Source organism: Nyctibius grandis, chromosome 8 (assembly GCF_013368605.1).
Source record: "Nyctibius grandis isolate bNycGra1 chromosome 8, bNycGra1.pri, whole genome shotgun sequence".
Taxonomy (NCBI): domain Eukaryota; kingdom Metazoa; phylum Chordata; class Aves; order Nyctibiiformes; family Nyctibiidae; genus Nyctibius; species Nyctibius grandis.
In genome coordinates, this window is record NC_090665.1 from 5,590,788 (window position 1) to 5,715,499 (window position 124,712).

General features: G+C 47.6%; 2 protein-coding genes across 3 annotated transcripts; one reads left to right on the forward strand and one right to left on the reverse strand.

The window, feature by feature from the left end:
* Nucleotides 1-5,729: 5,729 nt before the first annotated feature.
* PLD1 (phospholipase D1) lies at nt 5,730-72,896 on the reverse strand. Of its 2 annotated transcripts, XM_068405770.1 has the most exons (27): nt 72,787-72,896; nt 54,997-55,182; nt 54,525-54,652; nt 54,081-54,226; nt 53,213-53,321; nt 51,568-51,633; nt 45,218-45,276; nt 44,608-44,700; nt 41,868-42,020; nt 41,077-41,226; nt 39,845-39,928; nt 37,997-38,078; nt 34,801-34,911; nt 33,288-33,494; nt 32,382-32,598; nt 31,308-31,421; nt 29,070-29,198; nt 28,609-28,727; nt 28,341-28,454; nt 21,548-21,658; nt 20,744-20,832; nt 17,303-17,416; nt 15,787-15,836; nt 14,629-14,763; nt 12,069-12,222; nt 11,341-11,455; nt 5,730-10,797 (listed from the first exon to the last, which is right to left on the reverse strand). In XM_068405770.1, exons 2-27 carry the CDS (start codon nt 55,148-55,150, stop codon nt 10,573-10,575), a joined length of 3,228 nt encoding a protein of 1,075 aa, XP_068261871.1. In that variant the 5' UTR covers nt 55,151-55,182; nt 72,787-72,896; the 3' UTR covers nt 5,730-10,572. The 2 variants fall into 2 exon arrangements, with proteins under 2 accessions (XP_068261871.1, XP_068261872.1); XM_068405771.1 differs by lacking the exon at nt 31,308-31,421.
* Nucleotides 72,897-96,508: 23,612 nt separating this feature from the next.
* Nucleotides 96,509-102,455, forward strand: TMEM212 (transmembrane protein 212). The gene is given in 3 exon segments (XM_068406485.1): nt 96,509-96,655; nt 101,983-102,127; nt 102,130-102,455. Coding segments are annotated over 3 exon segments (618 nt in total).
* The last annotated feature ends 22,257 nt before the right edge of the window (nt 102,456-124,712 follow it).

Genomic DNA, 124,712 nt, shown 5'->3' on the forward strand with positions numbered 1-124,712 from the left:
GCACTAAGTGCCATGTCCAGTCTTTTCTTAAACACATCCAGAGATGGTGACTCCACCACCTCCCTGGGCAGCCCCTTCCAATGTCTAATGACCCTTTCTGAGAAGAAATTCTTCCTAATGTCCAACCTGAACCTCCCCTGGCGAAGCTTGAGGCCATGTCCTCTTGTCCTATCGCTAGTTGCCTGGGAGAAGAGGCCAACACAGCATGTCCATGCATCATCTCCATGTCCCTCCCATGACACTACAACACATCATGTCCATGCATCATCTCCATGTCCCTCCTGTGACGCTACAACACATGGTTTTGCTAGAGGGACCCAATGGTGGGTCAAAGAAAAGTATCAGTTTACTTGTTTATAGAAAAAGCCCTGCATGTGAGATCCCTACCCATCATGAGGACAAATAGCATCTCCATGTTTCCAATCTGCTCTGTCCTCTGTAAGGCTGTCAGCTTTCCAGAGCAGGGAAGCTGTGGTTTTAGGTCCCACAGCAGCGTGGGGACCTGGAACGGCGCACCACACTCCTGCAATGTGAATGCATAATAACACTGCTGCCATCACCACCAGTAACATAGGACAAGTGATACTGGTCTGAGTCTGTTCTGAGGACAGGAACCTTGTGGATATGGACAACTGAATTTTCCTCCTGCTGAGAAAGTCTCTGTTTGAAACAGCACACCTTGCCTCAGGGAGACTTCTGCTGCTGAGACATTTTGAATAAATTCTGCATAAACCTTTCTGATATCATAAAAACAATAATAACGAAATGGCAAGACACAGAAAGCGTACAGACCCAGCGGAAACCAAATTTGGAATGATTTAGATGATTCAGGCTTTTTTTTTTAGGGTAATAAGCAGCCAGTGCAGCTCACCACACGCTCGCACAACCCCAGAGCCTGAAGTCAGCATGGAGGCTTGAATGAATGTTTCATTATTCCGCACACGCTCCGGCTCCTCCGTCACTCCAGCCTGTACCCAGCTGCATCTCAGGAGAAATTCCTAGAGTGTGTAATTGTGTCTAATGTGATCATCCTGCAGCAGGAGAGAGGTTTGTAAGCATTCTTAGCCGGTACAATCGATGTCGCACAGATATGACCTGCGAGGAAACAAAATGGAGATACATACTGTGTGGAGTCGTTTGAGAGCTAATACAGCCCTCGGGGAGGCACAGCTTAGGCAGGGAATGTATTTAAGGCATTTAATGTAAACAGCCAAGGTACACACAGTATTTCATTCGAAAATGGCTCAGTGTGACCGTGTTCAGAGGCGAGGTGAAGGCGCTGACCTGCAAGCCCCCGGCAGCAGCCCGTCTTTGGTGCAGCCAGCGAGGCCAAATTTGGGGGTGCACCTCGGGGGGGTTGCGTCCCTTTGAGAGAGGAAGGGCAACCAGGCACCATGGAGGAGGGAGCCCAATGGGGTTACGTGCTGTAGCATGGCTGTGGCCGTAGGGTGCTGCAGGCACGCAGGAGCCAGCACCCCAGGTGAGGGCTGGCAGCAGCCCCATAAAGCAGGCACCCATCACCCATCTTTTTTTGTGGGTGAGCACGCTGAGCCCGCAGCACCCTCTAGAGGCATGCAGCCACCCAGCCCTTGTTCTCAGGGAGGATGTGGGTGCATGGAAAAGCAGCTCTTGCCAGCAATGATTTCTCCGGCAAGTTTAATCCATCGCTGTGCACCAGCTCGTCTTGGGGATGCATCACTGCTGAGCCCTGTGCAGCTCTGCCAGGTGGCATCTGGCCTCCAGCTTGTCCCTCCTGGTGCTGGAGGGGATGGAGATGGGCAGCGCTGCAGGCAAGAGCTGGGATGGAGAGGGTGAGGTAGAGCAGGGCATCCCCACCAAGATGGGGAGCAGTGCCCAGGGAAAAGTCCTCCCAGCTCCTGCCTTGCAGGGCTCCAGGTCCCCCACTGTGTCCCCAGCTGCAGCCAAGGTCATCCTGATGGCAGGGTTAACCCAAACTGGAAGTCCAGTCCTAGCCGGTGCAGAGATGGACATGTCACTCCCATCATGCGTGCCCCAGAGAGCTGTAGGCTGCAGCTGGGTTCAGCCCAGCATCCCTTAGCTGCTGGCACAGCATCCCTGCGCTCGCCTGGACAGGGCAGCTGCTCTCCTTGGGCTGTGGCAGGCGCAAGAGGAGTTGGATGAATGTTATCTAAAAGTGACCTACCAGTGAAATCACACTTTGGTATGGCCCCAAGGAAACGTAGCTTAAATTCCTACCTGTAATTAAATGCACGGGTTATATCCAGACGATGTAATTCTGTCACCAGTATCTGCTATACTCTTTCCAGCCAGTATGTGCTGGTCAACACACAGTCCTAACAGATACATGGAGTTCACCTGGGATTTCCTATGGAGAAGACGCAAGACACGCAAGGACAAACATCCCCCAACTGCTGTACCATGCCGGTCCGTGGCTTGTGGCTACAGCTGCCTTTGTTTCTGGAGTTTCCCAGTTCCACATCTGATACTGGCCAAAATGGGGCTTTTCTGTATAAAGAAAGCCATTAGCTATGCCTAAAATTAATTCCATAGACAGTATCTAGTTCATATTCCTGAAGTTACAGTGCTTTATATTTTATTTCATAAACCACGTATCTATTTCAAGAGGAAGCATGTCTAAAACATTAAATCCTAAAAAGTAAAAAAACACCTCCAAAATCTGAAGTCTCAAACCCATCTTTCAAGCCTAAAGCTAAAAAAAAATGATGGTCAAACAGACCAAGTCCTCTCCTGAAGGACACGTTTTCTATCTTGAACATACAAGATGCACGTTCCAGCCTGTGAATCTACTGAGGCTTGGTTGGTAAAGAACGAAATAAGGACAGCAACCCAGAGGAGAGAATAAAAATACTTTTCTGCCTGTTTTGAGAGATAAACTGGAGGAATCAGATAAATGCCGCAGGCAGCACACCAGGGTCAGGACAGAGCTCCAACGCTGCGGGCAGGAGGGAGCCGGGAAGGTTGGTGTCTCTCTGGGTGACTGCTCAGCCTGCCTGTCCCCTGTCTCCCAGCTGGTCCCGGCTCTCCCATCCTGGGAAGGACCTGGAGCAAGAGAGCAGCCATCCATCTGGAGACACCGGAGCAGACGTGGGACACGCCTGCTTTTAAGCTGTGCCTTTTGCAGGAACGTGAGGGAGCAATACAAGGACCTGGCAAGGGTAAGAGAAGCTGAAGACCAAGGGGACAGGATGGTATCTGCCTGGAGAGCGTGGTGCACTCGGGAGTGCCAAAGCCCTGGTGCCACCACCGCACAGCTTGGCCCTGGTGGTTTCTCCACCTGAAGAGGTGGGTCCAGCTCTTCCCTGAATTTCTCTTGTGCCCACACCACCTTCAGCGTCCCTCAGCTTCCCTCCCCGATGGGTGACTTCCAGCAGGACTCCAGCACTCCTCTGCCTCCTTAAATGCACAGCCCTTGGCCCGGGGCAGGTTTCCCAGCAGGGATGTACCGTAGGGACAGGCCATCCGCAGCGCACTGCAAAGCTCCTGAGCAGCACGCAGACGGCTCCCCAGCTCCCACTGGGCACCAGTAATCTCCAGATCACAGAAACCTGTGAAGCCATGATAACACTATCCCCCTGGCCTCCCCTCCTTTGTCCTCAAACAGGAACTCACACGATGTTTAATTATCGAGATCAGCCTGCATATGGAGAGATTACTCATCGCTGATTCTGGGTATAAACAGTTTCTTTTGCAGAATAATTTCTTTTTGAAGAACTTCCCCCCTTCCTTCTTTCTCCAAATTAATTTCCATCCCAGCCATGAGCCTCAGTAGAAAATCTTGCCATAATCATTTTGAGCTAAATATTCTGAGTAATCAATCAAAGCAGTGGAACCAATTTTGAAACTGTCACTTTTAATTTTTCCAATAAAAAAAATTGACCGTTTCACTCACGGCGCTGTTGTGATTCAAGCTCTTAAAACCTTCGCTCCAACGCATCAGCGCTTCAGAGTACATACTTGAAAATCTGAAGAGCCGGCACAATTGCAGAGGAACTCAAACAGATTGATTTTTAGCAGTGAGAAGAGACATGCTTCTTCATGTGCCTTTAGACCCATCTCACAAAACCTTTTCCTTCTTTCTTCCCTCCGTGCCTCCTCTACAAAATCAGCTAAAGAGTATTAGTAATTTCATACACGCAAAAGGCTGGCACTAATTAAAAAGTTGACACATTATTGAGAGCTCAGTGCATAAATGCATGGCTAATGAAGGCCCAAGGAGCAGATCTGCTTGGTCCTGGGGTGGAGGAGAGGATTTCTCCAGCCTCCAGCACAGGATGCCTGCGGACACATCAGCGGTGGAGGAGCTGACCTGTGAGAGGCGGCAGGAACGGCCTCGATACAAAAGCGGCTGGAGAAATCCATCCTGGAAAGAACAGGTCTATTAAACACACTAGCAACTGCGCTTTGTGTGCAGGGTACGCGTGGGCTGCCTTTCTGCTCAGCGAGGAGCCATCAGATTAGAGGCTTTGCAAGTCACTCACCAAGTGAAGGCTTGGGCTGTAGGAAAGCAGAGGGAGTTTTGGCATTGCCTCCCCAGCACAGCTTGTGCCAGCCACAGCCCCTAAGCTGGCGTTCGCTTGTGTTGTTAATGGGATGATGGATGTGGATGAAGCTGTGCCCAGTAAAAGCATTGCATGCCGGTGTGTAGGAGAGGAAAACCAGCAAAAGCACCAACAGTGCCCTCAAGCTGGGCTCCTACAACATGTAGGAAAGGGAAAGGATCCTTCCTACAACTGATTCCTAAACTCTCTAGATTCAGAACCACTTCTAGCTTGACATTAATTTCACCCCGAGATCAGCTTGCATTGAGATAACATGGCTCTCCCGCGCTGCTAGCACAGAAACCAAGCGATGCCGGCAAGACGGGGCCAGCAAGGGCTGCCAACCTCAACCGCGGCCGCCCCGCGTTGCCCTCACGCCCGCACTGCTGCCAGCCAGCACCTCCGTGCCCGACGGTGACTGCCACATCCCCGCATCGCTCCTGCTTGCTGCTACCTCTGCTTGCAAGACCTGGTAAACGTGATGCAGCATGTAATTAGCTGTGAGACGTCGGAGTGGCAGCAGAAGCTGACGGCGTTGATCAGCAGCTGCCTGCCTGCCTTCTTCCAACACATCCGTGCCCTGAAGCTCCGGCTCCGTTATCTTGGTTTATTGTGTTTATCAAGGGCACAGATTGGATTTGGAAGTTTTGAAGGTGCGGAGAGCCCTTTGGCACTTGAGGAAGGAGATGAAACCTAAGAAACAGAGAAGTTAATATGTTTTCAGCTTGCATGAGCGCTTGGAAATGCCACTGATGCTTTATTCATCTCTTCTGGCCCTGGAGGACAACAGTCATCTGCTTTTGCATCTCTCGATGCTGCATTTCCTGTACTGAAAGTTAAAAGGGACAGTGGCAAGTTATTTCTATTTTGGAGACAGATGGTTTTTGTCCATGCCTTTCATAATGCTTTTGGATTATTAAAACTCCTTTTAAACAGGATTTTTAAATGTATTTACTTTAAGAAGCCCAATTTTCTCTTTCTATGCTGTTTCACTCCAGCAATCTCTCTCTCCCAGGAAAACCCAAACGACTCAATTCTAGCCATTTTTATCGCCACTCTGGGCCTTTTCCCATCACGTCCCGGCTGCTGGGGCAGCACTGCCAATGCAAGGCAAGAGCAAAACTCAGTCCACAAGTAGGATGCAGCCACAGTCCCCAAAACAAGCAGAAACGAGACCAAAGCCAAACATTTCAATATGATGATCAGTTGTATTTTCAGTCCATTGATACACATTCATTTACCAGATACAAACGGAGTGGAAAGGAAAGCGATCGTTAGCAGAAACAAGGATACAAAACTCAATTCCAGCAGCCTTCACAGAAGGGATATTCAGTGTTCACAACTGCACCGTCGGAAGGTAGAGACACACGGAGACCTGCACTCGCACCCGGAGTGGAAGCTCTCCTTTGGTTGATTAGTTTAGCTAGAGACATGATTTAAAAAAAAAAACATTCCCCAAACTGTGACTTTCGACACTTTTTCTCATTTCCCAAGCATCAGGAAAGAGGTAAATTGGAATTATTTACATGGAGGAGATTTTATGAAGACACACTGAGAGGTTAAAAATAGAATAATCACAAATACTGGAAAATACAACAAGAAAGCAGGCAGGGAAATTAAAAAAAAAAGAGAGAAACCCCAAGAGGATCATTGCATTCAGTGGTCGATGTACAGTTTGTGGGTCTGCTCCACGATACACCTTAGTTTTGCATGCTTAACTTGATTCACTGCCATGGCATTATGCTCCTGGTTTAAACCTTGATATTGCAAAGCTCCTGGCTTCAGCAGGATCTCAGCTGGGCAGAAGGGATTGCTCGTTTGAAACAATTTGCAGAACGAGTGCCACAAAACGTGAGACTCTATTCACACCTTGTGGGCCACCCAAGAGATGCCAACCTCTACCCACATACCTTGTCTGGAGACTGCTTGCTTTCTTCCCCTTGGCCACAACTGCATCCTACAGACCAAGTCCTTCCTGCCAGAAAAGCAGTGCTGCAGCTCAGCAGCTGATGGAGGTGTGTCAGTTTAGACCAGCGTGGATTTGGGTCTTTACATTCGGCAGGAGAAGGAAATGGCATTAACCTAAAGGACCGTTCACACTTTTTCTCCAATGTCCCCACAAAGGCAGTGTCTGTGCACAGATTACGGCCGCCCGACTGTCCTAACTACCAGTGCACAAAAGCCTCGTTACACTGAAATAACAACAGCAAACCACATCTCAGCTTGATTGTACATGGATGGTTCCTTGGAAGGAACAAAGATATTGTAAATTGTTAATGTCAGGGTCCCAGCTAGGCAAACCCCACACTGAGGTCTCCCCCCAGGGACAGCACCAGAATTGCGAAATCATGTTGTGAAACCTGATCAAAAGAAAGGAAAACGGAGTGTTTGGGGTTTAATCCAGCAAAGGTCACATCAAGTCAGGCCACAAACTGAGACCAAGAGACCAGAAACTGAGCCGAGCACTTTGCATCTGCCATGGAGCACTGCAGTAGTTCTCCTACAAATTATTTTTTAGTAAAAAGTTCTTATATATGATAACATTTTATGCCTCATTTTTTAAAACATGCATTAACTTTACAGTGAAACATTTATCCAGTCCAAGATCTATACAATAAAACACATATTTTAAAATATCAGATTATTTAAAAGATATGGTAAGAAGTGTGAATTCTCAAAGTGGCTCGTGTTAAGGAATAAATTAAAGAAAAAACATTAAGTGTTCTACTCAGGTTGAAGTACAAAATAAAGTCTGAGCCTGGGAGAAGTTCTCATTTCCTATAGCTCTAGCAAATAAATGCAACAAGAAACATGTTTCTGGGTTTGCTAGTGCTTGAACCCACATCACTTGTTACAGTACTGTATGTCTGAGAGCGATCCTCTCCAGTTTGAAGGTATTAAAAATAAACCCACGCTGGTATTACGGACTAAGAAGTAGTGATTGTTTAGGTGCAGAAATTAACTCTCAAGGTGTTCAACCTCACAGGCTTCTTAATATAAGAAATAAAGCTCCAGCTGACAGGACCCAAGGAGCCAACTCTGAACTGCACAACCCGCGGGTGTGAACAACTGGAAACGGCTCCAGCCCCATCATCCGTTTGGGGTGAGCAGTGCCACATCCATGGAGGGGTTCGGTGGGGATGCGGTGGCCCCATGAGGCCCTGGGGATGCAGGGCTCTCTGCACTGTGCTGGGGCTGCCTTGCACACCCTCCTTGTGTTTGAACATTACTCAATTCCTGGTATCGGGTATTTCGCACCAGCACAGGGAAGGGATGTTCAGCGCGGCTCCTCTGTTCCCACAGAGGGAAGCCTGCTCCCAGACAGAGAGCCAATGTGAGGCCTGTCTGCTACTTTAATAACAAAAGACCTTCTTAATTAGCACCTTTTCATACAGAATCAGTCAATTAAATCTCTCCTCCATGGCTCCGCTGTGTTGCTTGGGACCAGTAGCCGTCACATGGTGGGTTGAGTGTTGCAGAACCTGGGTGGTTTTTTTCCCCAAAGCAGCCTGGCAGAGGGGGAATTAACACCACTGGAGTTATGAAGCCCCAATAATTAGCTACCTACTGCCTTAAAAGACAATATAAGGATAATTTAACGATTACAAGAGTCTTTGCTAATAGGAGGACGGGGACAATAAGAGCACTTAGAAGATGACAGGAGCCCTGCGCTTCTTCAAGGTTCACATGTACAGGTGGCAGGGTTGAATGCTTCCTTCTCAACTATGAATACAGATCTGTGTGACTTACAATTCTGACAGGCTGTAATTTTTTAAAGTTATCAGCTTTGTTCAAACTAAAACAGGTAAAAACGTAGGAGGAGAGAAAAGCTCCGAACTAGCACTGATGTGAAATAACAAAGACACCTTTGATCTTTCTTGATTGCAAATGGTCAGGGCACATGTTGCTCTGGCTCCACAGGGGGTGACCCCAGGTCAGTTATTTTAAGGGAAAAAAAAATCAAGGGAATTATACTTATCTTCTTACAGCATGCATGCCAGCTAAAAGCATCAATGCCCTGGACCAAAGATCATCACATCAAATGCTGCACCATGCACTTTCAACAGGCTAAAACCATGGATGCACCAACCAGAGAGGGGTGTAATTGGCAACTGCATCTACAAAACCACGAGCGTAAAACAGTGGAAACTGTAGGAAGGGGCTGAGCCTCGGGCTGCCCCGCAGGAATGCCTGGAGTTGTTACTCACTCGGGTGATGCAGCAGGTACAGAATTACCTGGTGCCTATTTACAGGTCTGAAGACAACAGAAGGCAATCAGCTAAAACGTGGTGCCAGCTACGTTTTGGGGGTAGCTCGGCAACCGCTGTGATTCTTTCCCAGTTAAAAACAGGTGAGACTGTAGGAAGAGCAAAAAAAGGAGAAAAAGAAACTTGCTCATGAGCTAAAGTAAATACCAGTTCACCTGGTCTTTTGACTAAGGAGAGTTGGGCACAGGGTTAAACCTGGCGAGCGAAGGGATCTCCCCCTGGCTGCAGCGGCAGCAGAGGAGCTCAGCCTCCCACTTCTCCAGATCCGACTCCCGTTAGGTGTTTCTCTCTTAGTGTTCGACACAGCACTGCCAGCCCCAGGGAGCACCTCTCCCGGGACTGCAGCTGGAGCTGGACATGAAATCGGGAGACACAGCTCATTGCGGGATGGAGGATGGAGGAAAGACCCAGGATGGCGGCCACCACGCGAGGTCCCGACCCAGGAGCTGTAGTGTTTTGCCCAGGGATGCTGAATCGAATTGCTGCTTCGCTGCACAGTGAGATGCAAAACAGCTTTGGAAACTGTCTCACAGAAATGGAAACCAGGACTGGGCGTGCTGTGTTTTACTTGTGCTTGGGAAGGCGCGTCCTGCACGTCTGAGCTCGAGACTGCGGCTGGTCTAATAGCAAAGTAAACCAGACACAAGGTTCTGCTAACTGCTCCCCTTCCCCCTTGCATTCACCCCAGCTACAGAGCGACACGTCAGCTCAGGTTGTGCATGGCTTCAGCTCTAGCTTAATGGCCTTTCCCTTCTTTTACATAGGGAGGAAAGAAAGGTCTGCCCATGTACTGCAACAGAAATGCATGGACGGAGGACCCAGAGCGCAGGGCTTGGTTTGGCCCATGCTGGCTTCTGAGTTTCTGCCCCGTCACATGCAGAGCCTTGCTTTCCTTCAGCTCCAGACATCTAAGGCTTGAGTTTAAACCTTGATTCTCTCCTGCAGAAACTCTTCACGCGCTGTTCGAATAAATGACGTGCTGCGTGTCTGCAAAGGCCAGCAAACTCCAGTGATTTCCAGCACCTCTGGCTCCATCAAGGCCGCGCTTTGCCCAGACCCAGGCAGAGCCATGCTGCGCGTAAGGACTGCTGATTGCTCTGGCTGTGGTAGGAACTGGGGTTTTTATTCCCCCAGAGGGGAGAAGAGACCAAAACACTGATTCTGGTACGAGATTGTTGGTCCATTTCCATTTAAGAAATGTAACACAGCCCTTGGCAAGCTGTGATCCTAGGACAGCCCAAGGCAGCACCGAGCAGCACTTCCCGACAGCGCCAGAGCTGCACGACGTGTGACGTGCTCTGACGGTGTGCAACGGGGTGAGATGGGGGGGCTCCACCGAGCCAAGGATACCGGAAAGCCTTAGAAAGCACACACAGCCCACAGCTCCTGCGCAGCCACAGCACGATCACGGTACGTATGCAACCACAGTATACAGCTGGCAGTAGTAACAACATCGATTGGGATTTGTTTCCTGTCCTAGGAAGTGGCCTGCATCCTTTAGGTGCTCCAAACGTGTCTTAAGAAGTAACTCCTCAGAGAATAAACTTCTCATTTGCCATAATTTCCAAGTCTTTCTGCTCCTCTCCTTTGCTAGTGTCGATTTGCTTCAAGGTCCTCCACCAAAATCCTTAAGAAAGGCACATTAGCTTGGTGGAGATCTTTTCCACCTCCCTTCATAACAAAAAGCTTTCCAAAATCCCATATCTTTAATCAATTTGTCTCTAGACAGCCAGACTTTAAAACATAAAGGAGTCTGCATCTTCTTAAGTCCAAACCTCCATGGGTACCATGGACTCCTTTGTTCCGACGGAGGGAAGCAAGTACTCTTCCTCCAGAAAACGAAAGGGGAATTGTACTAAAAACCCACGAATCTTTTTCAATTCTTCTGCTGCTTTCGCAGGATCATCATTCGCTAATTTGGGCTTGTTGATGAAATCACGCAGTTGGGTTAAGTTATTCACCTGGTCACTGGGAAGGCATCGAAAAACCTGATTCAAACAGAAAGAAGAAGTTGCATGTCAGTGTGGGGGAAATACTGCAATGCAGAGTTCCTGGGAAACACCAAAACATCTCATACAAATTCCCTGGGATAGGAGTGAGTTAATTAACAGCCTGGAGAACAGGGAGAGAACAGGGATGTGCCTATCTGTGATACGGATGGAGCAGTCAGAGGGGAAGCTCCAGGGCTTCTTCTGGTCACTGCAAAAGCTCATTAGAAACCAGAAGTAAAATTTGCTTCTACTCCGGTTATGCTATGGCCAACTAGACATAGTAAGTACACCACGGCCATTCACTGGGGCTACAGCTGATACAAATAAAAGGAGAAATCAGAAGCGCTGCCTTCTTGGGCTGCTGTCACTCGTTGAGGATGCACAAACTCCAGCTTCTTGTTCACAGCTCTTGCAACCAATACTACTCGTTCCTTCAAAGCATCTCTGACCACCCCCAGGAGCTGGATCTGCTGCTTCTCCCATTGGCATCTGCTGCTGCCACGTGGGAAGGAGGGAGGGGAAAGGCACCATGTTCCTCACCTTATCGAAGATGGTGGCATTGCGAGCTGCTGTAGAAATCCACACCTCCTTGAAGAATTTGTCACAGACAGGATCCTGGTGGTCCGGGCTGAGATCAGAGCCGCCGAGGACAACCCTGGGAGAAGAAGACAAAGGGATCGATGCTCATGGAGGCTGAAGCACCGGGCACTCCCCCTCTTGAGAAATGCCAGGGGAGGAAAAGTTTCCTTGGGACTTGCCAAAGCCTGCGTGTTCCCAGCGTCCTCCTGCTCCTGTCCCCTGCAATAGTTTGTCAGCCTTAACTCTGCCCTATTTTCTCCTTTTTTTTTTCCTGTGCAATAACTGTCCAGATGGGAAATATGGTGGAAAAAAAAAGGAAAAAGGTCTTAATGAAAAAATGGCCGTATTGTGAGTCAGATGGCTGCTCCGAGTGAGGAAACTTCCATTAGAAAGAGACACCAACACCCAAAATTGAGCTAGTGTGAAAACAGGATCTGGAGGCAAAATATCACTGTCTTGTTTATGAGCTCTCCCAGCGAAATCCCAGAGCAAACCGATTTGTAAGTCAAGTTGCCGAGCTGAGGACAGGAACGGTGTGAGAAAGGCTAACGCCAGTGAAACCAGCAAAACTCCGGGCTCAATGTAGGCCAGGCAATGCTACCTCTGCGCAGGCAGCAGCAGCCCCGTGGGTTTGAAAGGCTGAGCGAGCCCCGCGTGCATCCCTGCTCGGACAGCCTGGGGTGCCCTACCTGAAGCACCGCAGCCGGAGGGACTGGGCAAACTTCCCCGCGCTGTAATCCTCCCCGTCCATCACGGAGGGGACGGTCTCGGTGTCCTGCACGATGATGGCCATCTCACTGTCCCGCTTCCCCAGCATGCTGCGGTCGTTGATGTTGGCAGAGCCTGGTGAGGGGGAAGACGAAGCACCAGCGATGCACCACCGCTGCTGCGTGAGATGCTCGTGCGTGCCCTCCATCAACACCCACTGCCCCCCAGGCCCTCTGCATCCCTCATCTCCATGGGGGACCATCTATGGCTTCACTAGGTAAAACCCTGACCAGAGGGCTTGCTTATGGAAACACAGACCCTGAGAGCCAGGATTTGGAGGAGGGAAAAAACCCCAACCCTAATTTTTGCAAGTTTCAAAAGCTCCAGGCTTGGAAGAAGGTTAAATCATAGCCAAGCCCAGGCCAACATTTTCAAAAGTTGACTCTCTCTGTAATTTCCCAGATGCTTTTGCTGAAGGATGCCACAGCTTTCAAAGGTCTGAACTGCATTTGGTTTGGATACCAAGTTACCTGACGCAGGATGGGCTCCATGGGTAAATCCCCTCTTATCTTTAGTGGTGTAAAGAGGGGAAGATTTCATTTGCATTTGGAAGGCAGAGGTTTTTCGGGAGGGGGATCTAGGAAGAAGGACGTCATCTCCTTGTTGTGGGTAACCAACACCCAGACCTCCTGTCCTGCCAGGACCACGCTTTTGCGTCCACAGATGCAAGAGCTCAGGCACCATCCCTGCTAATGCAGCAAGGCAGCAGCAGACCCCAGGGCTCTGGGGGACCTTCTGACCATGGGAGACGTTTCTTCTCTACTCCTTGCCCTGTGCTTGCTGCAGCACTACCGCACGCTGAGTGAAACCCAAACCCCAGGAAGGAGAGGGGTGCTTTCCAGAGGGGTGCAGGGGGGACGCCTTCCCCGGCAGTGGGACCCACGGGTGCCCTGTGCAGAGCTCCCTGGGAAATAACCACTTCAGTCCCCAGGAAAGCTGCTGGAGGGCAGCAGACATTTCCCTTGTTGCGTTTCTACAGCATAGCTCTGGCTGTGCCTTTTGGGGAGTCCCCTCTCCCAACTGCACCACCCTGCTCGTGTAAGGGTTTGGGTGCACTTGGGCTCGCGTGGCAGCTCCAGCCCTGACTCTGCACCGCAGTGGGAGTCACGTGCCCGTGCAGGGTCTGACACCTGCAGCATTGCTCGAGACCAGCTGAGGCTTTATCCCCCAAAGAGGTTTCTCTGTCCCACACAGCTGTCAGAGGCCGAGGGGTGGGGGACACCACAGCGCTTGTTAGCTCCAAGGGAACAGCAAGATGCAGCCAGCAATAGGAGTCATAAGGTCATTAACCCACAGAAATGACCAAACAACAAAAACACCCCCCAGACACAGCCCCCAGCTCTGTCAGAGGCCCCCAGCACCAGGTAGCCATTTAGCCTTCCCAGGCACTGAATTAACTCAAGGGGAGCCAACACCTCCAGAGGAAAAACGAGCCAAGCCCTTCTCTGTCCTTCCACCTCCCTCTCCTGCACAGTGGCCCCATTAGCATTTTATTTCCATGCACCATCCCTCTTTTTGGGTGGAAAAGGGATGACACTGGCTCCCCATCACCTCACCAGCCAGCACAGATGCACATGCTGTATAAAAACCCATCCTCGGGCTTATATGTACAGAAAATAGAAATTAAGAGCTGTCTCATGCCCCCAGACCATCACAGTTACAACAACGCTGCTCCTGCAGTAATAATAAAGCCACCTCTGGGCTGCTCTGCCTCCTGGAGATGGGATCTGCCCCCTGAGAGGGTAACTGAGGAGCAAACCTAACCACAGGTCATCCGAGACTACAAGCTCAAGTGCTGCTTTGCAGGAGGGGAGTATTTTGAGTCCTGCAAAATCTGGAATGAAGTTATTCTTTGGCAAAGTTTTGGTCGCTGATATGACAGATTGAAAAGGGTTGCTTTAAAGAAACAGGGTAAAATTCTGCTTTTCTGCTGCGATGTAGAACTCTGAGCCTTAGGTCTTGTCTTTGCTTCGTGGTCTCATAAGAAATATGGTAAAAGAGACGGATGAAATAATATCTATTACTCGTTATAACATATTTCCCCATTCTTAGGAAATGGAGCTGATAAATGACACATGTTGTCCAAGCCTTCCAAATTTTACGGCACATTCTGTTCTTTAAGGAACAGATGACAAGTCTCACAACTCTTCCTGCTAGAGCAGAGTTTGATACAAGACAGATGGACAATATTCCCTGCACTGGGATTCTCTTCACTGTTACACAGAGATTTAAAACCATTTTAGAAAAACAAATTAAATGACAGCCTTCCAAATCCCTTCCTCCCTCCTACCTACCCTACCCTCCTGATGAATTTATGAGTTTGTTGTTGTTGTTTTTTTTCTTTAAGCAGCAAAATATTTCATGAGAAAGAAATCACAACACAGAAAAGCACACGGCACCGCAGGCCGCACTGAGTACAGGGCAGAGAAGCGTGGGATTAATCCAGGTATCATGGAGTGGTCCAAATACCCCCTTGCTCACCGATTATAACTGTGTTGTCATCAGCAATAAGAAGTTTGCTGTGAACATAGATGAGCTCCGTGACTAGTTTTCCTTCCAGCTCCGCATATGTTCGAAGTCCGCAGAATGATATGTAGTTTATCCACTTATCTCCAACTGAAAAGTAAAAGAGAACAAAACTAATGGAGTGAGGAAGGTAGAAGAGAGAAGAAAAAGACCTTCTTTATATAAAGCCCCATAGGAATAACAGTTCACTTTTGACTTTTTTTTTTTTTAAATAAATAGATAATGGAAATAAGTTTCTTTAAAAATAGATTTTAAAAGCTGCCTGTGGGCTCTCTGTGCTGCTCTGATCCACTGCCTGCTCAGATACTTCCAACTTTGGTGAGAAATGACCCAAACCTCCCTTCTGCAGCACTCAAGCGCTCACAATTGATATGAACATCTTCAAATAACCTGACTATGTGACTCTTTTTCTGCAGATCCTGCAGAAAGGAGGCTGGAAGCAGGTGTTTTATTCACGCATAGTACTGAAAATATGTCCTAACATACTTGTCTGCAGTTCAGATTTACACAAAGACCTAGAACGAATGAGGCATTATGTACGCCCCTAGTATTTACGATACGGGGGTTTTCGTGGCGCTCTGATTCCCAGCAGAGCAAATTCAAGCAGCATCCTCATGGCGAGCAAGCAACTCAGAAACAGCCTCCTGCTTAGGCAGGTTTTTCCTCTCCATGTTCAATGACTGCCAGAAACAAACCCAGCATGGGATTCACAGGGGAGGCAGAGGGCTGGTTGCTCCCAGAAGCATGACCCCGCTCAGGACATTTTCCAAATAACACAATCCTGAGCAGCTGCAACCGCGCTGTGCTCCTCCCTGGGGTCCTCCCCTCCTCCAGATCACGCTGCATCCAAGCGTGAAGTCTGACAACCAGCCATGGCTTGTGTGACCCAACAGACCTTGCCACGGGATGCCGGCAGAGGAGGAGGTCACTCATCAGCCTCATGAGCCCGTAGTACACATTGCTGCACACCTTTGAAATGCCCCAGTCCACACCTGAACCCCTCGGCCACGTTAATAAGAAGCTGGAGAATCTGATTTATGTGTTATAGATGTATCCACCGAACAGCAGCATCACAAGACTAAGCAACGTAGAGGAGAGGATGAAAGCTCTTACCCTCTGTCTTCAGCTGGCCTAGGATTGAGTTTTCTCCTCGGCACATGGTCCTGGAAAGAAGGTAGGCAGCCGTCAGCACCACCACGACTCAAGGCAATGGCATATGCTGAAGCAGAACCAGGCGAGGTAAATTGCAAACACAGATGCCTTTTAAACACCCCATGCAAGCAGAAGCAACATGGTGCTTCCAGAGCACACATTTTTCCCAAACGAATGTTGATATAGCAAGGACTGCTCATTTCCTAGAGGAGCTCGTACCAACCCGCGTAGGAGCTGGGGAGCATTTTTGCCTTCTAGGGCACACTACAGTGATGCTAAACATGCTACTAACAGGGTTGCTACGGTCTGTGCTACAGGTCTGGACACGAAATCACATCAAAAAAAAAAAAGTCAACGTGTGCAGAACACCAGGTCAGTGTGATTATGGCTGGGCTGGATAAGCCACAGCTGACATCTCATTCAAAAAAACCAATTCATGGGCAATTTCTCAGGACCTATGGTTGCCCTTGCAGAAGAAAGCTCAGGCAGAAGGGCCCAGTTAGGGAGACACGCTGCTTTCCTTCTGCTCACGTCTCCTGCCCCACTTGTCCCTATGGAGGTGCAGCAGGGCCCCGGCAGACCAGCAGACAAGGGAGATTTCACTCTGGAGGTAGCAGTAGTCTCCGCACACTGACTGTGCCCTGGCCATACCATAACACAGCATTTTGCTGTAAAACCTCCTTGGTTTGGGCCATTTTGCCTTCCTCTATGCCCCATTCCCAGTGCAGGGCTACCCGGCACTGCTGCGTGCAAGTCCTTCCTTTGAGACCTGCTGTGTTGCAACTGCTCCCAAAACCAGCCACCCCAGTGCAGAGGAACAGCATCAGGGAAGATGCCGTTGCCTTTGTAGGGCCGACGGGCAGAGCCAAGCAAAGTATCAGCTGAAAAGGCAGCTTTGGAGACAAAGCCCAGGTCTTCCACACAATGGAGCGGGTGCGGATCCTCCAAGCTAACGAACCCGCGGGGCTGTGTGCTCCCTCCCCGGCCATGGGGATGGGGATGCTGCTGGGAGGAACCGCAGTAAAAGCCATGGTAAGCGTCTAAAGGAGAGCACGACTGTTGGGTGGGAGTGGAGAGACCCCAGGGGTAAGTCCTGGTCTGATGAGCTAAAAGGAAAGGGTCTGAGAGTCAGGAATCGGGGAATTTGTGTGAGAGATCAGGGGACCTGCTGTGCCAGGGCAGAGGCAGGGATTTCCCTGCAGAGAGCACCGGGCTTTACCCACCGTGCTTCCCCGCTTGGCTACCATTGCCTCACCTAGTGCAAATCCTGAGGATAGAAAATAAACGAGCTGAAGTACTACATGAAAACTACCCAAACAGTTTTCTTCTCCTTTTCCAAACACTGTGTGCTCCTGTGGACAACTTCTACAGTGATGCCCGCTGATGGCAGCCGGAGCTGTGGGTACCACCCACAGCAGGCAGGGGTGACCGGGGAGGTCTCCGACAGCCCTGCCCGCAGCGGGGCTGCCTGTGGTACCTGTAGTTGAAGTGCATGATGGCCTGTAGCGCGTTCCCCCCGCCGGTCGAGATGTCTCCTTCAAAGCCAGGCAGCAGCGGGATCACCACGTATACTCGGAAACGCTTGTTCTCCCTGAAACGATAGTTTGGGGGAATATTAGCCTGCAAGTGTTACAGCTTCACACAAGGCAAGTCCCTTGGGTTTCACTTTCCCTGTGCTGACTGACTTGGTTTCCATCCAAGGCTACTACACAAATGTTAAGGGAGCAAAGTGTGAAGCATGTTTCCAGTTTCAGGTCTTCATCACCTGTCATCAGCACTTCAGCGAGTGCTCAGACTTTCAAGGGGAAAAGGAATAATTTACTCTCAGCAGACAACAAAAGAAGCTAAAGGAAAAGAAACACATTTCACTGAAGTTCAAGGGCAGGCTAATTATTTTGCGGATTGTGTCTGCCACTATAGAAGTTCATTTGAGCACCCCCACAGCCCAGTCACATGGATACTGGTGCAGACTGGTGCGTACGGCTGCCTGGCAGAGCACGGCAAAGATTACAGAGCTATTGCAGGCAGAAAACCAAAACCTAATGTGATGTTACAACAACATTGTGGTTTTTAGAAGTCAGAAACATCACAAAAGGTGGAAAAAGCTCCGGGCACAAGCAAAATGTTGATCATTCAGGCGGGCGAGTACCCGATCAATACCTCACAACCTACAAAACTCAGTTCCACTGGACACCCACAAACTAAACCGTACCCTAATCACGACCTGACCCAGGATTACCAAAGAGATGATCACAGCACTGCCTGGGGCTTTTCTTAAAGCCCACCCTTGGGTTTTCTTTGCTGACAAAAACCAGACGCATCTGCTCTGACAGCGCCTTCCAGGCAGCCCTGGGTGCTGGCAGTTCCCTGCCCTGCACCGGGGAGGAGGAGGATGCTCCATTGAATGGTGCTGCCACTAGATGGCAAACACAGTTTGATCAGGACAAAACCATTTCAGAAGCAGTTTTTGTTAAAAGTATTCCTTCCTCCAGCAAGTCATGCCTGTGGATTTAAGGGCACAGGAATAGTGAAGAATTGGGGTCTCGTCTGAGCTGGGAGGGAGACATTGAGGACCTGTGTTTCTTTAATTTCAACCAGTGCTTCCTTATAGCTGTGCTATGCACTGTAAACTAGCTTTAGCCTGACAGCAGACCTCAGAAACAGCTAACGAGGTCTTACCCATACACAACAAGAGACTTTGAAACGAAGCCTGTTTGTAACATGAAAAAGATCTACCAACAAAAGCATTCCTCAAAAGGAAGCTTGTTTGTCTAAACTCCGTGTTTATTAAACTAGTTAAAGAGCCATCCATGAGAAAAAGAAGAAACTAAGAACGTTATTAATTACATCAGCAGAAAATATTTAGTCTAGAAGAGTGAGAAGTGTACAAGCTTAACTACAGCACTTAATCTACAATCAAACATTTGTGGGTCAACTACGCTGTTTTCCTGGGGCAGTTTGGAACATGAGCCTTTGATACAAACCATTTAGGTCTGAATTTACTTTTAATCTTAGGCAACGCCAAGCACTCTGGAGTGTGCAGAATTTGAATCTTATACTCAGTTAGGAATCACCAACGTTAAGCTGGCACAATATTGGCATAAAATTAGAGCAATACAGAAGTGAGCATCACATCTGAAAATGGGTCACTGAAGAATTTGTGCGACTCCCTTTAGTGCTAGACTTCCTGATGTCTGGACAGAATGACACCCTTTATACAAGCTTTATAATAACAGGAAATTCTTAACAGATTACCTGGAGAATTTGCTGCTACCTCAATAGCATGGCCAGAGAAGTTGTGGCTGCCCCCTCCCTGGCAGTGTTCAAGGCCAGGTTGGATGGGGCTTGGAGCAACCTAGTCTGGTGGAAGGTGTCCCTGCCCATGGCAGGGGGGTTGGAACTAGATGATCTTTAAGATCCCTTCCAACCCAAACCAGTCTGTGATTCTATGATTCTAAAGCAGGCAACCGATGCAAAGGGCTCATGGCAATCGGTTCCCAAGGGCAGGACAGGCAATCCGGAGGGGCACACGGCATGGAGATGCCGCGTCCAGCTGCCGCCAAGCCTCGGGGTTGCAATGCAAACACCAGCACTGCCATTCCCAGCTGCTCACCTGCACCTCAGCCCTGGTGCAGGCCGTCCTGGTCAGGCACAGACCTGTCCCCGATGCATGGTCCTGTCACAGGGCTCACGCTGTAATACACTGCTGCTTCTGTGCTTCCCACCTAGCACAGCACTGGCACGACTCCTCATTTACCCCGGGTGAGAAAACCCGCCCCAGCCTTTCACACTTAGGTTATGTCAATTATTTGGGCTACGCGTTGCAGCTCACAGCTTACCAGCAGCTCCACACCCAGTTACTCTGCCCTGTTGTTAATGGCATAGCAGAGAACACCCGCGCTCCCCTGGTTTCAGTAGTGCTCCTCTGAGCAAAGCTGGTTTCATGGCAGCTCCTGTGGCCGTGCAGATACTGCCCATACCCCCGTGCCTGTCTGTCTTGGGTTGGTTGCCTTTACCCAAGTGGGAATTTCCAAGCTCAAGTGCCAACGAGAGTGAAATTTCTGTGAGACTGGAGAGAACACCTCTGGGAAAGCAGCCCCTGCACAGCTCTGGACAACTACGACATGAAAAAAAATAATCATTGCAAGAAACGTCTCCATGCACGGTGAAAAAGCACATGGGAGATGAAAGGAAGAAGTTTAGGAAGTTTTCTGTATATCAGCCCAGCAAGACCTGGATGCAGTTTCAGACTATGACATATATGTATCTGAAAGAGAGACTCCAGGGGAGCAACCTTAAGCAAGGCTGTCCAGGGTCAAAGCAAAGACAAGCCACTACCTGTGGTATTAACGTTAGCACAGGGTTAGGTGTGCCGAAGTAAAAGGAGTTGGGTTTGATCCATCCAGGAACAAATGACCGTCCCCTTGCAATGGCTGGAGGTTGTAAATACCCTCCAGCACTTACCAGAAAAAGTTGTTCAAACAATAGCTGAACCCTGCAGCCAAATACTCGAAATGTGTTTGCTTCCCCTGTTTGAAGCCAATCCTCTCTACAGATAATTTTAATAAGCCACAAATCCCAGTTTAACCTTCTCGCCCATTAACTTGCCTTACCACACACTTCAAGACGGGTTGGCTATGGCACAAAGGTGTCACTGAACTGGAGCATAAAGGACTTGCTTTAAAACAAGTTCTGTAGTTAAAAATACATTTGCATCAGGGTAAGTCCAGAAAATCACTTTCTGGCTGCAAAGAAACCACTAAAGAGTCTCCGTGCTGCAAACACAGGCAGATGTTTGACCACATCGGCTCTGCGTTGGAAAAGCTCTTGTACAGCTGTGTCCATTAAGACATTATTTTACACCACCCCACATAAACGCCCCTGGAAGACTTTCATTGCCTTGTTAAGAACAGGTTACCTGTGAGCTTTAAGAATCCTCTGAGCAATCGCATCGCCGATCTTGTTCCAGACCACTTTGTCATCAGCACAGCTAATAAAAAACTGGTTCTGCAGGAAGAGCAAGAAAAGCTGCTGTCAGACACTGCCAGAGATGAACAAAAAATATTTGCATGCTTTATTTCAGACCAAGAGCAACTAAAGATAGCTGGGGTTTGTGTGCTGTTTGAGCTGATGCTTTTTTTTTTTAATAATTAAATGATGTGTGTGTGTGCTCGCTTAGGGAATGAATTAGTCCTTATTAATCACACTCCTTAGAAAGTTCACATAAAGAACATCCTAACAGGAGGCTAAAAAAAAGAAAAAAGAGGAGAATAAGTGTCTCCATTCAGCCAGCGCTGAGAGTCACTCCGACACAGGAGACTCCTGCAGCTCAAGGCTGTACGGATGCAAGACCAGCCCAGTGAGTGGGAGGCTGGGCCACGCACAGGGGACACTGCAAAGCCGTGGAGGGGACAGGAAGACTATTGCACAGGCCATGGAAGTTGCTGGCAATTTTGCAAAGTGGCTTATAAAGAGGTCTACTTTTTTCCACCTTGTGGTCAGAAGGCCGTCAGGGTACGTACCCCATCAGCCTGGTCCGAAGACCACTGAAGTCAATGGAGACAGCCCCAAAAATTCAGAGCAGATGCTGTATTAATATCCATGTGTGTCTAAATTCATAAAAAATTAAGACCAAACCTCAAGAAGTAGAATTACCTTCCTGATGGCTGCAAGCCCAGCCCAGAGTATCACCACCCTACTGCTTTCCCTCATTGCCACTCACCTCTATATATATGTAGTGCTTGCTGTTTTCTATCACGCTGACGTAGGCGTTGTGGATGGACTCCTCGTGGTACTTAATGCCGGCCGACCAGTCAGCAGCAGAACGGAGCACCTGGAATGGAAGAGATGAACACCTTCAGCTCTGTCCCATCCAGGACACCACAGCACTGCAACTGGATTATTTAAGAGGCAATGCACCGTTTGCCTGTCAGGATTTCAGTAAATCACAGAATCGTTTGATTGGAAGGGACCTTTAAGATCACTGAGTCCAACCGTTAACCCAGCACTGCCAAGGCCACCACTAAACCACATCCTTAAGCACCACATCTATAAGTCTTTTAAATCCCTCTGGGGATGGTGACTCCACCACTTCCCTGGGCAGCCTGTTCCAATGCTTAACAACCCTTTTCATGAAGAAATTTTTCCTGATATCCAATCTAAACCTCCCCTGGCGCAACTTGAGGCCATTTCCTCTCGTCTTATCGTTTGTTACTTGGGAGAAGAGACCAACACCTGAGTCGCTGCACCCTCCTTTCAGGCAGTTGTAGAGAGCGATAAGGTCTCCCCTGAACCTCCTTTTCTCCAGGCTAAACACCCCCAGGTCCCTCAGCTTCTCCTCATCAGACTTGTTCTCCAGAACCTTCAACAGCTCGTTGCCCTTCTTTGGACTCTCTCCAGCACCTCCATGTCTTTCTTTTAGTGATATATATAAGGTAAAATATGCAACATTTACCATTTATGCTGCATTTGTAATAAAGAGAAAGGACGCTCAAAAATAGTATTAATGCTTAATAATGTTTTGATTAAAAATATAAGTGCCCTGTGCCATTGCTGCGTTACTGCCCTTGCTGCGTTACTGCCCTCTCCCACCTGAGCAGCTCTAGGTGGAACAGAAGCAGTACAGAAGTCTCATTCCTGCTTAAGGTCTTATGATAAACTGCTTTTAAAACCACCTAAATTTCCAAGCTTTAGGGGTGCACACCCAATCAGTGACCTCCTCTCCAGCCCTTTATAAAGCTGGTCTCCAGCTGGGGCGATGCGTTTTTCCCACAAACAGGCAGCACGTAATTACACAGTCAGCCTGGTAACGCAGGCCATGTCTTTGTCCTGAGCACTCGAGGTCATTTATTCCTTCTGCCAAATTCTTGCACAAGTCATCTGATTTGTGATGATACAACATTTAAAATTCATAGCAGTTCAGTTGCCCACACTTATTTATTAATTTTTACTGGAAATCCACTTTTTAAATAGATAGTGCAAGATCCCTAGGGCATGTTCTCCCCCACTCCTGCAGTTTTTGTGCCAGAGAGCCAAACCAACATGAGAAACAACCTTTGTTCGTGCCCTTGGCCAGGCTGAACAAGCCCCACAGCAGAGAGCTTCCCGTCCCCGACGGTCAGAATGCTGCGGCATCTCCCACTCCTGTGCTTTGAGTCAAAAAGCAACGGTGTCGTGCCCTGAGAGACATTTTCCTAGCTGGAAATGTAGTTTGTAATTAAGTGTTGGCACTCGTGAGTAGCCTCTGTCTTTAAACATTGTCAAGACAAAAACATTGAAACAATCGTCTTAAAACATCTCAATACAGCCATTATAGCAGCACTCGGGGCCAGTCACACACAGGACAAGGTCCAAATGCTGAGGATTTGTGAAATGTGTGTGCCAGTACGTGCAAAATCCTGATCTCTTCTGGGGCTCAACAACATTTTTCCCCTGGAAATCTCTCCTGTGGGTTTCTTTTAATTCTCCATGTCCAGCTTCTGCTTCGCTCCATGTCACCCTCCCTGTCCCCCCGGCATCCCCGATACCCTGAGCTCTGCATCATCACCATCCACCATCAAAGCAGGCTGCTGGCTGTAGCTGAGGACCTTCAAGGGCTAATCACCCTAACAGCTAGAGCAGTATCCCAGTAGATAAGGACTTGGCCCTTTGGCCCAGGTGCTGCGTGCTGTAACCAAACCAACCCTCTGGTCTCCAGAGCATCCCTGGAGGTGGCACTGAGGGGCATTGCTGTTCAGCGGCACACGACTCCTGAGCTAATTCCTTCCCCTGGACAGAAGGAGCCCTCTCCCACGGGTCACCAAAAAAGACATCCCACAACTCTCCTATTTGGCTGCTTGCTTGGTCAACAGGAGGGAGCACTCTGCAGCCTCCCGAACCAAACATCGGGGTCACAGATGCTTGAGCGAGGGAGCCAGCCTGTACGCAAGAGCCATCACAGCCTTTGCTGGTCCCAAACTGCTGCCCTTTGCTTGCATAAACCTCCGCAAGGCCATGCTGCTCATGCCCATGGGGTTTTAATCATCCAGGTGGTTTGCAAAGACAGCACTAAGTGCTCCCATGTGCCCCACGCTCGGCACTGCTGAAACCCTGCCGAGCACCACGGCAGACGGAGCTCTTGAACACAATTCCACCATTTGCATTAACAAGGACAGAAAAACAGCTTTTCTGGGAAGAAAGCAGGCTAATTCTTCTGTACACTCAGCTCAGGCTGCAGCTGAGCAGCCATGCTGCCCCTTCCCTGCCTTTTGTCCTGCTGCACTGAAAACCTGGGGCCACAATGCACGTCCCTGGGGGCTCGGGACCTCCAGCAAATGCAGCCTGGAACTGCATTTCAGAAAGCTGCAGATTGTAGCTTCCTAGGGGACAAAGTACTGATATTTAATCCTTTTTTTTTTTTTTTCTAGTTAACTTTGTCCACGCTTCAAAGAGTCGCTTCTCTTTTCAAGAGAAGCTGCTGAGCCCTGCACTGAACAAAGTAACCTCCACACTCTCGTTTACAGCACCAATAGCTGAAACTGCTGGGGATGAGGAATAAATGTCCTTTCTGAAGGGGGAGCTTGACAGCACCAAAGCCCCTCGCTTTGAAAAATAACTTTACTGCCGGGAGACAAGTTCATTCCAAACCAGGGATGCCACCCGATGCAACAGAACCATCACTCAGGACCACTCCTTGCCAGCACCATGGCTTCCCAGCGCATCATCCACCTGCCCTTCCCCACCTTCCTCTTCACCCCTCCACAGGCTGGCACCCCAGCTCCCTCCGCACAGCCGGCTGCCCACTGTTACCATCATCCCTCTGCCCTCACCCCAGAACAACGTGTCATGGTTCGCCCTAAAACGCTGGCTCAGCATCACCCAGAAAGCTTAGGACAGGTACAACCTCGAGGCCATGTGCGGAGGGAAGAAGATGCTGGCCGGGGCAGCAGAGCAGGTGTAAGGTGTGCCAGCTTGGACCTCCTCAAAATAAAGTTACTTTTAACCTGCATCACTTCAGGGGCCAGCACCGATCATGGTGCAGCTCCACAACCACAGCGACAGGTGAGGAGGTGGCAGGACAAGGCCACCAAACTTGGTGGCTCTGGGGCCACCAACGGCAGCATCGCATGGATGCAGCACGCACCCTGAGGAAACAAAACTGTGACACTCAAAGACAAATACACACCTTGAAGACAAATACACACATCTCTCCTTTCCTGCCAAGGTATTTGAAGTGAGCTGGTTCAAACCCAACCAGTTTTCCTAGGGAGAAAAGGCCACATGCTGCCCAGCACAGCCCCTCCAACCCGAGCTGGGGTCTCCACGCTCCTTCCTCTCCTCTCCCTTGAGCCTCTCAATAGCAGCACTGAGTGCCATGCTGGGCTTGTCATCCCTTTAACTTCTTTAACCAATACAACAGAAATAAATGTGATGTTTGCTATGGGCTAGTGCATAAATCCTGAACAACGCACGGTCTCACGCAGACTTCAAAGAGGTAAGGGCATTAGCCACTGCCAGAGCATTAAATTTTCATTGCATTTACATCAGGAACTGGATATTGCCTCGCCACGTCCTATCCCTTGCAGCGCTGGCTTTGGCTGATAACTGCGAACTCTGGAATGGAAATAGAGAGATGGAAAAAAAACCTGGCACTGCCTTTGGCAGACAACTATTTGACTCTTGCAAAAATCAATGTGCAATCCCATTGCTATTGCGAGCAAATCCCAGAAGTTCAAACGAAAGAGGATGTGAGACCACGTCTGACTAACCCACGGAGCTGACAGGCTCCTTCCCTCCTTCCCAGCCCACACCTCCGCACCATTTCCCAAGCTCACTGCATTCACCCTCCCTGCCCACGGCAAAGCCCCGCTCAGTGCCGCTCCTGCTATCCCCACCCTCTCAAAAGCACTTTCCTGCTCCTCTCCTCTGACAAAGGAGAGCAAAACCAGATGGTACCATGAGGCCAACATCTGTTGCTGACAGGTCAGTGGCTTGGGCTTGCAGCAGCGTTGCAATCCCCGCAGATCCTTTGTGTTTTCCCCTCCTCTGATCTGCCCACAATTGAAGACAGATTTGCAAACAAGCTCAGAAACAAGAAGACCAGCAGCGAGACACTCTTCAATCACCCCACAGCCAAGGACACTCACTGGATGCTGGATTTTACCTCAGGGCAGCAAGTTCTGCCTATAAAGTCCCTACACAGCACCAAAACGGGGCTAACATGGGTTTGGATGCTGGCCAGCCAGAGGATTCAATGTCAAGAAGAACAACAGTGCTCTAGTTTTTCTGAACAAAAAAGTTGGTGAAAGATTTTAGGGTATCCGCTTATTTCTGCGCTGGACTGTACCACTGAACAGAGACATGAGCACCTGCAGCCCTCTGGTCCAGAACGAATACATTGGACAGACAAGAGGCTGGTACCCCTGTGACTGCAGGGAGGGAGAAGGCACGCAGGGACGATGCAATGCACACCCCGGGAGCTCCAGAAAAAGGGGGGGGTTCAGATCCAGGCTGCAGGTGTCCTCCCCTCTCCCCACCTCTTGCAGCAATCAAATCTGAAACCTTCCTCAGGAGCAGAGCCTGGCCCACAGTGGGGACCTCAGGGATGCTCCGGGCACTTGTGTCACCCAGGGATCGATGGAAACCCAGCCAATGTGAGCATTATGGACGAGACAGCCAAAATTAGTGTGCATGCAAAACCATGCCTCGGGGCCCGAGGAGATCACCCAGAGATTGTAACCCAGCTGCAAGCAGCCTGGGGCCAAGGGACCCAAGGCCAAGCAGCCTTCACCACTTCCACCATCCTCAGTGCTGCCAACGCTCTTCCCCCACAGTCCTCCCTCATGCCGGGAAGGCTGGTACATTGCAGGGCAACGTGTTTTCAGCCTAATATCATATAGTTTTATTTATTTGGCTATATGCAGGGCTGGGCTACCCTGACAGGTCTCTAAAAGCTGCCATTTGACATAAATTAGATATGAGCAAGGTAGTTTCAAATGAATAATTTACAAGACAAACCTGTTCTCTTTTCGCTGTTTATGGCATCACCGAGAACAGCCCCTCATTTCCTGGAACGTATCAGTTATTTGCAATGCCCCAACAACGCTATGAAGAGGCTGCTTTTCAAACAGCTCACCCACCACTCAGCATTGGCGTACACGGCATTCAGCAGTCACTGTTTGAGCTTCATCCTCCTCTCCCATGGGCTGAAGCCCTGAGCTGGCAGCTCTGCAGTACCGACCGAAGGAAAGCTGGACCGAGATAGTGCTCGGTTCAGTCTCTCCTTTGGGAACTGCTTCCAGCTCTGTAATCAGCAGAGCTTAACTTTTTGCTACAGCAAACCCCATGGTTTAGAAGTTGAGTGTCATCTCGCGGTTACAGCGCGCTCAGAGGACACAAGCCCCCTCACTTCCATGAGAACAAAATTCCCCACAAAGCTGGTGTCACAGGCACAGCTGGGGAGGCATTTACAGCTGCAGGGAAGCATGATGATGCCTGAAGTGAGACTATTTCTCAACAAGCTGCGAGCATTGTTTTGGAGGCTGATGTCAAACGCCTGAGATCCGTGACACGAGATCTTCGTGCTGGCAATCCCTCACACCACGCAGGGAAGGGCAGACAATGTCCTGGCAACCCACAAACCCAGAAAAATGCATCTTGTCACACAAAGCTTCCCCGAGCATTGCTGTCATCTGGGTGGACGACTCCTTACGAAGAGCAAAGGCATGCATTTTTCCTGGTTTTGGTCTAATCGCTCTTATTTCATACATCTTTCATCCATAAAAACACACAATTGTTCTGCTGCTTCAGCATAACTATTTTGACTTTGTATTCTTCAACAAGTCCATATTTTTGCTGCTTAACAGTAGTATTCAATATATGCACTCAATATAGCTAACAGGGTTTTAAATATAGGTATCTCGGCAATTATGACTGTGAGGATGATTGTCACAGACGAGACTGTGGGCTGACTCTGCAGAACTGCAGAGGACCCACGGGGCTGACTGGCTGCATAATAAAATGCAGAGGAAGTTCAAAGCAGAAAGTAACAGCTCCAAGACTCCACTTAATGCTGGGCTCTAGCTGACCACTACCCGTCTGAGCGAGACGTCGGGGGCCTGGTAGACTGCTCTAAGATCAGAGATAAATATTCAGTGGGCAACCTCAACCCATCAGGCCTTCCCAAAAACATAAATAACAAATGTTAGGCGTTAGAAAGAAGAGCAGCAGAAAACAGAATAGAAAATTACACAGCTACACAAAATCATGGTGTTCCCACAACTTGAGTACTGCATATAGCCTAGTCCTCTTACCTCAAAGGGGAAGCTATGAATTAACCCATCTCTGCTGAAAGTGTTGCATTATTTTATTATAATTAAGGATCTGACCACCTATGCTGTGAGTGAAATGAAATAAGAGTTTTTCATTTTATAATTTCAAGTTCTGCAGAGGGTCTGTCAGGCATCGACACTTCCTCCTGGAAAGATGCAAAACAAGCTCTCTTAGGAGTACGCGAGCAGGAGACCATCAACACCCACCTGGACTGTGGCAGGAACAGCATCAGGCACCTGATACTTCAACTCATTAGCAGTTTGCTGAGATTTTGGCAACAGAAATGGATAGGACAGGGATCGGTATTTGGGCTTCATGATCTGCCCAGGGGAAAAAAGAAAAAAAAAAATCATTGCAGAGATTGCAACATAGCAGAATAACACAAAAAGATAAAATGCATGCCTACGGAGGGCACGGGGATGAGGCAGGGGCTGTATTTATATCTGTGCCCCCAGCAGCGATGCCTGCACCCACCTTGGTGAAGTTCCAGCGCTGGATGAAGTGCCGGGCAACATCACGTGCCGCTTTGCCATGCACCGCAGAGGAGATGTCATGCCAGGGCATCCTTGGCGTGCTGTATCTGTCAATGAAGTCTACGGGACAGGAAAGCCCGTTTGGACCTCCTCAGACAAAGGACATGAAGGTGGAAAAGCACAGCATCCCCCTCCTCCAACTGAAGTTTCTGGGACACGGCACCGAGGCCTGTGCAGATGAATTATCATGCAATCGCCCGCAGTCCAAGCCCATGGACCGTAACGGCATACTTGGCCCTACAACCTCTCAAAGGGAGTTTTGCTGCTTCTTCCTAGCAGCCAAACCAAAATAGCCTCATTACCTCTGGCTCAGAAGCAGGAAAAAAATACGGTTTGAGACTGAAAAGATGCAGAAGAGGGTTTGAAGGAATGTAATGACTTCCAAGGTGCAAAAGCACTTACCAGCAAAAGGTTTGTCAAGTTGAACCCAGTCTTTAAAGACAAAGTTGCAATAGTCTTTTCCGTGCCAGAACCTGGTTTCCCCAAGCAGCTCGCCAACACCTGTCTTCAAGCTGCGGATGGATCCTTTATCTGTCACAGGCAAACGAGATAACAAAAACACACGCTCCAAAGTCACGGCTGTCCCTCGCACGCCGCCGCCGAGAGACTCGCTGCCACGGAAAAGCATTGGCAGGATTTGCCTGTCCCGGCTGGCTGAAGCTGTTTTCTCCCTAGTCTTCCTCTTGCTTTCACAGGATGCATATTAGTATTTTTTCTTGCCTATTTTAATATTTGTTATACAACCAGGACAGGTAATATATAGGAGTCTGTTATGGAAACAGAAAGCAGATGCTGAATTCTCTCTACATTGAACTAAAAAAATCATCCTATGATCATCTGCCTTTCCACAGTCCTATGACACCTAAACATTACCATGTGGGAGTGCACTCCCAGCTGCGACTGACCTTAGTGGATATACGTACAGGAACATCACATACATAACTTACTTAATATATTTTACAATACTAGTGAACTAATTCCAGCCTCTCTGCTAGAGGGTTTATTATTTCGCCTCTATAGCAGGACGTATCTCCTCTAACAGAAGCTAGTCTTCATTCACTAGAATGAGATGATTAAAAAGCTCATGTTCCCTCATTAAGTATTGTGGGGGTTTTTTTGTTTGATTTTGTTTTTCCAAATAACAATGTCATCTTTTGATACAATTTTACATGTTGAACAAATGGATCCCGAATTCCAAATTGATGGTGATTAAAAATGGTCTAAAATATTGTAGACAGGGATATTCCCTCCTAACAGGATCCCTGTTCTAGAGCACATATTTTGGGTGCCGAATGAACTTTTTCTTCTCTCCTAAGAGAACCAAAAATGTTGGCCTAGACCATAAACATTTAACTAGCATTATTTCCTGACCCCGAGAGCAGCCTGCATCTACTGTACCAAATACTAGTGTGATAATTACACAGTAACATGCCACCAGCAGAAGCCTTCTCCTAACCATGAAAACCCCTTAGCACAAAAAAATCCCTTTCAACAGTCAACAAAATACACATGGGCAGCAGTGCAACAAGACCAGTGTACACGAAGCAAGCCCTGCCAGCGCTGCTGTAACCCCTCTGAGCTGAGCCGAGCCAAGCCATGCCATGCCAACCACACCATGCAGCAGGTATGCACCACAGCTGCCTTGGGAAGCTTGAGTTTGTAGTGAGAGTCCAGGTGGAGCTGGGGAATCGCTGACTCAGCATGTTCGAATGGGAATGGGTGGTACATGCTGTCCTGCCAAAACACACTTCACGTACTGAGCTCTGATGACTGTACATGGACTCATGAATGAGCATGAGGTGACAACAGGGGAGACCACACTTCATTTCCATGAAGAAAATGCATCTCTTCCTTGTTACCTGCCACTACTTTGTAACCAATATTATATAATTGGCAATTAATGCCTTAGAGGAAGATGTTAGGAAGAGGAAGAGGGTGAAGAACTGCTCCTCACCCCATACCAGAACTCAAAGGCATCTCAATGAGGTATCACACTCAAACAGGCCCTTTCAACATTGGTCCAGAGATCAGAACAGCTCAGTGCTCACAACCACCCAGCTCCTTTCTCAATTGAGTATGCTTTCATTGACTTTAACAAGGGGCAAAAGGGGGGGCTCCCCAAGTCTTCATCCAAACATGGGTCTGGCAGCAGCCACTTTGCCATTTCCTCTCTGTTTGCATTTGTCTTCCTGCATCAGGCTTATTTTAAAATATCCAATGCAGAAGTTCCCAATGCCAGTAACAAGCCCTTCCTGTTACAGGAAGAGAGCTGCTGAAATAATCATATACCAGAATCAGAGCTATTTCATAAACTGTTCCTTGCTGTCGTCATTGCAAATTTCTTTGGGTTTTTATTTTGGTTTTGTTGTTGTTGTTATCGTGGGGGTTTTTGTTGGGGTGGTTTCTTTGTGGTGTTTTGTTTTGTTTTTTAATTTTTAGTTATTTATGCTGCATTTTTTGAAGCTTCTGGAGAAGGCTCTTCTGCCAGGATGTCCTCAGAGGGGTGCTAAGGATGTTGGGAGAACAACAAGGAGCGAAGGCTGATCCTGGCACCCAACCTAACTCTCACCATCGTTACAATGCAAAAACATGGGCAGCTAAAGCCTGAAGGGATCTGCACCTCTGCCTTCCTCCACTTACCCTCCTGAGGCTCAGCGAACCCCTGTTTGGATTCAGTGTGGTGATGGAACTTTTTCAGATGGGGCTTTAAACTCTGGATTATATTCGGTTGACTTCTAGTGGGGCTACAGTAACCTGCAGAAAGTCAAGATGCTCTATTTATGGCAAAAACGCGCGTCCACTTCTGCTACACTGGTGCCTGCTCCTGTCTGAAGACACCTTGCATGACAGGATCTCAAAAGAAACATCAATTTGGTGAATACAAGTGACCAACAGGCAAAGGACCAAATTCAAGACCCAGCTGGTTTTAAATCAAACAGATATCTTGAAGTAGCAAAGCCATGGCTATGTCCTGAGCTGACTGCAACCAAGGCAAACGATGCTCCAGCAAGGCTTACTCCAGCCAGAGGCACGAGTAAGATCTGCAGGGAGTGATGGAAACACAAATGACTTCCCATCATGAGCAATATACAGCTTCAGGAGCTGAGGACTTCAGGAACAGATTTCAGGAAGGACTCCACGCTAGGACAAACGTCAAGCCAATCCTTGTAATTTTAGCTTTGAAGCTGTTCTTAATGTGGGGAATTAAAAGCTGAATTCAAATATTCAGCTGTTGAATAGTCTCTCCTCTCTAGTGAGTGGGTAAATTGTGAATATTTCCATTTAAGTGAACCGATTTAAACCTCGGTAGCACTAGTCTATGAGAGGGGATAATCACGTTTAGAAATGTTTCGCTTGTTATAGTAAATACAAGTTGAAAAATTAAAGCTTCGATTCTCCCTTGCAGAACAAAAATTTTCCATCAGTATACACATTAAGTATCACGCACACTATATCACGTCATCTGATGGCTCATGAGAATTGCTAATTAACTAAATGCAAATCCACTTAAAACTTTTCTTGTATATTTTGCAGTGACACAAATTTACATATTGACCACACATAGTTATTATTCTGATAGTTAAGAAATTCATCAACTTTCCTTCCTTACAAAGAACACATTACCCTAGAAATTATGTGACTCCACACATACACCCACCCACCCACCTCCACACATGCTTTATATATGTTGTTTAGATGAAAAACATTACTTACTTGAGTCACTGTCTATGCTGCTGACGCTGTCAGCATGGTGCATGCCGTGTTTATGGAGATGCTTGTAAATACTGAACCTGGAAAACTTTTTGGGTTTTCCTACTCCTTTCATCTTTGATATGTCTGGGGCATCATCAGCATTTCTCTGGAACAAGTGGCTTTCTGGGGACAGAGTCTGAGATTGCAGAGGGACACGTTCAGACGACTCCGCTGCAGACTTAAAAGACACAGGACGTTGTTGCAGGTGATGTATGGACAGGTTCCCCTTTAATTACAGATTATCATGCATATCAACACTCAGAAAGAACCACGAGACACACTTTGCTCCATGACAAAGACACACTTCGGTGGAAACTACGAATGCTTTTGAGGGAGAGAGTCTGTACTGAAGATGCACTCGACAGAAAAAACATTAATGCTAGTAGTACGTTCTTAAATCCCATGAATTTATTCTGGATTATTACTCCTCTTGAAATTCTCATAAATTTAGACCTCTTTAAATTTTTTAGACATCTCTGGATGCACATAGATCCAGGTTTGCAGAAAGCTCAGCAAGCAAGGCACCTGCTGAGGGCTCAAATATCCAGAAGTTCGGAGCACTCTGCAAGTGCCTACTGTGCATTTCCAGCTAAGTTTTATTAAAAATGTAGCCTCCAAATTGTGACTGCTGCTCCAAGCTCCAGAGGAAACCCAGCTTTCTATCTCCATGCCCTAGCAAGGGCTGGTCAGGATCTAGCTCTAAAGAGTCATTCAATGCTCAGATACTTCCTCCTTCCCATTACTACTCGTCTTTAAACCTCCTAAACCCAACACCATGCTTAGAAGCGGACACAGCTTGTTCATCCCCACCGCAAACCTGACGCACAGATGTTGAACGTGACCATCAGCTGAAGCAAGTTCACTTACTGCCAGGTTGGTCATTGACACCGACTTCACTGCCGTCATCCGTTTCACGCTGCCCACATCGGTCAGGCGGTGCTCATCGTCATCCCACCTGCCGTACGCCAAGTCAATGCCGCCCACAAATGCCACCGACTGGTCAACGATGACGAGCTTCTCGTGGTGGGCCCAGAGGTATACGGAGGAGGACACGTGGTCTGGGTGTCTCATCACCTGTGGAGAAAACCAGCACTCAAGCTCAGCATCATCACCCAATTTACATCCCTCCAGGCATAGAGATGCCCAGCTGTTTTTTGGCTGCTTGGGACAACCGGGGAACACTGGAGTTTTTAAAAGATGCATCCAGACAGACTGCTGGAGTTACTGAAGCTACACAACTCCCCTTGAGCTGGGCTCAGCCTTACTGGCAGGCAGGTGTTTCCCCACGACGCGGGTATTCCCAAGCAGCAACGGTTACTGATGTCGGGACAGGTCACACTTACAACAACAGTGTTCGTAAGAGCGCCATAGTCAAGGAAACTGTTTCAACAAATAAAATCATGCTTTCAGTAGAGCTATAAGAGCTGAGCTTTCAAACACAGAGCCTGCTCTAACTTCAGTTGTTGCCACTACATCACTGAAATGAGAAGTTGGCTGTTTTTTCCCCACTTAAAATCAGCAAGTTGTTTGACATTTGTTTATGAGATTCTTTTTGACATGTGTTTATGGCAAAGTAATTTCTATATCTAAGCACACAGTATATAGTTTTATTTTCTAATTTTAGAGGAGACCCATTAGACCAGCTTCCTGGGGAAAAAGCTACAGTTTCACCTGGCTGCTCCCAAAACCTATTACACAGCTAGCACATATCTTCCAGTTACACCTTCCAGTCTTGCTGCAAAGATGACGGTGAACGGATGCTTCCCTTCACTGTGACAACTGATCAAGTGACAATAAATCTATTACTCTAGAAGTTTGTTAGTCACCCTCATGTATAACATATACCTTATTGCTTATTAAAATAAATATGTCTCTAATTTCAAGAGACTGGATCTAGCCTTATCTACTGGTTTGTGTGCCACAACCCATTTTCTGCTCAGTGGTAGAGCAGCAGCGAAACAGCACAGGACAGCACAATGCTGTTCATTTATGATGGAAATGTAAACAGCCAGTGTTGACTCTTGTTGTCTATATACAAACAGAAATGCTGAAATGAGACAACATTCTCAAATTGTAATTTCCCATTTGATGTAACCCCATTAACTTGTCACATGAAATACGTTTCTTGTGAGTTAGATGAATAGTTGCTTTGGCAAGTCTAAACTAAGCAATTTTATGTTCAATTATAACCTAAAGAAATGAAGTTGTCAGATGCAGTAATCACTATGTGGGTGATTCTCACATTCCCAGACTATTCCCACTGCAATGGTGGGAATTACTGTTCTTCCAGTTCATACCTAAATACATCGAGGGTCAGCACTAGCTATTGAGAACAAATGAATGCAAATGTCCTTCATACGACTGCCCGACGCGCAATTACCTTAATGTTTGGATGGAGGTGCATGAGCGTCCGCTTGCTATATTCACTGTTGATCCCTAGGGCAAGCTCCACCTCTTTGTACAGCATAACAAAGATTCTCACTCCTTGTTGCTGTCAGAAATAAAAAGAAGCACATGGTATGCGGGTATGTCAATGGACACAGTCCATTTCCGAAGTGAGGAAAAGCCAAGAGGCAGTAAGCGTGTTGTGCCTGCAGACAGAAATGCAGGCTGAGGTTACTTGTTCTTGATTACGCTCTTCCAGATCCACCCACAATATATAAGGACCACAGCACTCAGGAAAACTGTTCAGCCTCTAGAGAAGGGCTCAGTACCTGGATTCGGGTGTGAAGAGCTGAGCTACGCCAAGGCCTACCAACAGGTCATTCTTAAAGTAGGCCTTTTAAACACCCTTTGAGGTAAAATTTTGCAAATGTGATTCACTCCACATATAACAGTGTTGCACACATCCACTGAAGTTCAGTTTTCTGCTGTTTCATGTTGCCCTGGGGTATGCCTACAGTTAAAAGCCTCTGCAGGACAATGATACCAGTGTGGTCACACAGACATCCCTCTCCCAAAGGGGACGCAACCAACTCAACACCGGCAAACAAGTTATTTCTGCTGGTAGAGCTAAAGAAGCTCCTGGAATACAATGAGCAGGGCTCAAAGGATGGTGCTTTTCGTGACTAGAATGGTATCCACAGGAGGGTTCCTAAGGACATTCGTTAAAGCACTTTCGAAACTGCCAAGTACTTCCCAAACCTCGGCAGATGCTGGTCACACACTGGGACACCTTCAGTTGCCATAAATCAGCATGGTTTAAAATCTTGCAGTGGAGTTCGCCAGCTTAAACTTGGGACCTAAACTTTCCACAGCCTTTTGGTTCCCATGCCCATAAAGCTGCTACTGAGAGCTTAGTCAGCCTCTAAATTGTGGAGGATATTCTGCTCCCCACTGCCCCCAGAGAAGTCCAAGGCAAGACTGTACACACATAAAGGACAGCCTTACCCCAATATCTAGACACCAGCTTGCTGCCCGCCGAATCAAAGAAATGCCGAATCAAAGAAACGCCCCAAGTGAAAGAGCAGGCAAGTATTTCCAGGAACTAACCTTAAAACACTCCTCACTCTTACAAAGTATTTATAGCCATAGGAAAATCCACGTCGACATGACAAAGCCAAATTATTCCATCCAGTGAGCATGCCCCATGGCCACGTTTCATTTGCCAGAAAATAAGACTACTTCCAAATCAACAAGAGACAGACACAAAAAACACTATTTTTTTTTTATAGGCACACGGAGTGGGTGAGGACTGTGACGATGACTAGTTTGGAAGAGGAGGGAGTCAAAGACTACTTCAGCACGTCAACCTGGACTCCTGCCCTTCTACCACATCAAGAGTTTAAGAGACTTCCCCGGCCATGCTTCCCTTCCTGACTCACTGCTCACGTGGGGCTAACTACCATTTCTAGCACTGGTGTTATCACGGGTTGGGTGAACAACTGAAGTACAGCCCACATTCATAAACACATCACACTCAGCTTCTCTGGCTGGCTCACTTGGCTCCATGAAACTTGTTCTCTACAGTCTGGATCAGACACGTTATTGGAAAGCAGAGTACAACCAGCAACAAAATAAACTCTTTTCTGAGGTGGAAATGCTCAAAGAAAAGAAAAACAACTAGTAGTTGCAGTTGCTTGCTCATATCTCAAAGAGTTGCACAAGAAAGGAGAGCATGCAACAGCACAGAGCTTTGCACAGGAATCCTGACCAGGAGTGCCAGGAAAGGCACCAAGTCAACAGCAGGTCTGAGCTTTTCTGTTCAGGAGGAACAGCAGAGAAGCAGAAATTAAAACAGAGGGAAAAAAGCCTTATCCAGTTTATACAAGCATTTGTTTACTGAATACAAGCATTTATTAACTCAGATAACACAGCAGTGCAAAAAGGAGTCCAAGTCTGAGTCATGTTTATCACCTCCTGGTAAACAAGTTGAACACCACAGTCCAGCTCTGGGGAATGTGATGCTGCTTGTGACTGTACACTTTTTTTTCATGCTTTGCTGAAGCCCTTTCCCCACATCCCTTCTCCACAGCAAAGCACCAGGACCCTCATGACCAGAGTCTCCACCTGAGAAGGGTCAGGCAGGGAGGGCACAGCTGATCACCCTCTTCTTAGTGGCCACAAGAGCCATGAGAATATAGAAAGGGGTGGGTAGGAACAAAGACAACCAGGAGACATACAGGTAGTAAGAGGCGGCTACCAAAAAAATTAAACCTGTTTTAATCATACAAGTTATCCCTGGAAATAAAAATAATTATAATAAAACACAAAAACCTTTCAGGCTTTGGCCTTTCTTATGCTCCACTAAAGTTCATTGTTACCAATGGTAGCAGCTCTGAAAGAGCTATAACAAGAAGAGCTTGGGGCAGCTTGGTGTGGGCAGGATGAAAGCAAGAGGGGCTCTGCAAAGGGCTAACAGGGCTGGTGGACACCAGGGTGATGGTTAATATCAACAGGCACTTCTTTACTATAGCAAGGAAGGATGGGTGAAGAGCAAGAACATCAGTTCTTTGGTGTTTAGTTGTAGCAAGGACCTATGCACTTTATCAAGTACGGAAAACCAGATGAGGCGGCTATTGTGAGTTAGCAGGAACCTCTGGATGACACCAAGTGACTTTTTGCTAATGACATCCTGATTTTCTTGGCAGACTGACGGTACCTTTCACAGTGTCAGCTTGGACAGCTGCAGCACAGAGACACAATACACAGTAATGACAGACAGGACCTGCACAACACAGTAACGTACGAACCACCTACCAAGAGCCACCACAAAGTGCTTAGTCTTTCCTGTACCTCTAAATTACATATGCCACAAGGACAGCACCAGACAGCAACAGCTCTTTGACTCCCCCAGGAGCTGGGGTAGCCATAATGCAAGGCTGAAGTGACTCAAACCTGAGGGCTCGAAGGGGAAATCAGAGGGTCTACCCTTCTGCCTCCGAGCTCTCCCAAACCCAAATGGGGGAAGCAAACACGCAGTTTTCTGAGGCCATCTGAAATGAGGCTTGGCCATCTTTAACTCCCATCCCTACCAAAATAAATAGTGCAAACGCTCCAGTCCCAGTACGACCTTGTAACTGGGTGGGCGCATGGGGTTTTCTGTGGGGTGAAGGTTGCAGCTGGAGCTCACTTACTGCTTTCCGCTTGAGGATACAGTCCAGCCGCCAGCGATTTCCTTCCACAACGGGTCGTTTCATGAAGATTTCTGGGCTCAGCCTAAGAAAATAAAGGGGTGGAAAAAAACACAGCATATGTGGTCTGCAAACAAAGCACTGGCCTAAATAACCAACTTGGGAAGCAAAGAAATCAAAGTTTATACAAAGTGGATGTGAAGGCTCATGTCCCAGAGCGATGCATTCTCCAACGTCATGCTCTTTATTTTTTAATACGGAGCATCACAGAGGGCAGGGGATGTGTCCAGCATGTTCATCTTAGTATTCAACAACCCATGAGACCAAGTTTAACAGTGATGTATAAATGGGGACACTTGGACTCTATCTATGAAAGAAAGATGCAACAAAAGAAAACGCCAAGGTAGATTTGAAAGAAATGTGCAGACATAAAAAAATAAATACGAGTGGGATTTCAGTTCCCCTAGGACTTAGGCTAGCCGAGTAGCCGAGATTTGTGCTGAATTTTCCTTGCTGCCTGGAGGCAAAGCAATATGATCTCTCAACAGGACATTTTATTGATTCATAGCTTTAAGGATTACAAGAAATGATTAAGCAATCTCACCTAACTCCTGCAAAGCAAGGTGACAGAATTTCATTTCATTACTTTTGTACCGAGCATGGGAATGTGTGCTTGGATAAAGCATATTGCTACATCCTAAAAACATGCTTTTGATAACAGCATTTTTACCTGAAACTCCAAGTTTCAGACAAGTTTTGGAATTCCAAGATACATTAACAATTGTCTGAATAAAACATTAAGTAAGAGACAATGGGTCTGAAATGCGATGCTCTTGCATTGCTACCTAATGCACTGCATTTCATGTGGGGATCCAGGAGCACTGGGTTTATCTGTGGTCATGCTAGGAAACAGGTTTACCACAGTAAATGCTAACATCATATTTAGTTTTCTCATAGTAATTGCCACCTAAGAACTAATCCTTCCAGTTCCTACAGGCAGTGGATTAGTAGAAAGAGGTTCATTTTACAGCTGGAGAAAGAGGAGCACAGAGACATGCCTAAGGTTAAAGAGGACGTCTGAACCATGTCTTGGGAGCCTGCCCTACCATCCCATCCCCAAGGTCCAGGCTGGCTCAGCCAGATTAACCTCCACAAAGGCGAGACACAGTCAGCCGCAACCGGTATCCAGCCAAGAAACTCTGTGCAGAGTCTGAGAGAACACCCTTTTTCTGCCTCAAACAGGAACCAGAGCACTGCACAAACACACTGAATTACTAATTAAGAAGTGGGCAGAGCCAGGTCCTTCAGCAGCCACACAGCTCAGAAGGGGTGACAAAACTCCCCCTCCATTGTCTGGTCCATTTAAGAGCAGAGCAAAATCACACTACCCTAAGATGCTCTCATTGCTGGCATGAGGCTTCCCAAGACAGCAAGGAGGAGCTGAAAGGAGGATCCCATGCAGGATCACATGGGAATAGCACTGTCGGAGGTGTTTGAGCATCCATGTTCCCTTATACACTGAAAGACATTCATGCCTGTTGGGTTTGCAGCCATTTACACTCCTGATGAGCACCTCAAGCCAGAACATTTGCAATTCAGGTGGTGCCTTCATGCAATTTCAGGCTTTTCCTTGGAAGAAGACAACCAAGCTGTTGATGTCAAGCATGCGCTTTTGCTGCCAACCCTCCTGAAAAGGCCTTTGAACACAACACAAGGAGATGTTTGGGTGTGCTGCCAAACCATCTGGCCACACGGCTAGCTGCCATACTGTAGGGCCTCCAAACAGTGCCGCATTGTCGTGAATGTCCCAAGAGAGACGGCTGGTCAACATCCAAGTATGTAAGTACGAACCACCAATCCGTGATGAAAATCTCTTCCTTAGCAGCTTCCATGGCATTTGCGACATCTTCAAAGTACCACTTGGCATTTACATACCTGTAAAAGCAAACACAGCACACAGGTCTAGGTTTCCTCCTCCTTCATTAAATGAAGTCCACAGCTGAAGACCGACAGGGTTCTGCGTTAATGCCATTTACATTCTCTTCTCAAAAGCAAACACAAATCTAATTTCAAGAATTAGGACAACACACAGCGAGAATTTCATGCTGCTATTAGCAGCTTAATGAAACAGCACAATAAGAGATTATTAAGCGCCACTTGGTACTTCTGCCAACCGCACACAATATCCTTGGGTTTTGCTTGATGTGCGAGCTGGGTTTGGCTCTTGGGAAAGGACAGCAGGGTGGCGTTTGCTTTGATTTACAGAAACTATTTGGGCAGCAGTTGTTGCAAGGCAGAAGCTGCAGGGAGAGCACTGCAAGGGTTTGCTTCCAGCTAGAATCAATTTTTTGAGGTGCTTCTGGGAATGGCTCAGTGCAATCAGGTTACAGTATGGACGGTAGGATTTCTCATGGGACTACTGTGTGCATAAAGCCCAGTCACCCTTAAACTACACCCAAATTTGCATTTGCTGATCCTCTATCATTGCAAAGCCAATCTGCAAGGCCTGAATCTGATGCTGCTCTTCAACCAGATGAGTGACATTTGCATCTGAACACATCCGTGGTGCCTGGAAGGGCAATGATGCCTTACAGAATGAGAATCAGCTGTGGTGAGCAGGACATATCTTGCATTTCAGAGCATGAAGGACGTGACCAGACCATTGGTCGCAGAGAAGCACAGGCAGGACAGGGGAGTAGCCAAAGCGGCATATGTTTTCAATAGCACCTGTGTTAAACACGGGTTTACAACCCAGAGCCCAGAGACCTAAACCCTTAGGAAACAGCATTTACAGAATCAGAAACTGGGATAAAATTGAAGCCAGGAATATCTTAATGAAAGAGCAGTTCTGGTTTTAACTCATAAGCATCCTGCCAATTATACGTGCATCAAAACGACATTTTTATTATTACAATACTAAATACCCAACATGTTCAAATTTAAATGAAACTTGATCCTTCAAAATTGCTATCAGCTGCGATGCAAAGCCGTAGCAGAATCAAAGCACTCCTGTGCAGGTGTGTGCTGCAGGTAACAGCGCCTGGGGCACCGCACTCCGGTCGCAGCCTCGCCGCGGTCCTCACCACTTGGCCAGCGTGTTCTCCTGCACGGCTGCGTAGGAGCCGAAGCGGTGCTCGGTGAGGAAGTCCTTGCCGTGCTTCCGAATGAACTCGTCTATGCCCTGCCTCCACCACTGCGCGTGTCTGTAGCTGTTACACTTCAAAATCAGCGACCTGTAAAAGAGACGGCGCGTGGGGCAGGATGCTGAAGCCATGTACAGTTAATTGGGCGGCTCCTTGCACCTCTATCAGCCATATTCTATTTAAGCAAAAAGTAAGGATTTTGCTTTGTTGTTTGCAAATGAATACAGCCACACTGAGCTGCTCCAAGTGCCTACCACGGTATTGCACTGCCAAGTGTAAAAAAAAAAAAAATACCCCAGACTTAAATGAATAGCATCAGCTTAACTTGAAGGAGAGTTGGACCTAGCTAATGCTGTATTTTTAAAAAGATGAATTTATACTGTATGCTACCATCAAAATATTAAATATCTCTTTATCCCAACTAGCATGTCTTTTGGGTAGTACTCCAGTTTGGATGCAGAAGAACACATCACTGCTTGCAGCATAAAGAAACAAAGCACCTAGAAAATTACCGTAAGCAATTGCTGCAAAAACGGACTGTGCAACTTAACGTGCACCGTGCCCCCAGGCCCGAGCAATAACCGCAAGGATGGACGAGTGGCGGCTGAGGCTCCAAACGCCTCGTTAGGAAATGACCAGCACGACAGGCCAAATCCCCAGCAGGTACAAACGCACCAGCAGCCGCCCAGGGCCGAGCCCTGCGGGAGGCTGAGCTGCACCGTATTTCTTACCTGGAGAGATTGTCGATCTGCAACCCGTATTTCGTTTCTGTTTCTCTCTGGCCTATCTTAATGTTGAATTCCTTATCCACCAGCAGGACAAAGGCAATGGCCCCCGAGTCTGGCTTCATGTACAGCAGGAAAGAGTCCTTCACCACCAGCCACCTGTACGGGCACAGCAACCAGGTCACTTGGGTTTCACCCATGCCGGTCTTCAACACATGAGACATAAAAGACTAAAAGGGAAAAGGCGTTTCCTTCAAACCAAGTGCAAATCATTTTTCAGGGCAAGGAAAGCATTCAACTAAAAGGTAAAATTTCTTTCCAGGGTTTTCTTAAGCAAAAAAGTGCCTATTTTATGAACTTGGGCAATAAGTTTTAATTCGATCTAAGACCTATAGAGTTATTTGCATGACTCCTTTTTACAGAAGTCTCTGAAAATATAGGTTCTCATGTGTAATGAAATCAGTGAGACCCTCCCTGCCCACAAACCTCCCAGCCAGGAATCCCAGCACCACACAAGGTGCAACAAGGATTCCTCCAGCCCAGATTTTTATTCAGCTCGTGTGCTATATAGGAGTTACTTGACATTTCTAACGTTAATTATGATGCTAGGATCACTTTCGCTCCTATCAAAATATATGAACGAGGCATTTTGGAAAGCTTTGATTGCCAAGCAACAGGCACCCTGTTAGAAACACATGATGAGAGATGACCGGCAGGTTTTACATAAATACCGTAGCCTGAAGGCAACTCTGGGAAAAAAAACAAACCCACATTTTTAACTGTGAATGGCATTTCTAATTTTTATTCCCCCTGTGGCGCAGCTGAGGTAACCGGCCCCCTCTGTCCCACATAGGTCTCCGCCACCAGATCTTCACCTAATTCTTCTGCACTTAGAAACACACAAAGCAACAGAAAATACCACAAAAATCTGTTCATTCTTGTGTCTTTAGTAACAGTCCCAGCTAGTCATTTACTTCCAGACCCCATAATTTTTCTTTTCTTTCAGGGCCCTGAAAGAGTTATCCCAGCATCACCTCTCCTTTGGTGCTAAAAATACCTCCCCTCCCTATTTAGCCCATCATTTCACTCCCAAACACCCCATGGGGTACACTTCCAAGCGTTCCCGCTTCTGTTCTTCCCAGGCAGCTCTCCATGCCTGAGAGGTCCTGCCCGTGCCCATCCACGGCACCAGCCCACTGTCCTCCTTTCCACAGCCCCCATGGCCACAACACACCCAACCTACTACAATAAGTGAAATGAATTTGAGGTACAAACCCACAATGCCTACAGCGAAGTTGCTGTGGGAGAAGGATGGCCAGAGTCTGCCCTGAGCTTGACATGTCCTAAAATCCTTCACTTAAATAACCCTCTCTGGGAAATACTACTGTTATCTGCTTATTTATTGATACACCTGCTGTCAGTCCCAGCCGGCTGTGGTGGGGATTCGGTGCCCCTCTTTTGTTACTCTGCACGCAATCCCACTCAAACACTTCTCCCAGCCATCTCCTTTTTAGGCTCTAAAGAAAAAGGAGATCCATAGTGGAGCTGAACATGCTACTGTCGCCCCTAAAGCTTGAGCTCTGCACAACATAGGGAAGAGTTAAATGAGGGGTGTCAACAGGACAAGGCGATTTTTTTCCTTAAAAGAGAAAAAAAGAATTGGAGATAATTTAATGATTTGACCTGGAAGAAGGTCAAATCCTCATCTCCTCGTGTACTCATTACAGATATCTTCTCTAAGATTACTTTAAGAAAAAGGACATTTTCTTCACGTAAATGCAGAAAGATTTTGTTGGAACACAGAAATTTTTAAGATAAACTAACCACAACCCACTGGCGATGATGAAATCCAAAGGTAGGTAATGCTTGAGGAAGCTCGTAAGGACCAAGAAATTGTTGCTAGAAGGCAGATATGTGCTATTTAGATTTTCAAAAGGAAAGATTTGCCCAGGGAAGAGCAAGCTCCAGGAAATTCCCCTTGCGTTTTTGGGTGCAAGCTGGTAACACACATGCTCCTGTGCAGCACAAGCCTCCCTGCGCTGCAGCCCCAGGATGCACCAAGATCCAACACTGAAGGTAAAGAGATAGGGACAGCAAGTTACATCTGCCTGCAGTGGGAAGGGACATGGGAACGGGGTGACTTGTGAAAACTCCCATGGAAACACAGGCACTGAAGCATGTGTAGCAATAAGGAAAAGGTGACGTATTTAACTCCAAGGTTAATTGCACTAAACAGAGTTCCTTACTGCTGCGGGTCACGTCCGATTTAATCCAGCTCCAAAGCAGCCCAGATAGCGTCTCAATTAATCGATTTTCTTTTTGTAAATTGAGGAAGGGAAGCTCAGAAAAACAGCTGAAATCTGGCCAGGGCAGTGTCACCAGCCACGTCCCCTCCCAAAGGCACAGAGCCCCCGGGCGCTCCCGCAGCAGGGAAAGCTGGGCACAGACCAGGGATTATTGACGTTTCTGCCTGCTCAGGGCTGTAGGAAATCCCAATTTTCCTCTGGAGCAACGTGTCCCTTCTATGAACTCCAAAGTAGAAGAAAAATAACCCACCATCCTCCACACAGGAGGGTGAGGGGGGAATAGCCTATGGACCTTTTTGACCTGAAAATCCATCGCTTTTGTAAGAAAGCAAGAATCGCCCTAAAGACTTTTGGGGAGGGAAAAAAAAAACACATGAGGATTTTTGTATGTGTGCATGAGGAGCACACAGCATCGCTGCCTTCGCCCGCCCCAGCAGTACCTTTTGGACCATCGGTAGCACATCCTTCCTTGGCCGCAGCAGTTCAGGCCAGGTATGCGATGGCCCCCCGAGCGCTTCATGATCAACCCTTCTCTGCAAGGACAGAAACGCGGTCAGGACAGTGGCACGGCCCTCCTGGAGGTGCAGGGGGGCTCTCGGGTGGAGGATGCTTGCTGAACCCCCCAGCCCCTGTGCCCAGGGATGGCTCCTGGTGCCTCCAGCCATGCCCGAGCAGCCTCTGCGCCACTGCCCTGAAAGCTGGAAAAAAGGGCAAAAATAACCCCGCAAAAGGAAATCCCGCAGATTTAAGAAATGCAGGGTCCTGTTTTACAGCACAACCAGAACAAGCGGGTCAACAGGTTGTGGGGAGGGAAGGGGAGAAATCCTACGAGCCAGCTGATGAGCTGCAGCCCACGTCTCACAAAGGAGCCCACCTCCAAGACTATTTCCCAAAGTTCTGGTGTCTCTGTCTGAACATTAATACATTTTTATATCCAGATGGCAAAATACTCCCCAATCAGTTATTGGCAAGAAAGAAAAAAACATCAATCTGAACAATATTTATTTATAAAGCGGCGCTCTTCTCACAAAGACACAGCTCACAACTCACATGCCCTTTGGTCCCAGGTCGTGGATGAATGACAGCTGACTTACTCCAATGAAGTCCATCTAGGGAAAGAAAAAAAGATTCCCCCATCTTTTGTACTCTGAAATCCACAAAATACTTTGCTTCATCGAAGTGACTTGTCATAAAGACAGAACCTACAGAGATTCTATAGCATCTTCAAGAAGACCAAGAAAAGTAGTTTGGTTGGGTTTCTTGTTTGTTCACTTGTTTATTTTAAATGTGCTTTGGAAAACACATTTCACGCAACCAGGACAATCAAGATCAAATGTATCATTAGGGACCCACCAGTATCCTCCCTCCTGAATCACTGGCTGAAACAAGGACTCAAGTTTGACACTGTTTGGGGGTCTGTGTGAACCTGGCTGGCTGCTTGAATCCTCTCCTTCCTCCAGTGACCCCCATAGAAAGGCTGGAAAGGGAATGAGCAGACATACCCAGGGCTGGGAGCAACCTATTCGCTTTGAGTCCCCTACCCCATGGACACACACCACATGGGGGTTCAGCCCCTCAACCCACAAGCATCCTCCAAGATCGTTGCAGCAGGTCGCTCCCACTGAGCACTGCACACACACCTGCCCCATCCTGACCCTGGGAGCCAAAAATCCACAGAAAAGCCACAGTGGGGCAGGAGGAGACCAAGACCAAGCATGCTCTCCATGACTTCTGCCAGGTCACGTGCAGCAGGGTCAGCCCCGACAGAGCCCTGTGGCAGGCGCCGTCTGGGAAACCCACGTGCCATGCTATCAAATTTACCAGCAAATCTCCAATTCAAGCAACCTGCCTCCTCGCAGCTCCTCCCGCTTCAGCAGAGGTAGCAGAGGAACGTAACGACAAGCAAAGCTGGTGAGAAAGCACAGCACGATTACGTTCACCTCTAAAAATAGGACACCGGATGATTCGACCGATCAGGCTTTTCTTGGCGCAGCGGGACATTCCTGACAGTCTGATGGTTATTAGCCCTGGGCCCCATTAGCAGGGAGAAATGCCTGCCCTGGGTGTCCCGTGCAGGACAGGGCTTGGGCAGGAGCAGCCCTGCAAAGGAGCTGCTTTGCACGGCAGAGGCGTGTCTGCACCCACTTTTAATTTACTATTGCATAAAACTGCCCAAGTGCAGAAAGGTGTGAGGGCAGGGTGAGGGCAGGAACTGCTCTCCCCTTTGGTCAGGCAGCAAGCCGGAGGGAACCCTCTAACCACACGTTTTGGCAACCAAGCCTGCTGGGACCGAAGCCCAGGACTCAACCCATGCTCCCGACCGCAGTCAGGACTTGAGACAGCCTCGGGGCCAGCTTCAGGCCCTGCCCACCCATGCCCCGCAGCAGCTCAGGTGCCAGCACCCAGCGAAGGGCTCTCCTCCAAGGCAGCTGCTGTCACCTGCTCTTTGGCAAACCAACCTCAGGGCCCTCATCGGCAAAACCCAATTTGGCACAGGAATTACATGGCTGGACCCACAAGTCTCAGAGACATTTTCACACACTAAGTACAACAAAGCATATCTGTAAGTGTGGGGCAAAAGTCTATCTTGCAGTTATGGTGAGATCAGCTCAGGTTCCCTTCCCAACACCATCATTTCTGCCCCACAGAAGCAGCAGTAGGACAGAAGATCCTTCCTCCTCCTCACGCTCTGCTGCTCCTGGGACCTTCCCAAACTTCTTACATCAATAAGGCCACAGAGAAGAACAAAGGATCTCTTGTTCTCCTCTGAGTAGCTCAAGGACATAAAGTAACTGCTATTCAGTAGAGGCAAATTTAATGTCCCCATTTTGGGGTGATTTCAGCCTGTTTTCAGAAAGCGGCTAGAACAAGTTATTCCATGCTTTTACTAACAATCTTGCTACCACCGCTCTCACTGCGTGTTCTGGAAAAGCACCAGCGGTGACCTATGAACGTCTCAGGAGTTTCTGCAGTGACACTCAGAACGGGATGGAAAGGACCTGAAAACCCCGTGTACCCTACAAGCTCTTATCAGAGGTCCCAAGAAAAGTTTCAGGCCAGTTCTTTGCCTTGGACACCATTTTCATTTCTTCAGAAAATGGCTGGCATTTCCCATCAGATGAAGCAGAAACCCAGATTTTCTCTCTCACATTGGGCACACAAAACCCAACGCACACAAATGTCCAAACCCTTTGACAATGTTGGCTGTGACCAAAAAGCTGGCAGCAAGTCGAGGAGCACCGCATGCAGAGAAATAATTGTCCTCGAAGAAGCAAAAAGAAAAAAAAAAACCAGGAGGAAAAATTACTTGCAGAAACACAACTACTGCTACATAAAAATGAAAGAAAGACTAGCAGCGCAGCAGCTCGCTCTTCAGCCAAGGAGTCTTTGAAACGACTACGACAGTGACAGAAGCCCATCCAACACATTGATCAAGTAGCACCAATTAAGAGCATTGGTTTGTTAAAAATCATAAATAAATTCCACCAGTTAGAAGGAAAATTCCTCAGCACAGTGGAAAATATCTGATCAAATGGTGCTTAGGGACATGGTTTAGTGGTGGGCTTGGCAGTCCTAGGTTAATGGTTGGACTTGATGATCTGAAAGGTCCTTTCCAACCAAAACGATTCTATGATTCTATGATCATTATTATTATTGCTGCATTAGCTAATTTTACTGTTACAGTGCCTTTCGTCCAAGGTGCTCGCCATTCACAGAAAAACCGAGAGGGGATCATGGAGCAGCGAGACGCTTTCATCTCCTTCACACACGAATTCCTGCGCTGCCCAGCTGCCTGCCCGGGGAGCCGGCATCCTGCTCTGGTTTCAGAGCGATCCGCAGCAGAATATTTGAAGTATGAGATACAGGCCTAGAGAATGCAGTTTCAATGACATTGTTGTAGCAATAAAAAGAAAAAAAACAGCAACAAAAAACTCAAGCCCAGACGGGAGAGATCAGCTGCAGAAAGACAAGCTACGAAAGGTGGAGAACCAGCTGCAAGGTGCACGAGCCGCCGTCTTAAACCGTCCCGTTCTGCCAGCCATGTTGAGCACGCGTGATTTATGTAAGCGAAAATTTCATAGAGCATCTGCATTTCCCAAAGAATTCAGCAGCTCCACACTGTGCTTCCATTTCAACTCTTGTTTTTAATTTAGTGGGTTAAAAAACCCATAAAGAGTTGACTAGCAGCTGGGGCTGGCAATAAAATGAAATTACACCACTGTTCAGAATAATATCGCTCAGCAACAAGATGCCAACTGTTTGTTATATACAAAAAATGGCTTATACTAAACGCAAATTTTAAAAAATATGGAATGAGCTACAGTTCAAGTGCAATAACTAAAAATACTGAAGGGTTGGGCAGGGACCTTTGCAATGGTCTGCAGATCCAAGTGCCTTATCAGAGGCCAAACAGCAGCGGCTCTCACGTATCTGAGTTGTTCTTACATGGTAGTGCTTTCACTTAAGGTGGGGTTGTTACGCTCACTTACTGAAGCTCATGCAAAATGTTAGATGCACATGCTTTGGTTCAACCAAATCTTATTTTTTATTTTGCTTAGGCACCTTTCAACTACTGCAGTTCAGACAAAAAATGATACAAAAGTCCAATTAATAAAAGTTTTATATGGAACACAATCAAGCCCATGGGCTCTGTTTCCTAATGTTTTTGCGCTATATTCCCCTGATTTCCATTTCCCAGAAAAAAGTATAAACAATTAACACATTGAGATTCCCACAACATTCATTTTAACAGTAATTGTCTTGAAGCACTTCAGCCCAGAGGTACTATAAAAAGGTTTTGGAAAGGACTAGAAGACCTGAGATTTAATCATAAGTCACATAGCCAAAAGGAAAAAAAAGTAAAGTAATGACAGGCTATGAAGTCTGGGGTCTGATCACAAAACACAATGCATCTACCAACCTATTTGTGAACTTCACACAAAATATTCTGTTACTATGAATGCTGAGAAATTAAGGGAAATGTGAGAACTTTATCATTCAGAGCTACCCAGCCAAAGCAAGGGACACTTGGTACATCTCTAAATGATGATGCTTCACTAGGTTCTATTTCTGCAGCCTGGAGGAGTGTCACCTAGAAAGGCTAGAGATATACAACCTCTACAATGTCATGTGGTCACCGTGGACCTGATCCTCAACCCACCGGGGACTTCAGGTCTGCAAAACTGCTACAAGCTCGACATGCACGCTTGACTCTCCCAGCGCACGGCACGTCCTCGAGACAGCGTATAAAGTGGTGACCCTCTCACTGGCAAATAATAAATTAACCACAAATGCAAAATAAAATAAGTAAAAAAGCAAATTAATTAAATTGTGCAGTCAGATGTAAAAACGTCTCCACTGTGATGCGATTGACCCAAGCAGGCTCTTCACAAGGACCAAGGGTTACACATCAGGCAGGCCGCAGCTTGTCATTGCAACTCCATGTCTGACTTTACAAAGAATTCAGGATTTTAAAAAACACCTCAGTGCACAGACTTGATGAGAGGAACACACAGGGGTCAAAACGTGCTCCAAGATTAAGACAGTTCCAGCATTTGTCAGTGTCCAGGCAAAAGACTTCTCAACCACAGGAAGAGCAAAGCCCTCATTTTGCTGTAAGGAGAACAAATACAGTTCCAAGGAAAATGCCAGAAACCTTCACTTTAGTCTCTAGTCTGCGAATGGTGGGGGTTGTTTTGGTGTTTTTTTTAAAGGAAACATTTTTCTCCCTGTGTTTTCTTCCAGCATCGCAGGCAGGACCCCGCTGCACTTGGCAGCACTGCCATTAACAGCAAAGCCCTCGCTGAACGCTTCGCTGCGGCCAAATCCAGCAAAAGCCAACAACAAACTGAGAATTTATGTGGAAAGTGACATCTGGCTCCGGGGGCTGGGGACAGAAGGGCGATTCAGCGCAGGAGGAGGGGAGCACCCCACAGCTGCCCGGACAAGGCAGGACTCCTCATCTCCTTGCCTGGCCCCCACCGTAGCAGCCTGCCTTGAACCACAGCCTGGTCAAAATATCACCCACGTTCCTACAGGAGCAGAAATGCTCCAAAATATTTGAAAAAAGCAATGCCTGCCTAAGAGTAACAAGACAGATCCGCACCGTAAATTAACTCTCCCCCGCTTTGCTACTGCTGCTGCTGATCAAAATTGCCAAGTATCCCAATCTTGCCTCTGGAACAAAAGATGACTATTTGCCACATGCAGACTAACACAGACCTTGACTGCAGTGGACTTAAGCTCCACAGCCTGTCCCCAAAAGCAGCACTCCAAGAAACACAGTTCCTCTCAGCCCAGATCTGAAGACTTCTTGCAACCCAAAGCACGTTGGCCAACCCAAAGCACGCTGGCCAATGCTGGATGAGCACTTTGTCCCACGTAACAAGCTCAACACACTGAGCTCTGCAACAAGAGCACACACTGCTTTCAGGCATTACATCCAGCTACGAGCTGCCCAACACCTCTACACAACTGAAATCTTGCAAAAGAGCAGAATTCCTACCAAACAACAACAATAAAAGTCAAAGAGAAGAACTGGCTGCCACAGATACCCTAAGTTTAGTCTACATTTCTGCCTTGTTTGAAAACCAAGTGTTCCCAGTTATCATTGTTGAGAAATGTCACTAAGCTCTACAGCTACTCAATGCATACATCAGGGTTTGCTGCTAATACAAAAGATGGAGTAACACAGTCATTAAGCAGCCAAAAAAAGCGGAAATAAATTACCATCCCAGGGAGATGTTACAGCTGCAGCTGACAGGTGAGGACTACTGAAGAAACATTCGAGGATGGCTTTCAAAGGAAATATTTTTGCTTAAAATAAGCCTGAAGCTGGATTTGACATTTCTCCTCATTTCAAAAAGACTATCGACTTGCAGAAATAAGCCAATTACCATCTCCCTTTGGAAGTGTCAAAAATACCTGCAGAGGCGAATGGGTATCACTCACACAAACTCAACATCACCGAAGTCCAGTGAAATTGCACAGAATAGGAACCCAAGACAAATTTGCACCCAGGACCACACACAAAGTCCAGACTGAAGGGGTGTGGTTTGGACTCCAATTGTTTAAGTATTTAAAACTTCAACTTACATCTTAAACACTCCTCAGAATTAAGCAGAAACCCACTACCTCGTACATGTACAATCAGCTGTCTGGGCTGGACCACCCTGAGGAGGTTACCACTGTGTTATAACAGTGACCTCCAAGGGTGAGCCATTCACTGTTTCTCTGGTTTTAATCATATCACATCCACGTTGGAGAAATCCACTAAGCCAAAATGCTCGCAAAACAGCTGTAAAATGTTTCTTATATAAGCTGCATGTCTTCTTCCAATGAATTCAACATTAGTAAAGTGAATATTCTTTAGGCATTTAAGCAAACTAATTTCTACTTACTGTTCCATGGTAGTTCCTGTACATCGGCATTTTTAGAATCTTTGTTAAGTAGTCTTCCAGCTGTTTCTACAATTAAAACATTGACACTTTAGATAAGATGCAGGAATTTTCAATTAAAAAAAACACAATCCGACTGTTGGGGATTAGGAAGCAATCAAGAAATCAGACACACTTTTCAGCTTGAATGGATAAATAAATACATTATTATGTGCTCATGGAAGATTATAGCTCAGCAGCATACACAGTTTGATCACAGGGTGTTTACTATTCACAGGTACCTTCCGCCAGCTGACCTGTTGCTTGGTGCTGTCATTTCAGAGGTCAATTTTCTTGACTGAGCCCAAGTTTCAGAACAATTTTAAATACAAAATCAGTCCCTGCTCTTTCTGACCCACATGAATTAGCTTCGTGAGAAAACATAGCCTCAGACGCAGCCAAGAGAGCCTGTTTAGCCAAAACACCAGGTTCACAGGGTGAGGAGCACGCTGGCCATGCTGCCCTGTCCCAGAGCCATGGAGAGGGCAGTGGCCAGGCCACCGGTCCCTGGAGAGCCTGTCCTCCCCTGCCAGGAGAGGGGAAGAGGAGAAACCATTACAGGAGAAATAATCTCTTCCCATCCTCATGGTAACTGGGCAAAGAAGAGATTAAGCTGTTTGGGCGTGGAAAACCGGGCAGAGTCCTACAGGACACAAAACAAACGAAAAAGAAACGAATGCCATTGGGACCTTCGTCCTTCTCAGCGTCAGCATCTCAGCCCTGAGCTACCCAGGTGGGCAGCCGGGGTATACATCCCCATGGTGAAAACTGTGGGATTCCCACAAGGAAGCCAAGAGGGAAAGAAAAAAAAGGATCTAGAAAACATTTTTCTTCCTCTTTTAGACCAACATCTCTCTCCTGAAACTTCCCACACAGCATTGAAGCCGTGTACAGCAGGGAGGGTTATCTGCACTGCACAGCCACAAGACACAACCTGTTGGGACTCGAGGCTTCAATGGCAGAAAGCCCAGGGAGGGGGTGAGCGGCAGAAAGAGAATGATAAGCACAGGGTGAACAAACACGGGGCTGTTACAGACTCTTTTTTTTTTTTTTTTCTTGCAAACAGCGAAGCTGCACTGAAGAGGTAGGAAGACATCCACCCTCTTCATAGAGGGGCCCATCTGTTAACGTCTGATGAAATTACACAGAACACGTGTGCCTCGGCTAAAATTACCCATTTCGGCATCAAGAGCCTGCCTGTCATCTCCTCTTTCAGAGGGGGACAGGACTGAAATCTCTCAGATTTTGACGGCCACGGGGCTGCCTCCACCACGCAACTTGACTCTGTGAACTGCCTCTTCTATCTTTAAATTGGAGCAGGTGGGAGGAGGGGAACTGCTGCTCCAGGCATCGTGGTTTTCCTCAATGGCAGAGGGAAACTTCGCCCGTATGAACCCTGGGAGCAGCATCCTCCTCTTTGCATGGAGGAGAATTTGGCCTTAAAGCTGGACTTGTCAAAGCCTAAGTTTGTCAAGCAAAAGACTTTAATGGTAATAAAACAAGGGCTTTGATAGCGTGTGGCTTTGGAAGCAACCTGCCTGGCAACTCCGCGCCTCAGAAGCCCCCCCGGAGCATCCCTCAACCCCCGCAGACCGAGCCGGGCGCTTACCCTCCTGCTAGAGAAGTGCTCTTCCCGCACCGTGCTCTCCGCGGTGTGCGGCAGGCTCGGCATCTGCCTCGCTTCTCCCCTTTTGATGGATTGTCTTCTCACCGTGTGACTGGAAGGAAAAACAAACCCCAATGTCGAGTCTCAGCGCTGTGAGTGCGTGCATGCCTCAATACGTAACCCTTCTGTGATGCTTTTATTTTTCCCACCCAAACTCTTAAAAACTGAGAGATGGGTGGGCAGGAAAGCAAAAAAAAACAAGTGTGGATTCACTTAAGAAGCCAGTGTGCTCCAACTGGTTCACAAACAAAAATACAGTACAGAAACATCAGAGTTTGATTTTCCAGGGTCCCCTTTTGCCCTTTCAATGAAAGGGAGCCTAAACCCTGTTTTTAAGGGCATTATGCTCCCACATTCCTCCACATGAGGAGGCTCCTGATGACCCACACCACTTCTCTTCCCACTTCTCTTATCTTTCCCCATACGCTTCCAGCCACCCTGAGCACCAAGGCCATCCCAGGCAGGGCTGACCACTCATGCCAGGGACCCCCATGCCCCCTGCATGCAGCCCATGCTGGCAGAAAGCGCCATGACACCAGTGATTTCCATTAGCATTAGCATAACCGTTCCCCAATTTCAAGGCAAATTCAGCTCAGCAGTTGATAACCTGGGACTCAACATGCTTTCTGAGTCAGCAGGGAGATGCTTGCACCACTTAGGTTATAGCTGCTGAATATGTAGAGACTGAACTAAATCCTCCTCCTTACAGCAAAGAAATGGGATTGGTGAAGCCACACCGATACACTATTAAAAGAGAAAAGAAAATCATGTATTCCCAAAGCCCACCACGTCCACAGGGCTGCACACTCACCTCCTGGTAGGGATAGGGATGCGCACGAAGGCTTTGTACCGCAGCAGCTCCCTGTGAAACTCCTGGAAATGCTTGAACTTCCTTTTCACCTGCCAGGTGAACTCTCCGTGGGTCAGCTCGATGGTGTAAACATTGGGGCTTGGTACCTGCGGAGGACACCACCACTGCAAGGGCTGCTGCTTTGAAGTCAGTCATTTTCCCACAGCTGCTCATCTAAAGAACCCTCATTCAATTTTACTTAAGGATCATTTTGTCTCACAATTTCTTGTTCTACTTTATTCGGTTTCGTACACAGACAGGAAACCTTCTGTCTTGAGTGTTTTTCCGAGACACAGGCATTCCTGCTTCCTCAGCTCATGAACAAGCATCCGTAAACAAGTAATCTGCAAACAGCATTTTAATACAGTTCTACAGAAATGAAATGAAATTTCTGCAAGTTCTGACCTTCTTCGTGGAAGTAAAGCGTTCAACTTCCAACACCCGCACTCGAACAGGACATCCCGTGAGGTACGTCTGCGTGCCCGGCTCTTTGAACCCACGGGTGTGATAAATGGCAGAGAAGGGAATGCACGCTGGAAGGACCACAAACCCTGTTAGCTCAACAGCCTTGTAACCACCAACGAGGGCATGAAAGCCGGTAGATAGTTGCAATACTTTAACGTGAGAGCATTTACACAGCAGCAGTAATTCCACTAAAAATATACCAGGTTTTATTTAAGGGAGCTTAAAGACAACCTTTCACAGAAGGGACTTGTCTTGAAGAGCTCAAGCGCCAAGAGTAATGCCTCCTGGTCCTAAAACAGGGCCTAACAGCTGGGCTTGGTAAAGCCGCTGAGGTTGTACCTTATCTGTCAACAGATTATCGGACATAAATCCAGGTGGGACGCGGGGTGAGAACACATGGCTGTTAACTCACCGGCACCTTTTGGGTCATTTAGCACCTCCGAGTCAACCTCCTCCCCCTCGAAGTGGAGCTCCCTGGTGTCCAGGCTCTCGATGATGTTGCTCATGTCTGCAGCGATCTTCTTCAGCGTCGATGTAGCTGCATGGCTTTCAGTTCTCAGTGACATCTCAGGGACCCACACGCCGGAGCCACGGGGGGCTGGGGAGGAGGAAGGAGCAGGGCTGTCATCACCCCCTCTGCCACACCGGCACAGCGGGGCCCAGGGAAAGCCCCAGCAGCACGTGGCCACGTCTTCCCTCCAGCCCTGTACCCGCATTCATTCCAACTATCCCCATCCTACACACCCGATGCAAAACACCCAGCCCTGCAGCTACAGCAAACCACTGCCCGGAGCAGTGAGAAATCAAAGGTAGCTTCAGACTACAAAAGGCAATTTCCCCTGATGCCAGTGCCCATCAGATTGGTACACTCTGGTTGTACTTTAAAATGGAAAATGCATAATATTTCATGTTCCAGCTACAAAAACCTGCAGGGGGTTGGTTGTGGCTTAGGAGTACCTTCACACATTGATTTCAAAGGGGAAGCAAGGAAGCTTCTGCATCAACTCGCCTGGTCATCTCAGCAATCTCTGTATTCACGACAATGCACCAGAAAAAGCACAAACCATACTAATGCCTGGCCAAATCCTAGACCTAATTCACATGACGCTGCTTCCCAGGTTGGGCTGCACAGAGCAAAAGCTCACTCAGAAAATCAGGAGGTGTTTTTCTTAAGTGTTCTTCCTTTGATTGAACTAGTGATATAAATTCCTGGCATTATTAAGGTTTCCTCTATTTCTAAGCACCTTACATGAGCACCCATGGTATCTGAGTGTCTCCTGCTCTCCCACAGCTCCATCCTCTCAGAAGGCTCAAAAGTCACAGCCACAAGCAGGGTCGGGGCACCCCAATGCCCACAGAAAGCCTGGGAGCAACACAGGGGGGTGCTGCAGCTCGTCCTCACCCCTCCAACAGCCCCCAGGGAGCTCGCATGCCTTATACAGCCCCAGGGGCTGCAGGGGACCATCCCACTGCCCTTACACAATGGGGACAGCGGGCGTGGGAAGGCTGTCACCCGCTCAGGGTGGTCAGGCAGCGGCACTTGGAGATGTTTGGGCACTGACAGCTACAGCACTTCCCACCCGTATGCCCACCCACCCATGCCAAGAGCCTGAGTCAGCACAGAACCAGGGAAGGAAGAAGAAAATTAAATAAATAAATAAAAATCATCATAGAATCATAGAATTGTTAAGGTTGGAAAAGACCTAAAAGATCATTAAGTCCAACTATCGACCCAATGCCACCATGCCCGCTAAACCGTGTCCTGAAGCGCCACATCTAGACATTTTTTTGAACGCCTCCAGGGATGGTGACTCCACCACCTCCCTGGGCATGTCCACTAACACTGACGCAAGCTTTCAGCGCTCATGAGTATTTGCAAAGCTTCTTCCTCCTCCTCCTCCAGGCTCTGCAACTCGCCGTGGGGCTGCAGACCCGGCTGCTGGTCCCTGCATGCAGCCAAGCTCCAGCTCCTGGGCAGCTACGTGATAAAAAGCCCCTTCAGTCTTTGTTCTGCTCTGCAATAAATGTCACAGTTTGACAGCTACGCTGAAAAAATACGGACGGGACAAACTAGCAACATTTTACAGAAGCCAGCACAAGGATGCCCATTTATATCCATAGAAGCTCTTAGATTGTGTGAAAGAATGATTTTTTTTTTTTTAAAAAAAAAAAAAGGAAAAAAAAAGTGTGACATTTCTGATGTTAAATTCTGCAAAGAACACTGTGCAATTATTCTTGAGTGAGGTCCTTAGAAAGAGCTGGATATGCCGTAATTTGGAAATAATTTAACATTTTAATAATTCACGTGTTTAGCTGCTTTTGAAAGAACATTCTTTATTATCGTTTCCTCTTGAAACAAGTACATAATAATTTCACTACTACATAAGGCTGATATCACGTAAGCTCAAAAACATGTTAAAATCAGCTGCCTTCAGAGAAAAAAAAAAAATCCATTTGCACACAGACTTGAATCAAGAAAAACTGGGTCAGTCTCTTCCCTTATACCAAAGCAAATGCAGAATCAACAGCTTCATCGTGGAAACGAGAGCTCCGAGAGTGCTGGTGGCTGGGAATGCCACCACAGCACCCAAGGCTTTAGGACCAGACCGGGGGCTCACTGGTCCAGCATGTCACTTCAAGAGATCAGTCTGAATAAAACACAACCCCACACGTGTACACCCCGGGTACCTCATTCCCCTTCTGTCTGGGGAGGGCAGAACAGGAATTGGCATTAATCCTTGCTGACGAAACGTGAGCTGATCAAGCCGCTGACATCACCCACCGCTCTGCCCAGTCTGCCCAGTCTGCCCAGCCTCCCTGCCATGGGGATTCGGCGTTGGCACTGCCCCACACCTCCCTCCCCATGGTCCGATGGACAGCCAGTGCTCTCTGCCAGAAGCTTTACACTTTCCCTATTCCTAACAACACACTGTAGGGGAATTTAATTACTCATAAGGTTCATTTTTATTTTCATAGAGCCACAGACTGGTTTGGGTTGGAAGGGACCTTAAAGATCATCTAGTTCTACCCCCCTGCCACGGGCAGGGACACCTTGCACTAGACCAGGTTGCTCCAAGCCCCATCCAGCCTGGTCTTGAACCCTGCCAGGGAGGGGACAGCCACAGCTTCTCTGGGCAACCTGGGCCAGTGTCTCACCACCCTCATAGGAAAGAATTTCTTCCTAATGTCTAATCTAAATCTCCCCTCTTTCAGTTTAAACCGTTCCCCCTCATCCTGTCACTCCATGCCCTTGTAAAAAGACCCTCTCCAGCTTTCCTGTAGCAGTGAAGTCATTCCACCAGATACAGACAAGCTTTGGATGTTTGATTTTCTCCCTAGAAAGCAGGCATAAATCAACAGCACTCCTGGGAGGGAGGCCACGCTATCAGGCTTTCCGAAATAACCCCAAGGGGTGGCGGGGGGAGCCCGGAGCCACCCCACACCAGAAGCACCACTTCCCCGCTCTGCACCAATGCATACAATAAAATCCTATTTCATTTCCCACTCGGCACTCCATGCAAAGAATTTTTTTGTCCATCTCTAGCTGGAAATAAAGCAGCATCTTGCTTTGTATTTCTTCTGTCTGTATTCACATTTAGAAACAAAACACAGTTTGTTGGGGTTTTTTTTTCAGTCTGAAGAGATGCTCTTGCTTCATGGAAACTTAATGCACTTTCCAAAAGAAGAGGTTTGTACGGTCAAAGAGCAGACAAGCCCGAACACACTCTGTATGTGCCGTGCCAGCAATTACACTCGAAGGAAACCAGCAGACAAATACCACATCGACAGGGCTGGAGGCAGAGCACGGACAGGAGCCAACACAGAAAGGATGCGCATCCTCCCTCCTCCCGCCCTCCTCGCCGTGCCAGGTACGGCCGGGCTCCTCTTGTCACATTAATTGACGCAGTCGGTTAATGGGTAAACAATTAACCAGTGTACGCAACAATTATTTGCCAAGGACCACAGCAGGGCTGCATAACTCAGGATTTTTTAATTTTTTTTTTTTAAAGCTAGAGCTGGTTTCACAGCTGGCACAGACAAGTCATGGGATAAAGCAGAGCCTGAGCGCAGTTGGACCCGAGTCAGTCCCAGCAGCAAGATTCCCCCCGCTGAGATTAGAGCCAATCCCTCCGAAAGCTCCTGCACGTTGCTTTATACGGCTCTGCTCGGTGAGAGCTATTTAACCTCTGGGCCAGAGCTTCCACACGGACGCTGCCTGCATTCCCATAGCCAAGCTGAGGAATGTGCCAGGGTTAATCTGCGACAGGCTGGCTGCAAACACGTGCCAAGCGCGGCTATCCGTGGTTCGGCAGCGAAACAGAAGGGCTGCACCAGGAAGGCCCTGTCTGTCCAGTGCCACTCACTGCTTGCGCTAACGATGGGCTGGAGAACGGGCTTATAAACCTGCTGATATTGCCAGCTTTGGAGCCTGCAATTACGTGAAGGACAGGGAGAGAACTCAAGTGAGAGTGGCAAACTGCAGGAGGGTGGGAATAATAGGATAAGATTTATTAGAAACAAGTGCTACATTTCAGTATTTGGCTGTTGCCAGCCAGGATAGAAAATAAGCAGCAGTTCGTTAGAGAACAAAAAAAACAAAACCAAAAAAAACCAAAAAAAACCCCAAAAGAAAGATCAGGGTTTCAGTTGGTCAAGAACCAGCAATCCAAACAAAGGTAAAAACTGTGCCAAGATGCACAAACAGGGCTACTGCCTGCAAACCAAAAAGGAAGACAGGGTGCAGGAGACGGGAAGAGTCAGATGTAAAGCACCTGACCTGTGAGAACCCGGAGTCAGGATGGAGAGAAGGAAGAGACTCAGAGGAACCATGACAGCAGCCTGCAAGTGTGCAGAAGGCTGTAGTGAGCAGGGTGGGCAAGAGAGATGGGTCCGAACTGCAGGTTTAAAGCAGAGATTGGGTACAAAAACCCTGTCTAATGGCAAAGGCATGGGACTGCCCAAGGAGGGGTTTGCAGAGTCCCCAGCGTTGCCCTTATGGAACTTTCCAGGGCAGGGGATGGGGAACAGCAGCCCCAGGTCCCCCCAGAGACCCCCAGCACCCGACCCTGCTGTTTGGGCAGCCGGGAGCTGTCACAGTGACCCGTGTATCGACAGAGGGAAGGCAATGCTCTGGTTGTATCTGGCTCAAAGTCTGCCTGGGCAAAAGCAGCAAGGAGGAGAAACCAATGAAAAAAGTCAGCAGTAAAGGACAAGTTTGGAAAGAATGAACAAACAAGGGAAAAGGGAAACGGTAAAAAAATGAAAAAGGGAAAAAAAAATACTAAAACCCCCCCCAAACACTGCTGACACTACCTTCATCCAGCCCAGTTTGCAGATTAATCATTTCCTCTTCCAAACACAATTTAAGCCCTCTGCCTCCCTTTGCCTGGCTGTCCGCACAGCACGCGGGCACCAAACCTCTTGAACTAGTTAAAATACATACATTGGAAATGGTGACTGCACCAAGAACCAAGGTTTCAACTACAGGAAAAATGACTATAAAAATCAAAGTTAACTATATCATTCCCTGAGCCCTTGTGAATGTATTGCAAACCCCTAGCTCAATCCTGCAACTTTGCAAACCCAATATCTATTTATGTTACTTGTCATTTTGGTTATGCTTTAACCCCAAGTTATTACTTAGGGGATCATACGACAATCTCAGCCTTCGCTAAAGAAACAGTGGTTTTCTACTTGTTGCGTAGGACAACAAAAGCATGGCTTTAAAGGCATGGAAACCGGAAGGTAGAAAATGCATATTTTAGTAAATATTCATGAACAGTTCTGTGTTTTGAAGACGTTCAAGTCCTGACACGAAAACGCACGCAGCTGGTAATAGCACAGGCTACCTAAAATGTGCTCAGCCCAAGTTTATTCTCTTACATGTATTGTGGCAGATCTGCAACAAGCTCAGCTAATCACTACTCCTTAACGAGGTCACGATGCTGACGAGCACCACGCAGAGCTACAAAACCGAGAAAGCCTTCATTTGGGAAAGTGGGGAGGAGGCAAGAGAAAACACATCCAATAAAAACAGGCATTTCCTGCTAATGCCTCCCAGGATTTCATGCTCTGCATCAACTCCCATCCCCACGGCGAGAAACACTGTAATCCCTGAAAATTACCCTCACTGCAGTTCTCATGACATCTCTCCCAGCACAGTGACCTTTTGGCCAGGGCTGCGACAAGCGACCTCTGTTCCCGTACACGGCTTTGTCCCACAGGCAGCGTTGGTAGTGGGACCCAGGCGAGCCCCCCTGACCGCGTGGAGCGAAACGGACGGGCTCGGGCCAAAGCAGGGCAACGAGATGGAGTTATTAAAAACAAAAAAAACCCCAAACAACCCCCAAACGACTTGAGCCATGAACTCCCTCTCCTCCTGCTGCTGCCAGGAGCCTGGGTGCCGTACTGGCACCGACAGCCCAGACGAGATGCCAAGGAAATCCTACACACGATGCCCTCAACAGCTGTTTGCCATGCCTGGTGGTGATGAAGCTTTTCCACGTAAATATTTCCCCAACTCCTCACATTTTAAACCTAAAATTAGCTTTGGACCACTCCTTCATGGACAAATACCCTCGGCTGAGAAGAGCCTTTTCAAGGACTTATCTGCACCCCTCAGGAGGAGCCAGGCTTGCCACCAGCCCCAGATTTACACCTTGGCACACCTTCCTTCCACAGTCCTTGGCAGGTGTCAGACCTTCACCGAGCAGCCCGGAGATGTCCCCTGGGCTCGGGGTCCCCACCTGCAAAGGGGACCCTGCTTTCCCAGCCCAGGAAATCCACACACCCATACAAAGCGAAGAAGACATGCTCTGATTTTATTTTTCAGTACACCCTCCCCCACTAAATCAAAACCCAAGGGCTCTTGTAGATAGCAGGGAGCATCTTACATTCCCTAAATACGAAATTTAAAGACAAGGGGGTTCAAAAATGCTCAGCAATAACTTAACCCTGCTCTTAGGTTCAGTACATAGAAGCCATTTAGCCAGATGAGCGAGCGGCCAGCACGGCACATGGAGACATCTCCTGAAAATCTGACCTTCTGGATGCTCATATGACAGGGACAGTGCAAGAGGATTAGGGTTTATTTTTTAAAACACACAAAGCAACGCATGAACAAGAACCAAAGCATTGCTCCCATGCTGGAAAGATCTGGAGCTGGAGAAGAACTGAAATATGAAGCCAAATTAACAATAAACATCATGTTCAGACGTCATCCTGACCTCATTTTCTTATCTTTGGCCCAATCCTGATAAAACCAAAATATTTTAAAACACTGTTTCCAAAATAATTATTCTCATGAAGTTCCTACATTTAATAGCAATACCTCTAAAAGCAGGAACCAATTAGCGTTTTCCGCTTTAACGACTGCAGCACAGTCCTCCTTTATTGATTGCCACAGCCCTTTCCACGTCAGGCTCGCTGCCAAGCCACCAGCCTGCCCAGAGGAAAAGTTCAGTCATGGCAATCCACATGGGCTGTCTGCAATAGGGGACGGGGTGCTGTGAGACTGGGATTGCCTGGAAATAACAGGAAAGAAGAAAAAAAATCTATGGGAGTCCCTGCTGTGCTCTCTGTCCCGGGGCAGAGCCCCTTCTGCCCCCGTCCTGGGTCCTGCAGCATCTGTCCCCCAGCATTCGTGCTCGAGAAAAGGCAACAGAAAAACCAGGCAGGTCAAGGGGAAGGACGAGGTAAGGCACGGGTCATCGCGGCAGGCAGTGCCGTCACTGCACGGTGACTAACCCACCGCTGTAGTCGGAAAACCCCGCTGAGCTGTGTCTATCCCCCCACACAGGACCAGCCTAAACGTCAGGCCCTTCCCAAGGACTCGTTTTATCTGCTTTATGGAACAGTGACATGAAAGGAAAAACATAAACATCCACAGACGAGCATCAGCTGCTGATCTCACGCCGATGTGCTGGTGGTCCTGGCCCCACTCCTGGGCTGCCCCGGGGAGTGCAGCCTCCCCCGGGAAGCTGGTCATTAGGTAATTATCGGTGATTAATGTCGGCCCTCCACGTAGGTATTCATCACCACGTTTTGGATTCCTTGGGCACAGGCAAGAGTGTTGAAGTACAGCCCTCGCACCTCGGGCCGTGCGTCCCCTGGGGAGCTGTGCCCAACCCCTGGATCACCGCGAACCCTCTGCTCTCCGATGTGGTCACGGCACACGCTCTGCACCCCTAAACCCAGAAGCACTGCGCCTAACACCCTTGACAGCCAGGACAGGGGATGCCCAGAGCCTCCAGCACCCGGTTATCCACCCCCCGGAGACCCACTGGTGCTGCAGCTGCAGAGGGCGAAGGGAAGCGCTTCACACCACCTCGGATATCGGCACCATCTCAGCACCCCCAAACCCTGCAACAGAGTGTGGCAAAGGGAGTCTTGAGCTGAAGGAAAAGAGGGGCTGGAAAAAGTACCTGCTTCAAAGAGCATAAACAGTAGGAAGGCCAAAGGATGCAGCACTTCAGCGTGCTGGCAGACACGCAGAGCTTGGCCGTAAAAGCTTTATATAAAATCCTAAACCCCAGAAGCTTGCCAGGGCAATAGCTCATGCAAAGGACTCGAAGTAACCATCTCCGCAACGATCAGAGGTGACAAGGACCACCACGGTGCCCGCGGGATGGTGAGCATTGCAGCCACGCTTATACATAGTTGAATACGTCATATAAATACAGGACATATTTTCACAATCTGAATGTATAAACGTCCGTGCAGCTGATGTCCGGTACATCACTCAACACTATCTGGTGTCTCCCGGTGCCATGTCTGCTCCAGCGACCGCCACCTGCCAAGCCGCTTTTCCGTGGGGAATTCGGGTGGCTCAGAGCCGAGCGGGCACGCTGGAAGGCAGCCCGGCACCCCCGTCCCGCAGCGGGCTGAGGTGGCAGCTGATAAATGCAAACACTTACAGACCTTCGCATACCTCCCACCAGCCAAGCTAAACCCGGGGAAGGCATCGCAGCCCGCGCCTGGGGAGGGATCTGGGGGACAGCAACGGGCTCTCCCGGCCATCGCTCCCCAGCCCTGCTCCCCGCTCTCTATCAAGGCAGAGAGCACAGGTACGTGCCAGGAGGTCACCGTCCTCGCTCCACCTGCAACCCTGCTGCTTACCACCAAGTTTCCATTAGGCAGGAACATGATTTTTTCTGTTCTCCTCCTGCTGTAAAAAAAACCCCACATGCAAAACAGATGAAGGTGCTAACTTTTTGTTGACCCTTTATGTGACTTGCTCAAAGAAATGAGAAATTTCTGTGGGTATCACAGCAACAAGGAGTAGCAGATTGAGACCGTGTACTTTTACTAATAGCTTATTGCTTTAATAAAATGCTGTTTCTGTTGTCTTGGTTTTTTTTTTTTGTTTTTTTGGAATTCCTCAAATAATTTTCATTGGGAAAAAAAAAAAAAACAGTTGGCATGAGCAGAAGGCCACGATGGAGCAGGAAGGCAGCATCACAGAGCAGGACTTGGAGGGCTCCTGTGCAAGAACAGCCAAGTCCAGCTCCCTCCCTGGCCTGAGGGGTTCAAGGTACAGGCTCATCTCCCAGGGCGGCTTCCCCAGGGCACCACCAGCTTCAAGGACAACCACTGCAGGGTGACCACCACCTAGACTTTGTCACTGCTTTTGTCCCTCTTACAGAAAGCCCCCCAAGTGCAGGGTGCACGGCTGGGACCCCTATGCAGTGCCGATGGCTGCTGCCCATCCACCCACCAGGGCAGCCCCCAGGGCCATGCAGGCGATTGCACGGTGCGGTCCCTGATGCTTCCCAGTGAGATGAATCAACCCTGCCACCACGCACGCTGGACATTAACCTCCGCCAAGCTGTTTGCTTACTGCATGTGCAGAGTATCAGGGATGTACTTTGGTAAACCCAAAGCCTGGGATGAACGTCAGGTTCATGGGAGCAAGAGGAGCGGCGGCACCTTGGGGACACCATGCACCTTGAGCTGTCCCAGCAAGGGTATGTCACAGTTCCTTGGCCACCAGCCCGTTGCCTCTGCATCCCAAATGGGTCCCTGCACCACCCCGAGGGCACTGTCACCCACTGTCCCTGCGCAGGGCAGGGACAAGCTGGAGCCAGTGGTGCAAAGCCCTGTGACATGGTGCAGCTACTTGCATCACCCCAAAATGTTCCTGTACGCCTGCCTGCAAACCTGGATTTAGCACCTTTCCCAACTGAAGCTCCCTAATGATTTTATTTTTTTTTTAAGCAATGCTTTTAAAGACATTTCATGCATTCTGGCTGAAAAACTCCACAAGAACTTGATGTCTCCATCCTCATCTGACTTCCATTCTTTAGTCGACCCCTGAAGCTACAGCGCTCAATGGCCTCAGCTCCCACCACCAAGCAGGGACACCCAGTGCCACCAAGCAGGGACACCCAGTGCCACCAAGCAGGGACACCCAGTGCCACCAAGCAGGGACACCCAGTGCCACACACCCATCATACAACAAGGCATCATGCCCAAAGAGACAGCAACAACACGTGCCGGAGGAGATGACAGGTGGGCACATGCCCACTCCTGTTCTGCGTTTCCAAAAGCAGCTGCTTGTCCTCAGCCACGGCCAACAGCAAGCACCGACACGGGCAAACACCAGCCCTCGGCCTCCCTGTCACACCCAGGAATCTCCTACCAGTTCATGAACAGCTTCGCGTGTGGATCTAGGATAACGCTAAAGCCTCCCAAGAACTGCATTTTCCTTCTCCCTGGCCAGCTAAAATAAATATTTGAGAACTTCTAGTTTACAAGAAGAAAACAGTTGGCTTGGGGAAGTCCCAGGGGTAATGGTAAGGGAAGCTGTGAGCTGAGCTCAGAGGGCAAAGGTGACTTTGTCCCCAAGACTTTACAGAGGGCTTCAGGTGGCTTTGCAAATCAGCCTCTCCCAAGGAGACCCGCCATGGGATCTCCGTAGGACCCTCCACAGCATCACAACAGCACTCAGGACATGGGGTACTTCAGTTAGTGAAAAGTTAGTTTTTCCACACTAAGCAGCATTTAATTCATTATGAGAATTAAGGATGAGCAAATAATTACAGACGTTCGGTTCTGATTTCACAAATAACTCTGGAGTGATGGCTGAGGTTTCTGATTGGTACCGCCTGAACTAAGATCAAACCCAGGCAAATTCAATAGAAAACTGCTCATTATAAAGAAGTAACTCACAGAAACAGAATAGCTCGCCCATGTTTCTTGCTTAAATACAACTAAACACCTGCAAATTTATGCAAAATAGCTCATTTACACACATCGACAATACTGACAGCTTCCTTAGAACAAAATAGATGCCTTAAATCTAGATTTTTTTTTTTTTTCCCTCTTTTCCCAGAGGGGAAATAAAATGCCTCCATCAAGCCAGCACAGAAGTGTGCTGATGGCAGGCAGTGAAAGATGATGTTCACGTCTGAACTCAAATCAAGCTTCAGCTGCCTCCTCGCTCCTCTCCCCTACGCACGTACCCAGACCTACAACACCTCACAAGCAAGGCAGTGTCTGGACAAGCCAGAGATGCCCTGCAGCCCTTTTCCATTTTGTGAAAACTCCTGTTCAGTATTTTTCTACACGTTCCTGGAGGAAATCAAAGCGTGAAGGTTACGACTTACAAGCTTAACCCTGCAGACCTCAGCGCAAGATGGGCAGCTGCACACGATGAGCCAAAAATTAAATATTATTTTTCCCCTCAACTGCCACAAGTTTCTGGAGCAGTGCTGCTCAGAAAGGTGCCTGCAGACAGTTTTCTACATGTACAAAAAAAGCTGTTTGGCAGAAAGAAAAGCAACAGCTTTGGGAGAGAAAAATTCCTCAACGGGCTCAGGCAGCAGTTCCCATCTCGCTGGTTCTTTCTCCCACTGAACAAAATGGCTCGTTTGCCATAATTGCTGCCAAAACTCAGCGGGATCAGGTCTAACCACAGAAATTTCAAAGGCACCATGAGTCATCTACTATTCTTTCTTGGTAAGACTTAACGCTGGGTGGGTCACTTCCAAAAGAGAAAAAAAAAAAAAAAAAAAAAAAAATCGATTTGCAGGAAACCTGTCATGGAAAAATACACTTCAGAGCATCTCATGGGGACTACATAAATAGACATTTAGAAAGAGAGGAATGAGAGACCAAAGCATTTTTTTCTGAAAAGACTACATGATGCACTGCCTGCTCTCTAAATTGTTTCAGCAGCCCCTTAGCTGTGACTGCTGAGCTTCCCGGGAGACCCCAGCACCCACGGGTGCTTCTCACCGCACCCAAGAAAACACCAAACAAGGCAGATTTGTGCTCTTCACGCGGAAAAGCCAACTGCATCACGTAACCGCATTTTACTTGAATTAAAAGAGAAAATGCAGGCCCAAAATACCCACTTGTTTTACCTCATGTGTCACATTCAAAGTTTGTTGAGGAAGAGAAAACTTATTTTTTAAATTAAAAAAAAAAAAACAGCGAGGCTGTTTAGCCTTACCTTTAGCCAGGCAGTGGGGTGCAGTTAACGATGCGCTGTCTTGGTCACAACACCCCAGGTTACTTACAGTGTTGGAACTGTGCAATTAATTATTCTTGCTGATTTATTTTAACCCCGGGGATCTCTGGAGGCTGCCAGCAAGAGTCAGCCCAGCTGATGCTGGCTGTGAGGTGCATCCGACCCAAGCTAGTGGTGTGTGCTCAGGCCAGGGCTGTGTTCTGGGTGGGGAAATACAGATCGGAGGGAAAAGCAAAAAATGAGGATTTTTTGAGGGGAGCCCAGGAGAGCACTGGGTGCCTATCAGCGGGTTTATCTTATTTCACCAAAAAAGTCCTTGTGCGAGGGCTCATTGCACTGGCAGAACTAGAAATCTAAGATGGGAATCGGGCCCCTTCACAGCTTGGCCTGAAAAATGCAATCAAGGAAATGCCAATTTAATTCTTCCACCAACAGAGGTGTAAACCAGAAAAGTAACTCCCAACACCATGAATATTCTGAATATTTGCTGCTATCAGTATAGCATAAACAGACCCCAAACCCAGGGGAAAAGTCTCTTTCTGTTGAGTAAACCTGCAAACAGTGACGAGGTTTCTCACCCTCAGCTCTGCACCTCCTCTCTCGGAGGGTCCCCGTACCCCACTCCAGGGTGTGCCGTGGAGGGATGCTCTTTCTCTTCTGCAAAATGCCCACCCCATCACTTTTCACACTGCTTTTTTATTACAGTCTTTCTCCCTAGACAGTCAGTTCCTTAGGGCAGAGAACCATTTCTTATTTTATCTGTTTTCTCTGCCAGAAAAAGGGGGAACAGAGGAGGAAGAGACAGTGTTATTACGCTAACTAACGCAAACAGGCTACTTTGCTGTCAAATCCTACTAGAGGTGAAGCACAATTTTGTTTGCTGGAGCTCAATATGGTCAATGCTGCATCCCTAGAATGCAAAGGGGAAGTTTTAAGGGAAAACAGTCGCAGAAACACGATTAAAAGAGCACAGAGGTGTAAACGCTGCATGAGGCCTACACCACCTTCCGTGCCGACCCGGTGCAGTCGAGCAGACACATGCCAAGGGGACACTGCCAGCTCCATTCCCACCCAGCCCCACTCTCGGACACGTTTTCTTGTCAACAAAGCAAGCACATTAGCCCGATAAGATTGCTATCTTGAGGTGATATCTCAATATTAAAAACCTGCACTCCTTTTTGGCAACAAACCCTGACCACACGCTGTGTTGTCACCACGCCTGCCACGCCGGCACACCACGCTTGCTGCCACAGCGGCACCAGGGCCCTCTGGTAGTTGTTCCATCCCCCTCCCTGACCCCTTTTTAGCAAGTTTTACCTCACTGGTGTCTGTTTAGACTCATGTGAGCCAGAGCTGCTTTTAAATTACAAGTTTTTCTTCTCAGAGGCAAAATTTGCCTCCCTGCCAAGGCGTGTGGCTTCTTCTCCTCCCCTGGTGAGGAGGCATCATGTGCTGGGGGGGTGCCGGGCACCGTCCCAGCTCCTTTTGGGGTCCCAGCTCTCCGACATGGGAGCAGCAGCCACCAGACAGCTTCTCCCCCCCTTTCCCACACCAGCAGATGGGTGCCCGGGGGACGCAGCACCCCAGCGCAGGCGAGCCGTCTGACAGGCACAAGCCCCGCTCCCGCTTCCTTACGTAAACCCCCAGGTTGTGGTGGTGTTTATCTGCTTTAAGCATCTAGAATGAACTAAATGCCGTCGCAGCGCGTGGGCACGAGGAGCGAGGGATACGCAACGTGCTCAGGGCAGTGACAATGGCACGCGATGCCAACCCCATCGATCAGATACCTCCCACTATTATTGCACGGAAACAGAGAAAACTCTGAATCCTGAAGACACAAATATATATATATATATAAAATTCACGATCTACAAATCCACATGTTTCTCTCCTGTTTGCTCCCCTCAGGCACAGGAGCCAGGATAAGGGTGTGTGTCCCCTGCCCCAAGGATCACAGCTGTGCCAAGCAGGTGGGGAAGCAGCATGGCAAATATTTTGGAAAGAAAACCTGGCAAGCAGAGCTTTTCCCCCCCACCCCAATCACTCCATCACCCTCTGCTTTCCAGGGTGTCTGCACATGTGGAGTTGGTATGTGCATCTGGCAGATGCTCACGAGTCCATGAAAGTGAGTGGCAGGGCAGGGGCACCTGGCTAAATGTCTGTTAAAAAATTATATATTTTTTTATATATATATATAAACAAACAGAAAAATAAAATTGATAATATAATATATACGTATCACCATCGTGCAGCTCAGCAGGGCTGAGGTCTGGCCCCACATAGCTGGCTGCAGAGAAGCCAGGCTACGTGCCAGCTACTCACACATCCCACACCTCAGAGTGCAGAAAAAGCACGGCAAGCAGCACCTGAATAAGGACCAAAAAAACCTTCTTTTTGGAAAAAAATAAAGGCTGGCCAAGGTTTTGTGAAGGGAAAGAAAAAAAGAACCCAACTGCAACTTCTGTCGGACATGTGGCCGTGACTGAGTCAATCCTGATGCCTGCAGGAGAGTTTCCAGGGTACAGGGCATGTGAGAGCAAGCTAAAAAACACATCATCAATTGTCAGCCAGACAATAGGAGGAAAAGGCACGAAATGTTCGCTCTCGCCCTCCTCAGCCTCAGCTAAGACCAAGTGCTTACTGACATCAGACACTCCAGCAACTAAATACCCAGAAAAAAATCAAATCGCTTCCTCTGCTCTATTATACACAGATTCAGGGTCACTGTACAAAGCTCCTTCCCAAACTTTTTTTTTTTTTGTTATTGTTTTTGAAACAACTTGCTACAAAATAGCTGTTTCAATGTGAAATTGAGGAACCACCTGTTTCCAAGGAAGGCAAAAGGAGAAGGGAGCTTCTCATACCAGAGCGTGACGGCTTGCCGCAGCACTGCGGGGCTTCAGTTATTTCAGAGACTGGGTTTCTCCTTTGGCATGTTCATTAGGTAGAGACAGAGAAGATAAATCTAGAAGCCTGTGTGAACATTAATAACCGATATCTTCTTCATGATTTCACTCCAAGGGAATAAAATATGTGGCAACACTGGCTGTAAGTGCATTCCCCTGATATTTCTTTCCCTGAAGATTTGCTAACTTGCTTTAAATCAATTACCAGAGAAGGAATAACTGCAAAAACCCAAGCTGAGTTCATAACCAACACGTAGAGGAGACACAACTGCACTTCTTTGCATGGTTTATCAAGGAAGAGATTTCTCAAATCGCTGCTCGAGAGCAGAACCACTGTAAACACAGGATCTTTCCTTTACTGCATACACACCTGCAGTCTAAAGAGCACTCCATAAATTACAGGCAATAACAATATCACATTGACACAAGCCTTTACACTTTGATACTATTAAGAAAATTTCGAGGTGAGGCATGGGATTTCACCCTGCTTCATGAAAGAGTGATTTCACCAGCCAAGATTACCCACCTAGCACTTACAGTTTTATTTATATATACGTAAAACAGTATCATCTGCGGCAGTTTAAAGAAGCTGCAATTCTGATCCCAACAAACTCCTCCTCAGCTGTGAGGGCTCAGGAGACACCTGCCAGCACCAGCATTATTTGTGGCAGGAGTTCAAGCCTCTCAAAATAGGAAGAGCATCGTAGCCCCCAGGAGAAGTCACTCGATTAAGTCTTTTCCAGTAAGACCAGAGCCTCAACACTACTTTTCAATAATCCTGAAAAGGAGGATGTTATGTATCTGGACAAAATTAAATGTGCAAATGGGTATTTAAGTGAGACCCTTTGATCTTCTCTAAGTAGGAAAGTTAAATCTTGGCAAAAAAAAATTAAACAGACATACGCCTCTTGATAAACTTCCATTTACAGTAGTTCCTGGCTGCAGAAGTAATCATCGGGCTGATTCCCTATGTGCTGAACCACAGCCTACAGGAATCTCTGTACATTTTAATGGAGAGGGATCTGTGTTTCTCAACTCTCTACCTCATGCACAGCCAGGACGCTCTGACCCAGCCTGGGGCTCAGCCCCCCCGGCCACCTAAACCCTGCACAAAGATGGGCAATGGGGATGCTGTGGTGGTACAGACACCGCAGGTCTCTCCCGTGCTGCACCCCCAGCTCCGGGGAAGGCCAGACACACTTCCCCACTGCAAAAAAAAACCACCTTGATTTTACAGGTTTGGTGGTATCTCACAGCAACAGGAGAGCAGGAAGGGCCCCTTTTCAGCTGCCGGTGAGCGCAGGGCAGTTCACAGAGGGGGCTGGCGGCCACCATCCCACAGCCGTGCTCAGCGCCCATCCCCTAAGCAGGGATCAGGGATCCCAGCATCCTTGGGCAGCACTCAGCACCACACAGTAACATTCACCCTGAAGGAAGGGGCTTTCTGCATATTCACAGTAAATAACAGTGCAGACCGAGGACAAGCTGAAAAGGAAGGGTAGCGCAGGGCCCAGGGGCTTAAACTTGTAGCTTCCCAACTTCTGGCAAAGCTGGGCAGGATTTGGCTGCGATACTCAAGCCACAAAGCTAAGCACTCCTGTGAGCATCATGAGAAGAGGCGGTCAGAAACGAAGTTTCCCAGTTACCTGCAAGCCTCTGGCATGAGCTCACGCTATCAGATGCCAGAGATGCCATGGGAAGGAAAACATGAATTCTTGAGTGATTAAAGACACTTGAAACAGAGTTCCCATCCCCCCGAGCTGCAAACACAGGCAGCTACGAAACACAACGCTGCACACAAACAGAGAGCATTTGTCCCAGCAGCCATGGACGCACCAGCCTCGCCGTGCCATCCCATTACTTACGATCTTCAACTGAATGTCAAACCAGCAGAGCTTCAGCCACCCAACTGAACCATCAGTGTCTGTCCCCCAAACAGCCACGTAACTCTACTGGCTTCAGAGGCATCATGGAGATTTACTTAAAGGAGGGATCTGGAGACCACACAGACCTGGGCACATAATACGTATTGTCCTGCTGTGTACAGAGAGCCCGTGTCAGCCCTGGCCGCGCAGGTGAAACACTCCCAAAGTCAACGGAGCTGCACCGGCTTGAATCATTGCCCAGGCCAGATCCGAGGTGTTTCAGGGCTGAAGGTTTCCAAAGAGCAGCCCCCTATACCAAGGGAGAGCATCAGGCCAGATAAAGAAAAACAGCACCAGGCAGCAAAGGCTTTCATCGCACGAGCGGGCAGCTCGGCAGAACAGGTTGTGTCACCCAGCTGCCAGCACGTTGGGAAACTCTCAGGTTTTTCCCCACGTCCCGAACCGGCGGCTGCTCAATGGGACAGGGCAGAGACGCAATGTCACCAGCGCTGGAGACGCACCAGCCAAACACATCTCAGAAACGCTGAAGTTCACAGCAAACATAAAGCTCCCATCTCCGAATGCCCCGATCCAGAGCCGCCCCACCACGGCTGACCCCAGCCGGATGCACGGCTCAGCAGCCTCGCTGGGTCCAAACCCACCCATTTCAAACCATGATAAACCAGTAAGTCATCCCAAGCACGTCCCGCAGGGCTGACAAACACCTCCCGTCGGAAAAGTTTTGCTGCCCAGTCTCAGCAAGGAGCCCAAGCAGGGAATTAACTTGAAAAATAAGCGTCCTGTGCTTAAGTATCTGCCGCCTTCTCCCCCAAACCCGCCCCAAAGCCAGGCGTCCCCCCCCCGCTCCCCAGCCGGGGCAGCCCGGGGAGCGCATCCCGCCCCCCCCGAACCGAACCGCTCCGCAAACCGCCGCCAACTCCGGGTCTTTCTCTACCGACCTCCTGCCCCCGGGGAAGCGGGTGCCTCATGGTGCTCTTACAACCAGCAAACAGGCGTTTTCCCACCGCAGCGGCGGCCCCGCGGCCGGAGGAGCCGCCCCCGAGGAGCCGCCCCGCTCCGGCACCGCCCGGCCCCGCTGCCGCTCCCGGCCCCTCGCTCCCAGCTCCCATCCAGGCTGGCTCCCCACGGGCTCAGCGAAGCCCGACCCAGCCCACAAGGCACTCCAGCCTATGAGCACTTGCTAATTAAGGGGAAACCACTCCTCCGCGAGTGAAGGAGAGGGTTGTGAGGGAGGGTGGAGGGAAAGGGCAGGGTGGTTTGATGGGTTCTGCCACTTTTTTTCTGGTGGGCACTTCTTATTAGAGGGGAAAAAAAAATAATAATTAAGAAATGATCCATTACCGGTGAGGAGAAAGTCTGCTTTTTTATTTCAACTTCACAGCCCTGCAAATATGAGGGGGTCGAAGTGATTTGCTCCGCTCTCATGCAAAGGCAGCTGTCACAGGGAGAACCAGTTGTCCCCTTTTGTACTTACTCTTCTCACAGAAGCCCCATTACTTCGACAGGGAGAAGTCAGTTCTCCCCAACCACCGCCAAGAAATCACATTTGGCGAGGGGAACAAACGAAAAAAGTCAGTGTGCATTAACAATGCATTAAGTACACATGCAAGGTTATTTTTAGCATAAGACAACCCAATAATTATGGTCACATATTGTTTGTATCTGAGCAGTACTCGTCTGCCTTATCCATGTTACTTCCCATACGCCCTTTTTAATATGCAAAGAAGCAGATTTTTTAGCATGAGAGAGAAAATTTTTGTGCTTTGAAGCTTGCTTTGAGCGTTGAACCGGCAAGCGGAGAAGCAAAAATCCTCCATACGTTAAACAGCTATAACAGAGTCTTGCACACTGGCACGCTGGTAAAATGCCTGAAACCTGTCTGCAGTACTACAACCTCCACTGCCACAGCTGCGCAGGGCACATCTGGGTGACTTCTTCCAGGGAATTCAGCGTCTCCCCTTCTATATCTACAGCAAGATTTCAATATGGGTGTTATGATATTTTGTTTCCTTAAAGGATTTTTTTTTTTTTAGAGCAGTGAGGAACTGAACCATGGTCCTCGAATCTCCCTGAGATAAATAATCCAACTTTGGTCAGTGCTAGCACAGAGCAGACCCTGCCCCTGCTCTGGCAGTGCAATATTGAAGCATCTCCATGTTCTCCACCAGAACAGTACCTGCTTTGTTTACAGGCTCACCTGCAGCACATCGGCTCAGCTCGTTTACGCTGGGTTTACTATGGCTTGGCTTACCAACGGCTTACTAAAGACAGCGTGAGTGATGTGCTTCACATTTAAAATCAAACTGAGAAGTCTAAGGTGGGTTCCCAATAGCATTGCAACACGGCTTCCTTCAACGCACAGGGTTGAGCTCAAACACTGCTACGCTCAGCATCTGCGGAGAGCTATGAGTCAGGGTGGCTCACCAGTGCCGTCTGTATCGAGCAAGGAAAAAGGCAGCACAGACGTTTGTAACTCTCTGTGGTCATGAGAGCACAAAGCAACAGAGAAAATCAGGGTGGAACTCCGCAGCAAAGACTAGGGGCAATGAGAAATACGGAAAGTCACCCCGTACCACTGGCATCACCTTTCCACCCCAAAGAGCGGGCAAAACCATGCTCGAGAAGGACACGTTACCCCACACTGCAGAGAGGTTTCATGCTAACGCCAACATATGGGATGGGAATTGGTGGACAGATGGCACGGGGAGCATCCTTCAGGGGACCCGCCTGCCTGGGATGCCCCATTGCTGCCTTCCTCTCCAGCCCCACCTCTGCTAACCCTACAGCTTCCTCGGGCAGGAGGCCAGCGGGCTGCAGGTGACCTCCGCCACCTCCCATCTCTGCACACCTCTGCAGGGGACCTCCGCCACCTCCCATCTCTGCACACCTCTGCAGGGGACCTCCGCCACCTCCCATCTCTCCACACCTCTCCACACTTGTTGGTGCATAGAGGGGCGATCTCAGACACAAAGAACGACCCTCTCTGCAGCCAGACCCCTGCCCAGCGCTCATTTCAGCGCTCATCACCTATGCAACCGGCTGGCTGAATTGTGTCAAATCTTTACAAATCCATAAACCTTAGCTCAGTTAATGCATATTTAATTTCTCTGCTGCTAGGTTTATTTTGGTAGCCGCTGTGAGCAGGGCTAGACCAGCAGCAGAAGAGAGCAGACATTCTTGGTGCGCATTTTGGCATCTACACAGCACAATTCCCCCCTCCTGAGCACCACAACAGAGCAGGTTCTCCACCCACAGTTATCATCCCTTACAGGAGAAACACCATTGTGCCCATGTCCATTAGTGATTTGCTACACTTCTCGTAACATTCCCAGTCCCAGAGGCTTCATAAAATCAATACTTGGCACATACCTTCAGAAATATCTCAAGCTCTGAAGGAACACAGTATTGTCTGGTGGCAGTTCCTTTGGTTCTCTGTTCCCACTTGCTTTTCGATCTTCAGGGACTTCCATGCATCCCTTGCACAAGATGCTGGCGAAAAGAGCACGCTGCGTGGCAGTCACACAGGGATCGATGCCACTGCGGTCTGTAAAACCAACATGCTGATATTAGGAATCTTTTTTTTTAATTATTTAGTTGCACTTCATTCAGGTTTTTCCTTCTCTTTACAAATTTCCATTTCCGTGCCTAATGAACTGGCCAGAAGTGGGGGTACACGAGGCATACAGGGATATCTGCAGAAGGGTTTTTTGAGGACTAAGAACCTATGCTGCTGCACACCAAACCGAATCCGCCAGCTGAAAGATAACCCAGGAAAAGAAAAATGGGATTTTTATTTTTCTAAATAAGGACCTAATCCTCAATCTTGGCCACCAGTTGGCATCACAAACGGGGGAAGGGGAGGAGCAGAGGGACAGCGGCTGCTAGACACTAGAATGACGCCAAACTATGGCCTTGGAGAGGGTGGGAGTGAACATGCGACAGCACAAAGAAGCGCTCTCCCCTTTCACTCTATAGCACAAAGCAGTTCTGCCCAAGGGCTGGAGCACAGAAGGGCCCACAGCGGTTTCAGTGGCGCCGTGGCCAGGATCCATCTGACGTATTGAACACAGACGTCACCTAAATACAGGGTTTTACCTGTAGAGTTTTTCTCAGCAGATTGCTTTTCCCTTGCTAAATGAGCACAGCTACACTGGTACAAACTCCAGTGCTGTGTTACTTACACGGTCACAGATAACAAGCTATTGCCCAGCCCGGTGCTGCTGAACTGCTGAACAGTGATGGACACACTCCTGGTTACGTGAAGTATCAAAGACAGCAAAACCAAACAAACCAACCACCCGTTGCTGGATTTGAGCACTCTTCTGCCTGTCCTTCATGCCTGCAGACAACCTGCAGGACCTTTTTCCTCCTTGTATTTCCCCTTTAGCCGCACAGATGCTCCCTGGCCCCCAGCGCGGATGATGCTGGTGCCTCTGCAAAGCCACGGGGGCCAGAGGGGAACTCGGGGAAAACCTGGGGGGTAGTTTTTCCCCTAGTTGGGTCCCATTTGGGAAGGAACCTGCAGAGCCTCAGGGGAAGGAGGAACGGGCTGCATCACCTGGCAGTGAGATGAGGGCTGGCTTTGCAAACTCCAGCATGGGACACCATGGTGTCTGCTCCTGCACCCTGTCCCCAGCCTCTGCTGAAGCCATACTGCCTGTAGAGCGAAGGGTCTGCAGGTGGTGGTGGATCTACCACTCCTCTGCCAGGTTTGTCAATGGTCATTCACTTGCCCCATAACACAGTGACTCTGCAGCTCTTTGGGACAACAGGGCTGGTGTACCCCGTATACCCAAGTGTCACCTCACTAGGAACCAGAAATGTGTTTTGCCGTAGCCATTTCAGAGCAGTGCAACGAGAAAGGGCCTGAACACGCTCCCACAAGGTGCCCAGGGGGATGGGGCAGAATGGTGCTCAGCTCTGACTGCCAAGACCACCCCAACGCCCACAGCAGGCAGACGGAGCCCCATCGGTGTGTGCACTAGGCACCCAGGAAAACCCCACGGGGTCCACGCTGGGGCAGCCACTGGTGACGCTGTCAAAGATGGAGCAGCCCAGAGACCACCTAACGTGGGCCAACTGGCATCAAGCCACATACATACACAAAAAAAGCAATTTTTGTTGTTTTGTCACATAAGACCAGTATTCCAACAGGAAAAGGGGGGCTGTGTTTGCGGAAATCACGTTGTCAAGTACTTTTTTTTTTCCCTTCCCCCTTCAAGGACCACAATTGTCCTCCTAACTTTGGAGGAAGAGGCAGGGGAGGAAGTTGTGATGAAAGGCACTTAAACATGACAGCCTGACTTGGCCACGGTGCCTCCTGGGAGTTGTAGTCATATCTTCTCCCACCCCAATCACATTTTCTGGCGCAACTCCGCAGCACAGTAATGCTCCCCGTTACTCCCCAGCAGCTGCAGCCCCATCCCAGACCTCCCCGCCTGCACGGCCAGGGACAGCGGGACCCCGGGGGCTGCTCAGGATCCAAATCTTGCCGGGTTTGGCCAGAATATTGCAGTTTTCTTTCACATCCTCCCCCTCTCGCAGAATTCCCATGGAAACAAAAACAAAGCTCTCGCTGTTTGGGTTTGGTTGGGTTATTTTTTTTTCCTCCTCTCGAGGGGGGTGTGTGAATGAAATTGGTAAATGAAAAGCTAAAAAAATGTATATATATATAATACATGTATGGAATAAAACATGAGATACCACTTCTAGTTTGATCTTCCCTGCAGTGATGCACCTCCGACCTGTGTCACCCCTTAAGGGCCTCAAGGGACAGAAATAGGCCTCAGAGCTAGAAGAATACGTTATTTCTTGTATTGCACACTTGCTTTTGGGGCAGGAAAAACCCCAAACGCACACCCTCCGGCCCGTTCCCTCCCTGGCACATCACTCCCCAGACACCTGAATGTCACCGTGTGGCAGCTGCCCCACGCAGCCCCCAAGGGCAAGGCACAGCTTGAAGGAAAAGAAGGGGGAAAAAAATAAAAAAAGGAGGTTTTTTTGCAGCAATTCAGAAAACGTAAAGGAATGCCAGGCACGTCGGTATATGAAGCACAGTCTCTGGAGGAAGGAGAGAGTGCAAACCGGCTCCGTATGGTGTTAAGCTGAGACACACGCTGTCTTTCTATTTAAAGCCCTACAGGAACATGAATGCCAGGTTTGAGTGAGCTCAACAAGTCCCTCGGAGAACAACCTGCCTGGTCCTCCTCATCACAGGATCTGGGCACTGGGCAGCTTGTAATGCCCTACCATTCCCACCCAGCGCGGTACGACCCACCTGTACCTGCCAGAGACCTGGAGCCCTGGTCTGCAAAGGCATTTAATTAACCACAGAGACCGGTGTGACCTCCCTGGGGTCCAAAGCAGCTTTGGGACGGGGACAGTGGCCTGCAGGGTGCTCAGTACTGCTGCCCCTCTCCTTTCCCTCTGCATGGGAACCAATGCTGGTGCAGCCCTGGCTGTGCTGGAGAGGAGGGTTTTGCTAGCAACACCGGGTACCTGGGCACATCCTGCAAGCCAAGCCATCCTAGAAAGGCCAAACCATCCTTACCGCCGCTACCAGCACCCCTAAACTGCCTCCTGCCAGGAGGGGGCAAGAAGAAAGCAAGATGCAACCTGGGGGCCAGGGTTTGGGGTATGCCTTCGTTTTCCCTCATCTACCTCAACAGCACTGTCGCCAACACATTCTAAGGTGCAGTTCATTAAATGGTGAATTACACGTTTTATCGTTTGTCCATAACAGGTCGTCAAGTCGGTGTGTTATTATTGGCAACAGGAGAGGAACTAACTAAAATATTCTTGAAGTATGTAATGAGCACTTGAGTAAGAGCTAAGTAAGGAGTGTTTCTTTAGAAAGGAATCTAAGCAAGACACGCTCCACCCGTTTGGTTAACAGACAAAGGCTTATGTAAGCTGGATGTTACATAAAATCCCAAAATAGGGAGCCAGAGAACTCCCCCACCTTCGGATGGCAGCGTGACTGCAGCACACGTACACCTGGGCTGGCCCTGGGCTGGCACGCAGCTGGCTCCGAGCTAGTGTGAAGCCGAAGGGCTGCAGGTCTGGATTTGCCCGCACGCTTCTCCGGAAACATCGCTGCAATAATGGAAGAACCTATATCCGTCCTTGTGTTCTCTCATGTGCCAGGTCAGGCTGAACACCATCCGATCCCGGGCTGCCCTCCCAAGCAAGTTACAGCCCGTGCCTAGGAAAGAGCGTGCAAACAAGGCACGGCTGTGGGGAAACTGCTCCAGGACCCTCCCTGTCTCCAGGGATTTGCAAGCAAGGGGCTTTCCAAGGCAGAAGTGCTATCTCTGCAATCCCACAGCCCCTGGCAGCTATTTCTTTCAATAAGATGTCCAGTTGGGTTTCGAGTTCCCATGAACTTTCAACTTCTGCAATATCATGCAACAAGAAACACCACAATTTACCATAATTTGTCTGCGGAGAAAAGGGAATCCGTGTCTCACAAGATCAACTATTATAGCTAAAAAAAGGCAGGCTGGCAGGGGGTGCAACCTCTTCATCAGGTCTTGTACGCCTGAAAGCCTGCCTGTCTCTAGACAAATCATCTGCCTCAGTCAAAAAAAAGAGTTTTTCTCCCTAGACACTTTGCATCCCACCTTAAAATGCACTATTCCAACAGGCAGACAATAGAGTCAGCCCACACCAATGGTTACTTCCTAGACACAGACAATAGAGTCAGCCCACACCAATGGTTACTTCCTAGACACGAGGTCAAAAATAGTCTCAGAGAAGAGGATTTGCAATTCTCTTCGCAACCCGGACACCCAAACCTCCTCCTAATTCACATACCAGATGCAGTTTCATGAGACGTGAGGGAAAAGCAGGGGGAGAAGGATCTTCAGGCAGAGGATTATCAGCCAGGCAGAGCGAAAGGTATCTGGAGTGACTCCCTGGACTACAAGGGTGCTACTCATCACGGTAATCAGTTTGCTCTGCAGTACTTGCAGGAACATGCCAAGGCTTTTGTGTGATTCTGCCTGAGTGAGTGAGCATTTGCGATTTATCTGACCTTTGCTCTAAATAAATGGGAGCTGCTCAGGGGGAATTTTGATGCAGCTCCCCTGCTTCTAGGGCATCCTCACCGGCTGCGTCCCACAGGCTTCTCTGGGGTTTGTTTTAAGGGAGAGGCAGAGAGAAGGCAGGCAGGAGAAGAAAATGAAGAAATGAAATGCAAGCTGTCTGGCCCACCAAAAAAAAAATCAGAATAGCCTGGGTTTGGTTTCTAGCATGTTATTTATCTTACTTCAGAATTAAATCCAGATGACATAGATAAGACAGTGGTGACCCCTAGTGCCCTCTCCCGCTGCAGCGTCCCCTGTTCTTCCCCGTATTGATATTTAAGCATTTAAAAAAGGGAAGCAGCAGCACCTTTCAGGTTTGTTCTTCATTCACAAAGCCTCACCCTCTCCCCCATTTCAGAAACAGGATCTCATTCCCTCTCCCTACCCAAATCCTGTCACTGCGAGGCAGTCGCTGCAGCATCCCTTTGTTGCTGTTTTCCGAGAACAAAACTAAACAAATCTACTTGTGTTTCTGTGATTCTGTGATTCTGTGTAAGACCTTACTATATTCCACTGACTCTATCATAGTACATTTATGTTTATTATGCTTATAGAAAAGAAAGAAGAACCTATTTGGGTAACTCGAAGCTTGTCGATAGCTAAGAGCAGCCATTCAAACTCCTGAGAAGGGACTTTTGTCTTGTACAAAGCACATTTTGCAGCACCAAGCAGCTGAAAGAGCCTTTCCTGTGACAGCCATCGGTATGCACCATTATTTTTTTTTCTAGCAATGTCAAAACTCGCTGTTCCTGTGACTCAACCCACCCCAGACGTACCCTGCTCCCTGAGCTGTAGGATGCTCATCGGGGGCTTTTCCTGCTCTTGTCGTGGGCAAACAACACCTCTTCCAGAAAACCTTAAGACACCTCCTTGCAACTTACTTTGGGATGCAGGATTTTCCTTAAGGAAATAAATTATTTCAGCATTACCCTGAAAGATCTTTACCTTCCTGATAAGGGAGGGCTTTGGGCGTCTCCCCTCTTGCGCAGGCTTCCTGCCCTGCTGGGGCAGGGGTCTATGCCCCCCCACCACCCCGACGCACCGCTCTGGGAAACAGGGTTGTGCTTTTCATCATTTAGCATCTGAGAATTTCACGTATTTAATAGGATCTTGTCACCTTCTCCTCAGCCAAAGAAACCACCCGCTCATGGTCCCCACAGAGATGTCTCCATCCTCAAGAGAGCAGCAAACGCCCCTGCGCAGCCTTATGGCCTGACACAACTTCATCTAATGCCTCTTCAGCTCTGTATTCCCTCCCTGCCCCTTGCAGGCAGGCGTCAGCATCAGCAGCCATCACCCTGGCACCCCTCGTGCTGCACCACACCGCCTGCACCAAGGCTCCTCCACAGACCCCAGCTCCCCAGAGCTCCCACCCAACTTGCACCCTCGCTGCTTGAGCCCCGAGAACGATTTAGCACTTCCCAAACCAACAGCAACTCCCCAGCTCAGCGTCGGGGACCCTTCCTGGGGCTGCCCGTACACCCCCGGGCTCCGCGTGGGGCACGGCCCGGCTCTCCCACCCTGCACACAGCCCAAGCTCGCTCTGTCGGCCTCGCCACTGAGGCACGTACTCACGGTGCCAGCCCAGCTCCTGGCGCCATCGCCACGCAGCCGGCACTTCCTTCCCCTTTCGCTGCCCGCCAGCCCGTTTCTTCACCAGAAACAACTTCCAGGGCTTGGCCAGCCCTTCCTCCCCAACATCTTCTCGCTTTCGCACAGATCCCCTGGTCTTTTGCCCCCAGACATCCTTCCCCTAAAGCCCCCAGGCTTCCTGCCACCCTCTCCACCCCCTCAACCAGGCAAGCACCACCACCCTTCTCCCCAGACAAGCCCTTTGCTGGTGTTTCGACCAGTGTCTCAGCCCAGCTGGGATGGATCAGCCAGAGGTGTGGCTGGTGGATGCCTCTGCAACAAGTGCTTTACTCATTGCAGGGCTAGGCAGGCGTTTTGTAACTAAAGCAACTGCGTTTTTCCCAGTTTTAGTACAAGTTCGTTATCTGTTCTGGACATAATATTGTTCTGCTTATGTGTCTACTCTCAGAATCATTTTTCCCTGGTTTTGTATCTCTAGGTGCCCATGTTCACTTGTTTAAATTAAAAGCAAGTTGTTGAAGTTGAGGTTGAGTTGAAGTTCCTCCTAATGTTTTATTTTTAAAGTAGGCTTCAAGGGGGGGATAGGAAGTGTGCTAGCCCTTGCATATTTTAGGTTGGCTTTATCTGGTGCAAATCTCATTCTCTTTTCTCGTCCATTGCCGAGATATCCTCTGCTACCCAGCGTACCATCAATTCTGCGTTGCTCTCGTGCCTCTGGATCCAGCACTGTTCCAACCTTCCCTTTATTTTCTTTTTCCTCTCTGTTTTAATTAAGTATATTCAAAAATCTCATCCTCTGAGCCACTGTTTACTTCTTTCACAATGTTCCATACTGCTTCTCCTCAATTTCTTTTCCTTGTTAGCTTTAGTAAACACCATTTTATTGCTGTTTTGGCTGCATATGATCCCATATAGAGAAGGAACTACAAAAATCTCTCTCTATAGCACACCTATCTTATCTTTCTATAGATGCATTTTTAAAAATACCGTATTTTTCTCCATATCATCATTTTTGCTTGATGGTAGCTCTGTGTATTCCAGTTAAGCTCTGCATCTAAAACAACTCTCTCAGGCTCATATGTGCCTATAGCTACTGGCAGTATTAGTTCTGAATATTATCATTGAAACTCTGGCTTTGTTCACTCACACTATTAAAATGCTCAAAATCAGCTCATCACTTTAATTTTTGATTATCACACAAATCAGCTTTTTTGCATGCTTTTGCAATATGCTGTTTTCCTGGTTCCTTGGATACTTGTCTATACTATGGGAAAGTTACTCTTGTGAAGTGAAAATGCTTTCTTGGATGCCACCTGAATGTCAGAATCTGAAGCAGGCAAAGCTGGATTTGACAAAAATCCAGCCAGTGAAACAGTCCATCATCAGGTGAAGTAGAGAATCATCGTCATTAAAAATACCTTTATTAAAGACCAGGGTTTTTTTCCTTCCAAAGGCTACACTTGTTCAAGGAAACTATAAATCCTGTGGCTTGCCTTACACTGCAGGTCGGACTAGAAGATCAGAATATTTATTCTAGCATTCATACTTAAAAACTTACAAATACCTGGGAAAACTGCTACTGCATCTGCTAGAGAGACAGTCAGACAAGATAATGGAGTTGCTGCTTCTGATCTTAATACTCCATATTCGCCTACAGCCCTGCTGAGACACCCCCTGTTCCCACAGTAACGTGGCTGCTTCTACTTGTTTTCATCTAAGCGCTGTTACAACTTTCAAAACTTTCCTGTTCAAAACTTTGTTCGAAACCTGGCCTAATACATCTCATAACACTTCACCTCCGCCTTCCTCGCGACAGAGAGCTCATGTTTTACCAGGATTACTGTTGCATTAGTGTCTCCTCGGTTTCTGACTCACGTAAATCAGAAGGTGACTCACTCGGAGGAGTTTGTTCGGTGCTCCGGAGAAGAGGAGATGGTGGCAAGCTGGAGGCAGCTCTCAGACTTTGCTCCTTGACACGCTGTCTCTGTTTAGCCCGCACCCAGGGCTAAACAATAAGCAGTTGTTCTCTTACCCAATGCCCCTTCCCCAACCCAGGAAGGGAACTGGGAAAAGGAGGGAGACTCATGGGTTAAAGTTAAACAGATTTAACAAAATAAAGAAACCAATATCAATAATAATACAGAACACACAAAATTATACTTAGCTATAGAGCTGCAGCAGGTTGTTCCAGGAATACTAATCGTTGGGAATAAGAAAGAGAGAAAAGAAGAAGGCGAAAAGAGCTACCCAGCAGCTTTCCCATTTATAGTGATCCTGACATTAATGCTATAGAATACACCTGTGGGCCAGCCAGGGTCAGCTGCCCTGGGTTTAGCTGCTAACAGCCCTGATCACCATGGCTGCCACACACTGAAACCAAAATACAACAGAAACTTGATTCTATAAATTTTATCCCATGAAACCAGGAAACACGCTCAGCTGTGAGTGCTTCCTCTGAGGTCCCCGTACTGGGGCCACGCAGCTCTGTCCCCTCCTGCCACCGCCCCATCTCCCGCGCGATGCTGCACACACCACGTCCCCGGCAGCCCACGGGCGGGGTGGCCAGAGAAAAGAGGATTTTTATGTCGTGGCCCGTTGGATGGATCACAACAGGGAAAAAAAATGGGGTGGAATGAATCATGAAAGTTGCAAGACCCCGTGAGCTGGAAATCTCCCCGGCTCTGCAGGGGATGAGGAAGGAGCCGCCGGCGGCACAGCCGAATGCAGTGGTCTGAGGGGACCAGCAAGTCCCCCCGAAGAAGGACCAGACACCCCAGAGCACCGCGCAGCAAAGGCGTGCGGCCGCACGGGAGGGAAACACAAGCTGGAGCAGATGGCACCCCCCAACGCAAGGCACACAGAAAAGGTTTTATTTTTCCTTCAGAAAAATCTATCAGGAAGCATAAAGCTAGTCTCAAAAAAGTTATTTTACTCTTTGACAAGCAGACGTGCAAAAAGGCCGTAAGAAATGCCATGAGCTGCCTTTCCAGAGTTCAGATCAAACTCAAAGCTGCCATCAGTCCCAGTTCCCCAGCACTCTGCTCCCAGTTTGCTCATGCTCTCCACTAAAACCAGCAGGATAATTCTCTATTCCTTTTTTTTTTTTCCAGCCTCCCAGCCATTTTGCATAGCCCAAAGAGAACATGTAAAACCAGGCTTCACCATAGGATTAAAACTGAAAAGGGAAGAGCAAGTGAAAAAAAAAAACAATTAAAGAAACACAAAACCTTGCATGCAAAAGCCCAGCAGAGTCCAGGCAATCGTTTCTGTTCATACTCACCACCACGTGAGCTGCACAGACCTCAGAAGAGCACTGCCAGGGCTCTATCCTCACCGTCCTTAATTCTGTCCACAGATCTGGGAAGACCACAGTATTACAAATCACAGACAACGATACCCGAGTGTACCATACAGGATGAGTCGCCTTCACGTGGAAGGCTTTTTCAAGGAAATAACTGGACACAAGTGTTTGTCTGAGGTTCGGGATCAGCGTGCTGAGCAGCACGGTGTTTACCTACGTGTGCCGCAACGCCCATTTGCCTGGCTAAGCCATCAGGTCCTCTTTCAACTGAGGAAAACATTGAAGGAAAAGCAGTGAAAATTTTTGCATTTAATCCAGTTTTTGCACTCTCTCAGCTGGCAACCGGTGTCCCGTTATAGATTTCTGAAAATTATTAACAAATATATAAAGAACACTAACATACAGCAACCAGTGGCATGCAGCCTTCAAGGTGTCACTCGTTAATAAACCTTGACATGAAAGTGGCTGTGAAGGGCCAAATTACCCTGTTTTACCCTCTGTCACACTTACTGAGGGAATGTAAACCTAAACCAGAACTGGTTCTTCAGCAATTTAATTATAAGTATCACGTATAGCAGCCTGTAATGTGCAACCAGAGACAGGCCGCTTGGATTTTACTTTCTTTATTTTTTAACTTTCACTGTTTTTTATCTTTCTGACCATCTCTAATGGATGCCCGGATACCCAGTCATCTCAGATCAGCTGGAGGAAGGTCATTGCTGGGAGATTTCTGGCTCTCCCACATGTAGATGAATGACACAAGTGTGAGGTGTTTGGTTGTCATCTGCTCCACAGCCACAGCTCACAGTTTCCAGCTGAGGACACTGGAGGTTTCTGCGCTCATACAAGACGGGCTAGCATTTGTTTGGGGTCATAGCATCATTACCAGCATCTCTGCAGATGGATCCTTATGCAGAAGACCAGCATTTACTTGGAATTTGCATTAACGTTAAACTGCAAAGCTGCTTCAGAAGACACCTGTTTCTAAATCTTTGGGTTCTCCCGGTAACCAAACATCTCCAGGCTGGTTTGTAGGCATGAATGTTGTAGCTGGGTGTGATTCAGAGCTGCACGTCTGTATTTAGTATTGACTTAAGTAACTGAGGGCTGCCGTGAGCAAACTGCCCATCCCAGATCCAAACACCCTTATCTCCTGCCAGCGCTGTTCCTTCTGCGTTTAAAGCAAAACCACGCTTTGAAGTCAACAATGGAGTTAAGCCGACAAGGGAGAGGACAATTTCACATCACCTTCTCCTGCTGTTAGTGGAATTCCCAAAATTAAACCTTGTGCCAACAAGTGCCCCGCTGAGCCAGCCCCGGCAAACTCCCGCTCCAGCCAGCCGGCACTTACCTGGGTCTGAACTAAATTCACTGCAAAGTCATAGAATCACAGAATCATTTCGGTTGGAAAGGACCTTTAAGACCATCGAGTCCAACCATTAACCCAGCACTGCCAAGCCCACCACTAAACTTGTTACCTGGGAGAAGAGACCAACACCCTCCTGTGAAACGACATGACACGCTGTGCTCAGGCATTAATCCGTGCGGCACAGCCAGCACGTGACATCCCAGCACCGCACCGTGGATACAGCTATTCCCGGAGCCCTTCTGGAGCCTGCAGTGAGGACTGTAGTGTCTCTGCTCCGGAAAGCAGCTGACCCACAAGATGGATGAAGTGAAGAGATAAGAGGGTGAAGACACGCCAGCAGCAGCACGGCATCGCCCGCCGCCGCTCCCGCTCCGAGGTGCTTCCTCTTTTTGATGTCACTTCAGTGTCACACTGAAAGACCAAAAAGCAAGCAGCTCATGGCCTTTTTCTTCTTCTTTTTTTTAAATAACTAGTTCGTTTTTATTGTTTTAAAGGAAGGAAGAAGTGACTTTTTATCTCAAAGCAGTGGGAAAAAAAATTGTATAACATCCCTGCATCTAATCGTATTAAATGTAAAGGGAAAATCCCCTGCGGTTTTCAGAAAAGCAGGCAACACTAGGACTCAGGCCAGCCACTCTCGTCATCGTTTTTAACAGATCTGTGCTATGAGGGTGTTTTAAAAGCAGGTGAACAGAGGTAGGGAAGTGAGGGACTACATGGTGAAGGCAGAGGAAAAGGTGCTTCAGGATTGCAAGCTCTGGTTCAAAACGCCTGGACCCCGATCCAGCGTGCTCGTCCAGTATGAAACCACTCAGCTATTTCAAACCACTCGGCTATTTCAAACCACTTGGCTATTTCAAATTTGCTAAAATATCTTGACAGGGTAGCTCTGCTTTTCTTCTGTTCCTTCTGGTGCCATGCGCATACAGCATCCCGGTCCTGCGGGGGACATGGCTGGACCAGGGAGGCTTGTTGAGACCTGGGGAGGGAGCACACTCCTTCCCCATGATGGTCAAGCAAGGCGGTTGTGAATATTTAGGTGCCCAACTACTGATTTCCTTGCAGCCACCACTTGCATGGCCCCTCTGGGTTTCCTCAGGTGCATCTCACCCAGCCATCACATGCCGTGGTGCACAGCCACTTACAGCCAGCTGCCTGATTATTTAATATAAATACTCAGCATCACATATGACGTTCACTGAAATTACAGCCTTTTGGGGAAGAGGTAGTGAAGGTTCTTGTGGTGTTAGAGGCTGAGCTACAGCAACCAAACCGTGCTTCACCAAAATTGGAGCACAATGAGGTTTCCCTGCCAGCAGCAATTAGAAATGAGCATTATCTGATTGCTTTCTGCAGCAATTGCACTTTGTTATTTTTCTCCTGTGAGGGACAGTGAAATGTCAGAAGCGGTGGGGTGCGATACCTGTCACAGATTTACCCTTAGCAAGGGGGGATATTTCTTATAAACTCTTCAGACGTGCTTGATTCAAGGTTTTTGAAAGGTCATCTCATCTTCACTCTGAATCACTTCTCTTTTCCATGTTCTAGTTCCTGACACAGCGGCTTTTGTCAGGCTGGTGGCTCAGGCTGAACCCGCAGAGCAAAGCCCTCCTGAAGCTTCATGTAGCGATAAAAAGGGATGCTGAGATTCCCTGGGAGAGATCTGAGCGAAAACCCGCTGGAAACAGAGTACGGGAAAAAGACGGACAAGGGTTAGGTTTACTGTATTCATGTTAGTATTTATATTAGTGCTAGTACTTGTTTGAGGGTCAGTATTTATTCAGTAAACTACAGCTATCAGTGAGCAGCTAACTCGTCCTGCTTTGCTTAGACGGGGCAGTGTGCTGGTCTTGAAACACCGGCCTGACTTTTCACATTTGCACCCAAGTCCCACTGCATTTTTAAAGCACTGAAGACATGACCCTGCTCATTACCCAACTCCTTTGGCTTGCTGGAAACCAAGCCTAAACTTTCTGCACTGCAAATGCCAGCCTGGGACCTTTTAAGCTGCCGATGACGTACTCCGCTATCTGATTTTCAGGAGGCTCCTCGTGACTTCAGATGCAATCGTGAGCGCTTTGAAAAGCAGACCTCAGAAGGGTGTCATAAAAGGAACACCTTTGACTTCTGATCACTTCAGGAGATTACAGCCCCCACGCAAACAGGTCTGTTTGGGGTGGTACCGCTGGTGATGACTTTACTGACTGAGAAAGCATTCGCACAGCGATAGTCTGGGAAAGGACTGGTTTTAATTAGGGGCACTAAGGCTTGTTAAGTGACCGAGTACAGTGCTGAGTCACGTCACATGAAACAGTACGGAGACCGCTTAGGGCCATGGAGTTAAGTCCTTCCTCTTAAAATCTCTCCGAAGGCTGTTCCCCTCGGAGGAGGAGGCCAGCAGCGCTTGGCATCGCAGCACGCTGCTCAAGCTGGCACCGCAAATGTGCCTGATCAGAGGCTAGAGAAGGGGATTTTGCAGACTCCTAAGAGACATGCTGAAGTATTACTTTAGTGGAGATACACGGCTGGGGAGGGCATGTCTTCCATTCTCACACGGTCCCTGAAACACTTCATTTAACAGCAGCCAGCCCTTTAAACACCGTGCTTTTGCTCGGGACTTTTTAGCTCTACATAAGCAGAAGCAGTGCCTGCAGCCAGTGACCTTACGATGCTCTCCCCTGACTTTGCAGGGAGCTCTGCGGGAGCAGAGGCTGTGCTGGGACGGCCGCAGGACCTGCCTCTGCCCACACACGCTCCCTCCTGCCCAGCCTGCCCATACTGGGCAGCTTGCTCCGGGAGGCCCGTCCCTTCCTCCGTCACTGCTTCGTAGGGAGGAGAAAGCCTTTTGAAAGATGTGACTGAGCCAGCTGGCCTCAGTTCCTGGTTTGGGGGAAGATAAGATGTCTTCTGGGAATTGTAGTTCTCGGGAAACACAAATTCACAGCCTTCCTTGAAAGGCAAGCCAGGAAAGCCGGCAGCCTGTGACCATTTCCATTGCTCTGGTGCAAGGGAAAATGTGTTGAAATTAAGAGCGGGAAATTTTTATATGCAGCTCTGCCTGGAAATTAGCAGATTGCGGTAGGAAAACTCAAACGCGCTTAGGAGAATGAGACACCAAGGAAGGAACTCTTTCTGCCTTGACGAGCATTGAAAAGGGGTGGTATTTCTTGGGTTCTGCAGTCAAAGGGAACCTTGCCCTGGGGTTCACTGGGAAGCGTAAAGGCTGCTTGAGGAGACAGCATTGGCTGGCCAGAGACCCTGGCACACCTAAGCCCTCATGGCTTAAGGGGGATGAACAAATCCTGGCAGAGTTGAAGAATGTGGCTTTGCAAGAAGAAGATGGACAGTTTGGACCCAACCTCCACCTGCCCGGCGGCAAAGAGCTCCTCTGCCTGCTGCTTCTGCCTAAGGACGAGGCTTCGGGGCAACGGAGGGCTGCTCAACAGGAACCGCAGACACTGCCGAAACGAGAACCTGTTGGTACGAGTGAAGAACTACCTACAGAAAGTGTACAGCAGTTGTTTGTGGTTTATGTAAGTTACCACAGCGTGTGTACGCTGAGAGAGGCGGAGGAAGTGTTTCTAAGGACGACCGCGCAGAGCTGAACACAGCACGGGAGTCAGGCTGGTGAATCAAAGAGCAGACACTACGTTGGCCCAGAGCTTCAAATGCTATTTTTGGGAAAGTGGTTTATATTCTTATTCTGGAAAAGATTATGTCCTTGTTTGTATGAAGAAATGCTGTCCTCTGGCTAGGCAAAATTCAGTACGATACGACCTAAAAGTCACCGGGTGAACAGCCACCCAGCTGAACCTCACCTGCACACCCCCAGCCCGGCGAACCCAGACCCTTTGGCCCATGCCTGGTCTTGGCCCTGTGCTGTACAGGTCCCAGCAGCACTGGGCTCTTGCTGGAAAGCCCTATTTATGTGCAGCTCAGCCATGGAGGCCTTGGTTTCGTTCCTGGCCTTGGTTAGCGTGTGGCTGCTGCAGCGCGTCCTCCGCTGCCTCTCCACGCTTGGTCAGAGGGCTCGGCACACACAGAGCTGTTTGAGAAACTGCCATTGCTTACCCTGCTCTGGAGTACAGCATCAATGGGAGCCTTGCACTGACTAACTGAACACTAAATAACTGGAAATAATAACCAGTGAAGACATTTATGAGCTGAGTGGGGCCCTAGGACCATAAAGGGTGGTTGATGGTAGCTCATTCATTACCACCTGCACATATTGCCAGTAAAGCTGACACCAGCAGTCAGAATCACAGCCTTACAAAAACCTCTTCGACATTATTTTCCACTTTTACAAATCTAATTAGCTCTTTTTCCCCCCAAGCAGCACAACACAAAAATATTTTTCCAGGTAATGTAGATATTTTCTAGTTATAGAAGCAGAGAGAACATTAAAGCAAAAAACATGCCTAAATTCAAACTGTGACTCTCATTTTCTACATGGACATTTTGGCAATTCCTTCTCCTCCGAAAGGAACAATCTTTGTTTAGCGCCGTAATCCATAGGCTTCTAAACCAGAACGCTGATGGATGAATTCTTGAAAGACAGGAGTTTAATCTGAATCCCCACGTCCTTCTCTGGATCTACCAGGCTGGCATAAGTTTAGAGGGTGACAGTCATATTTTCTTTCTCAAGAATAAGCCGTTGTGATCTCTGGCCCTCCTTCCCACAGCTAGGAGGGTCGCAGGGCTCTGGCATTTTCGGGAGGGGGACGTTCTGCATTATAGGAGAGCGCTGAACAAAACGGTATGGGAAGGACCAGAAGAAGGAGGAGCAGTATGATCACAGCACGTAGCCAGACGCACCTCCTGATCGAACCAGCCCTTTTCGTTCTCCAGAAATCAGAGCTGGCCAACAAGGGTGTGGGCTGAAGCAGCAGCCGAGGGGGGCAAGGCGAGGTGGGGGCAGCAGCTCGGAGCACCCCGGTTAAGCTGCTGTCGCAATCACGGCTTTGGGAGGGCTGCAGCCAGCCCCGGGGAGTTGTTCTCAGATAACAAACCCACGCAGAGGCACAGATAGCAGCACGCTGCGCGGCCGGAGCACCCCGTTCAAGGTTGGGGTGGGAGCCCAGAGCGCCGTCCGGCTGTGTCGGTGTGCGTTGATTTCTGCAGGAAGGCAATATTTGTGCCGTTAACACAGCCCAGCCTCTGGCTTCCAGAACAACCAGGTAACGGGGTTATTCTTTTTGTTAATTGTATTATCCAAATTGAAACTTATGGACCTGATTTTCTGCTGTTAGGAAGCAGAAAATTAATCACAGAATCATTTTAGTTGGAAAGGTCCTTTAAGATCATCATACCAGCACACGGATGACAAGATTGAGGAAAGGCTCAGCTATTGTACCAGCAGTTCAGTCTGTCTTTCCCAGAAAGAAAATGCTTCCCGTATCCCATGACACCATCCTGCCCTGTAGTTTTCCTGGGGTTCTGAATTTTCCAACACTGCAATGTCTGCCCCCAGTCTGGGGTGAATAAAGTGATGTTGACAGACCAATAATTCAGCGTATCATCTCGTTGGTAGCATTAATACCTTCCTTGTTCAATGGTGTAATATTTTATGTGCAAAATGCATCTGAGGCTCAGTAAGCCTTACCAGCCTGCCTTCTGAGCCTCGCTAAATACTTACCAGGATTTGACAAAACAAACCAGAGAATGCGTCCTGCGCTGAGCTGCTGGTGGAAAGAGGCAGATGAAGAGCCACCCCTGAATCCATGAGCTTGAACCAGCTCCTCTCCAAAACAGCCCTTCTCTGCCATGCCCAGAAGCTGCTGAGCAAGAGTCGTCATCGAGGTACTGGAGATGCTCAAGAGAGATGCTCCTCAGATGAGCTGGTAGCTCTGTGCAGCTCTGATCTAAGGTGCAAGAAGACAGACACGGTGGTTAAGGCTGACCTCCTGAGCACACAGCTTACCTCTTTGTCCTACAAGCTGGATTGAAGCTTGTCTTTCACAGCAACACCTCACCCGGGTTTAAGGACTCCCAAGTGATAATGGTCCCACCATCCTTGCTCAGAAATTGCTCTCCCTAATTACCCTTTCAGCCAGGATAATTCAGCTTTCAAAGTTGAATAATGCACTTCTGCCATCAGATATCTTTTTCATATGTTGGGGCCTGGAAACCCTGCTTATACCCGCTGTCCCTTCACTGGGCTGCATCGTGAACGAATCGTTCCTCTATGGCATGTGCAGTTCCTTGCACATAATTCAAGGGGGGTTGTTTAAACTGAAATCATGGAAGTTGGACCACTGGATGCAGGGCGAGGAGAACCAAGTGGGACACCCACCAGCAGCTCACCCCATGGGCATTGCATCACCTCCATCCCTGGGACACCCCGGGTTTGCCCTCCAGCGGCGCGGGGATGGAGAGCACACAGGCACACTTGCCTTGTACAACGAAAGAACCATCGAAATGCTCCGGCTCTGGCTTTGATAAAGAGGCAGCCAGAGAATTGCCCTCTCCCACGAGCCCCAGCACTCAGCCTATGAGATAATACAGGCTGGCCTTTTCTTCGCAGCTGTATTGTTTTAGTGCTTGGAAAATAGCAGCAGTCTGAGCAATGAGTCATCTGTCACTAGATGGGGTTAAAGTAATTTCCGTTTTCTGTTGCCATGGGGAAATCAACGTCCTAAGATTTGTCCTTTCTCCCACTCAAACATGTGGGAGCAGACAGCCTGAAACCCAGCAGGGCTAAACAGGGTTTTTTAAAATTTTTTATATATATTTCCCCCCCCCGCCCCTTATAAACAAACTTCCCTCCGTGGCCTCACAGCTGTCAGTCTGTTCCCGGAATCGTCCAGTTAACAATGTCATTCCCCTTGGATTGCAAAAAATCCAGAAGCACAGTTTAAGTAAATATTTGACATTCATATAGGAGTTGCTTCATGTTATCGCTTCTAAGAGTCTCTGCTGCTTGTAAAGTTTTATGTGTACATTTGAGGAGGTTATAAACTTGATATTATACAAATAAAAGTGAAACTTCAAAAAAAAAAAAGTAAATTAAAGTAGCAGCTCACCCAGCAGTCGCAATACAGTGAATAACAGAAACAGGAAAGAGGAAATTGCAGTAAATACCGTTTAAAAGCCTGGCTAATGTATAGCTGATATGAGCAGCAGCATAGCAACATCTAGTGTCGATCAGGGATATAGCTGGAAGTTCTCATCATAACTCATCCATGGCAGTTGGATGAAATCTGCAGGCAGGGAACGGGCTTTTCCTGAACCCCCACCACCACCACCTGGCCACAGCCTCAGCTCCTTCTCCGCTGTGTTTCACAACATGTCGTTTGTTTCATGCCCCGTGTCACTGCCTTCATTAGCTTTGCAGAGGTGCAGTCATCTGGTCATGCTCTCGGTCTGTCTACATCATTACGAAATGACTGCGGTTATACTTAAGAGCCGACTCAATAGATCTACAGGTTTAAATGAGATTCAGCGCAACAGCGGCCAAAACTTTTAGCATCTGAACTGAAATTAAGCCGCAATGCCTACCTGACAGCTGACCACCTTACCAACCACATCGGCAAACCCAGGGCCCATCAAACATCGCCGTCGGATGGGCAGCGTGCTCAGAACGGCCGCTCTGCCTGGAAACGTGCAGGTGTAAGGGTGCCATGCTAAGCGGTGTGTCAGAGAAGGATGTGTTTTCGCTCTCCTGTATCACCCTGTGAACGCAGGGATTACTGTGCTATGCACGGTTTAAAAACATCTATAGAAAAATTGATTGAGGCGCATTTTAAATCTATCGCCATATCCCAGGCAGATGCTTTTCATTTAAGAGGCACCTGATGCTCAAAGTTCCTTGCTCCTTTGTAGGGACACATTACGGATTAGCATTAGTCTAGTTTTGATCTATTAAGTTTAACCAAGTTAATTAGTTAAGTTTAACTAAACTAATCAAGTTTAACTTAACATCAGCTTGTTTTTTTAGTTCAGGTTTAATTATTTTTAATGGCTTTGTTAAACTCTCGCAGTTTTTTTTCATATAAGCAAGCCCTTATATCAGGGCTCACTGGGGACTATTGAAATAAAATAATCTGGCTCCTCAGATTACAGCTCCTCTTACATGGGGTTTGCTTCATCTTCAGTAAAATAACATCCTTTGGGTTTTCTCAAACAAAACAAAATTCATCAATGGCTGCTTTCCAGACACAGCTCTGTCTTGCAACACCCTGTGAACAGATTTTTTGCCACGTTTAAGTTTATTACATGATCTAATTAGCATGACTGTGTAGGTGCGTGGAATGCACTGGGGGAGAGGAAAAATACAAGTGTACAAAAAGCTGTTACATAATTTGCTATGGGGACACGCTTATTAAAGACAGAGACCTGGATCATTTTCCAGATATTTTTCAGCAGGATTTTGGGAGCGGGCAGTTGGGCAAGGGAAAAGAAAGTGAATGACTGAATGCCAACTGATTTTTGTGACTTAAAAATACAATTACAATTTAAAAAATATATTAATTCTATACTCACGCTTGTTGCTTTTATCTCCAGCTAAAACAACTCAGTAAATTTCAACGCATGACTCAAAGCGAGGACTGCAAACTTGTCAGCTACACTGTGAGGCTCGCTCTTCATCAGGGAATGAAATACAACTTCTAATTAAGAGCAAGAAAATGTGGATTGTTAACCACTCCGGCCATGAGAAAGGCATTAGGGTGTCTATTGGAAACAGAAGAGAGATCAGAGCTCTGCTTCACGTTATGAAGACATTCACACCGCCCTAACCAAATCAAATGGGAAGTAACACAAAACTAGCAGGCTCTCCTGCTTCCCTCTGCATGCATGAAAGGACGCTTTAAAGCTACGTGGGATCTTTCAGAGCCTTTAAAGGGGTCAGGCACTCGGCGCATCTGGCACGCCGACCTTCTCGTTCAGGAACATGAAGTCATCCTCCGATTCGCATTCCTGAGTCAAGAACGGGTAATTTTCCACGTGTCACTTTACCGACTTGCACATTGAACAGAGATTAATATTCATTTCATAGAAGATTGGGCACATTTAAGAAAATTGCAAGCCCTGCTAATTGTGTTTTAATTAAACTAGAAGCGTTTGACAAAGAGGGCTGACGTTATTTGAATAAACACGCTCCACACAGCCTGCTGCGCTGTGCCATAATCCAGCGCCGAATCCCACCCGACGGGGTGAATTGGGTATTACAGGATCTTCAGAGGTGCAAGTTTAATGGTGAAATTACCACTTGTTAAAATTGCCACTCTGCTTCCCCAAGCCATGCAGAGGGGACTTTGTCGCTGCAGCAGCCTGAGGAGCCACCGCCATGCAGGCTGGCTCACCCTGAAGCATCACCATCCCATTCCAGTCTCCTTTAGGAGGGCAGGAATGTGCTGGGGCATGCGGTGGCACCCAGTGCCACCCTGGCTGGTGGCAGCGCTCCAGAGTGGGGACCACAGCTCTGAAATTAGTTTGATGGTTATCAGCAGTGTGCCTCAGTGATTGCACATGATAAAGTGCACAACACGATTGCTTTGGCTCCTGCAATCAAAATATTTGCTGTGGTGGGTAGGGAGAAAGAGGGCTCCAGTCTGATGAGCAACGGGGGGCAGCCAGCCCTAATCCCTTTGAAATCAAAGGCCTTTCCCCCATCATGCCCGAGAACAGATCCTAGAAGCAACCTCCAGCCTCCAAAGCTCTCGGTGACCTTACCTTTCACATTTGGGGCAATCAAAGACACCAACAGCATCAGCTGTGGGATACACTGGATTTCAAGTCACAGGCTAGAGCCTATTCCCTCTGAATTTCCCTGCTACAAAGACGTTACATCATCCTGAACTCTCCCTGGGGAGAAGGTGGTCCTGCTCCGGAGGATGCGTCCGTGTCCTGCAGACGCTGCTGGCACCGAGGGTGCTGGTGTCACGCTGGCTGCGATGGGCAGGTCAGTGTTGGAAATAACAACCCCAGATGCTGTCAGCAAGTTTCTGGCTCTCTCTGCACCGGGAAGTGGTCTGTGCTCTTGGGAAGACGGATGAAGGAGTAATTCAGAAATCACAGGATGGGCTTTCTGCAGCTGAAAGTGAAGGGCAATGAGTCTGGAAAAAAAAAAAACATATTCCTGGGGCTGAAAGAGCCTTATTTACTCCACTGTAATACCGTCTGTTTCTGTAGGAACATCTGAAGATAAACAAAATAGTGCTTCATCGTGCCAGGTAAACAGCTCTCACATGCCATGGCTACGGTCTCTAAGGAGCTTCTGTTTATTATGAACCGCCTCTGCCTCCGCTTTAGCTACAAACCTTCGCTGTGAACCAGCAGGGAGAGGCTCACAATGAAAGCGAAGAGCTTGTATGAAGTTACCAGAGAGATACTTATTACCTTTGGGATTTATAAGCAATTTTTTTTTTTTTAATTTTTTGCTTTTTTCCCCTGTTTTTTCTTATAAGCCCTGGTTCGTTCGATGTTGTCTTGCCAGTCCCGTTTGGAATGGAGCTTTGGTAGACAGAACAAAAGTGTTATCAAAGGAAAGATGTTAGTGATGCTAGAGACTTTAAAAAGTCAACTATGTCTGAATTATTTATTTCCTAGCTCCTGTGAACCCTCTTTAAACAGGGAAATGCTTGGAATTATGTGAAACTAAACCAGGAGGCTCCCTGGAGGCTTTTGATAAGTTTTTAAATTGCAGTAAATATTGGTGTATTGATTATTATCATGACCTGCCAATTTTTGATTTCCCTTTACAGAGAAAACCCAAACTTTCTCATTCTGAGCCAAATTTGGATTGTTAAAAGGGTATAAAGGTAAATTAACATCCCCAGAGTTACACTGGTGTAATTGAGATCATTGTTTAGCTCTTTTCTTTGGTTCATTTCCTAAGTTTTTGAATTTCCAAAGGAATGTTGTAAGTGATGCAATGAGACAAGTACAACAAGCTCTACAGAGCAGAAGCTCAGGTAGGCACGTGGTGGTGAAATCCTCATCCCCCTCACTGAGAGCAGATGCATGCCTGGTGCTTCCTCACGAAACCACCTGGTTGCACAACGTCAAAGCCAATAAGGTGTTTTTGGGACGAGGTCCTGTAGCTGCGAGGGTTAAGAGGTGCTGGTGGCCCTGTGGCAGCGGGTGGAGTCAAAATGGGGGTTGGAGGAAGGGTGAGTCTTCTCCCCCTCACCCCAATGGCTGGAGGGGAAGATCTCCAGGGGATTCCTCCCCTTGGTTTTCCAGTGGACTTGACAGTATTGTGATTTGGATGGTAATGATTTAGCCATGGTGTTTCATTCCCACCTCATGGCTGGTAAATCATGCACCAGTTTGTTCTTTTCTTTTTAATCCAAAAGGAGAAAGAAAAAGTTTTTTCACAGCACTGCCATTTCTGATGTCCTCATACCAAGGATTTGACTACAGCACTTTATGGCTTTCCCACCCTTCCATCAACCTTGGGATGTTTATTTTTCTTCAAACATAGCTGTTTGCAGCACGCTAACAAGAACTGAAGATCTTTTAACACTGCTATTTGTTTACTGAAGACATCAAAGCCTTTTTTTTTTTCTCCACAAGCCTTCTTTGAGTCAGTACAATCTGCAAACAGCCATGCAGAACCAAGGTGTGCTTTGTGCAGAGCAAAATAAAACCACAGAGCACTGAACATACAGATATTTTCTTATCTGAGATTCTAAATTTAGCTCTGCTTCATCTCTCATTCTTCAGCTTCTCAAACTATTTGTTCCTAACCGATAGCCCTGCAGATTCAGCAGTGGAAGAATACGACTGCAGATGTGGACACTGGCAGTGATAGCTAATCTAAAACAAATATTTTGTACCATCTATGAGCAGAGGCATTTCCTCATCTCACTTTGATGGTCGAGATGCCATGCTATGCTAATGGAAGGCAGCACTGAATTTTTTGCATTAGGTCCTGTGAGCTTTCGGCTCAGACCCAGTCTGTGGGTGCTGGGCAATATGCAGTGGAGGAAATGACAGATGTTGGCAGACAATTAAATAACAAGATCTGATGAAAATAACATCCTAGGAAATACTGGGGCATCCTTTTTATGGATTTCCTACATGTGTTGAGGCTATTTTAAAGCAAATCAACTCCTACTCCTTACAGGGTAAACAGGATTATTCCTTCTATGGAACATGAGGCAGCATAAACGTCAACATTTGTGTATCATTGATATTTCCAGTCATACTTCAAGTATTGCCTCGCCCCAAACATGTATCCCACCATTCAGAGCCTAGTGGCAGTCTTCAGAGAGCTTTAAGCATTGGCAGCGCATGACAGGAAGAGTCTCCATGGAGGAAAACCTAAAGTCTCTCCGTGGAGGAGGACCTCCTGGAGCAGCACCAACAGACCAACTCCTTCAGGAGCTGTCCAACCGGTCGGCTGTGGTATGGACAACAAGGAAGACGAGGGCAACAAGGAGCAGGGACAGGACAAGGACTGGATGATAGGGGTTTTATTCCACTTGGAAGCAACTCACCCCAAGCTGCGTTGGTTGAAGGTTACAGAGCGAGCAAATGCCAGAGGCTTTCCGGGAATCGGGAAGGGCGACGTGCAAGGTCACAGAGGGTCAGTAAGGCAGGTCTGCGTGGACAAAGTACAGGTAATGAGAAATGCTGACCACATCTGTCGGGAAGGGGTGGTGTGTTAAGGGAATTTTCAGCAAAATACAACTTACTTTCTAATCACCTGGCTGGGGGTGTAGTTTGCCCGTTCACAGCAGGGGAAGACACTTTGCATGACCTGGTGCTCTTGGCAGCTTTGGAGACCTGTCAAAAGATGGGTGGAGGAGACCCATGGAGGAGGGGCTGGATGGCAAGAGGATGTGCTGTTCAGCAGCTCTTAACCTTGAACACACCAAGAGGAGATGCAAGAGGCGAGAAGTACAAACCTCTCCCCTTTCACTAGCTTTAAACCAGGCAAGTGGTACTGGTACAACAGGGTGCAGCCAAAGAGGCTGCAACTCTGTGGGACACAGTGGTTTGAGCCACTTCCCTTGACTTTGGGTGCTATTGAGCTTGGATATAACATCTGGCTCAGCAAGGCAGGGCTCAGCCTCCCAGGGGTGAGGGAGAAAAGGAGCAACTGTTCCCTGGTCCCAGGGTCGCCATGGGTTGGGAGCAGGGACATGGCCCCACCAGTGACACAGCCAGGCTGCCCCTCCACTCCCTGCACCCAGGTGACTCCTGCAGACCACTTTCAGAGACTTACCTTAAGAAATAAAACAAAATGGCAGAGCCTTAAAAAAAAAATTAAAGTTTTAAGCACATCCAACTTTGGGATAGAGCGTAAAATTTCTTGCCAGAGAATTTAAAACAAACTGGAAGCCGATCATCTACTCATTTAAACGACGTGCCTGGAGCTAAACCAGCCAGGCTGAATAATCTCTGCACTGCTTTCATCCTTCTTCAGTTTTTCCTTTGTTCCATCAGCCACATGTGCGTTAAGTGTAAATTGAAGGGCTCTTAGCTGGAAAAGCAGATTGTGAAAAGGGCTTGGCCCTCATCTTATAATTCAGCTGCAGTATTACAATTATTCTTAATAGCACTCTTATTTTGTTGTATTATTTATTCTGGCTAGAACCCTCTAGGATCCCTTGAAGGCTTTTTTTTTTTTTTTTCCCTGGTGGATTTAGCCAACATCCACTCATGAATCCAGATGTTTCTGCTTTTATCCACGGGAATTTTATGGTATGGATATGCCAAGATTATAACTTCAGGCTCAGCCTCAAGACAAGTATTTTTCAAATTCCCTAAATCAAAAATGGAAAGTGCCATGAAAAACCTGGGCCTTACTGCATTCAGCATGCCAGAATGGAAATCAAACCGTAGGACAATATTGCTCAAGGTTCTGGGTCTGTGTTGATACAGTCTCCTATGTCACACCAGGAATTACAGCCCAGATCGTGCTATTTTCCACCTCCTCGGACACAGACTCTTGCCTTTAGCACATCTTCAGCTCTTCTTTCCATTCACTAGCCTGAAGTCAGGAGCGAAGATACATGTGGGTCCAAGATGCTCACACTGGAAAAAAGATTACTCACTGCGAGCCAGAGCCACTGCTGGTGTACTGACATGAATGAAAATGCGTCTGTGGATGGCAGCTCCCCACCATCAGCACAGATCCTCTCCCCAGCCAAAACTGGTTCTGAAATAAGGGCAGTGACAAGATGTACCCTGCCCCAGTGGGGACCTGCTGAATAACGCAAGTGTCTGCTGGGTCTTTGACAGCACTTTGGGTAAACAACCAAACCCAAACTCATTCCTTGTCCAGAGTGAGGAAAGCAGCACGAAGCAGGCATTAAAATAACCTTAATAACCTTCCTGTCTGTGCCGTGCTGCCTCGGCTTTCCTTCAGGCACTCCCAGCCATGGTGTCCTGGGTTTCTTCCCGGCTCTCTGTTTGTCAGCATGAGGGTCCTGACAGATGTTGCTGGGCGGTGGTGGTCAGTGCAAGCATGGTGGCTCGGATGGTGTCCCCTATTAGGGATGGCCATGTCCTTCCAAGTGCCCCGAGGTCACTCAGGAGCACAACAGCAAACACAGGAGATGGACAAAACAGTTTTCATTGGCCTTTTGGCAACAAACTACAAACATCACCTGCCCGTGGCCATGCTGTGCACAAAAAGGATGCAATGCTACGCCCGAGCCCACAGAAGGTGAATTTTAGCTCTTCCTCCAGGACACTCATGACTGACCCTGAATGCACAGGGCCCTGCTCCTGCCTCTGCGAACCCCTGTCAAAGCCACTCTCCGTGCTGGACCAGGGGAAACATGGAGCAGTTATTCCAGACTGGTAGAGAAGAGCCCGTTCCCCACCCTAAGAGGCTCCCGCACAGCAGCTAGTTATTGCTTGCTCTAATAGCATTAGTTCTTTACCTGCAAGAGTTCCTGGATCAAAGGAAATGTAAATTATTCCTAAAAGCTCTTCTGAGGCTTCCTCCAGCATGGAAAAGCCTCTCAGCAGGCACAAAGGGAGCTGGCTCCACAGCAAAGCTCTCCGGGGCAGGGATGTGCCGGGACAAGAAGGAGGCAGGAGAGCAGGGGAGCAGAGGGCTGAGCGCCCAGCAGCGAGGCAGCGTGTGCCCGCTGAGCAGCAAAGCTTTGCACCCACCTACCCCAGCGCTGAGCTCTGCCACCTCAAAATCCTGCTGCATGGAGCTGCCGAGGGCAGGGGGAGGTGGTCACTCGGTGCGAGGTGCCATCAGCCAGGGTGACAAGTCCAGGGGTCTATATGGTGTCACACCCAGGGGGTGGCAAAGGAATGGCAGAGTTCATCTGGACGATGCATTTGAAGAGGAAAGCACTTTTCTTGCTACTATAGTGGCTCAAATACGCTGTACAGGGCTTGCAGAGGGTGCACATTAAATATCCCACCAGCACGGTACTTCTGCCAGTCCCTATCACATTTTCTGTTTTATAATGAGGAACTTTATTAGTATTTAAGTATGCAGTTTAAATTTTAAAGGCCACCCACTATACTTACACGCCATATGACGAAGTGCATAAGTATACCTGCTCCAATTTATTCTTCTAGTATTTTTAGTAAAATATGGTTTTAATGACTTTGTCTTCCCCGTAAAAAAAAAAAATGCACATTTTTCTTTAATAAGTTCATGACATTCAAGCTACTAATTTTCCTTACCATCACATCCCTTTTTGGGCACAGAATAAAGGGGATATTGAATATAAAAAAAACAGGGTTTTTTTCCAAGTTGGAAATGAAGAAATACAAAAATACTGAGCTCTTTAGTTCTAAAGTTTTTTAAAAAATTCCCTCAGCAGGTCAGAAAAGTGATAAAATGCTTTTGTCTCTGTTTCAGTGGGAGGTTAGTTTTGCCTCCGGCATACTGAGCATCATGGGCGCCTCAGTGCAATTTGCTGCTGCCGTTGCATCTCCTTTCCTTGGCCCATACCACTACCACTCGCTTGCTGGGATCACTGGGACCAGCTGCCTGGGCTATGCAGTCCTGTCCCCTTTCCCTGCGCTGACCTCCCAAACCTCTGCAAAGACCCGTCGCATTATACGTGGAACCACCTCACCCTGAAAATCCTAGACCTGGGCTTGAGTTTGGCCATATTCTGTGCATCTCTGGGTTTTGTGATGACTTTTGGGAGACTGCTCCAGTTTGGACATTTAAACATGAGCGTTGGTGACAGCGGGGAAGGTGGATTGCTGCCTGTAACACCAGCCAGGATGGCACGGCAGTGCAAGGACAGACCGTTCCTGAACACACCCGCACTGCATTTGTGCTCCAGTAGTGCCCCTGAAGCCAAGGCATCATTCCAGCTTTAAATCACTTTATTGAACAGTAATTTGGCCCTTTAGTTGGAATGGTGCTGGGGTGTAAAGGGTGCAAAGGGACACATCTTTAGCACACATAGCCTGAGCCTCTGAATTTAAAGGGTGGGCAAATATTTATACAATTGCTTTTGACAAAAAAGCAGAACCTGAAGATTTGCCTTTCTGCTCTTCCTTATGACTGTGAATGCTGCACTGCCATTAATGCACAGAGCCATTAAAACCTGCGCAGAGATAGATCTGTTACCCGACCAGCAAAAGAGGCGTCAAAAATAACCACCATCCAGCACATATCATCCCTGCTCCAGGTAGAGCCTCAGGCAGCAGCACCTCAACGGCGTGGGAGGAGGAGAGGTGAGGGCAGGAGCAGTATGGGGAGGAACAGCCCTTTGGGTGACCTGGAGCAGAGCCAGAGCCCAAGAACCATGCTCCCGACTGGCTCCCGCATGAGGCACAGCGCCAATTTCCAGCCCCGACCTACCTCCAGCCCACACACCTTGGAGGACTCACTGCTGGTTCAGACACTTGCAAATTTTGCTGTGCTGGGGAAAATCTCAACTTTCATGCATCCCATCCCTTGGGGGTTTTTCTTCCCTTTAACCTTTGTTTGGAGCCAGTCTTGAATCCACAAAAATCATGGTGTTTCCGTGACGGCAGCCCACCAGTGGGCTCCTCCAGGGCATCAGAAGGAGCAAAACATGGCCAGTGCTTCCTCCTGCTCCAGCATCACAGCCCCATCCTATCACCTCTCCCTCCTCTTGTGCTGAAGTAGGTGGCAAACTGCTTTGGGCAGAGCTCTGTCTGCTTCAGTACTACTGGCATTTACCGAGTGGTGAATCACGCTGCACAAGCGATGTAGGAGCAGGTATCAGACCATGATATCAGCTTGTGGGGGGGGGGGCGTAGAAAGACCAAGAGGGTTTGCAGTCTCAAGGGCTGGACAGCCGTTGCATTTTGTAATCCCCTAAGCTTCATTAATAAAAGATCTGTAATTTTCATGCCCTCCCTGGTATTTCACAGAGGATGAAATGATCCTTTGTTATTCACAGACACTGCTTTGCTTCCAACACACAGCATTTCTCCTGCCCCCCCTTCAGCAGAGCCCTCTGCTCCCCACCCAAAGCACGCAAAGGGCCTCGCCGAGACCAGAAGCATCTCCTGAGCCGTCCTCTCCTTGAGTGGGGCAGGATATCGGCCCTTTGCAGGGTCCAGCCCCTCTTGCCCAAGCGTTTTCTCCCGCAGGCAACACAGCCGGTACCTTGCCCTGAGACCAGCTCCAACCGAGCGCCCAATTGATCCGCCGCTCTTGAGGCTCTTCCAAAACCCCATCCCTTCCCTGCAGCGCTTCTTGTCTGCCCTCAGACCGAGATTTATGAGGGTTATCCATGGATGCGGTTGCAAGAAAGACGCCAAAAGCTTTTGTTGCAACTAAACCAGCAAAATGCTCTTGACTTACCTGATCCTCACCAAGGGGTTACAGGCAGGACACCCAGACACACGCAGCAGGCTCTGAAGTGGGACCTGGGGAGGCAGCGTGGACGCGTGCCAACCTGGCAATGGGGTTTCATTTAACAAGCGCAGATTTAAGTGTGGAAATCAAATATGAAACAGTCGTAGCCAGCATTGTCTGCATTCTTGGAGTGGCACTGAACTAGCAGAAAGAAAAGAACTGAGACACTGGCCCAGACATGCTCCAGCTGTCTGCGACTACCTCTGCCCTCCTCCACTGAATGTAACTATTCAGCTTGTTTTCATTTCATTATTGGATGTTATTTTTGCAACCAGGGAAAAGAATAGAAAAGGAGGGGGGGAAAAAAAAAAAAGTCCTTAAAATGCTTTTGGGTTTGTTTTTAAGAACCAGACCATTTCTTTCCTTTTTATCAGAGATAAAGTACACTTTCAGAAGCGCATGAGGCCTGTGGTATTGTTAGTCAAGCATTTGTTTCTCAAATAAAGTCCTTTATCTCAGAGGCAGCACTGTGGTTATTCACGTAAGTCGTACTCATTTAGTACCAAGCAACATGCAATTAAATAGCCATATAAAACACCCACTGGGTGAGCAACAGCTGCCTACAGGTAACCTTAAATTTCATGCGCTCACTTGCCAAATGTTTCAGCTCCAGCCATATAAATCCCCATTTGCCTGTGGGAGCAGGGCAGGCCCTTTCCTCCATCACCGTGGGCAGGCACTCCTTCACCCGGCTCTCCATGAGCTGGTTAAAGCCTGATGCTGCAGATGACTATTAACAGCAGTGCTTCTCGACCCACCACAGGGCCAGCCCTTCCCTCCTCTGTCTTCCTCTCAAGAGCACGGCTTATCCATTTTTCATGTTAAAAAGAATTCACATCCAAGATTCAATAATTATTTCTTTCCCCCCTCTTTAACACCAGTTTTGCTTGACAGGGAAATGCCAGCATGCACCGCCCGTCCCCCCCAGCTGGGGACACTCCACCCTATGAAAGCTCAAACACTTGCCAAACAAAGGGCCAGGACTATATGGTTTCCCACTGAGCATAGTGGAAATTCCCAGTTTGTGCTGGACTGCTCTGGAAAAAAATCTCCCCTCCATTTTGATGCTGATACACTTCAGCACAGCAGCAAGTTTTCAATGGTGCTCCAAGGGGACAGCAGGATTCAGAGAATTTCTTACAATTTTATTTATCTCCCTCTTGGGGACAAAGCATATACACTAAACCAGAAGCTCTCTTCCTATCAGCTTTTGCACCCTCCTGCAGTATTCCTGGCAGGAGAAGGTCAGATATGCTTTAGTGTGAGTTGTCTCTCCAAATGTTGTTTTGTAACATCCAAAGCAGGTCTGTGATTCTAAATTTGGATATTTTAAGCTCCAACCAAGATTTTGAAATGCACATAAAATAACCGCTCACTACGTGCAGATCATTGCTTCCTAATGAATGGCATTGCTCTAAGGATTTGCATGGAAAAAAGTTTTAATCTTATTTTTACCTTATTCCAGCCAGTTCAACGAGGGGAGAGCCCTTCCTACCTCCTCCTCCAGCGTGGTCCTCCCCTGCACCGTCCGGACCTGAGCACAGCATTCACCAGCAATACTAGAGACATCACGCACGGCACTCCACTCCCCAGGGTGCTGAGCCAGCCCTGCCAGGCAGTCTGGGGTCCCGAATAAGTTTTAAAGCAGGTTGGAAGACGGGAAAGAAATTTTGGAATGTTTGTTGAAATTATGTTCTTTCCATTTTATGGCATCCAAATTAGATCATTTCCTTTTTCATCCTGACTTTTTTACCTTTTAGTAGTTTTTAATTTTTCATTCAATGAAAATTAATTCTCATACTAGACTCTAATTTCCGTTCATTAAGGATAAAAGATGATTTCAAGTAATGAGTTTCTCCAAATCCAGAAACCCTAAACATATGCTCAACACCAAGCTTATGAGCAACTCCATTTACCTTAATATGCGTGCATATCTCTAAGCATGTGCTTAAGTGGTTTGTTGGCAAAAGCTGGAGTGCTTATCCTTTTCCAGATGACCCTATTTAATATTTACTGGTATTAATCTGCTCAATAACTATAAACACCAGAAAAACACACATTGAATTAGCTTTACACAGAGCTTTCCCAAACATGATTTCTAGATTACCCAGGAGGGTCAAACTGTTCCATACTCAAGGGCTGACCCCAAAGCCACAGGAATCGGTGGAAGGGTGTTGACCAATTACACCAGTTTTGGGAGGAGATCCCCTGTGAGCAGAAACACCTTTCTGGTTTTGGCACTGTGACTAATAGGGATAACAAACGCTCTATGCTGACATTAAGAAAATTTGTTTTATATATTGACATCCTGTTAACCTCCAGCGCACTTAAAGGAAGCTGTTAATTTAATGGTTGCGTCAGAAAGATACGGCAGAACACGTATTGCTGAGCAACAAAGGAAATCTCCGAGCCTAATGTCAGCATTAACACCTGCACAGAACAGCACTGACTGCAGGGACCTCTGCACAGAGCATAAATTTAAAAAATCTGCCCTTGACAAGAAAATTTTCAAATCAAAGCAGTAGTAGCTGATACAGACTCTAGATACAAACGTTGGTATCTGCCTCCATCATATCCTCCAGCAGTAAAGCCTCTCTAGATCCCTACATGTGCTTCCAGTTGGAATTCATGCAAAATGGGTGGATTAATCCTCTCCCACCACTTGGAGGTGAGAGGGTGCACATAGGGTCCTACCTCACCCTGTTGCAAAGGGTTCTCAGCAGCCCTCAAGAACCAGAAAAGTTTATTTTGCTGTTAAGTCTAAGCAGTGCCATGATTTCACTGCAGTTAAATTTGACTATAGGTGGTATCCATTTTACTGAGACATCAAACTTACATTGTGCATATATGCAAAGGTAAAAGTGGACAGTAATGGTAAGACACTTAGCTAAAAGGAGATCATTGACCTAGAATTATAGGAAGACAAAGGCCCTGACTCAAAAAAATACTTCAGCACATGCCTAGCAGCAGACATGCAGATGATGCTGTTGAACTCAGCCTGACACAAGTGCTGTAACTAGCACTGTGATAATCAGGATTCGTTACAAGTTGGGTGGGATCTGAATTACAACTGTGCTGTAAAACCATGTTTTTAATCTGCAAATGCCAGTACATCACTTGAAGTGATGAAGCTGTAGTCTTTCCATCGCCTGCTCAGACACTGGCATATATTTATACCCCAGAAAATACCTTAATTTGCAAAAGCAAAGAAGAAAGATTATTTGGGTTGTTGCATTACTTTTAAGATGAAAACCTTTACCTTTGTGTGTCAGGCTGGCACTCACACTCACGTTGAGTCCCAGCTCACTGACCCACATTTGATGCTTCTACAGATTTGAGCACTGACCTTCCAGACATGAGATCATGGATTGTCTCCTTGACTCCTGCAACTCACAGCATTGTTCCAAACATCAGTCCTGATTGTGGGTCACTCTTGACTTTAACTCAGTTTCTGCTAAACAGCCCACTGCCTCCGTTCACCCAGTCTCCCCATCTGCCTCCTGCACAGCCATCACCGTCCTTTCCCCGACCCTACTCCCCACTCTCCAACCTGTGGCTCAGGGTCAGCATCATCCTGCAATACTTTATCCTGCTTATTACACTTTTCATCCACTAGCTCCTAACGAGAAATGGAAAGGAAAGTTCCTTGCAGCTTCAGCCAACCTAACCTCCTAAGGTCTTTCTGCCCAGAGAGACAATAACCATGGTTCAAGCCAAGATATTATCTCTTCCAGACGAGGGAAGTCTGGCAACCCTGATAGCTAACAACCTACGTAAGCCTGTGTTACAATTTCACTTTCCATAATTCAACTACAGGTTCTAAACTGTGTGGAAATGCTATATGGTATTTAGAGAAACATTAATGTTACTTAGATTTGGAAACAGTAATGCTGTTTTCCGTGGTCTTGGTTAACCACAGTCTTGAACTATCACATTCACTTGATAAAGCTTAGAGACATTTCTACCAAAATAGAGTGGAAGAATTTGTGAGGCATTTCAGAAAACAAAATCACTCCTGAGCGCAGGTTCCTCCTCTGACCTGGCTGCAGTCGGTGCAGGTGTCCATCTGCACACAGAGCAGATGACAGAATTAAAGCCTAAACCTATAACCATTAGTCAGGCAAAATTACACTGGGTGATGGTCTGCTCAGCTGAGCCGAGTGCTTTATGGCAGGTAATCAGCACGCTCCTGCCCAATAACCTTTTTAATCTCTTGGGTTTCTAGTCAGCAGTTCTGCTCCTATGGGCAGCAACATACAAGAGCTATTTTCTCTGCAAGTGTTATAATTTCTATTTCAGTTCAGCACGCTTCCTTATTGAACTGTCATTGCCCACAAATGAGTTCTCTGAGTAATTAATACTACAGGGGCTCTAATGAAGATGCCATGTAAGATTTTGCTACAGAAGCTCCAGGTGATATTACCAGTCTACCACCCTTTTCCTGCTCTTGAAAAACACATCTCCTTAGATCCTGATTTGTCCTGCTAAATAGTGCCACAGCAGTGAGGCACAGGATATTTTACTTGTGTTTAAACAAACAAACAAAAAAAAATGAAATAACTCTAGCACTAGATATATCATTCTAGAGCATAAAACCTGCCATTTATGAAGTCAGGAGGAAATTATTAGCAGCAGCACTCCAGCTTTCCACAGGCCCTCCTCATGTCTCTGGGCTATGTTTGCTTTAGATGTTTTTCACCTCAAATGTTTACCATGGACACCTTGCCACCACTGTCACCCATGCAGCTCCACTGCTGGGAGCAGCCAGGAAAGCAAAAATGAAGTGCTGTCAACTCTTGTTCTGACCAGAGCAAAGGAGATGGAGCAGCCTACTAAAATATCCTAGCGACTGCGTGGCTGTAAGTGGGAGAGCAGGAAGGGTGATAACAGCATGAAGGTTCATGAAGGGGAGGACTGGATCCAACTGCCATGACACATGTTTGGTGCAGAAGACTGACCTGAGACCACTTGCTCCTCACACAGATGGAGGGGTTTAACTCTGATAATACATCATGTAAATAAGCGAAGCCAAATAATCCTTATCCAGGAAAAGCACTAAGGAAGCTGTGGTTACCAAATACGCAGTGCTTACAGATTTTACTGAGGGCTTGGAAACGTGGGCTCGACAAACTAGCAGTTAAGGGACGTATTTTCAAGCCTGTGAAGTGCAGTGGTGTTTCTTTGTGCACAGGGAGGTTATACAAGTTCACATTCCCCAACCCCAGCTACAAGCACGTCTGGTTCAGCTGAGGGGGGACGTGCGGGCGCTCCCCCACCACACCACACTGCCCGCCCGGCTGCGGTGCTTGCTTCAGAGCGAACCCTGACATTCCTGTCCGAGCCCAAGCCTTTAAGTTTGACTTGCCTCAGAAAACATCGGACATTAATCCCACCATGCAAGTACTAATAACAGAGAAGAAAACATCACTGAAGCCCCTTTTCCTCCTCAGGACACCTGATTTATCATTGACAAAGTGTTTCCTGCTTTGTGTTAACATCCGACTTGACAGCAAATGCCCGTCAGAAGTAAGGAGCAGTTCACCTCTCATCTTTTACCTTCGGGGCAGTTTAGGTTAAAGCCAAACCACATGAAAGGAGACCGTGTTCGCCTGATTTTACAGCTCTACAAAAATTGCCTTTTTATCATATTGGATGGCAATTTTTGTAACTGGCTCTGATAATTAATTGGAAACTAATCCAAGAACAAATAAGTGAGCGTGCCACAAACTGTACATGGAAGAAAGACTACAGGAGAAATTCAAGAAAGAAATTTTGCTGGCAAAGATCAAAGAAAAGTAAAGGCATTAGTTAGTAGCCATATTAAAACAAGAAGCCCTTCCTTTGAAGGCACCAGCTGATGAATCAGAATCTGATGAAGCTGATTGTTGTAAAGTTCCTTGGAAACAAGGTATATGTGCCCCCTCAAAGAAAAAAAAAAAAATCAAAACCCTGGCAATATTGTGCAAGTCTTCTGAAAACTTTTAGTTACAGTAACTTCTCTATTGTGTGAATAGCCTTCAAGGAGAAAAACATGCACCTACTCCACAGATTTAATAAACAGTCTGATTGCAAAGCTGGTATAACATCATCTTTTTCCTTTATCCCAATCCTACTGAAATATTCTACTTTGACTTCAGTTGGGCTAACGATTGGCCCATTTCTGGAAGCTCAGACCCAGCAGGAAACTGATGCCCACATAGCTGATACAAGAGTGCCTGACTGTTAGGTGTCTGTCCCCCAGGGTGAATTCCCATCCACACCAGTGACACTAAGGTACTGGAGTCTCCGTACATGGAAGAAGTCACATACTTCATAGAAGGCCCAGAAGTCCCAGCTGTTGAGCTAGGCAACAGACAGAAGAAAGAACAAAGAAGGAAAAAGTATATACAGGATGGAAAAGTTTGACTTCCTGGTTCTTTCCAGGGCTTTAAGACCTGGACTGAGGCTTTAGGGTGGCACTGTCTGAAAACAGAGCCCAGCACCCACCCTGGTGGTGCTGCTCTTGGGGAGGGCTAAGCAGATCTTACTCTTCTTTTAACTCCTAATTGCCAGAGGAGGGACTGATGATGCCAAGGTTTGTGGCAGGCTAGAGGCTAAAGCCAAGAAACTGAGAAATATAAGTATTATACCCTCAATTTCTTGGAAGGGGGGGGTGTCAGCAGCAGCTGAATTCTGTTTCTAGAGTAGGGAGGCATGGCTATTTTAGGACATTGGTACCTCTGTCCTTATAGGAAACCTCCCCTTAGCCTCAGTAATGACTATCTTCAGCACAAGAACGGTGCAAGGTGAGAAATTTCCACCTTGAACTGTGGCACCGCTCTTATCACAAGATGCCTAGTGGCACACAGGAACAAGGACTGTAAGTAAAAGTAGCTCTTATGTGGGAGGACTACCTCAAGGCCCATGTCAGAGGGCTTAAATAGATCCTCACAGGATTGCTTTGAAAGGGAAGGAGACACATAGAAGCTTTTCCACAATACCTACATCATCTATTCCCTTGCTGTTGGTCTGCACTGTGTGGGTTGGGGTTTTGCCCTGTGGAACTAACCCAACATATCTGTTGTCCTACACCCAGCCCAGTGACTAGCTAGGCTGAAAAAAACCCGTCAGTAATCCCATTTCTACCCCCAGTTTGGATGTGCTGACCCCTGAACGGATCCAACTCCCGAATGACTGGGGGCATGGGGGAGTTCATCTCATGAAGCTCTAGGAAAATTCCTCAGGCTGGAATGTCTGCCCTGGTTGAACTTACAGTTAACTTCAGCAGATGTGTTCTAGCTACCTTTTATAGCCAGAATATAATTGCACTGAATGGTTTCTTCAGTGTAAAGCCAGTTTAATGATTTCTGCCACAGTCCACAGCTGTCTGGTCTGGTGGCACTGACACAGAAATGCTCCAGTCTGAGAAAATCCACAGGAAAAGGAGCCTCAAAACAAGGGTGGAAGGTAGCACAGTTTAACTTGGATTACCTCACTGACTGGGTTTTACAGGAAAATTCCCAAAACAGTTGCATGATGGAATGGGAAAACATCAAATACAGCTGAAGCATGCCTAGAGATGGGCAGGTCTTAAGTGACTGGATAAACAGGTGCCATGCAATAACTTCCCGACAAGTCTCTGGTTTTGAGACTAAATACTGTCTCTTGGTCTGAATAAGAAACTGCTCCTCTGCTGTCTTAGACTTTCCCCTCTGTTCCTCACCCCAGCACTGGTGTCTAAGGGTGAGGTGTCATGAGGCACCTGAGTCACACTAACAGCTCAGTGTCACCAAAAGACGCAATGCCGGTCCCAGAGGAATATTCCTACCAATTTCCTTGCACCTTGCCTGTCTGACCCCTTGGCGAGATGATTCAGCTTGCAAAACCATCCAAACTATTCAGCCCTGTGCTTGGGGAGGGCTCCCGCCCTGCCCACGCTCCGCGCAGCAGGGCAAAGGTATGCAACACGCGTACGGCCCGTGGACCCGCTCCAAAACAAACCCAGCTCAGCTAGCACAAGAAATATAAAAAGCTACACAAATAACACATACCCGGAGCACATTTTCCTACCTTTGTGGGATTAAAATCCCTCCCTGCGTGTCTAGTCCTCTGCTCTGAAGCTTGTTCCTCTGTGTAGGCAGGAGGTCCCTGGAAAAAGGCAAGGCTTCATTATAAGAGCATTCCTGTCTCTTCCTCCCTCACCTGCCTGCTTCTCTTGAAAAGATCACCCCACGCACACACTTTTCACCCTTTCCTAAAACTATTTGGGAGAAAAATCTCTTTTTATTTTAAAAATCAGCCTCCCAACACTTTTGCTAGTGAGGTTCAATGAGGAGCATCAGGTGATGCCTGGCACCCCTCTAGAAACCTCAGGCAGCCTCCAACTCCTTGTCTCTGGGTGCCCCACCCAGGCAAATCACCAAAGTTGTGATGCGTTTTGTTACCCCTGTGCTAGGTGCAGATGTTTCTATTATCTTTACATTTCTAAGGAGGGCAAAGACAGAAAAAAACAAGCCCCAGATCCCAAACGGACACTGCTGCAGACACCCCCGTTACTGAGCTCTGCCAAGTGAGACTTGCCAAATTATCATAGTTTGTTGCCCAACAGGAGGCTCATGCCAGAAAATCTACCCCAAATTTGATTTTATTTTATGGAGTGTCCCATCATCATCCTTCTTCCCAAGCAGAGGTTTGGTTTTTGCTGGGAAGGTGCTAATTCTCACACATATTGCTGTTGTGTGGCTTTCCCTTCCTCTCATAGCTCAGGAAGCCTTACATGCAGGTAATAAATATTATGGACTGATTGCAGTCAGATATAGCAGAGAGTATTAGAACAGCCTCAGATAAACCTTCAGTGTCAGACATCTGTACCCACTGAGGGCCATTGAGAAGGACAGGCTTGGAAAGTGAGTAGAAAAGATGAATATATTGGATTTTAATAGTCTACACATATCAAGAAGGCACCAAAATACTGATTTCATGAGGCTATCTAAAAGCAGACGTGCAGAAATAGCTGTGTTGAAGGATTCCCACAGATAGACAAAAAACTTACTTATAAAAACACCAGCAATAAAATACAAGTGAAATGGCTGTGCTGATACACTGAGCTCACATCATTAAGTAACAGTGTTATGAGGTTAGTGGTAAAGTGATTCTCTTGTTTAAAGCTAAACTGGGAGAGGTCTTTCTAATTTTAAGAAGCCTGAAGGAGTCTTAGGGAGACTCAGATACTAACAGCTCACTAGAAATGTCACCACAAATTCTTTGCTGTCCTCGAGGCTCTAATTGACAGCATTGATAAAGGATCAAAGACGACATTTATCTAAGTCACTTTTGTTGTCTACTCATGCTTTTAGAGGACAACATTCAGATTTCAAGTGATGCCTGCTAAGTTCAGAGGGGTTTGCAACTGGATTTTGGGGTAATATTCGTAATACAGCTGAGAACAACTAAAACATGAATTTTAACGTCAAATTCCATTCCCATTCTTCCTTTCCACGTCAGTGCTGTTGAGATTACAGCTAGACTATGAATTTAAAGAAAATTCAGAGGAGAAAGTGCTTTCTTCATTTCCCCTCTAGGAACACCAAAGAGCAGAGCTGACTGTGCTCCAGTGTCTGGCCACCAAACCTCCCCCAGGTGATTCAGGGCAATGACAAACGGGTGACAGGGCAGCTGGCACAGCACTGGGTATGCCAACAGCACTGTTTCAGCTCACTGAATCCAAGAGGGGAAGGTCTTAGTCCCTGTGCCCTCCTTACAGGTCCACAAAACCACATCAGGCTGTGCCTCACTTCTCAAACCAAGGTGACTGCTGTGCTACCTTCTCCCAGTTCAGTTCCTAGGCATTCAGTTCCACATTTCTAAGTATGCTGAAATTCAAGAAATTAGTGGAATTAGCAGTGCTGAAAGAAATCAGGATCCTGACTGACTAATGTGAGATACATAAATTCCTGCGACAATTAAAAACCGAATCTCAGCACAGAGCAAGCACCAGGAGCTGCTAGTAATGTGTTTGGTTTATCTCTCTTCTTCATGCCCAGTTTGCACAGATAAGGGAGCTGAACGACTGAGGGACATTGTGTCCTGCAGAGTCTCAGAAACTGCACTGGTGTTCAGAAGACCAGAGACACATCCCATCTCATAGCAATCAATACTATAACTGCAGAATGTATGCAAAGCAAGAGAGACACAGTTATTCAGAATTTTGCATCCTCTGCGGGGCTGCTGTACCCCACCTAGGTGGGTTTGTTGAAGCCCCCAGCAGCCATGGCACAGCACTGTTTGCTGTAGAGCTCCCGAGGTGAAAACTCATACGTGGCTGTGACATGAGCACTGGCTGCAAACACACAGCACCCCCACCTCTGATGGAGCAGGATCCCTGCTCCCAGCTGGAGCAGAAAGGCTCTGGCTCTCACGCAGGGGAGCTGGCAGGGTCTGGCTGTGGATGGTGGGGCACACGGGGCTCATCTGCGCTGCGTAATGAAGCCCCACAGAGGCGCTTGCTTGCACAGTAGTCTCTGGACAGAGTTAAAATGTGAGCTACGTTTTGCTGGGGATTACCATGTTGTTACTAGTTCCCCTGATAGCATCAGCTCTGAAGTGTAGATATGGCCAAGGGGAATGCTTAAAGAATCCAGATGCACTCCTCAGCTCTAATGTGTTTCCCTTCCCCCAAAATATTACCATACATTTTCTACGGTGACAGCCATGACTCAGATGCCTCAGCAGAGAAGAGAAGGATCAGTTTGTTTGGTGTGTGCTTGCATTTTTCAGCTCAATACCTAAAAACATGAAGAGAGCACTTGACCCTCAATATACCATTTAATGGAAATTATATGAATGTACTACAGAGTAGCCTCTTGCCATCAAGAAGGAGACTTTTTTCTTCATAGTTATGCGGCTAAGGAACATTAAATGGAACAATATACATCTTGCCCTGTTAAAGGGCTTTATAGAAGATCATAATAAAGTCTTCTGCAAGATGTGACTCTGGACTGGTTCAGACAATCATCTCTTCCCCAGTACATCTCTCCTTTAAGTACCAGAAATGAGCTTCCACATAGACAAGGGGTGGTTTGGGAAAAATAAACAGACTAGGATGCATTTATATGAAAAGCACTTAAATAATCTAATCTCCGTAGCTAATTTAAGAACTCCTAGGGAAAGGGAAGGTAGAGATAAGGAATCTTAATGAGGTCAGGCCAAAAATCAACACATGATCAGCAATCAAATGCTTGCTGACTGCTGCCTGTTCATTATATGTGATGAGTTTGACAGTTTCTCAAGAGGAGAGACCATTACAAAAATAGTAAAAACATTCCACTAAAAAAAAAAAAACACTGAGCCAGTATTAAAGTCTTAGTAAACAGTAAAAGCCTGGTAAAGCATTGTTAGTCATTGCTAAAGTATTGCTAAGCAACCCTTTATCCTCCTTAGGACTGGATTAGCTTCATCATGGCAATAACTAACAGCCCTTCATCCTCACTCACAACACTTCGGTTGAAGTGCTATGTAATTTTCTTTGAAACTCAAGTGAGAGCTGCCACTCTAATTCCCAGCCCCTGCTGAGGCACGGGGGAAGTTGCATGTCTGCGAGGAAACCTGTCTGCAGCTCCGGGGGATTTCAGAAGCCAGGCTGCAGGACACAGCAGCTAATTCATCTTAAAAGACGAGCAATATTTATTCACCCTCATGCTTTAATTCTTTGCTGACTGATAATCAGCAGCTGATATCCCTCTTTCATACTGATTTAAAGCTCAGCCTTGCTCTTGCCCAAAGCCAGAATAGCTGCAGTCAGGATTTCTGCTAAAGCTCTATTTAACTGCAGTAAAAGGCTGAAACTATGGAGCTCCTGAGCATAGACCTCACTGGACTATTGCTCCAAGGTAACAGCTTACTGCTAGGCGTTGCTACTACCTTCCATCTTTATTTTGTACGCCATTTACATTTGTATCATCCCAGCAGGACCTCTAAAGTGCTCCTTCCCTGGATATTAGTAATAAATCACCTACCAGAGTGAATTCAGCCAGGGCATTAGCTTACCTAGTCTAACCTCTAAGGAATCTCCAAAGGAAGACAAAAGCAACTTGACCTGCCTCAACCTGATCTGAAACCCAGTGCAATGAGGGGTTACTTAGAGACCAGCACCAATAAACTAATCCTTCAGAAAAGCCAGGGAGCCTAAGAAAAACAAGGTAGGTGAGGCTTGCAGGTCTTCAGCAGCATCCAGGAACCCATCTGCTTTCCCAGACTATAGCCAGAAAGGGTGGGGAGTTCCCAGACACCTTCCCAGCCTTTCTTTGTCTCCATCTGAATTTTATTCTCAGATTAGCATAGATATATTAACAATAGCTCTCCTCAGCCTACACGGTGCTTTAACAAAGGTACAGCCGCTTTTGTCTTTAGTTTGACAGATGTGGTTTGTCACCAGCTAGACCCACAGTGCAGTTTTAATGAGCAGCTAGGATTTACTCATAGAGCTGTCTGCTTCACTTGGTAAGATGATAATTTCGTGTGAACTAGAATTACTTGTTCACTCCAAAAGTTAAAGTCCATGCCTACAAGAGAGATATTTGCTAACAGTAAATTGTATAACTGAAAAAATATACAGTGGGAAACATAGCTTTTGAGTGAAAGCAGGGTGACAGGTCCATAAATATGTATTCAGGTATCGTGCCTTTGTCAGAATTAGCATCTCAGAGCAGGAAAGAAGTGCCATATAAGTCAGAAATTATTATATTTTATCTTTTGTTTAGGAAGAGCTCAAAAAATTTATGCCTTTTCTCAGAGCCCAGGGTCTGAGGCAGATGGAGTCAGCTCATATGCACTTACATGGATGAAGAGATGCTCTCCCAGGAGTAGTAGGGCTACAACCAACACAACAGTCTGGGGGAACACCGCACTGATTTAAGCAATTCATCTCCCAGCTCATGAAGACACAGGGTTTTTTTCTTTGTTTTCTGAAAAGACAATGCACATAAACAACACATAAGATGGTTTACTTTCATTACAGCAAAGGCTCCAGGTGCTCCCTGAGGGCAGGGAACCAAGGGCAACCCCAGTGAGGGCACTGCCTCACACCCACAGAGCCTGAGCACAGCAACCAGAGCCGCCAACAGCCCCAAAGCCAGCAAGGGATGAACAGGTCCAGGGGCCACCCAAGAGTGCCCAGTCAGGAGCAAAAGGGGATAGGACCAGAAAAGCTGCAATACACATACAAGGGGCCATCCAGGAGATAGCAACCCACAGCATTAAGTCCAAGAAGCACAGGCAGCAACAAAGCTGCAGAGCAACACCCTGATAGCCTAGCTCAGACAGAGGGCAAGAGCCCTGGGCTGAACTTAAATAGGGTCCAAGGCCCATGGTCAGGGTGTGGGTGAGGTCCCAGGTGAGGCTGCTCAGGGCCATTAAGTCCACCTGAGGCCCTGACACACATATACCTGCTGACGATATTCATTTTAAATATGGTGCAGGAAGCCATACTGATTTATTCCTGTGTAAGACCAAAAGCAGACAACAGCCACATATGAGAACCTCTCCCAAAATGATCCCGTGATGAAGTCCCGTGGCTCCACTGAACCATGGGTCTCTGATTCCGAGCAGCCTGCTCCCAGATTAGACCTTACCCTGGCTGATGAAAATGCTGGGCTGGTAACAGGCAGTGGAAGTGTGGTCAAATTTAAGTGATTTTTTTTTTCTGAGCTCCCAAATTTCCCAGGTTAATGCCACCTCAGAAAAAGCACATCACTCGGTTTAAAAACTAAGCCCTCTCTGTTGGTTTGACTTTCTCGCACACCAGCTCCCCTGGGGCAGAGCTCAGAGGAAGAGCAATGCTTGGCTTTAGGCAGTCAGATTTGAATAAGTGCATGATAAATTTATTTTTTCTAAAATCCAGCACGTATAGACAGTGTTGCCCACCCTTCCTTCCACATCTTCCCTGTCTGGGGCTGAGTCTTCTCCCTTATCTTCAGCGAGCAGCTCTGACATTCTCCAGATACGCACATGAGGTCATGCAGAGACTTTTTGGCTGAGTACCCTGCTTATCCACAGCGCTCGCACGTAAAGGAGCTTGGGGACATCTTCCCATATTTGAACCAAAGGTAGAGTTTTATCTCTGCGGGAGCCCCGAAGACACAATACAAATGTTTGCCTTACGCTGTTTCGCTCCTTAACAAGGCCCTTACGGCTTTCAAGGGAATAGATTGCAGGGCTGTGCCAAAACTGGTGGCTTCCTGGAGAATTTGCAGTAGATGGTAACTTTAAACAGGTTGAAGGTAAAGAAGACACCCAGTAAAACACGAGTCACAATGAAATGGAATAATAAAACAGAAGACTGGGAAAAACTTTGTGCTAAAGAAATGGTTTCTTCGGCAAAGCCAGACTGGGGCTTTTTGCAAATAACACTGCTAATTAAACTGCTCCTACTCTTTATATTTTCTTTTTACAAACTTGCTTCTCTCTGTATAGAGACAATGAGGAACTCACGTTTTCAAGCAAAGCTGATGTGCCAAATTGTGATCTCAGTGAAACTAGTGGAAAACGCACATAAAACATTCCCTCAGGGGAATGGGAATTGTGGGGTTCGGAAAAGAGCCCCGGTCACACAAACGGAGTTTCATTATTTGGTATGTGAGTTCATTATAAGTGGGCTCAATTATATTTCATCAGTGGAGAGAAAATAGCCTTTTCATCCAATGTATCTAGTTGAGTTGAATGCTAAGCACATCTGACGCAGCTTTTGGAAAAAAAAAAGAAAACAAGAACAGTAGCCATGTGAAAAAACAAACAAAATGACTAAGGCATCTCGGCGCCTCGGCGAGCTCTCTTTTCTCACGGAGCCATCGGATAAAGAAGTGAATGAAGTACAGTAGCTTAACATGCACCGCATGAGTGTGTGCGGTGCCACATTTGCTGATTTACTAACCCGTTTTGTTTGAAGGGCACTTGAAAGGCTTTGACATTTACAGCTCTGCAGGCAAATGTGAAAGGAAAGAATAGACACTGTATCTCCGAGCTCCCGGCTGCTGGTAAACGTCGACTCAAAGCGCCAGCAATCCACATGAAATCAGGAGGCACCGCCGGCCACAGAGCTTCCCAGGTTTGTCTGCGAACACTATTAGAGCAAATACGTCAACAGTCAGGGGGGTTAAAAATGTAAATCGACCTCTCAGCGAGATGTGAAGTCTCTCAATGGAAAGTTGTAATGCCTTTACCAAGTTTTCTATTCAAACACACTGCAGGCTGGATTCAGAGAACAGCCCAGAGCCTGCAGCTAGCAGCCGTGTACCAGTCACTGAGCAGACACTGGGTATCCTAAGATACTTAAGTCAAAGGGGGTTTAGGATGCTTTCCTGGACTTGAATTGCAAGGGCAGTTTTGTTTCTGTGTGAGTCACACACTAAACAAGTGTTTATTCTGTTGTATGTCTCCTGCTTCACAAGGGCCTCGCGGTTCTCAAGGACGTAACACACACAGACGTACCAGGAGCAGGACGAGCACATCTTGTGATGTCTCAAGCACTGTTACGCAGCCGTGTAATTTCCCACGGATGTAGCTGGTACATTTTGACTTGTCAAGCCTGAAAGCTTTTTGTCTTTCTAAATCAATCAGTGGAACCCATTTTTGATAGCGTGGGTCTTGCGAAGCCCTTGAATACAGCCTTAGCAGTCTTGGTGTCAGATTTGTTGGTACAGCATCATTCTTCTGCTCCACCATGCGATGCAGCCTCTCTTTGTCTGCCGCTTGCTGACAGGCAGCCCTGTAAGAGCCTGCAGTTGTCCATACATCTAGTTATTCCCTATCAGTCCTTCCCACCTGTCTGGCAGGACCCTACCTGCTCAGTTAGGATTTTTCACCCACGTGAGGAAAGTAGCTTGGTAAAGACTGAGGGGAGCAAGGGAAGAAGGAGGGTGGAGCAGGAGGTGAAATGAGATGGAGGAGAGGAAAAAGCAAAGATAGCAAGGGAGTAGGAAAGCAATGAAAAGATACAAGGGGAATGCAACGATTAAGACCAGCAGAGAATGACAGAGAAACTATGACAACTGTTTTCACAGGAGGGATGGGTTGGTGCTGATTCTGGTATCGTGCAGGCTGCGTGTGAAATACTCTTTACAGACGTTTTGTGTGGTCTTGCTCAATTGGAAACCTGCATGGAGAGTCTGCATTTTCTTCCCATGGAGACCAGAACATAGGGGAAGAGAGCCGAAATTTGCATCTTGGATGTAATCCACAATTAGAAAGCACTGCTGGTCCTGTAGTTTAGACATGGCCTGTCTTAAATATGCTCTAGATGCACAAGAAATGGAAGGCAGCCCTACTCTCTGCCAAGATAATTTGGAGAATTAATCCAAAAGAAGTTTGAAAGATCGTTTCAGAGGTCACTAATAATATCGATTCTTCCAGTTATACTTTGGCCTCTCCCCTATCTCAGAGACTCATGTGGGCAACAAACTCCTGATCAAAAGCATATGTGAATTTTCACTCCTCTTCCTCCAGGAAGAGCTCAGCTAAAACCACTCAACTACAAAACTCATTCAGCCTTCCCCAGACTAGGCATCATTAAGATCCGTTACTTTCTCCTGCATTCACATTCATGACGTCTACAAAATCAGTGCTGGAGGGAGGCCACGGGGCATATAGGCATGTGTCCACTGTCCTCTCCCTTGTCCTGTGAAGAAGGGTCGCTGCGTGCTGAAACAGCTGATCCCCAGTTTTTCTTTTTCAGCCTCACAATCTGGTCCCCGGTCCCTGCCCTTCCTGTGTGCAGCGGCTCTGCAGAAGGAAACTCCACTTTAACTGCTAACTTTTGGGGAGGAGGCATCAATGGGAAATTCATTCCCTTCCTCAAGATTGCCAAAACAAAACCTCCTGTTTCCCATCCTACTGCAAGAGAAGACCGCAGAGGTCCTTGGGAAAGTACATGGCTCTTGTAGTGCCAGAGGCAGCACCGGGGGGTTGTTATACTAAAAAGTGTTACAGAAAAGTGGGATATTTAATTTATATTTCTCTCTAGATAGTGTTGTTTAACAAGTAAGGACAAATTCCCCAGAATTGTTTGCTGAAACACGACTCACATATAGCTTGGATTATTATTTGAATATTCGCTTTATTTCTCTTCTTAGAGGTTTGTATTTATCACATCTCACGCTCAAAATATTTTTAATTAAGAAACAACGTTGTCAACATACTCTTTTGCAAACTAAAACAATGCAGTGGAAGAAAGGCCCCTTTCCTTATTTTCTATTGCATATAACTGACTAATGTCATTCTGTGAGAATGCCTTTTGAAGCACACAGTTGACCACTGCCACCCACCATGCACAGATCAGTTCTGATTCCCTCCATGCACAGATCAATTCCTTAGGCTCTATGTTTCTTGAAAAATCTGTATGACATCTTTAGACTGGAGATAAGGTCAACACCATACTCCTTGCCTCAGATGATGAGTGTCTAGTCTTGATTCGTGTTGACTTCTGTCAGAAGAGAATATAAAATAGAATTGTAACTGGCCTGCAAGAAAAAATAAATTAAGTAAAACAAATCATTCTTTTCTTCTGCTCTGATGCTGGCAATAAACATCAGTGTAGCTGTGAAATGCAAATGAGTAAGGGCTTTCACTCATTGACAGCAGACATCACATCACCAGAGAGATGGCCTTGAGATCCCTGCCAGTCGCAGTCACAAGCCATCCCTATGGCAACTGAAGCAGGGGCTTGCATGGAAGAGTAATACTGGGGAAAGGCAGATTTAATATGCTCTAGCAGCTGAAAATAAGAGGAAAGTCAGCACCATAGGAGCAGCCTGGTTTCTGCAGAACACATCAAGGGCTTTCTCCCCCACAGGCAATAAGGACTGCTACAAGGTGACAATCCAGCTGAGCTGTGGGGACATACCAGTGGACATCCCAGGGTCTTGGTCTTTGATTATCCTGCCCCAGAATCTGATTTTACCACACAGTGACCTCAATCTGGCCCACACATACAAATTTCCTTCCCATAAAAAGGAAAATACAGAGAAAAGTCTGGAGCTTGGGCACTGAGCAGACAACACACCCAGGATGAGGAGCTGTCTGAATGCTATGAAACCCACGTTCCTCCTTCCAGACATTGCCAGGGGACTAAAACTGCTTCCAACACATCCTTTTACAGTCTACTTTCCACCCTGTAGACACAGGCCTTTGAAGAACAATGCTAAAATGCTGAAATGCTCCAGAATCCTAGAACTTCTTCCTGAGCTGGAAAAGAGCAGGTATGGGGGCAAGCAGAGCAACTAAAATCTGTTCTGGACTTCATGTTGATGCTAGAGGTTGCTGTCAAGAGAACTAGAAGAGTGGTCCCACCATGTGATGCCACCCCTCTTCAGGGAACAAAGGTTTGCCTTTATTCCTCGTCCCTTTAAGCTCTTACAGCCAGGATATTGAATATTGAATAACAGGCACCTCTAGGGACCCATTCTTTTTTCAACACCTACCTCTTGTTTTTCTATTTTTCGTTAACAATGGTTAGAGGAAAAGGTGAGCATCATTATAAGCAGGAGTAAGATAGCAAAATTTACTTGTTAGAAGCAAAAACAATGGACAAGAATTAATTAAACTCCAATAGGAAAACTGTTATTTGCTCTGAATATTGTAAATGGAGGTTTAAATAAGGCAGGAGCTTAAATTCACAATCATGTTTCAATGTCGCATTTAGTAAACATTAACAGGGAATTGGCTACATAGGAGTAAGACAAGCTTAGTTGGGAGAAAAAGCTCCTAAAGAAGACAAAAAGGAAGAAAAAAAGAAGAAAAAAATTCCAGCAAGCTGAAGTATTTGTAGCAATTGAAAATAAACTGGCGAGATGAGAAGTGTGCCAGTCCCCAGTGCTGCTCTGGAGCTTTGCCCCCCGCGCTCCCGGAGCAGCCCTGCCCAGCCAGGCAGGCAGCCTCGCTCAGCCCGGCTCTCTGCGAGCAGCAAGAAATCCCGCAGAAATTGTGACCAGCCAATAACTAGAGCGGCCGAGAAGAAAGCACTGCGCTAGGTAAGAAGCCCAGACACATTACAAAAGGAAACGAACTAGTGTAAGTAATCTGCAGTGAATCACCAACCCGAGCAACCATGGAAAAAGAGTTTATTATCTGATAGTTACAAGTGTTGGGGAGGGACTGGATCACCAGAGGACATCTGCACAGTGTTTTCATCAGCCTCATTGTGCCAACATTAACATTAGCCAACAGGAACTGAGCTCAGTGTATTAAATAAACTTGCCAGTATTAACCTGTTAAAACTCTCTGAGTACTCGACCGAGCCAAGTCCTTCTTCAGCCCACCTGGAGCAGCATATGGCACCACCAACGAGATTAATCCTTTTAATCCGTATATTGTGGCAACTTGTAATGAGATACAGAGTTTTCCACTGTTTCTAATTCAGCCCTCGTCGGTAATGGTTTTCAGTCCCCGTTGCCTCATGGAAGGCTTTTCTGAAGTTATTCCAGTTACTGTTGTGACTTCATTTCCTCGCAGACTTGTGATTACTGCCGTGATTGGCAAATTGGCTGGTAATGTCAGCAGAGCGTCTGAGGCTGAGTGGGCCCAGAAGTGAAGCAGGGTGTCCAGCGTGAAGGCTCCAGGTCAGGACACAATCAGCAGGACACCAGCAGATGAAACTCCAGAGACTTTTTCCAGCGATGGGTGCATGTAGGCTCCCATTTCTCATAGAAGAGCCATGCATCTCCATGCCTTTTGTTAGGTGTATCTAAAGGTGCTCTCTTTGGCTTGGTCTACCAACCCTCCTCCTCTCGTTTCAGCAAGCAGTGAAGGTGTGTTCACAGGGAGCAGAGAATGGAATTAGGTTTTCCTAGACCTGTGATTTTTCCTTCTCTAATTATTGGTCTATAATAAAGATAAAAGAGGTCTTTCTTCTGATGGTAGACCACAGAGCTCTGCTCTAAGGTGAGGTCAAAGGAGAAAATGGGGCTTCTCTGGAGTAGAGAAATTATTAACACGTATACTTGTTAAATTTTAGTCCGGTGGTTTCACACAGAGGTGCAGTCTCTGCACAGCCAGGCACCATTCACAGGGGAAGCTTTGGGTCTGAGCACCAGCTTGGACAAACTTAGTTGTCTGAGGCGTTAAGTAGAGAAGGAAGTCGACAAGGAGGAGAAGCAAATATTAAATCCGAATTCACTGTCCTTCCCAGAGAAACAGCTTTCTCCTCTGTGGCCAGGACTGGCACAGGCAACTTCCTGCCCGAGTCTTGGTTTTCTTGGCAAAAGCTGTTTATTTTATTGTGTAATTTTTCTCCCGACGGGTCCAATCCCTGACTTGTTTCAAAAGTATTTGGCAAGCTCTTTCTCATCACCCTTTTGGTTGCCTCTGTGTTCTGGGGCTGCTCGCGGGGTGATGCATTGCTGCTGGGTGACATTTGCAGACACATTACTGACAGGAACAGAGAGCCACAATGATTTCCTGAGGTGAAACTTCCCGCTAATCTGTGTGTGTCTCTGTTTGTGGATGTGTCGTTCCTTATTTTTCTTTGGCTTTCATGTGATGTCCCAGCTGTACAAATTACATCACCATCACCCTGATACAAATTCCAGTTATTCACACTCCGGACAGCCCTGCTGCTCGCATCTCGGAGATGGGGCTGAGGAGTCTCTAATGGTCTTGCCCCAGACTTGGGTACTTGATCCAGGCCCATTATCTCTTGAAATCAAGGGTTGTCTCTATAGATAATTTAGTAGAACAGTAAGAATATGTGAAGCAGAAGCAGCTGCTGAGCTGAC

Excerpts from the sequence above, each read along its gene's own strand:
- PLD1 (XM_068405770.1), bottom strand. The coding sequence starts at position 55,150 with ATGTCACTGAGAACTGAAAGCCATGCAGCTACATCGACGCTGAAGAAG. Across the intron at positions 54,653-54,996 it reads AAATGACCCAAAAGGTGCCG|CGTGCATTCCCTTCTCTGCC; the intron begins GTGAGTTAACAG and ends TGGTCCTTCCAG. Across the intron at positions 33,495-34,800 it reads ACCTCCATCCAAACATTAAG|GTGATGAGACACCCAGACCA; the intron begins GTAATTGCGCGT and ends TTTTCTCCACAG.